Here is a 144179-nt window from a genome sequence, read left to right as displayed (position 1 = left end):
AAAACAACGGGCCGCGTGGGCATTTAATCGTGGTCTTTCGCCCTTACAAGCCGGGGAGAGAGATAAACACACGGGGGTTCAATGGACCCGTGCCAATACCCGTTTCCAGTACGATGTTTATGAGTTCCCTTTTCTAGTTATATTTAATTAAAAACAACGCTTTACGCAACGATTATGGTGATTGTTAAAGGTTGCTAGATGCTTTCAAACCTGCTTTTTTTGCTTGGGTGATGCCGCGTTGGCAGTGGTGCACAATGACAATGAACAAAAATAAAACTCAAACATTCGTCAAAAACGCTGTGGCCTTAAAAAATATATATAATTGGTGACGTTTCGAGCAATGGTCCTTCTTCACAGCACGTGCATAGGGACAGCAAACCCCCTCTTTCACAGAACATGCTATTAATGTCCCATGAAAAAGGGTCATTTCCCGAAATGTCGCCCATTATGTTTTATCTTTAAGGCCAAAGTGTGATAGACGAATGTGTTGAGTTATGGTCACACCTGATGATGCGTGACATTCAACAAAGTCACGAGTCCTACGTATCAACGCCCTGTAGGAAGGCGTCCGAGTCAGGCATTACACCCGGGAGTTGTTTGCTGTGAGGTTTAATCGCTTCCACTGCACCTCCCTGCCGCCCAACTCGAAAAACGCAGGCAGCCAAGGGTGTGGGCAATACACCACAAATCAGCAAACTATTCCCCTTTATTAATATCATGGGGTGTGTTTTACACGCTTTTATTTAACTCACTCTGTCTGTTGTTGTTGTATCCTCTAATCTTGTAATTCAATTTTAACCCACTCCCCAATGTGCTATCGACTGCAAACTTGGTATACTTGTGTCTTACTGATGACAATACTATATTCTATCATAAAAAAATATAAATACAATATTTTTAAACAATCTTTTCACACGCTTTCTTTAACTCACTCTGTTGTTGTCGTATCCTCTAATCTTGTAATTCAATTTTAACCCACTCCCCAATGTGCTATCGACTGCAAACTTGGTATACTTATGTCATACTGATGACAATACTATTTTATATCATTAAAATAAATACAACATATTTTTAAACCATCTTTTTTATATGTTATGTTTCGGCTTGGGTCTAATTGTCCACGCTCAACTGACGTTGGCTGTAAATCACCACGTGTCCCTGACGTTATGGCAAACTTCGGGGCCACTTCCTGGAGTCGTGGAGTTTTGCCATTACGAGTACGGTACATTTCATTAAAGCGTGTTTTAAAAATATATATATTTTTAAATATTACTTATTTAAAAAGACGTGGCCTGACTCGAAGAGCGGGCAAAGTCGTTTCACGGAGTGATTGCTTGTTTGTGACAGCTCAACAGAGACACCTATTGATGGATAGCTGAATTAGTATTATCATCAAATCATCAACATACTCCAGGTATATTGTTTTTATTGAAAGATATTTGTTTTGATTCATGTCATCACCATCGTACGACTGCTATTGACGGATAGAACCATGTCCCCATCGCTGCCTTTAACTCAAAAGCAAAAAGTGCCATCGTGCGCCAATGTTAGGGTTGCCACCAGCTTTTTGAGTCGAACAGTCTGGGAATTGGCATCTGTGTTTCCCGCGACAGGAATTGATTTGTACCGAGATCTCACACTTGTATAGTGTTGAACTGCGTTGCAGCATGCTGTGCCCGGCTCTCCGAGTTGAGAGATAACGCCCACCACGTCGAAATGTTTAAGCTGTTACCCATGTGTTATGTACCCACGGACACGTTTGCCCTCTAAACACCATTTGGGACCATAACAGAGGGTTTTTTTTGGATTAGATCGCGTAAATATATAAATGTGTCGTTAAAACCCGCCACCACCCGACACAGCCAACTAGTAAGGATTGTCACGTAAACAAAAAATGTCAATTCGTCACTAGTACAGCACACCGGTGTGTTGGAGAGCCAAGCCACAACATTTACAATCTGAGTACGACGTCTCACCAGTAATTACAACTAGCTTCATCAGGCGACAGCCAAATTTGTGACAATCACACAGTGGAACGCGGAGTCTTCTGCCCCACGTGCTCGCTAGCAGGTGCACAGTTTAACGTTTCTTGCATTGCCTAAATCCTCTCCACAAAAGGGGTACAAAGAATATTTAAAATATAGCGCAATAAATTCGAACTTGTGAGCATGTCACTGCAATTTATACATCATGAGAATAAACGACAATTGTCATTTGCGATTTTCAGCAGTAAATACGTTTGGACCCGAATAAGCCGCGTTTGTAAGCATGTTGAACTTCTTCCGCACCGCACGTTGCCAACCGTGCTAATCGTATAGGGTTGGGCCCCAATAATACATTTGACGTATTTTTTGTAAGTGCAGTAATTCTTTCCAAAATTCAGCAACTACATTTATTTAAGCAAAGTCAAGAAGAACTGGGCTGATATGGCGAGCCAGTGTGGCAGCAGTGAACCGTCCAGCACCAAATCGCTCAGATCCCTGCTGGCTTCCTGTCCGCAAAATCAAGATGCGGGAGTCGCAGTCGATCCGGTGCGGCAACAAGACCCGTGGCCCCCCATCCCCTTCCCCTCCAGCGACATTCTCTAGCAGAGAGCAGCGCGCGGTGGACAGCATCAACCAAGGGGAAGGAGCCGCAGTGTCTAAACCACCGTAGTTGGCGTTCCCGTGTCATGCAAGCAGCATTCCTCATCTCCTGCACTAGCAACCTTTGGTGAGACACAGATCATCCCACCGTTATCCCGAGATTGTGCTTAGACGCCTGGTAACAATGGAGTTCAGTTTGCACATCCGATGAAGCTTGGTCCTTCTGCGTCGATAGCGTCAATGCAAAACATCGTGGTTAAGCGAACCTATTGCCCTGTCGGCTATTCGAAGTCAACTTGAGACTCGTGATTTCAAACCTCTGTTTGCTGCTGAGTGGGTAGGCATCACTTTAGAGGTTATACTTCGAGTAAACCTACACAGGCAAGTTGGTGACCCGATCTTCGACGAGCTAAAGTTCCTCTCTCTCTCTCTCTTCTGGAGGGGTAGCATCTTGTAAGGGCCCCCTCCTGAGGTTACAAGGTGGTTCTAGTGGCTGGCTATGGTTACACCTTACCAGGTAGACGAAATGCAGCCACAAAGATCAACAGCTACCCTGGAAAGCAATGGCAGCATACTGCAGCACAGAGCTCTGTACAGCAGCCCAGAGAGGAGATGGGCACCACCACGTATAGCATTGCCCACTGAAATAGAGGTGCAAAGCACCCCTATCCATGGTTATTAATACCCTATACGTGCTCATCAAAATTGACGTTAGGGCCGGGACAATAAATCTTGCCCAATACGTCGTTAATTATATATTATTGTTGAATGTTGGAAACCCCACCTGGTGCCGACTCTCTTGGGAGAAACGGTGCTGCCTGTGGGGTTTCTGGGGCGAGCCTCCAAGACCTCCAGATTGTGCTGGGACGGGCACTGACATCGTCACTTTTGGTGGTGCTCAGCATGGCCGCGCACCTCCGAGTCATCCACGGGCGCCACCGGTCACGTGACTATGTGCGTATGTGGTCTCGACTGGATTCGCGATTAATGTCACTGCCAGAAACCCAGACAATAAAATGTACGGCGCGAAAGAAGTTCAACATACGTACAACTTTAATGTCCACAGTGAAGCCACACCAACGCTTATTCATTTGGGGCGAATACACCCGCAGTATGAATCCGTGTGATTGCTGGATTTGAACCGTGAACCTCTGAAACAAGGGGCAAACCACACGCTACCCACTCCACCATGCCACCGCCCGAAGATTTAGTTACATCTTGGTCAAGCACTTTCATCGGATGCCTCCAGTTCTCAATAATTATTCTGATTCTGATAGACAGATTGCCACAGCTCACACACGGCTGCAAAGTGGGCTGCTTTAACCTTCCACTACAGGCTTATCTCGCTTTGTTGCGCTTCGCTATAATTGCGCTTTTTTAAATGTCGGATCTCAAGATGAATGTCGCATCTCAAGATTCTCAACTTAGCAAGAGAATAAGATTCGATGAGTAATTACGCACGTACATAATTTACAATCTGATTGTGCTTATCATCATCTGCAACTCCCGCGTTTTGCATGTGAACTTAGCGAGTCAGTCGGCGTGATTTTAACTTTTCTATTGATTTACGTGTCGTTTAAACATGTTTTAAGGCTTTTATATGCATTCCCAAGTGATACAAAGCTGGATTACTATTTTCGGTTTGTTGCCGTGCGGCTATGCCTGTGCGTACTTTAAACAAGACATCATCGCCAGCATCTTTTTTTGTCCACATCTTTTACATTTTCCCGTGACCACGATGCACTTAATTAATTAATTCAGGAATATTAGCTTGTGTTTTTCCCAGCTTAGAGAAACAGTTGAGGTGGGGGGGGGGGTCAAGAGGACGGCGTGGGTGGGGTGGGGGGGGGAGACTTTTGATCGATTCAGGGGTCGCCAACCTGCGGGTCCGGTGCTACGTGCGATGGCTCTTCACGGACTGCTGCTGCTGCTGCTTCGTGGCAGTTGTTTATTCAGGAACCACCGCCGTCTCGTATTCACAACGTGCATTGTCCGCCTCTTGAAATATTGAGATTTTTTTTTGTTACCAAATTTAATAAACAAAAAAATTGCTCTGCTTGTGATTTAGGTTATTGACTCTCGGTCTACGTCTGCCGCATATATCAGTGTCGGTCTCTCTCATCTCTCTCTGTGTCTGTCTTCGTGACCGCCTTTGTTTTTCTCTCCCTTAACTTTTATATTCGTCTCCCTGCATGTTTCTCAGTACCTCGATGTCTGGCTGTCTTTCTGTACCCACGTCTGGCTCTGTGTCGCCTTTGTCTCCAGGGCCTCCATGTGTCTGTGTATCTCTGTCTCACTCTCTCTCTCGCGCGGTGTCTCTCACGAGGGTTTCCATGAAGACGTATGATAAGTAACTCAGATTATTTGAGTCGAAATGTGTTTGCACGAGTTGTGTACCTCTGCTTCGTCCAGCGTGCGACTGTACTCTGCCACCTTTGGCGCTGTGTCCTCTGGATCGCTTGCAGGTTGTTTGGTTTCTCCTCCTGATTATGGCTGCGATTGGATAAACTTTGCCACACGTTTCTCATTCTGAGTAAAACTCTATTCATCATCATCATCAACAACCATGACCTATCCACTGCTGGACGTAGGCCTCCATACCCCATGACAATCGGCCCCAGTCCTGCGACGCCGACGCCGCTCTCACTCCTGCACTCGAGCTGACCTCGCTCCTCCGTTCCCGTGGTGATCACGCAGCGCCTTCTATCCCCTGGCCGACATTCCATCACCAGTCTCGTCAAATCGGTCAACATTCCTCGTATGTAGCAGTAATGCAGCAACATGGATCGTCGTTTCCATCCATGACCTACCGACTGCTGGATAAGTACCACCCACAGACATCATCGTGCCCCAGACGCATGCGATGCAACAACTAGCGAGCTCCTGCACATGAACAATTCTCATGGCTCCATCTCTGGGCTCCTTCCTTCAGCTGCCCTTCGTTTGTTCGTCTCAGCCGCCGGCCACCATCCTTCACCGCAACGTGCCCTGCCCAGTCCCACGTTCCTTTACACTTAATAAGGGGGCGTCCATAAATGACGTCACGCACCTGAGGGGGGGGGGGGGGTTCAGACATTTATGACGATGTGTGACGACGGGGGGGGGGGGGGGTTGAGAAATGTGACGTCACATCAAAATGCGCAACTTTAAATAAATATAGACAACACGTTATACTGAATTAAATAAACTTTTTAATAAATGTTTTCTCCAACATCAGAGTGCAGCGCCACATTAAATACGCACTATAATGACAATTGTTTAAAGCGATTTGAAGCATGTTTTTTTTTTTTGGGGGGGGGCGGTGGAGGCAGTGCTTTGTGACGTCATATTTGAGAGGGGGTCTGACTTTTTGTGACGCCGTGTGACGAACGGGGGGGGTCAAAAATCGTCCAAAATCGCGTGACGTCATTTATGGACGGCCCCAAAGCTGCGCTGGCTCCGTTAGCTTAGCAGTGCAACATTTGAGGATCGTTTGCATGCATTGCATCCGCCCACACAGCTTGAAAGACGCGGTCCATGCTTGGCAGTGATCACTCAAGCGCTGTCTTCTGGACAGACCTGTTTCTTCACCTGAAGAAGGCTACTTGTGTTGCGGCCGAAACGTCGTGAGAATTTTAGTTTATTATGTTTTATTATATTATTTTATTCTCATTCTACGTTACTTTACCGAAAGAACCAAGACGATGAATCTGGAGCATTATTTACAAAGCACTAACCATCACTGTACAATGCCACCCTCGTTGTACTGGTGACAATGACAATAAAGGATCTCGATTTAAAGCTTTCGTGATTGCAAGGATTCATCTTCTTTGGTTCTTTCGGTAAAGTCACGTAGAATGAGAATAAAATAATAAATTGATCAAATAAAATAACACTCCAGCGCAGTCTTCAAGACAGGCTGGTCCCTTCACCTGATGAAGGCCGCTTGTGTTGTGGCCGAAACGTCGTGATAATTTTATTGTGTTATTTTATTTTGTCAATTTATTATTTTATTCTCATTCTACGTGACTTTATCAATTTATTATTTTATTCTCATTCTACGTGACTTTACCGAAAGAACCAAAGAAGAAAAATAAAGGATCTATCTTTCTATCTTTTGTGCTTAAGCTTCGCTCACTTGTGTTGTTTCACTTCAGTCTCCCTTCCAAAATGGACATTGGACTCCCACATCGCCTGGTTTTAGATGAACGTGGTGGTTTTTTTGTAAGGCAACGTTATAGCTTAAGCCAGCGGGCAGCGTCGTGAATGATACCCTGTCTGTTTGTCGCACGCTTCATGTTACGGAAATAAATAAATCCCTTCACCACGACTCTCGTGAACGTGCTCCGTCGAAGCCAACCTTGACAGATGTAGTTTTCTTCTTTGCATCTGAACATAATTACTCTCTGTACTCTGTTGTTGGGGGGAGGGGGGGGGGCATACCGATGCTTATGGCTCAAATGAAAGTTCTTGTTGGACAGACACGCATTTTACAGCACGCACAATGGTTCTGCATTGACGTGTGTGCTTTCCAGTTTGCCCTACAGGTCATACACAGTCGGGTCATTTCAGTCAATTAGTTGTGGTTACGACAATGATTCTGTGTACAGTGAGACATGAAGTTATTTATTACTGTGATGAATTCGGAGCTTTTGAGTTCGTGATTGGGGATGCATTATAATCACATCATCATCAGCAGTCATCCACTGCTGGATGATGACCTCCACAAGTCATCAGCCTACCTTGCGATATTTTTGCGAGGCATGCTTCTGCATACGAGATTATTCAATCGCCCAATTTTCACGGTGGACAGCCTCTTTGCCTGCTACTCCGTGATCCTGCAAACGTTGTTTAATGGATGCGTTCCTATCGTCTCTCCGTATGATCCAAAGTACGTACCTCTCCCTGCCTCTTTGTACACTGTTCAGATTTTGCTCCATTTTCCTGATCATCGTCTTTCTGGAAGTGCGGAAAATATTTTCAGCAGTGTTGATTTAATACAAACTCATCATACAAGCAAACTATTCCAGAGGGAGACAATTATGGGAAGCGTGTATAGCGTACGCTCTTTTAGATGGTTACTTATATTCTTCATATGTCTTGTTTAATATAAGCAATGTTTGCATGTTTAAATTCAGCAAAGTCGTCTACGGTTTGCTTGTACTCAACTGATATCCACTCGCAGAAGGTCTGTGTAGCCGATGAAAAGTAAAAACATATTTGTTATATTTTGATTTAAAGCTTTCGTGACTGCAGTAATTCATATTCTTAGCTCTTTCGGTAAAGTTACGTTGAAGGGAAACAATAAAATAATAAAATATATTGTTTTTATATATATTTTATTACTTTATTGTTTCCCTTCAACGTGACATTACCGAAAGAGCTAAGAATACATATTTGTTATGTTTTATATGGAGAGATATAAGTTATATTCTTGGTTCTTTCGGTGAAGTCACGTAGAAGGGAAACAATACAATAATAAAAATATAAAACAATAAAATTCTCACGACGTTTCGACTGCAACACAAGCAATCATCATCAGGTGTGAAAACCACGGCAAGAAAATTTGAAAAAAGTTGTGGTTTTCACACCTGATGATGATTGCTTGTGTTGCAGTCGACACGTCGTTATAATTTTATTGTTTTATATTTTTATTATTTAATTGTTTCCCTTCTACGTGACTTTACCGAAAGAACCAATAATATGAATCCCTGCAGTCACTAAAGCTTTAAATCAAGATATAAGTTAGTTGTAATTACTGGCAAAACGTCGTACTCAGATTGTAAATGTTGTGGCTTAGGCTCTCCAACACACCGGTGTGCTGTACTAGTAGTGGCATGTTCTGTTTACGTGACAACCCTTACTAATTGGCTGTGTCGGGTGGTGGCGGGTTTAATGACACATTAATATTTATGCGATCTAATCTTTAAAAAAAACCTGTGATATGGATGCTATTGGTCGCGAACGTCTGTTTCCTCTATTTGTCTTCACCTTTAATGTTCCAATGTATTGTTTCTGATATTCCTTCAGAGTAATGACATAGCCCAGTGCTGCCTGAAGTACTTTACCATGGGTGAGGCATCAGTTCGACATTTGGAGCGGCAGCACAGAACAACTTGCGGAATTCTAGAAATTGCAAAAGTTAAGAGTTGTCATATCTTCAACTCACAAGCGAGTTGAAACCAACAAGCACGCGTCATGATATAAACCACTTCCACGACCTACCATGTGTGACCAGGTCGCCTATTAAAGACAGCTCAGCTCAGTGGGCTTTACCTATGCTCCTCCTATGGAGTGCCTATAGATGATCTTCTAAAAAAAACGACTTCATTACATTTCACCTGCGCTTTGGGCTATTGCAAATTTGCAGATAACATTCCACCAATGGAATGAGAGGGAATTAAGCGAAAGAGGAAGTGCTATTTTGGTTTGTATGCGTTGCTCACAATTTGTGTAAATGGGCGGAGTGGCAGGAGGCGGGCGTGCACTTACAGAAAGATAAGCCACACGCGCTCGCTCTCCAAGACTTTGCTATGAACGCCTCTCCGTAGCAGACTCAAAGGGGGCCAGGCAGCCGCGTGTGTGGAACACGCATGCTCTCAAGATGAACAATTCAGAGGCGCCGTGGAATTATACCTTGCCGAACATTTCGGCAAGTAAGACGGAATGCCTAACTCTGAGAGACAACAGCACGCTGCAGTGGCTTCAAGGGGACAGCTCCCAGATTGTGCAGCCGATAATCTACATCATCGTCATCATCGTCAGCCTGCCGGCCAACGCCGCTGCCCTGTGGTTCCTCGTGAACCCCACGGTGAACGTGAAGCGCACGCCCTCCACCGTGTTCACCAAGAACCTGGCCGCCGCTGACCTCCTCTACCTGCTCTTCCTCCCGCTGGCCATCGCCTACAACTTCAACGGCAACGACTGGCGCTTCGGCACCATCCTGTGCCACGTGGTGGTGTCGCTCACCTACCTCAACGCGCACTGCTCCATCTTCCTGCTCACCTGCATCAGCGTGGACCGCTACCTCGCCCTGGTGCATCCGGTCAAGTCGCGCCCGTGGCGGACCCCGAGGTACGCGGCCGTGCTGAGCTCCGTCATGTGGACGCTGATGGTCCTCTCCGTCGTGCCGATTAACACCGTGCAGCTGGTCACGTGCGTCAGTGGCCCCGGCGCCGTTCCGCAAACGGCGGGCGGCACTCTCACCACCTGCTTCGACGTGTTCACCAGAAGTGGCGGCCGATTCCTCGTCATCTACTCCATGGTCTTCTTCGCCATCGCCTTCCTGGCTCCGTTCGCCATCACGACGTTCTGCTACGTTGCCATCATGCGCTCACTGAGGCGCTCCTCTCGACGAGGGGAACAAATGGACCGAGAGAAGAAGAAGGCCGTGCATCTGTGCGTCACGGTGCTCGGAGCCTTTGTCCTGTGCTTCGTTCCCACGAACGTCACGTTGCTGGTGCACGCTTTGCGCATAAAGTTATATCAGAACACGTCCCTCTATGGGGTCTACAAGATCTGCTTGGCGCTGGCGAGTCTTAACACCTGCCTGGACTCTTTCGTTTATTATGTCGTCTCTAAGCCCTTCAGACAGAAGGTCCGCAGCCTTCTCTGCTGCTTCTCAGCTGCGTTTCGGCGCAAGGAGTCCGTGTCATTGTCTCTGTCTCCGTCGGTGAAGTCAAAGAGAGAAGATTCTTTACGGCCGTTGTAATATTACAGTGTACATGCTACAGCGTTTCTTGGGGATATTTTCTACCATGCAACTCCAACCCTTATGCCGCTCCTGGAATCTCCATTGTCAGCGGTGGAAACAAATGTGTGTGATCTTGTAGGCTGGGTTGGTGGATTTTGGATGAGACACTTAACTTGCGAATCAAGGGCGGTACCTGTAGATAGCTCTGCAGCTTCGAGCAGGCTGTCAGCGATGAGAGAAACTGTTCTGACCATGTGTTTGGCGTTTGTGTGGTCACACACTCTAACCCAAGTTTCCTTCCACGTGAAATAATAACCAGGCAAAAATAAGTCGCCAAACGTACCACGGCATACCCAGCCAAACTTACCCAACTAAATCACCAAATGTGTATACCGTAATTCATAAACGGTGTTTATGTTTATAAATTTCTAAGCAGAAAAATGTTGGAGTTTGGAAACACAAACTTCCTGGTTTTTTTGCCCGATATTTAAAGACGTTGCCTTCTGCTCCATGTTTGTATTCAACCACAGCATGGCCTACACCAAGAGTGTTGATGCTATATTTCCGTCAGGCGCCAAAGTTGCAAAGGAATTTAAATATATACATGAATTGTAAACACACGTAAGGCAGTCTCTGAGATAGTTTGCAGACTTCGAATGTACCTTTCCTGTATTACCAGATCACTATAATCATAAGAGTATGAAGTTGTCGATACAGAACCTAATAAAAAAAACAACACCACAACCCAAGTAACAAGTGTTCCTAGGCACCTTTTATTCGGCTCTGTGTCTAGTTATGGTCATGAACATTCAAACATGCAGAGCGCACCACGGTTTATTATTGCTTATAGGGGACGTCTCTTAACATAAACTTACAAAATATTGCAGATTATTGAACATGAGAGCAGGGACTTTATAAACACCTCGTGATGCTGGTTGTAACCACCAGCGAAACGTCAGACAAAATTATGAAAAGATTTAGCTTTTCAACATTCCGGTTTTTTTGCTGATCAGCCAAAACAAGTGGCTCATTTGCTCACTTGATTTGCTTGTCTTTGTCTGATGGTTAAAAAAACACACACACACATTGACGATCTACCAAAAAACTAAACTAATTTGTGAGTGCACTTGAAGAAGTATCACGAAGTTTAATCGTGGACTAAGCGGATTGTGGATTAAGGGGATTGTGGAAGAGCATGGCGTCGGCAAAGCCAAATTTACAAGAAGCGACTTTTTTATCGAATTCGCTAAAAACAACTCAATTTTCAAGATCCGCAGAGTGCACGTTGTGAATACGAGACGGTGGTGGGCCATTAACAAACAACTGTCACAAAGCAGCAACCACAGTCCGTAAAGAGCCACGCATCATGTCGCATCAGAGTCGAAGGTTTGCCGAGCCCGGTAGAAGACCGTTGCCAAAGAATCCCCAAACTCAAATATAACAAAATGTACTGACAGAATGTATGAATATTTAGCCTCATTTTAAGTTTGCTTCGGCATTTTCAGACACGTAGTGTTACAACAAAAAACAACCAACCCTAACCAACTCTTAAAACTCCACACACGTGCTTTCGCCACACACACACAGCCGCAGTACAGTCTATATATTGTGCAGTCTACTGCTGTGTTATACAATTACTTGGCAGCGCTGCTGCGAACACATGAAGAGTCAGCTGGATTGTGGTGCAGTACGGCTCGAAAAACTGTCTCGACTCGAACGTAAAGGTTCACAAGGGACCTCTGGTTCTACTGGTTTGTGCCCATTTACACAAGACTGCAGAATGACTGCAGATAGCCCAGCGGCATACACGCACAGACATGATTGGGCACTTCAAATCCGTGCTTGAACATCCCCTATTATCACTCTTCGTTCAGCGGTAGTTTTCAACACTCGATGGCAATGTTTTCTGGTGTCTCTGAGTCTCTGTTTAGTGGAGTGTGTACTTTCGTTACGTACTGCCATGTTACATGTGCCAGAGTGTATGGGCCAAACACAAGTTGGCACAGTAGGGGCCACAGGTGGTGCATCGGCCAAGTCATCTCAGTCAGTCGACCCGGGGCACCTGCTGGGTCTGCCCCGTGACCTCCTACCAGCAGGCGTTCGACACTTCACGTGGCCTCAATGTGCACATAGCCTGGCACAAGCGTCGTGGTGCCGTCACCGCAACTTAGTGGCGAATGGCTGTTGTTTTTGTTGGGCAAAACACTGCCCCGTGTAAGCCGCCTTGCAGCGTCCCGGGCAGGTTTCAAGTTCGGCTCATTAGAGACGAAGCTAATTTGTAACTAATCAATGTCCTGTAACCTTAATTGAAACAAATCTGCTGAGGCGTGAGAAGCCCCTGGGCACTCGTCCATGGCATTGTAAGCGGGCGTGAATTCCAAGTCCAAAGCTCAAAAAACACAACTCTGCAAACCAATCAGCCCACAAGTCGGCCAATAACCGCGTGTGCTTTAAGTCGATAGTGCCCCGTGTTGTCTTGTGGCTCTGAACCACTTTTCGTAGATTCTGGAATGCGATGAGGACCCAGTTAAAAACGCAGCGTTGGACCTTTTGAGTCCAATGGTTTTCAACCACATACGAATGTGAGCTCAGCGTTGCATGTTTTTTTTTATTCTGGCGAGGCTTGGCCACCCTTTGGTATGTGCTTGGCTAACAGTGCAGTAGTGTATGTGGAGATACACTTACTATAGACAGTCCGACCTGAAGGGTTCGGTGAAGTGCGTTATAAAGTCAGACCAGTTTTGTTTCCAAAGTCCAGATTGTGCAATTTCTCACTCGGGTCGAAAGTATTCATCTTATACAGGTATCATGCAAACAGTGCCTCATCACATCCACGTCCAACAACTGTTTGGTGTAATTTATTTACCCTAGCATACATTGCTGCCATTAAGTGGCATACTACATCTGAGGTATAATAAACTATCTCATATGAAAATGTCCTCAAATCCGTTTCCCATTGAAAACGTTCAAGCCGCGTTTGCTGAGATCTCGTAACATCGCTTCGCCGAATTATGTAAACAATGTGTTTGATCAAGAAAGTGTGCCAACTACATTCGAAATATTATTGTTTCTAAATGTACATTTTTCAAGCTACGTTCTTTTACGAATCACATATAATTGTCATACAGTATATGATTATTTTTAAAAGAAACCTCGATATCGGGCAATGTTTATAATTTAAATGAACAAGAGATGTCTTGGAATTCATTTCAGCCTGCAATGTAATTCCGTGTCTGTAGTTAATTGTTGGTCCAACGGTTCTAGCGAGAGCTTGTTTTTGTGGGTTAGAGATCGCGTAAAAATATAAATGTCGTTAAACCTGCCACCACCCGACACAGCCAATTAGTAAGGTTTGTCACGTAAGCGAAACATGCCAATTTAGCACACCGGTGTGTTGGAGCAGGGGTCCCCAACCCCCAGTCCGTGGCCTGTTAGGAACCGGGCCACACAGCAGCAGCAGGAGGTAAGCGGTGAGTCCGCGCGTAGCCCGTTCATTATTTTATTTTTCACCGCTTCCGTCCGCGCCTCTTTCCCGCACTGCGCACTCGTCTCAGTCACAGTGTTGGTAAGCCCACGAGCTCTAACCCCTAGTAGCCACAATGAGTAAGCCCACGAGCTCTAACCCCTAGTAGCCACAATGAGTAAGCCCACGAGCTCTAACCCCTAGTAGCCACAATGAGTAAAAAACAAACGTCGCTGGAGAGCTTCTTTGAAAAGGGGGAAAGACCCAATGATGACCCCCCCCCCCCACCCCCCGGGTCCGTGACAAAATTGCCTTCCACGAAACCGGTCCCTGGTGCCAAAAATGTTGGGAACCGCTGTGTTGGAGAGTTCACCCACAACATTTATCATTCGAGTCCGACGTTTCTCCGGGAATTGCAACCAGCCTCAGCAGACGACATGCTTATCGTTGGCCCAACGTTGACATGTTTCATGGGATTGAGTTTGAAATGCGGGACTGCCTACGGTTTCCAAACTAAACGTAAGCTTTTGTTTTAGCAAAACCGATTAAAAAAAATTCTAAACGTACCAGCAAATGTGCATGCATTAACGTTTGTCTCAAGACGGTATTTAAATTTGTTTTAATCCATTTCACGTGAAATGGTGCAAATTGATCGATTCACTTTGAATAACTCGTTATGAACTAGAACAAAACACGTAGTAAAAAAATAATTTCTTCAAAAAATATTGATATCTTTATGAAAGCATATGTCTCCTTTTAAGTAAATAACTGCAGCTTCTAAATAAGGCCATCTTCTTCCCTTTACCGAGGTCGCTGGGTTTATTAACGTCTTCTGTCACTAGTCTACTGTTGGCAGTAATCGGTTCGTTGTATTTTTCTCCCGTGACATATCTCTCTGCTCTATAAGGTATCTCCTCCACTCCTTGAGTCTCATCATTTCATCAGTCATCTGCCTCTGATGGCTATCGTACAGCTTGGTAGAGGAGAACTAATTTCCCCAGGGCCCTATCATCCGCGACTCCGATAATAATCTGTGGCAGCTGTATAGTCCACAGAAACTCTTATGACCTGTGGACCTATTTTTTTCTAGTATCTGCAAAGTTATCTGCATTTTATTTTTATGCCCTGCGGATAAGAGCAGTGAAATTGTAGATAATGCTGCAGATAATAGGATCTATGTTTTCGGTTCCCCATAGTACCGCAGAAATGAGGAGCTCTGCTGTATTTACAATGTGTTATCAGGAAGGCATCCTCCGGTTCTCGACGCGTTCTCGTGTTTCATATTGGAATGAAATTTTGTGCATAATGTCTAAATATTGTGCACGTACTGTCATTGTGAAATACAGTAAACGATGAGAGATGACACGCACGCAAAACTAACCTGCACCAATGTCACACTAACATCTGCTGCAAATACCGCGGAAAAAATAGTTTCCCTTGTAAAATGCTCCCTTTTGTAATTCGTATTTCCAATCAATCTGACACATCAGCAATGTGAAGCAGTGCATATAATGCAATACGGTAGTGCATTATTATTTGTGTCAATAACGTAGCTGTTATCGTGTGTACCGTGCCAACTTACGGACACACGAGAATAATGTTTAGGTGAGGAGGCAGGTAGTCCTGGGTGCCCATGTCGGGTAGGTAATGGGCCTGTGAAGGCTACTTTGGGGGCATGCCACATGGCTTGCCATCCTAATCCCTTACAGAAGAGCAAGTGGCTCGCAGCCAGAATGTCGTGAGTCCACAGTCGTGGTTGGGGGTCGACTCAGCCCGTCGACCCTTCGTGTCCACTTCGTTGTCCTTCCCCCGCACCTCCGATTGGCTACGTACGGTGCGAAGGAAGCTCAAACGCACATACATATGTACAATAAAATGACTACGCACCACCGTTGGGGAAAGTCAACAGTGGTTATCCAATGGATGAACTCGCCCCCGCCATAGGAATGCTGAATTTCCTCCACCGGCTCAAGGCTGTAAACGGGAGATGAGCGCTGCTTCGATGGTCATCTTAAGTAGGAAATCTCATTGACCTTCTTCTTTGGTTCTTTCGGTAAAGTCACGTAGAATGAGAATAAAATAATAAATTGATAAAATACAATAACACAATAATATTCTCACGACGTTTCGGCCACAACACAAGCGGCCTTCATCAGGTGAAGGGGACGAGACTGTCTGGAGGACAGCGCTGGAGTGAGAAAGCCACGCTGAGATCACGACCTTTAAGCTGTGTGAGAAGAAACAAAGCGCCTTGACAAAGGAATTAGCATATAATTTAGCATTGAAATGGCTGAGTGATTAGCTTGTGACTGGTCACAGAAATGGCTATGTTAAAGTTAAAGCATACACATCCGCAAAGGCACCCCTTGACAAAGGAATAAGCATAGAATTTAGCATTGAAATAGCTAAGTTAAAGTATACACTGTCCGAAAATTGGGAAAGTGCGTCAGTCACCTCTTGTTTTGTCATTATCACCACTGGGGGTGAAATGATGCATCGATACATCGCATTGTGTGAAAGAATCTGACGGATTTTTGTTGTTGTACGTACAGATGCGGGTTCCCATCACTCCTGCAGCCAAGAACGTTGCTACCATTCAGCACAAGCGAACACAAAAACGCACGTCTTGTGTTATTGAATAGAATCACAACTTAACACATAGGCTTTCACGACCAATATCATCCATAGGGAGATTAATCTTCATCGCTATCATTATTTAGAAATATGAGCAGTTTAGATCTTTAGAAAATAATATAGCGAAGTATGCATGGAGAATCAATGCATTAAAAACATATGCTTCCAATTCACCTCGCTATTGAATGCGTGTTGTTTATATGAATATACATTGTGCGTAACATTTACAGGGTGGTTAAATTTCGATTTAAAGCTTTCGTGACTGCAAGGATTCATCTTTTTTGGTTCTTTCGGTAAAGTCACGTAGAATGAGAATAAAATAATAAATTGATAAAATAAAATAACACAATAAAATTCTCACGACGTTTCGGAGGCCGCTTGTGTTGTGGCCGAAACGTCGTGAGAATTTTATTGTGTTATTTTATTTTATAAATGTATTATTTTATTCTCATTCTACGTGACTTTACCGAAAGAACCAAAGAAGATTTACAGGGTGGATTAAAATGAAGAATATGTCTTCACAAAAAAATATTCTCCTGACAAAGAGGATTTACTTTAAATTCGTATGCACATTATATTTGATCGAATTAATGCATTTAGGATCCAGTGAATGTGTTTGAGGTCAAAATAAGCTACGCGTGACAGGTCCAATACAATAACGTCCAGCTATAATCTTGGGTGAACTCTAAACACAACGCGTTAAGCACGGTAACCAAGGCCAGTTGCGGCTGTTACATCGAAACAATCTCGTGGTAGAAAACATGAGCGACTCGCTCAACCTGCTGCAGTACATATTTATTTATATACGCACATTTGTTTATCTCAACGGAAATCAGGTGATCAGTGACTGATGATTAATAATTATGTAACGTGTCTTTGTGTGTTTACGGCATAACGGGATAAATTATGGAAGACAAAGACGGGAAAACTCATGTCCTTGACATTAACAATGTATTTTTTTTAGCCACATCCTAAACAGATTATTACATTGTTGACAAGAATTGTTTAACGTTGTGATGGATGAACATGACGGGACCCCTTAATAGCCGTAGCAGAAAAACATCGACTTGGCGTCTGATTTTTGCTTGTCTTTGATAAATAACATGCGCATCAATATCACAGTTTACGCAGACAGACCTTCTATATAAACAGTACCCAATGGAAACATAATTCATGGCCCTTAACCAATCCACTGCTAGATGTTGCCTGCCCCATGGCCATGCCAGTGATGGGAGGCATTTGAACACACTTCACCATGCTTGTCAGTGCAAGCTAGTGGTGGTGACGAATACCAATAAAGAAGCATAGCAGTATAGTACAATGTACTGTGAAACATTGGATTGCGAGCATAATTCGTTCCGGAAACGTGCCCGTTATCCAAAGCACTCGTAAATCAAGTCGAATAAGAAACAATGGAAACTCAGATGATTCGTTCCACAACCCAAAAATACTGTATGCATATAAAAATGATTAATACAAAATCCCTTTTTATATTTTTACTCTTTACATTTAATATAAAGTAATCACATTTATTAATTACATTTAATCGTGGCTGGTGTGAGGGAGACGAGAGAGAGGAGAGGAGGAGGAGGGTTATTGTGTAGGACGACTTTCACTTGCAGTACAGTTACTAAAGAACAGTCAAAGTGTATACTGTACGTACTGCTCGTATTGCAAGACATCGCTCGCTTATCAAATTATTATTTATTTAAAAAAATTGCTCGTCTTGCAAAACACTCGCAGACCAAGTTACTCGCAATCCAAGGTTTCACTGTACTGTATACAACAATATACTTTTCTGCACTGCCCTTTCTTTCACAATATACCCTGACAGCAGCCTGCAGCACGTGATTTGTATGCATGGCAGTTGGCGAAAGCGAGCCAAGATTCATTTGCAGATATCACTAATCTCGGATGTCAGCCAAACCAGGAATTTATTCAACTAAAATTTGTTTGTTTTTATTTTACCGTGTAAGGCCCACTGAGATATACAGTATTTTACCGTGTAAGGCCCACTGAGATATACAGTATAGCTCTTTTTCAGAGGCGACCTGAGGGCAAATGATAGCCCAACAAAGTGGCTTATCATGTGGAAATTAATAGCAGCCAAATACTCTAAACGCATGTTTCTAAATGTGGAGGGAAAGACCAGAGGACCTGGAGAAAAATCCACGCAACCACATGGAGAACACGCAAACTCCAAATTTACAGGTGTCAGGGTCGAGATCGAACTCACGACCTCATGTATACCAGGCGAGGTAGTTAACATCTCACGACTGTGGCAAGAATCTAACTCAGACATCAGGGATGATAGTGGTGTTCTCACTCCTGTGCCACTGCCATAGCCCAAACGAAAACATGTTGTTTAGCATTTATATCGTGTGAATTATTAAAATACCGGTTTCCTGTTTGCTTTAGCCCCAAATCAGCTCCATGGGTCGGGTTTTGCTCTTTCCGGCCACAAACTGTTGTTTGGAAGTTTAAGAGCTGGTGCCAAATGAACAAAATTGTCTCAGGCGAGAGATAGAACAACTCCCTGGGAAAAGGACCAAGATTTGTCAACAATTAATCTCCAGAAATTAATATTTTGAAAAAGATACGTTTACGCTAACTAACAACAAAAGAAAACAATAAGGGGCCACACATTCATTCTGAAGGAAACATTTAAGTATCAGACAAAAAATAAATCCTGCATGTTATCACTGGAAATATTTACCCTCATCACCAAGAGCAAAAAAAAACACCATACGATGTAAATTATATTGGCAAAAAAGCCCCCAAGCTGAAAAATGACCTGCAAAGTATCGTACTCAATCGGGATTACACGTGAACAACATCGTCCCCCGCTGCAAAAACTTGGCAGGTCCCTCCTGAAAAAGTTTTGTAGAAGCAGTGAAGCTTTCTTGTGTAAACAAGAAAAATAATAAATAATATCTCCCTAACTTGAACATTTGCTCAGAAAAGCCGCAGTTGATAAAACAAATTCTATCCTAAATATTATTCTTTATCCGTGCGTGTTACTGCGCATATCCGAGTGGCAATTCACAAGTAAACGTGTGTACAGCAATAGGATGAATTTATACCGGTTTGGGTCACTTTCAGCAGCTAAGACCTCCAACTTGCTACGCCTCACAACCCTGTTCAGCCATTGGCTAGCGAGCTGACTGGATTTAAACCCAGAATCTCATTGGTTATTGGCTATGTGCTCCGACCTTTGAGCCACTCAGCCTCCTCTGAAATATATGTACAGGCAGTTCTCGACTTACGAACGCCCGTACTTGAAATAAAATATATATAAAACACTGACTTAAACGCGAACTTGCAATTGTAAAACGAACCGCGGTTTTATTTCAGAGGAGCGATCCTCTGCGAGGTATAATGAGTCGGCCTCGCGCTTGGAGTGAGTATGTGCGTGTATGTGTGCATGTACGTATACACGTGTGAGTGTATGTGAAACGTGGACCCCCCTAATGGAACATCTTCACCGGTTAGAAACATTTAGGCTAGCCTGCCTACGATCCATCCTGGGTTTAACCAGGCTGGATTTTGTGAGGAGCTCACAAATCCTTGAAAGATCTGGGCAAGGTCCCATCGGTGAGCTCCTCCGGCAGGCAAGGCTGCGTTGGCTGGGTCATATAGCCGCATGCCCAGCCACCGCATGCCGAAACCGCTTTTGTTCGGCCGGATCGAGGGGGCTAAACAGGCGCGGCACAGGCTAGAGAAGAGATGGAGTGATGTGGTACAGGAGGACGTGGAGCTGAGTGAACTTGCCCATGACTGGTACCAGCAGTGTCAAGATCGGCCTCTGTGGAGGAGGCTCGTAAAGGACGCTACTGGGCAGTTGGAGGTAGTCGCCCTCCAACAACAACGGAGGGCGGAGGAGCGACGCTCACAACAACGAGCGGAGCGCCGGGTGGCTAAAGCACAGCAGGTTGGCACAGTCGGGGACACAGGTGGTGCTTCAGCCAGTCGTCTCAGTCAGTCGACCCGTGGCACCTGGGTCTGCCCCGTGACCTCCTGCCCGCGGGCGTTCGACACTTCACGTGGCCTCAAGGTGCACATGGCCTGGCACAAGCGTCGTGGTGACGTCACCGCCACTTAGTGGCGAATGGCGGTTGTTGTGTATGTGAAAGTTAATGTGTGGGGAGCGGTAGTGTAGCGGTTAGTGCACTATGCTACGAACCCGGCGGCCCGAGTTCGATTCCCGCTCACGGCCAACACCAGGGACGATTGTCTGAATCGGTCCTGGGCCTTCCCTAGGTCGACTCAGCCTCAAATGAGTACCTGGTACGGTGTGTAAAAACATCGCCACTGGGGACGCAAAGGCGGTTGGGCGTGGTGCTGGCCACCCACCCCCTCGTGTGCCGTTCCGGCCTTCAGAGGTGCTCGCTAACAGCACTGGCCCCAACAGAATGGTGAGGCTATATGGGGGATCTTTGTCTTGTGTGGGAAGCGGTATTGTACCGGTTAGCGCACTGCGCTACGACAGCGGGAACCCGAGTTAGATTCTTGCTCACGGCCAACACCAGTATCTGGTGTGGTGTGTAAACATCACCACTGGGGAGACAAAGACGGACGGGCGTGGTGCTGACCACCCATAGTTGCTGCTCGCTAACAGCACTTGCCCCAACAGCCTGTTACAGGTTTCACGAAGATCGTTGAGGTGTGTGCGTGTCTGTGCGTGTCTGTGCACGCGTGCCCCATGTGCGTGTGTGCAATTGTGGCCACTCATCGCCCCCCTTACGGATTTTGTGTACTCTATTGAACCGAACTTGGATCTTGAGTTTGTTTAAAATGTTTGCAATCCTTTTGGTGAGCCCTGCTTTGTATGGTAAGGTGATGGGTTTAATTGGGTCCTCAGATGGTTCTCTACCCATGGTTGGGGATGCAGCTTTGCGGATTGTGCGGTCAGAATATCCATTCCTCCTGAGAGCCTGGCATACGTGTTCAAGCTCACTGGCTAGGTGGTGCTGGTCGGAAATGCAACGGGCCCTATGGTGTAGTGTTTTGATGAGGGAATTCTTCTGTGCTGGATGGTGGTGGGAGTCAAAGGATTGTCTGAATCTTAAACAAACTCAATATCCAAGTTCGGTTCAATACAGGACACAAAATCCGTTATTTGATCCCATCGGTGAAAGATGCGATTCCGAACATGCAATGTCCTGGTGTCTATAAGCTGAGTTGTGTCTGCGGCAGCAGTTACATTGTTAAAACGAAGCGACGTGTCTCAGACCGGGTTCGCGAACACAAAGCGGATTTGAAACACGGCAGATCCAACTCCTCGGTGGTGGTGGATCATTGTTTCAACGCTGTGGGCACACATGACATTGTTTTCTCCGAGACCAAGGTGCTCTGCAAACCCTCGGGCCACTATCAGAGATTTGTTCATGAAGCCATCCAGATATACAAACACAGACAAAGCTTTAATCGAGAAGATGGATTCAGATTGAGCAATCATTGGGGAAGGATGTGATAAACCGCGTCAAGTTTTAACTGCTATGATTTTCACTCACCCACCCGTGTGTTTTATTGTATAAGTCCATTTACTTGCTAATTTCTCCAGCCCCACCCGTCCCTGCACGCCACAAACCCTCTCCTCTCCCCCTGTGAACTCCTACAGCCCCCTTCCCTCCCGTGCCTATATAAAGCCACAACAGCAGATTATTTTTTTCTCACCTGAAGACGGACGTTTGTGTTGCGACCGAAACGTCGTGCTTTATTTTATTTTCTATCTCGGTGACTTCACCGAAAGAACTAGAGAGTATGGCCAGTGCCTCCCCAGCCATTGACCTCACCGCACGTCACTGGTTTCCACGTGATCTAAACACAATGTGAGTGAACGAATCGCTCATTATTTGGAGTGGCGTGACTATGGGATCAAGAGTGTTGACAACCTTAAATGGTGTGAATCTACAGTTGTGTGAGGCTTTCGTATATACATAGTGGTTCTGCTGTATACTGTACAACATAACATTTAGAAAAATATGTTTTTTGTTATCAGGAAATACTCGTTGCTGCCATTGAGAAAACAATGCATGTGCATAATACAATCTGTAGTCAGTATAGGTTCGTTCACTGAATGCGACCTCCAACCATATGTAATGACCGATAATGGAGGGGGGTAGGTAAAGAGATGAGTCAGAGCAGCCGTGGGGAGAGTCCCATTGGGGGTGGGAGCAAGCCGGTCGTGTGGGCTGGGGGTGGAGGAGTCAACGTGAGTGAGGAGGGCCAGGGCGGTGCCAAGGCTGGGGACGGAGGAGTGACAGCGAGAGAGAAGAGGCTGCATTTCCGTTGTTGATGAAAGTGACTTGTTGTTGACACAGACAGCCATGGCTGAATGTGAGGTGGCTGTATTTGCGTGATGTTATTGATGAAGTTGGTTGTTGTTGTTGACACAGACAGCCGTGGCTGAATGTGAGATGGCTGTATTTGCGTGATGTTATTGCTGAAGTTGGTTGTTGTTGACACAGACAGCCGTGGCTGAATGTGAGATGGCTGTATTTGCGTGATGTTATTGATGAAGTTGGTTGTTGTTGACACAGACAGCCGTGGCTGAATGTGAGATGGCGGTATTTGCGTGATGTTATTGATGAAGTTGGTTGGTGTCGATACAGGCGGCCGTGGCTGTAATTGAGTTTTGGAATTGAGTGAGAAGTTGGACGACCGTCTGTGATCAGAATTAATGTTCGCGTGATATTCCCGACGACCAAGACGGGTTATTGCAAATACACTGATCTAATTCTATGTAACAAGGCATATTCTGCAGTTTGCATTGTGAACACGTCTGTAGACTGTGGCTCGTCGACAAAAGTGGCGCGCTGAGGCTGTTGATGGAAACCGCGTGGGAATTATTTTTTGGTCACGTAAATATCGCCACGTATGCTCAATGCGTATTTGTCGGAAACGCGTGAGGATTTACGTGATGCTTCCCACTCACACTGCAAATGCATGGCCGTGAACAAAACAGAAACACGCACGACGGCATTCCTTGACTACGATAGCATATTCCATTCCTCTCTCGTGGACCGCGTGACGACACCGCCGCCGCCGCTCTGCCTCTCGCTTGCTGCAGCCGTCCCTCGTCGACGAGAAGGGGGGACACGCAAGGAAGAAGCGTCTCGTGCAGAGCCCCAACTCCTCATTCACGGATGTGAAATGCCCGGGGCTGCTACCACGGTCATCACCGTGTCCAGCCTTGCCCAGACTGTGGCGCTGTGCGTGCGCTGCTGCACGTTGCTGTGCCAGCCCACGAGGGGCAGGGGCGGTGGGGGGAAGGAGCCCCACTCACAGAAGGGCGCTCCTTCAGTCTCTTAACCACCTCGCGTAACGATGTTGAAGATGGACATCTCGGCCCCACGGATACTCTTTTCATGACATTTGTGCGTCGTTTCTAATGCCGATGTGTGCCGTCAAGACGATGCGGTGGTACAGGTGCCGTCTGCCCCGTCTCGATGTCATTGTATTAAAGCATCCCAACAACGAACCTGGCGACCCATGTTCGATTCCAGCTCACGGCCAACACCAGTGACGATTATTTGAACCGGTCCCGGGCCTCTCCTAGGTCGACAGCCTTCAAATGAGCACCTGGTGCGGTGTGTAAGCATCGCCACTAGGGAGACAAAGGCGGCCGGGCGTGGTGTTGGCCACCCACCCCCTCGTGTGCCGCGTCGGCCTTCATAGGTGCTCGTTAACAGCTCGCTAACAGCACTATACAGTCTCTCAAGACTATACGGGGGATCTTTGTCTTTGTGACCTTTCTTGAGACCAGACACAAGATTGGGGTCCGTCTCACTTTCCAGAGCTTCTTATGACCCAGAATCAGAATATTTATACTGGAGCAATCCGATGAGCTATACATTTATTTTTCACAGGTGTCCAGTTGGGGCAGGTCAGGGCGTTACAACAACCACAATACAACAACACGATTAAGAGTGCAAAGTATAGGAAAAGTAAACAAATCACTTTAAAATATACAAATAAAACTAAACGTGTTTTTTTTTATCTTAGCAGGTAAAGCACACTGAGCTATTAGCTTCTTTTTCGATTTAAAGCTTTCGTGACTGCAAGGATTCTTCTTTGGTTATTTCGGTAAAGTCACGTAGAATGAGATAAAATAATAAATTAATAAAATAAAATAACACAATAAAGAAACGTGAGAATTTTATTGTGTTATTTTATTAATGTATTATTTCATTCTCATTCTACGTGACTTTACCGAAAGAACCAAAGCAGATATTTGCTTATTTTTCAGAAGCGACCTGGCCACAAATGACAGCTCAGCGAAGTGGCTTATCGCGTGTCAATTTACAGCAGCAAAACCACTGTGCTAACTTTCACAAGCCTAAGTTAAAATCCAAAAAAAACATTGGGTCCCAAATAAAAACACAACAAGTGTTATTTTTTATATAAGCGTGAATATATACTTTCGATCCATTCTTGTCCGACTCCTCTTTTAATATTCCTTTGTGATATCAATATATGTTTCATATGGATCAGAGACATGGAGGCTCGTGAAAAAAAAATAACAGAACAAAAATGTATCAAGGGGCAAAAAGAAGCATATAGTGGTGTAATAGACTTGGAATTATATTCAGAGGCAGACCGAGTAATGCGATACATCACTTGGGGAGGCCTTCATTCGGCAGTGAACAGAACATGGCTGACGACGCATTCACACCATCCAATTGAATACCTTTCACTACAGGGTGCTCCAAATGTCTTGTGACCTGCCAATCCATTAATTCTTTAAAAAAAATACATCCTTTGCATATTTATTTCTGTCATAAATAAACCGTAATTTAACGTTTGTATTACATTATAGAGAATAAGATGGGGGTCACAAGACAACCGGACCACCCTGTACACTGGGAGGGGGGGGGGGGGTAACTGATGGCGCTGTTTGAGGAAGTGGTAGCGACCTGAGGTCAATTTCCGACCACCGGCTGACATAATCAACAAAGTGAAATCGGAACCAGGCCAAGGTTCCCCCTTCACCAATTTGCACTCACACACATAGTGAAGTATGGTCAAGCTACACCCATAACTGACAATCGAATGACTGTAAATTGTTGTTAACTTTGCGACATCAACATTTTGGATTTCAGTTTTTCTTTATTATTATAAGCATGGACTCTACTATAAATTGCAAGTCTGCACCTTCAATTTACGACATTAAACCTCCCTTACTTTACCGTCTAGAACATATTTAGGATTTACATCAGTCAATATTAATCAGAAAATATTTTAATGTTATTTTACTCTTACATATGGTTTATGGTTTCTATATTTTATATATTAACACTTGCCTCCAGGAGTTAATGTACATTCAGTAGAATTTATGTGAACAAACTTTTACCGGATGCAATTGAACAGGAAACCGCATTCATTCCAACGTGTGCTTGTCATCACGCATATTATTGCTTCATACCCTGAGTGAAAAAACTGTCAAAGTAATTTCCTGACAAATGAGCATTGAGGCAATGCTTGTCCTTAATTATAGATTTGAAGCTTTCGTGACTGCAATGATTCATACTCTTTGTTTTTTTTCGGTAAAGTTACGTAGGTAAAAAAAGTCATGAAAAAACAACTAAATTAAATCACGACGTTTCGGAGGCAACACAAGCTTCCGTCTTCAGGTGGAACCGCTTACTGATACAGTAATTTTGCTTACTGATACAGTAATTTTGCTTACTGATACAGTAATTTTGCTTACCGATACAGTAATTCTGCTTACCGATACAGTAATTTTGCTTACCGATACAGTAATTTTGCTTACTGATACAGTAATTTTGCTTACTGATACAGTAATTTTGCTGTGACGGTTCCACCTGAAGACGGAAGCTTGTATTGTTTGTCTCTCGTTGACAGCTCTGAGCCAGTGGTAGAAATGGGGGTCACATGGTCCTCTGGCAAGGACGCATGTCTCTCCATCGGACAACCAACTGTTGACTTTCTCATTATGCGGTATATATTTTATCGACCCCAGAGGGTTGATGGGCTGAGTTAATCTCCAAACTGGATTTAAACACGCAACTTTTGGATTGTGACCCACTCTGCTTCTAAGACTCCCTTTAATTTGCATACATTCCGAGTGAGTTCACAGAGCAGATGGGGACACGATTAGAATATGGAGGGAGATAAGAGAAATGTAGACACATTGTAGAGAGGTAGTGAGATGAGATAATAATTTTATTAAAGATAGAGATTAATTGACGTTTTATGTAATTAGCTTGTTATTAACCATATTTGTTTTAACCATCTTTGTGCACCTGGAAATTCAGTGCGCTGCATCAGCTGAATCTGCACTTCAAATACCCGTCATGATGTCACCAACTGCCAAATAATGGACACCTTGGTCTAAACATGTCTAAATGGGTCTTAACGGGTAATTACTAACGACCCATTACGAATGACCCATTTAGATCAGGTGGGTAATGAATTATAACCCATTTAGACTAAGTACTCATTGGCAGTTGGTGACATCATGGCGGGAATATAAAATAGTCAGCTGATGCAGCACACTCAAAGCAGCTTGAGCAAAATATTATAATTTGGTGTTAAACTCAGTCATGAAAATTCTTAAGGTGAGCGTTATTGGTGAGAATCAGATCATTACATTGGCAAAAATAAATAATATTATTGTAAAAGTGAAAATCTTGTCAGGTGGTGGAGAGTTAGAAGAATATTTTTTTATTTAAAGCTTTCGTGACTGCAGGGATTCATATTCTTGTTTTTTTTCGGTAAAGTAACGTAGAAGGGAAACAATAAAATGATAAAAATATAAAACAATAAAATTCTCACGACGTTTCGACTGCAACACAACATTCTCACGGCGTTTCGACTGCTTGTGTTGCAGTCGAAACGTCGTGAGACTTTTATTGTTTTATATTTGTATTGTTTCCCTTCTACGTGAATTTAGAAGAATAATGTTGGTATAAAACTACTTCATGGACTAACCAAAAAACAAATATGGAGCTTAGTGTTAGCTTGCTATGATTATTCGCATTTGAATTTTGTCAGATTTTTTTATGAATTCCAATTAATGTCATGAATCTGAGGCCCCTTGATGCACTTAGGCGTCTAAGCTTTGACTTGGTTTTCTCATGCCTTTAGCCACGACAGCTTTTTTACCGTTCAACATTCCGTTGAAACATGATCTTCCTTACATAGCGAAAGACCGCACCTCCCAGTCTCCTCCCACTCTACTGGTAACAATTTGTATTAGCGTTATGAGTCAGGTTGAGACAAGCGCAGCCACCGAAGCGTCACTGCTCGTCAGCCCCACCAGTTGCCTACGTGAGAGCACAACGCCCCGTTCCCTCCTTATTAGAAGATTGGAACCAATTCTGAGAAGCGTCTCTGAACATCGCACCATCGCCGCGGGCATGAAGTTCGATTGAGTTTTGCCTCACACACGGGCGTACCATATTTGAGTCAAGATACCCCCGATAATTGAGACTTTATGGGCGGTAGGAGACCAATAGAATTTTTAGGAAGGAACATTCCACGAAACTCGCACTGCCAAATCGAGTGGGTGGAAGAGCAAGCATTGTAGCCAAGATAAGTGATCCTGTGTAAGAAGTGGAAGTTAGGAGTGCCACTTGACACCACCATGGCAAGCGAGGCAGTTCTGAAGTACAACAACGCCAGCACTAACGCGAGCAACGACCATGAATGTATTACTTTGACAGACAACAGCACGCTGCAGTGGCTTCAGGGAGACAGCTCTCAAATTTGGCAGCCGATAATCTACATCATCGTCATCATCGTCAGCCTGCCGGTCAACGCCGCTGCCCTGTGGTTCCTCGTGAACCCCACGGTGAACGTGAAGCGCACGCCCTCCACCGTGTTCACCAAGAACCTGGCCGCCGCTGACCTCCTCTACCTGCTCTTCCTCCCGCTGGCCATCGCCTACAACTTCAACGGCAACGACTGGCGCTTCGGCACCATCCTGTGCCACGTGGTGGTGTCGCTCACCTACCTCAATGCGCACTGCTCCATCTTCCTGCTCACCTGCATCAGCGTGGACCGCTACCTCGCCCTGGTGCATCCGGTCAAGTCGCTCACGTGGAGGACCCCGAGGTACGCGGCCGTGCTGAGCGCCGTCATGTGGATCCTGATGATCCTCTCCATCGTGCCGGCCGTCAGCGTGCAGCTGGTGACGTGCGTGAAGGGTCCGAACTTCGGACCGGTCACCACCTGCTTGGATGTTTTCACAAAGGAGGACGGACGATTTCTGGCCAAGTATTCGCTGGGGTTCTTCTTCTTGGCCTTCCTCGTGCCCTTTGCTGTCACGGCGTTTTGCTACGTGGCCATCGTGCTCTCCTTGAGACGGCGCACGCGCGAAGGTGCCCATCTCAGGGTGGAGAAGAGGAAGTCCATCTTTCTCTGTGCCACGGTTCTCACGGCCTTCTGCTTGTGCTTCGTGCCCGCCAACGCCACTTTGTTCACGCACGTCCTGCGCATATTGCTGAAAGGCAACACATCCCTCTACAAGGTCTACAAGATCTGCTTGGCTCTGGCGAGCCTTAACACCTGCCTGGACTCTTTCGTCTATTACACCATCTCCAAGCCCTTCCGTCTGAAGATTCGAAGCCTCTTGTGCTGCTGCGTGACCGCGCAAGTCAAATAGTCGGTGTCATTGCCCCTGTGAGATGATGACAAATCTGAACGAGGCGCGCCTTCATAACCACGTGTGCAAAACGTAAATGTATCATAGACATGCATGCTGTTGAAGTAAACATTGTTATATGTTAGTGATGTGTATGTAACACAAAGTGAAAGCTTTTGATAACATTACTGTTGCCTGTTTTGCGTTGTTTACATGACTACGTAAGCCTGTTTCCGTTTCCCCCAGCGTGTAAAGGGGTTAACAGGGTGAAACATTAATAGAGGACCCACAAAAATAGTGAGAAATTAGAGAAACCTTTATTTCAAAGCCTCTACAAGTCTCCCACCAATCTCAATATGCGTGTACACTCATTCAATACTCAAACACTATCCGAGATAAGAGAGGAAGCCATCGCTTTCACAATAATCAGTCAAATGTTGTTTTATATATATTTTATATATATTTTATTATTTTATTGTTTCCCTTCAACGTCACTTTACCGAAAGAGTTAAGAATAAGAGTAACTCTATAAATCAGTAAAATATCTAGAAATCCATCACCCTATATAGCTTGTGCACAAATGTCCGTTATTAATTATCTCCAGTATCCAGATAAGATATGCTATTAGACAGTATAAGGAATATGTTTGCGCCCTGACGATCTTATGTTAACATTAAGCAATAATGCAAAGACTGTATTTGTGTAGGTTTTAAACCACTGTATGTATGTTGAACTTCTTTCGCACGTAGCCAACCTTGCTAATCGGCGGTGTCGATTGCTTTGCAAAGCAACGGTCAGTCCGGTTCCAATAAAAGACAGCTACATTTTCCGCACGTGGGACTAAACGTGGTTAATTATCTTGCTAAACAATTGCAATGACTCATGATGACCGATAGATTTCTGGGCGAGACAATCAGGGTGAGTTTTTTTGCCGGAGCATGTACATTCACTTAAGGCTGGAGTGGCTTCCTGTGTGAACAGAATGCGTCGGGGAAGGGCAAGACACAACAATTGGCTAGCCAGTGTTGCTCATAGCACATGACTTCCCGCCCAGTGCAACAATAAAAAACCCATTCCGGTATATGTTTAGACTTTAGATGATGTCAAGTCAACATGCTGTATTACTCTGCCATGAAAAAATATTACATACCAATTCCGGATGTAGTTATGGGTCAGCTTAAGTTTATCAACCCTGCGCAGTGTACTGTAAGAAAGTTCAACACAATACGGTGGCGGTATCAGATCTCGGATTCAACCCGGTTCCCGCCATGCTCTGCCCGGGTCACACTTGCCGCAGACGGTAAACCACACGCTGCTTTTTGCTTACCCCTTACACCAGGGGTGGGGAACGTCCGGCCCGCGGGCCGTACAAGGCCCGCGATATCATTTGATCTCTGGCCCTGCCAAGGCAACCGCAGGCGGGACTCGAAATTCAATAAATCTAGGAGCAAACCTGGAAAAGCAGTTGCGAGTAGCAACATCATCAATACCAGCTAACATCATCACACGCCTCACCAAAGAGAAGCAGTTCCAGCCATCACTTTAGGGGTGAGTTAATGAAATTTTTGACCAAATATAACAGGCTAATTTTTAAGTTGATCATTTTGTATGGCCCCGCGAATGATGTTATAAATATCCAAATGGCCCTTGGCAGAAGAAAGGTTCCCCACCCCTACCTTACGCAATCCGTTTGAATGTTTAGGGTGTGTAATAACGATCGTATTGGGCATTGCATATTTGCATTGCATAATTTTATTTTATGTAAGTTGTTCTCGATTGGCCTTTATGTGAAATGTGGTTTATAAAGAAACATTTATGTCGTCATATCTTTGTATTCATTGTTTCCTCTATTACACGATAAGGGCCGTGCAGTAACTCAATCACCAAGCCGCATGGCTTCTCGCGTGCCCCATCTGGTGGTTTGATCCCAAATAGAGATCCGGACTTGCCAATTGAAAGCGTCACTACCTATCGCCCGCTGGGTTTCCAATTCTGAGTAGAAGAAGAAGTAAACACGATTGTAATATAATTTCAAATGATCATTTGACATTCTTAAGCCAGAAACCACATATTCTGGCAAATGTGTTCCATCGGGAACAAAACACTTCCGCAGCTTAACACGCAGCAGGCTTTCGCAACCAATATTATCCAGAATAGAGGGGATTTTGTTGAGATCGCGTGAATATAAACGTGTCGTTAAACCCGCCACTACCTGGCATAGCCAATTACGTGACTTTACCGAAAGAACCAAAGAAGACGAATCATTGCAGTCACGAAAGCTTTAAATCGAAAATTATTAACGTGTCACATAAACAACGGATGCCCATTCGTTACTAGTCTGTAACTAAAGATTATGCTGGCTCTCTTTATCCCAGGGCTGCATCATAGGGTTGCATTAAACAAAACAAAGCTACTCTATTATGGACTTCTAGAGCTCCGTCAGTGATTCTGAAACGCCTATGTTGAAGCTGCAAGGTGTATGCTTTCTATTTGCTCATCTAAGAGCCCTTACCAGAATGTAAATGTGAAATAAATCAGTTATCTAATCAGGTACCATATTGTTTGAGAGCTTTATTGGTTCACAAGAGAACCTGCAATTCACATCTCATAGAGATGGGAAGTGAATGCAAATCATTAAAAAGTGGCACTGACATGATGCTGCCTTGCACACTTAAATAAATATAATTTGGACTGCTGAGCTTTGCACCATTTGCTTCAATTGGGATGCAGGAAACCCAGCATAGAGTGTGTTAACGTAAAACAATTTGAGATAAGACCGTACACTAATTAACATTCTTTACAAATAATTGAGGTCGGAAGCACGACACCCTGGCTATTCTCAAAAGGTAAAAGTAACAATCCTTAATTATCTCACTTATTTGAGTTTAAAGAGATAGGTTGCTGTCTCTTGGAACCTCCAGACGTTTGGCTACCTTTCAAAATCAAAAGGTATACCCAACGATATCCCATACTGTATTTCCATATTATCGATGATGGCCAGTGGTCGAAGCTATCATGGCTTGACTGAGACGAACATTATTCTCATTTGCACAGAGGGTAGGAAGGTGCTTCCATATACGGTGTGGTCTAAAGGTCAGAGGTGGCATGACATCGATAACAGGATGGTGATAAATTTGCAGGAAATTTTCCCCCCAAAAAGTGACATCTTTAATAACCATATAATGCAGCCCTGGGATAAAGAGAGCCAGCATAATATTTAGTTACAGACTTTTGTATGACCTTATTTATAATAGGACATATAACAGCTTATGATATGAAAGGATAATAATTAAAAACTAATCTTACATAATACATTTACATTCATCATTTAGTGGCTCTTCCAAACTCGACCACAGGAACAAATTAGAGCTGTATCTGAAATGAATGTGTTTAATGTTGTAATCTGGAAATGGTGAAATGAAACAAATACTTTCATGCAAGCTGGTAAAGAGTACATCTGTCATGCACACTTGCAATAAACACATTACCGCACATTACATGAATATCTAAATTATGAATTACAGAAGTAAATGAGAGTGGCTTGGGGTGATTTTGGAAAAGTATGATGAGATCCGTCCACATGCAGGAGTCAGACGGTTACTCGCAGCATTGGACAATAAGGGATCGCAACAGCGTGGGGAGGCTTTCATCCAGCAGTAGAGATATATTGACTGATGATGACAACTTGGCTGGATTATTCCATATCTCGTCAGATCTCGGAAGCTCAGCCGGATTAGCTTGGATTGTGGTGCGATAAGCGACAACCACACACAGCATATTGTAAGAAGCTGTGAGTTTAGAATGTAACATTTATTGCTCTAAGACCGAAACAGGAGGATTTCTCCCCAAGTCTGGCTGTCGCTTGATGATGTTAGTTGTAATTTCTGGCGAAACGTCGTACTCGAGTGGTAAATGTTTTGGGTTTACTCTCCAACACACCGGTGTGCTATACTATTAATGAATTGGCTGTGTCTGCTGGTGGTGGGTTTAACGACACATTTGCGCAATCCAACCCAAAAAAGACTACTACGTGTGAGTCTAGGTTGTGGGCAGCAGAGGGCAGTGGTCCAAACAAACACTTTAACAATATTACAGTATTTCTATTCTTTCAGTAAAGCCACGTAGATAGAACAAATAATAAAAACATATATCACGACTTTTCGATCGCAACACAAGCAATCGTCATCAGGTAAAAAATATAGCGGGATAGCTGCTGAGAATATTGTGTTGTGATCGAAACGTCGTGATGTTATAATTTTAATTATTTGTTCTATCTACGTGGCTTTACCGAAAGACCCAAAGAATATGAATTCCTGCAGTCACGAAAGCTTTGAGTCAAGTATTATTTCTGTATTCCCCGTGTATATGCTTCCTGCCTTCACTGAAGTTTGGTAAAATAAGTATCACTCTTTTCTAGATTTGAAGCTTTCGTGACTGCAAGGATCCATACTCTTTGGTTCTATTCGGTAAAGTCACGTAAAAAAACAACAAAAAAATTCACGACGTTTCGGCCACAACACAAGTGGCCTTCATCAGGTGAAGGGACCAGACTGTCCTCTAGACCACTTGTGTTGTGGCCGAAACGTCGTGAATTTATTTATTTTTTGTTGTTTTTTACGTGACTTTACCGAATAGAACCAAAGAGTAAGTATCACTCTTGCCTTGCTTCGAATGGGCCCCCAAAGTTACTTAAAAACATCTGAAAATCCAGCAATATTTGTTTAACAAGCTTGATGAGCCCAGAAATGTTAAAACCCAGTATAATCTTCATTTGATGCATTCGGGACAGCAGGAATCCATACTCTTTGGTTCTTTCAATAAAGTCACGTAGGTAGAAAAATAACATTAAATAAAACATTATATATCACGACGTTTCGATCGCAACACAAGCGGTCGTCCTCAGGCGGAAAAAATAATCCAGCTGTGGAACTGCTGAACCAGGAAGAACACAGCGAGAGAGCTGTTACAACAAGAAGTTATAGATGTTGGCCAAGCACAAGCAGGCGGGGTCCAAGCTGGAAAGGAATTCCATCCCCGCACGCAAGCACGTCAGTTGTGTTAATGGGGCAGATTAAGGAGAGAGATTAAGGAGAGAGATTAGCATGAAATGAGCTTCCGTCGCCGCATAAGAATATCGTCCCCGCATATGCGCACAACAGCAGTGTTAATGGAATATTAGCACTATGTTGATGGGAGAGATTAGGCAGGGAGTTTAGGGAGATTAGCAGGTAATGTTATGTCTATGTGTAACACAAGCTGCGGCGCTGCCAACTGCGCTGTGAGAGGTAAGCACGTCAACGCAAGAGAACCACCGCAACGGTGATCATGCCAGTGAGACACAAAGTCCATCACACAGCCAGAACCATCGATACATCGAGGCTAAGGGAGCAGAGGTGGCCATGTTAGTGAGACCCCAGCCCGTTAATGCAGAGGCACCCAACAGGGCAATGCAACTCAGAGAGTCGGAGATAGCAGCCAAACGGCAGGGAAGAATGGAAGCACCACAACAAGTTATGACTTTGCTTGGTTAATAACGTCCTTCCAATGACTGCTCAGCTTATACCCATCTTCTCGGTTGAAATTGTCTCCGTGTTATATATCTGGATGGCTTCATGGACAAATCTTTGATGGTAGCCCGAAGGTTTGCAGAGTACCTTGGTCTCGGAAAAAAAACAATATTGTGCGAGCCCACTGCGTTATAACAATGATCAGCCACGGCAGAGGTATTGGTTCTGCTTCAAATCTGCCTTGTGTTCGCAAACACAGTCCGAGACATGTCGTTTCGTTTCCCCAATGTAACTGCTGCCGCAGACACAACTTAGTTTGTAGACACCAGGGTTTTGCATGTCAGGAATGACATCCTTCGCAGATGGGATCAAATCACGAATTTTGTGTACTGTATTGAATCGGACCTGGATCTTGTGTTTGTTTAAGATTTTGGAAATATTTTTAGTAACACCTGCTATGTATGGCAAGGTGATGGTTTTGATTGTGTCCTCAGATGGTTGTCTCCCCATGGTTGGGGATACAGCTTTGCGGATTGTGTGGTCTGAGTATCCATTCATCTTGAGGGCTTGGTGTACGTGCTCCAGTTCACTGGCTCGGTGGCGCTGGTCGGAGATGCAGCGGGCCCTATGGTGTAGTGTTTTGATGAGGGAGTTCGTCTGGGCTGGATGGTGGTGGGAGTCAGGCTTTAGATAGGCATCCGTGTGGGTGGCTTTCCTGTAGATGGAATGTCCCAACGAGCCATCAGGCCTCTTCTCGATCAAAACATCCAGTAATGGTAGCTTGCCATCATTTTCCACTTCCATGGTGAATTTGATGGATGGGTGTATGGATATATATATTTTTTCTTCTACCTACGTGACTTTACCGAAAGAACCAACGAGTATATATGCCCAGTATAGTTTTTCTTTCTGAAAAAAATCCTGCCGGACAATATTAAAAGTTCAACAGACTAGTTTGCATTTTATTTGTACGTGGAAATACATGACCCCTCATTTCATGTTGAACTGGATCCCAATAATGTATTTGGAGTGTGCTTGCCAATAACATCTGAACATCTAAAAAACCCAGCAGCATTTGTAAAACACGCCTGGCTTTTGCTTGATGAGACCCGGGAAAATTGAAACATAGTCGGAGGCTTGCTTTTCAGACTTGATGGACAATAGTAGATTATTTAGAAATATTTTTGCCGCTTTTAATTTCAACACTGACAAGCCACTTCGTTGAGATGCCATTTATGGCCGAATCGCTTCAGTGGGCTTTACCTGGTAAGATAAAACAAAAATATGTTGAGTTTTATTTGCATACCGTTTTAAAGTGATTTTGTTTAATCTTTCCTATACTTTACACTCCTGTAGTGTTTTCGTATGGTTGTTATTGTAACATTATGACCTGTCCCTACTGGACATCTGTGGGAAATTAACTGTATATAGCTCATCGGATTCCTTCTGCAGTCTAAATACAGATTTCTGATTCAGAAACTTTATGATCCGCCCCTGCTGGAACGTCTGTGAGGCGGTGGGGAGGGGGGGGGAAAGATCTTCATTAGCTCGTGGGATTTCTCTCGGATAAATACATCTCGTGATGGAGGAGGAATCTCGCTCGCTGCGTTTTTTTGTTTCAGTGTTGAGCGAACGAATGGGATGGAGGTGACCGGGGGTGGTGGGGGGAGGGGTTGGGGGGAGGGGTTGGGGTGGGGGGAGGGGTGGGGGGGGCTCCTCGCCTCTCTTTACTGTAAACCTACGAGCAGACGCGCAGCCGCCCCGCTTGCATTCCCCAGCGCGCACAAGCACCGCCGAGACGCTTCCGCGCGCGCCCATTGGCCGGCGGGTCGCCGCGCGGCCTCCTCGCGCCGCCCGCCTCGAGCTCCGATTGGCCGGCGCTCAGGATTTTGACCAATGGGCGCGCGCGGCGGGCGGGGCGTCGCCTATGCGCTGTAGGAATTTGAGCGACGCATTTCCGAGGGTCGCCATTTACTCCCAGGCGCACGGTAAGGCGGCGACTCGTCGGTCGTCTTCGTACGAGTTCATTAACGAATGCTCGCCCCGTATTTTATTTGGTAACCATTGTAATTGCGTTGCAGGTGTTGGTAAAGACGAGTCGCGTTCACGGCGGTGGTGGACGCAAGACCGTACAAACGAATCGCACGAATCACGAATTCTGGCTGTTGCTGGCTTTTGTTGCGCGCCCCAAGGAAGATGTGGCCATTGAAGAATATTTTTTAAAAAAAAAAAATCCTGGCAAATAGACACTAAAGAGACCACCGCACAAAGACATTGAGAATACATATTTTTTTTTTACTGAGGGTAACAAAAAAATGTGACTTTAAAGTTACGCTCAGGCGTGCCGCCATAGCGCCGGGGTGACGTCATGACGCAGTTGCATTAAAGCGACATGACGTCATATTTGGGAGATCTCATTAACGATGCTTGACATTCCGATTGGACATGATTACCTGGGTGTAGGAGTTACTCGACAAGAGCGGTTTAATGCGTTGCAAATGAATGGAAGAACCAGGAGCAAAATGTTCGATGTTGCCGTCTCGGCCTGAGCAGACGTTTCGTTATTGGCATAAAAAGTTGACGTTAATTGTGTGATGCTTTGCGAGTCCTCAAATTCAAAGCTCATTTAACTGTCCCGAATCTAAAGTTTGTTGGGAACGATTGGGTGTCCATTATAGTAGAGCATAATTGCGACCGTCATGGGTGGTAAAACAGCATTGTCAAGTGATTGTAGTTTTTTGTGATGTTTTATTCATGCGTGCAGTGTTCAATGTACTATCATTTGGTATGCTGCAATACGTTATTCGTCGTAGGCATGTTGGTAGATTAAGCATAATATACCTATGGTAGGTATTAAAAGGTATTGATACAGTTGAAAGCACATTGTTACAATCTTTTTTTTCAATGGTGTCATGGATAATACGAGAAATGCAGTGTACGTGCAGAGGGCATGGCATAAAATGTGTACATCTGAATGTGTACAGTAAAATATAGTACAGGTACTACGAAAGTAAATGCAAAATGAGTGTGGAATGTGTAAAATGAAGAAAAGGTTATCCAGAATAAAAAAAACATTGTAATCCATCATCATCTTTCAGTTATTAGGGACTGAAGAGACATTCCGAGGTAATCCTTCATCATGACATCATCACATACAAACGAATGTAGTGGCTTTACCATGCATGCAGTATTCAATGTGCAACCGTTTGGTTTAAAATATTGGCTCATTACAAACACCAAACGGGCATAATCAGCCTCTGTGGCGGATCAAAATGTTTGGTGTTTGTTTTTCTCCCATACTATGATGATGATGATAAAAATTCCATTCAGAACTATGACAGAAAAAGGTCCCCTGGAAGATATTCACGTAACTAATTATGAGATTACTTAAGTTTCCCTTTCTTCACTGTACGTGGTGCAACTTCCATCATGCCTTGCATAGGGCATTCATTATTATGTGGCAGTCAAATCTAACATTTTAGAGCTGGCAAATGCAAAAATAAGTCAAACTATTCTATTTATTCTCATTTGGTAACACAGTTGAGACCATCACCTTATTAGACTTGAGAACCATATTTAATCATGGGTGGCTGTGTGTTCTAATACAGGATCTTGGTCGTACCGATTTAATACTGTGACATGGTCTTAGCATCGTGAATCACTCATCCACTTCAGTTAATCGGTGTTTGTGACTAGTGCTCCTGACGGTTCATTATCAATATATATTGACATGTAGTGCGACAAAGAAAATGTCTTATAATGTTAATTTTTTTTTACTAAACTACTTTTTGTGCACTCTGTGGATTATTCGTGTACAGCAGTTGGTCGCCAGGCATGGCGAGTGGCGCTGCTACCGCGGTTTTGGAAGGACCCGCCATGGCCAGCACTGTGCTCCGAGGTCTCAATGAGCTGCGGATTCACAGCCATCTGTGCGACCTGACCGTTCAAGCCGAGGAAACTTGCTTTCCCGCTCACAGAGCTGTTCTGGCATCTGCCAGCACGTACTTCTACAGCATTCTGCTTCCAGTCAATGTGCTGACAACCACAGAAGCTGGTGGGGTGGCTGACGAAGAAGTGGAAAGCAAAGGCGTGTCGCCCACGTGCAACGTGAAGTTGCACGATGCTGCCGCGGCTGACTTGGCCGCCTTCCTTGAGTTTGTATACACGGGTCGTGTCGAAGTGTGCTTTGAGCAAGTCGGCAGGCTGCTGAGCCTGTCGGGGCTGATGCAGTGCGCAGAGCTAGCAGAAGCATGCCTGCGAGCCGGTGTCGGACCACTCGGCAATGCGCAACATCATTCCCCGGAGGACAGCGGCAACAGACAACTCGAATTGGCAGAGGCCGGTGCATCATCGCTGGAAATCCTGTCATTCCAGGTTGGGTCATCGGTGATGGAAGGAAACTCCAGCGACCAAATTGGTTTGCGCCTGAAAAAGGACACTGGGAAAGCTCTGACAGAGCCGAATGTCCGCAGCAATCGACTGATGGCCAGGGCCATGAAGGCAGCTGAAGCAGCACTGGCAAAGAAAACTCGGGTCAAGCAGGGTGGCAGCAAGATGGCCACAGAACTTCCAGTCCATCTCCCTCAGGGAGCACTCAAGCAGCAGGAAGCGGCTCCCGCAGTCGCAGTCGAGTTAAAAGGAGCAATGAAGTGTGTCACTAAGCACGAGTCTACGACTGACGCCGGAACAGAAGAAGACTGTACTAGCACTGGAGAAGAACCTTGTGAGGCAGAGGAGGATGCCAGCGATTTTGAAATCTCAATTGACGGAAAGAAAATCAAACGGGGGAAGAAAACAGAACAGGAAGGTAGCGACGCAGGCCAGTGCGCAGGCAAGGTGATCGAGTGCACCAACTGTGACAAAGAGTTTCAGTACGAGAAGAGTTACATGAAGCATGCCTTGCAGGCCCATGGCATGGAGCCAGACATTGTGTACTGCTGCAGGGAGTGCGGGCAGACGTTTACTAACCGCTGCAACCTGCGCGCACACCTCCGGCATGTGCACAACGAGGACCGTCAGTTTGTGTGCGGCATCTGTGGGAAGCGCTTTAAGGTGTGGCCTGTGTGTTGTGATTGTGTACATGCTTTTGTTTACTCATCAGTCTTACGCTCATAAATGTGGCATTTGGCAGAACTTTTGACTTTCTTTTAATACAGATATTTTAAATGCCCTTTAAGTAGTGCTCTTAATGTTTCAGGCTTTTATTGTTACAATCTTGCAAATCTTCAGAGTGATCTAGTTTATCTGTGAAATTATTATGAAATTTTTTTGGCATATACAAATATGGCTGAGAAGTCTGACAGTTGTATGTTTAATATTATTAAGTCCGAATATGGTGGAATGGACTAAAACAGGTTTATCGGACGTACGAGAAATAATTTTCCTTTTTGACTTCTGAGGTACATTTTTGCAGTATTTAATATTGGTCAATTCTGGAAACAAAAGAAGGCCCAGGTAAATTGTATTGCACTTATGTTCCTAATGTGTGGTTAATTTGGATTTGCATAGGCAGACTAGGAGCAGTATTGTCTCTCAATTGTATGATCTAATCAATGCAAATGTCACAACCCTTTTGGCTAAAATGAGTACAATTCCTTCTTCTGGGACTTAACAATACCAAACATCAAGTCAAGTTGATGTTTTAACCAGTTGAGAACTCAGGATAGTCTCATTTGCAAGATTGACCGGGCTAACCAAGATGGCAAAACAAAACATACAAGAAAGTTCTGCAATGAGGCATATAGAAATGAGATAAAATACAACAGTCACAAGAGAAATAAAAAAAATTGCACGAACATAAATGTATGTTAAATAAGAAATTTCTTATACCATGTAATCGTCTCGGGCTGATTATTTTTAGACTAGTACAATTACCATTGAGTTGCTGAAATAGCCCTTGCCTGCTGGTCTGAGACTAATGCCTTGAACATGCTCGTACCTAGTAATAGGTTTTTACCCTTTTATCTGGCACCAAAACTGACACCTTTATACAAGGGATCATGTTTGCAATAACCACAACACAAGCAGTCAAAATGCAAACAAAAAGAGACAACTCTGATAATGATACCTGTCTATTTATATTCCACAGCGTAAAAAGGACGTGCGCAGACACACGATTCAGGTGCACGAGGGTGGTGCTGAACGTCACACCTGTCCGGAGTGTGGCAAGGGCCTGAGCTCCCGCACCGCCCTGCGCTTGCACGAGCGCACGCACACGGGAGACAGGCCCTACCACTGCACCGAGTGCGCTGCTCGCTTCTCGCAGGTCTCCTCCCTCAAGGTTCACCAGAGGTGGGTTCTTATTCCTCATCATTTATCAGCAGGGGTCATGGTCGATCCATTGGTGGTCGAAGGCCTCCACAAGTTGTCCCCTCTCACAATCCTGTGATACAACTGGCCACCTAGCGGCCGCTTACTTCAAAGCTTCATTTTCTTGTTTGGATGTCCTCTTCGAAGCATTTATTCCCTTGACTACCACTTCATTATTATTCTTGACCATCGAGCATGATCCCTTGTAGCGACAACTTGCCCAAGCCCACTTTTATTAACAGTTACAATTAATCGCAGTAACAGTTCTATTTCTGATGGTCTGAAAGCCATTTTAGCTAAAAGGCTACACTTTGCAGTCACACCTAGACACATACCAGTTAATGATATCATTGACCATGTCGACGTGGCACTCAAGGGCCTGGGTCACATCGCTGCAGACGTAGCAAGATCTCAAATCGTTGCAAGCCTCAAAAACGCTAAGATGCCACCTAGCAACATCAGCAAAGATGAGCGCTTTTAATTATCTCAATTAAAAAAGAGAGATGACATTGTCATCCTCTCAGCCGACAAGGGCAATGCCACTGTCATCATGGACAAAATATAATATAACAACAAAATTCAGGAACTACTCAACGATGGCAGCTATACAAAAATAAGAAGAGACCCCACCAACAGCCTCATTACTAAAACCAACAAAATCATTTCTGATTCAACAGCATTAATTGATCAAACCAAACAGTTCTCGTTGAAACCCTCTGCGGCCAGGCCACCAAGATTATATGGCCTTCCAAAGATACATAAAGAAGATACAGCCCTTCGTCCCACCGTCTCCACTATCAACTCCCCCACCTACAAACTGGCTCGTTTTCTGTCTGAAATCCTGCGACTTTTTACTGGAAAAACCACCTCTGCGGTATTAAACTCTACTCATCTGGTATCGACAATCAAGGTATTTCCCTGTCCCCAGACGACCTGCTTGTCAGTTTTGATGTGGTTTCCTTATTCACCAAAGTTCCTGTACCTGACACCATCGCAATCATTGAAGACTTGGTTCATCAAGGACTGCATACTGATGTACCCTCCCTGGTGAGACACTGCTTAACCAATACATAACTTCACCTGGAATGGAACTTTCTACAAACAAACTGAGGGCACCCCAATGGGCTCCCCCCATCTCCTGTTGTAGCCAACGTTTTCATGGAGAAATTTGAAACTGACACCATCCAGACTGCCACTCTACGCCCGACCTTATGGAAGAGGTACATGGATGACACTTTTGTCATCTGGCCACATGGCCGGCCTGCTCTAGACCAATTCCTCGACCACATCAATTCCATACACCCAGCCATCAGATTTACCATAGACATCGAAAAAGATGGCAAGCTACCCTTTTTGGATGTCCTAATTAAAAGAAGACCTGATGGTTCAATGAGCCACTCTGTCTACAGGAAAGCTACCCATACGGATGCTTACTTAAAACCGGATTCCCTCCACCATCCGTCCCAGAAGAACTCCCTCATCAAGACTCTATACCATAGAGCCTAATGCATTTCCGACCAGGAGCACATTGCCAGTGAACTCAAGCACGTACACCAAGCTCTCAAGGCTAATGGTCACTCTGACTACACAATCCGCAAAGCCATCACTCCAGCCATGAAGAAGGATCCTCTTGAGGAGCCATTCAAAACCATCACCTTACCCTACATTGCGGGGGTCACAAAAAAGATCTCCAAAATCCTGAATAAACACAAGATCCAGGTCCGATTCAACACAGTACATAAAATCCGTGATCTGGTTCCATCTGTAAAAGATGCTGTTCCAGACATACAGTACCCAGGCGTTTACAAACTAAACTGCCTCTGTGGTAGCAGCTACATTGGAAAAACCAAACGACATATCTCGGACCGCATCCGTGAACATGAAGCAGACTTGAAACACGGTAGGACGAACACCTCAGCCGTGGCAGATAACTCTTATAATTCAGTGGGCTCACATGACATTGACTTCTCCAAGACGGAGGTTCTCTGCAAGCCATCCGGCTACCATGAGAGATTCGTTCATGAGGCCATCCACATATACAAACACAGAGACAATTTCAACCGAGAAGATGGATTCTGGCTTAGTAACCATTGAAAGACGTTATAAACCATTTCGGTTCTTAATTGATTGTGTTTTACGGCGACTTTCAGACTGCAGTCCATTCGCTGGCACTGCCTCTTAATACCTTTCACACGACGGTCAATGGTATGGCTTATAGCATGTTGTATAATAAATAGTATAACATTGTAATGTTTAACATAATTCATAAGGCAATATATAGTATCGTAATTGTGTAGTGAATATACAGCAGTGTGGTATACAGTAGGGTTGGTAGAATAATACATAGTGTAATATTACATGTCTAATATTTTACAGTCTAAAGTATAGGGTAGTGTATAGTAACGCATTGTATAATTCAAGGGTGGGTTTGTCTATGGCAGTGTATATTACGGTGTATAGTCGTGTAATGTAGAAAAAAGTTTAGTTGGAGACATATCAATATAATGCATAATGTTAGAGCTTACATTGGGCTGTGTATACGACATTATACAATGTAGTTTAGATTGGAAGGTATAACATTGCAATGTATAGTAGTCTAGTTTATAGCATAGTTGTAACGCAACACAGGACAGAGCAGCGCATCGTGGCTGTTTCTTCCCCCTCCTCCGTTCCGAGCATAGATGGACTCGTCCGTCTGAACAAAGCTCGTCGCTGTCCGTGGTGCTAACGTTGAAAAGAAAAAAACGCCACCCATTTTTTCGCCATATGGCATTGTAATGTATAACGACTTATTTGTTAGTAGCTCAGCTGTTTGGAGAGCATATAGAGTTTATTGATAACATTGATGTAGTTTATATTTTAGTTTTTATTAGTTTACTATATGGTATTCATTATATAGTGTAGTGTATACCCAGTTACTTTATGTTAATAGCTCAACTTATTGAAGAATATATTGAGTACATTTATTATATTGATGTCATTTATACTTAGTTTTTTCACATCGATTTATTGTATAATAGTTGGGTAGTTGCAATCCTTTAGCGTCTATATACTAAATGCCTCTGTTGATATGTAAACTTTGACTTTAACATAGCTACTTCCGTGACCAGTTACATGCTAATCTCCCAGTTACATGCTAATTTCTAACTTTAACACCCTGCAGATCCAACACTTTAACACAGCTATTTCAATGCTAAATTCTCCTGTTTGATATGTAAACTCATTTGCCAAGGCGCTTTACTTCTCCCACCTAGCTTAAACGACGCTGCGAATCTTAGCAGTGTTCATTGAAGCGCTGTCGTCCCGACAGTTCTGTTCCTTCACCTGAGAAAGGCTACTTGTGTTGTGGCCGAAACGTCGTGAGAATTTTATTTTATTATGTTTTATTTTTATTATTTTATTTCCATTCTACGTGACTTTACTGAAAGAACCAAGAAGATTAAGAAGTTACAATGATGTCTTTAATCTGCGTACGCTGTCTGATCCGTGTGTTTCTATTTCTCCCTCAATGGATTCTGAATATCACTGACGATTCAATGTAACGATGCTGGCCTGGGAGGAGTCGTGGTGCCTTAGTTTTTGCACCACGCTATGAATCTCGTGAACCGAGTTGGATTGCTAGCCACGAATATCAGTGGAGAGTGATAACAGAACTGGTAGTAGACGGATACTACAGTTGAAAACCGCTTACAAGCTTATCTTTTTATAGTAAATGATTTGCTTTGTATGGTACCATGGATGTTCTTTGTGAATTATAGATTGCTATTATGTCGTCTGTTGACACCATTAATGTAGTTGCTTTCATGTCTGTTTGGCGATGTTCATCGGCATTGCTAAACCGTAGCCTTGCGCAATGTATCCTGGATTGGGTTGCTGCATTTGGAGAACAGCTGTTGACTGGGCGCAAAACTGCAGTTGCATTTATCTCATTGCCCTGGACACATTATTAAATGTTTCATTTCAACACATTCTTATTGTGCTGTCTCATCAACACGGGAGATTGATTTATTAGCACATCCATGTAATTGTTATCTAGCATATTCCATAAACGTTACATTTATTTCTTACACCTCCCACTTCGGTTAAACCTCTTGAGCCCATACCATATTTCAGTGTGGGGTTTTAAATGCGCATTTTATCGTAGTGTGTAACATTTTTGGTTTCATACGGTTTCTGTACGAGTAACATGGGAATGATCTTCATGGCTCTTGTGTTTTTAGCGTGACGTCATGCTGTTTCTTTTGTGTCACTTTTTTCCCCAACAGGACACACACAGGGGAGAAGCCGTTTGTGTGTGAGGATTGTGGTGCACGCTTTACTCAGAATCATATGCTGATTTACCACAAGCGCATTCATACGGGTAGGCAGTCACAGTTACACGTCACTGCACAAGGAATACATTTATTTGAATGTATATTTGGTAAAGTGCCCATATTAAGTTAGCTGCCCCACCGCAGGAATTTGGCTTTGTTATGCGTTGTGTAATTAAATGGCATTACATTTTATTGATTTTAGTAATATCAACCAATAGAATCTTGAGATTTTTCAAACGTATACATTTTTTACCACTTACAGTATGTATGCATCCATAGATTCTCATTGAAATATATATTTTTCACAATATAATACAGTTTAAAAAATATATTTTTAAGATGTATCATTTACACCATTTATAAGTAGTCGTTAGAGTTGAAATACACAACCATTACCATGAATGTTCATTTGCATGCATATTTAAATATATATTTCATACAATGTTCACTTGTCTGTAAGATCAATCACAGGGATGCACACATTGAAAAAGCTAGGTTTTCTGTTGCTTGAAGCCGCACTGCCAGACACTGCTTCTCAATGTTGCAGGCGAGCGCCCATTTATGTGCGAGACTTGCGGCAAGAGCTTCGCCTCCAAGGAGTACCTGAAGCACCACAACCGCATCCACTCGGGCTCCAAGCCCTTCCTGTGCAACGTGTGTGGCCGCGCCTTTGCGCAGCGAAATTCTCTGTACCAGCATGCCAAGATCCACACGGGTACGAACACATCTACATCAGAAACTCACTCGCTGAAACTCAACACATTTGTCAGCAACGCTGCCCTGAAACAGGAACCAAAATTACAGTAGGCAACATTTTAGGCGTTGGCCATTCTTCATAGCAGACAGATGGAGAGGCCATAGACACGGCGTGAATATTTGGGGGCTGCACTATCCAACATGGGGCCCTAATAGAAATGTAAGAGTTTCTTGATGACCCGTGACATGGCCTAGCAGCAGCGCGTTTTCCTCAACATTGACTGTTCAAATCCAGCGGCCACTCTTATTATTACTGTGGGTGTAACAACCATAATAACATCTGTCTGCTTCACGGTGGACATTTTAAGATCCTCTAATGTCGTTCGCGAGAGCAGACACTCCCGCGAATCGGAGTCGAGATTTCCCAAATTTTAAAGTTACCTGCAAAATGTCTCAATTGGAACTATACATAGCAATTATCACCCCTTACTGGCAGACTAATACCCCAGCTCATTATTGCAAATGAGATGATATTGGTCTCTTTAAGTTCGCACCTGGTTAAAAAAATGACACTTGAAAATGTCACTTGAGCAGTCAGAAAAATACGTAAGAACAGTTAACCGTGAGTAGATATTTAGTAATAGACACTTTTAAAATGTCAGCATATGTCAGCATAAGCTCATTCATATTAAAGTAAAATTGCCTAAAGTTACTGACACATTGCATCCTGGTTGCCCATGTTAGCGTGGCCTCTTACTGGCTCCTTTTGGGAGTTGGTTGCATTTATTCATATAGGTCTGTTTAAGCAACATATCTTTATATCTGCACCACAAATTTTATTGTGGTGACTGAATGGCTGTAAAGACAATAAGTACGAGTCGTTTTGTTTTCCATATCTTTTCTTCTTGAGAGTTAGGGCCCTTATCTAATGCAAGTTTCATTCTTCACTGATAGCCAGTGCTCTAAAACAAATGTTAAAACGGACCGTGCCCTAATCAATATTTATCTGATGATCAAATTGCACGGAATGCACCTGCTCTCATCAGATCTCAGGAGCGAAGTAGAGATGAGCTTGTACAGTGCTTGGATGAGCGACCGCCATGCATACATCAGGTGTAGGCTACTGAGACGCAATATTGTCAGAAAAGGACATTGCACAAACATCCACTGCACTGTGCCATGCTCCATCTATCCTCCCCACCTTCACCAGCTAGCACTTGTCAGCATAGAGAAATATACAGCAGTAAAATAATCCTTATGACCCACACAATGTAGAGGGAAGGCCTTCACCTGGCATCGTATTGACAAAGAAGGCTACACGTGTACACACGTTAACGTAATGTTGTAACTTGGATGCTGTGTTGTGTGCAAACAGGAGAGCGGCCGTACTGCTGCGACATGTGCGGGAAGCAATTCACACAGCTCAATGCGCTGAACCGCCACCACCGCATTCACACGGGCGAGAAGCCCTACATGTGCAACTTCTGCGGACGCACGTTTACAGACAAGTCGACGCTGCGGCGCCACACTCTGGTCAGCAGATGGGGGGACCGACTCGATCACACTTCGCACAGCAAGCGTGTAAAATAAATGCATGTGGATACGTTTTGCATTTACAATTGATGCTTGATTTTATTTCCATTTGGAATGGTCGTGCATTTTAGATGAGTTAGTAAATGTTATGTAGCTGAGGTTTCGGCGTTTTATTTGTGTAAAGTGTTCGAAAATATTAATACCAATTCTTTCATGACGTCGTAAATGTATGAATATAGCTATCTGCCTCGTCATCATATTGGGCTCTACCATTTAGTGTTAGGAGATATATCCCTACCTACGTGACTTTACCAAAAGGCCCAAAGAGTATGGATTTCTGCAGTCACGAAAGCTTCAAATCAAGATATATCCCATGGATTTTTTTTATAAAATTCGCAATTGTGGTAATCCGAACTGTATTATTCACATGTTAGGACTAAATCTCGTGGGGATTCCCTTGTGCCAAAATGGGCACATGACAATATTTGAACCAAAGAGTATGGATCCTTGCAGTCACGAAATCTTTAAATCTAGAATTTGCCCAGTTGTCACGGTGATGGTGCAGCCCTGAGATTGCTTGCTCACGACATTGCTGACCAAAGGGCCTCCATTTGACCGAGCTCTAGAGATCCACTTTTAGTAGTTATTTTGGCCCACTCTTCCACGTTGGCCAGACATCTTAAAATATGTGGGGGTACACACATTTTACCCCACCGCTCGCGACCTACCGATGGAAAAAATTGCGATATACCAATTTATACTGTTGTGTCCTAACCATTGCACCACAACATCATCTTCGCCCAGTGGATGACGTATATATTTTGACATCCAAACCTCACAGGTACACGACAAGAATGCCCCTTGGCAGACCTTCCTGATGGTGGTGGACAGCAAGGACAAAATATCGGGCCGTGTGCTGCGTAGCAACAGCACAGACGGCGGCTTGGAAATCCTTACACCACTCGCAGGCGAGGACGCGGGCACGCAGTGCAGCGAGCACACTTCGCCAGCACAGCTGGGCGTCCCCAAGTCCGAAGAGTCGGTCTACATCGAGACTATTGCGACCGCGATGTCCGGTGACGATGGCCAACGCGATGACTGCAGCACATGGCAGATTGTGACAGTGGTGGGCACCGACGGGGAGAGCCTGCCGATCGAGCCGATGCAAACAAACGTCGTGACTGAAACGGAGCCGCCCACAGAGGCCAGAATTCTGGAAGTTACAGCGACCGGACAGGTGACGGCCGTTCCGGATGCAGGCTCGGCTGCCATTCCCATCATCCAAGTGATGGACATGGCGGTGCTGCAGGGCAGTGGCACCGAGGTGATAAACCAGTCTCTTCATAATTGACCGTGTCGGGTGGTGGAGGGTTACGACACATTTATAAATAACGCGATCTAACCCAAAAACCTTTATTATGAATAATATTGGTCACGAAAGCCTACGTGTTAAACAAACCAGTCTCTGCCGATGTAAAGCAGCAATCTTGTTGAGGTTGAAAGTGATGGCTGCAGTGGACAGTGTTAGCTGAGAAGTACAATAATGTTGCTCAAGATAGAACAGCTATTCTGGACATATACTGTAGTGCAGTTCATTATTCGGAATATTTATGCAATTTAAGTTGGTATGCATTTAACATTTTACACAATGTACAGCAGTCAGTGGGTGCACTCAACAAACTTTATCACTTAAGGTATTTTAATGTCTAATTTCTCGTGAACCTCATATATGCTGTATTGGAATGATATTTGAGAATACATACGTAGCAGGATTGAAGCAACAAAATTAATTAAAATAACCGATTGTCTATCCACTGCTGGATGAAGACCACCCCAAGTCATCATACCTGTGTTTAGGCGGTGCAACAATATATTTAGCTCCCGCGCATGAGCTGTTCCTATCTCCATCTCCGCGTTGAACATACTTTTGGGTGTGTTCTTCCAGCTGCCACTTTGTTCTCAGTCTCGACTATCAGCCATCATCCCCTTATAGTAACGTCTTGCAAATCCCACTTTTATAACATTCAATACCAAGTGTCTAATTTGTTATCTTTCTGATCCACGTGTTTTCTTACTATCTCTTGGTGTATTCCAAGCATGCACCTCTCCATGATTCTTTACAAACTAACAAGGCATGACACAGGTGTGCGCATAAGATAAGTATGTGCAGATTTAATATATCTGGCAATAATATATACACGTGTAATACACATTCCAGAATAAAGATATCAAACCTTTCGGGAGAGGTTAAAAACCATGTTCTTAGAGTGCCTTTAAGGCAAATTTACAAATATAAGTAGGAAGATCATGGTTATGTAAAATAAGAAACATGGTGTGTATTGCAATAACCACAGGAAACTATTCTTATTTCAAAAACATCTTATGCTGTTCCCTCACTGCTGATGACTCAGAACAGATAGGAAATAATTAGCGTAACTACTCCTGATGTCAAACAACAAATACCAACCATATACCTCGTGCTGTTGAACAAAAACTCGACACTTGTAGCCATTAATTTGTTCATTCCGTTGCACTTGTTTGCAAACGGGATGTGACTTCAAGAAATGTGAGCCGACCCAGATTTGGCCTTCCATGTCTCGCATTCATTCTCACATGGCTGCCTTTTAAACATCACTCTGCAGCTAAAGAAATCATTTGGGCGTTCATATAACGGTGCACGTGTATACGTTCAAGGAACATGGCTTTATTAACGAGGTATGTAACAATGTATCGATTTAAATTGAATTTTTTTCGATTTAAAGCTTTCGTGACTGCAAGGATTCATCTTCTTTGGTTCTTTCGGTAAAGTCATGTAGGATGAGAATAAAATAATAAAATAAAATAAGACAATAAAATTCTCACGACGTTTCGGCCACAACACAAGTAGCCTTCAGGTGAAGGAACAAAAAACTGTCGGGACGACAGAGCTTCAATGAACGCTGCTAAGATTCGTAGCGTCTTTTAAGCTGGTTGAGAGAAGTGAGGCACCTTGACAAAGGGGTTTACATATCAAACAGGAGAATTTAGCATTGAAATAGCTGAGGGATTAGCTTGTGACTGGTCACAGAAATAGCTATGTTAAAGTCAAAGCCTACACATCCACAGAGGCACCTAGTGCATGGACGCCAAAGGGGACTGTAACAACTCAACTATCATACAGTAAACCGATGTGAAAAAACCTGAGTCTAAAAAAGTCGTTATATCACAATGCTATATGGTGAAAAAATGGGTGGATTCTTACCCTCAGCGTCAGCACCACGGACAGCTACGAGCCCCGTTCAGACGGACGAGTCTATCCATGGTCGGAACGGACGAGGGGGAGAGAAACAGCTACGAGGCGCTGTTATACTCCATGTTATAAGCCATACCATTAACCGTGGTGTGAGAAGTATTAAGAGTCAATGCCAGCGAAACAGCTGCGGTCTGAAGGTCACCGTAAAATACAATTAAGAACCGAAATGGTTTAAAACATCTTTCCAATGGTTACTAAGCCAGAATCCATCTTCTCGGTTGAAATTGTCTCTGTGCTTGTATATGTGGATAGCCTCATGAACGCTGTACTGTATGATAGTTGAGTTGTTACAGCCCCCTTTGGCGTCCATGCACTAGGTGCCTCTGTGGATGTGTAGGCTTTGACTTTAACATAGCTATTTCTGTGACCAGTCACAAGCTAATCCCTCAGCTATTTTAATGCTAAATTCTCCTGTTTGATATGTAAACCCCTTTGTCAAGGTGCCTCACTTCTCTCAACCAGCTTAAAAGATGCTACGAATCTTAGCAGCGTTCATTGAAGCTCTGTCGTCCCGACAGTTTTTTGTTCCTTCACCTGAAGAAGGCTACTTGTGTTGTGGCCGAAACGTCGTGAGAATTTTATTGTCTTATTTTATTTTATTATTTTATTCTCATCCTACGTGACTTTACCGAAAGAACCAAAGAAGATTGAATCTTTTCCCGACACACACCGAATCATACGCTGAAAAATCAAGTATTTACATTTGCGATCATGCACTTAAAAATCAAGTATTTACATTTGAGCAAATGTTATATTTGGGCGAATGGAGAAAACCAGACCAAACAAGATAATACAAGTGGTACAGTAACAATAAATAAGTCAATAGAATTTGGATGAAGGCCTTCTCATGGTCTGACCAAATTTATGTCATTAAGGCCCTCCACCACCACGCACAGTGAAACAAATTAAACAGTTAAGTGTAAAACACTTTTAACACCTAGTATTATTTTTTCGGCTCAAGTAAGTTGAAAATCAATTCTCACAAGCAAATTTTAAACCCAAGTGTTAGGTAAAAATTAGAACATTAAATCTCACCACCATGTTTCTGTGAATTTTTTTTTAATACCAGGATGGAGGTGATCGATTACATACCCAAATTAATCTAAAAACTTTCAGAACTGATTTCATTTCAGTTCTGGCTCATTGTGTATGTGGAATCATTTGTCTATTACAAATGTAGTGGTTGAACTTTACACGAACAACTTTTGTCTTTCTTCAACCATTTCTTTATTTTCATCGTCTAACACGTTCTGCACACGCCACCGTATCCTGAACACCGCGGCTCGCTCGCCGTGCTTCGCCCGTCTCGCTCACCACCTTGGTTCCCAGTATCACGTCGCTCTGCTCCGCACACACGTCTTCAACTCCTCTATTCCTACGCTCTCTCGACTGCTGGCTATCCTCCTCAGCTCCTCCGCTATACAGCGTCGTCACACACAGCGAAACCCAATCTCACTTCTCTGTCTCTGCACACCCCGTCTCCAGCTCCTCTATTACTACGCTCTCTCCACTGCCAACTGCTCCGTCTTCTTCAGCTTAGCTATCACTATGCTCACTCCACTGCTAACTGCTTCGTCTTGCTTCAGCTTCGCTATCACTATGCTCACTCCACTGCTAACTGCTTCGTCTTGCTTCGGCTTCGCTATCACCATGCTCCAACTCTCTTCTAAACTCTGTTTTTCGAACTCCATGTCTTCACCGCACAGCTCCCAACTCCAATCTCCCTTTCTCTCAATACAATCGCGCAGTTTCCCCAGCACACCTTCCTACTCCACTACACAAATATAGTACTTATTCATGGTTCTTTCGGTAAAGTCACGTAGAAGGGAAACAATACAATAATAAAATATAAAACAATAAAATTCTCACGACGTTTCGACTGCAACACAAGCAATCATCATCAGGCGTGAAAACCACAGCAAGAAAATTTGAAAAAAGTGGCGTTTTTTTAACGTTAGCACCACGGAGAGCGATTTGGCAGTTATTCAGATGGACGAGTCCATCTATGTTCGGAAAAGAGGAGGGGGGGAGACGAAAATAATGGATGCGGTCTGAAAGCCACTGTAAGCGTGAACAATCAATTAAGACCCGAAATGTTTTTATTATTTTATTGTTTCCCTGCTACGTGACTTTACCGAAAGAACCAAGAATATTAATTCCTGCAGACACGAAAGCTATAAATCAAAATATAGTACTTGTTTAGATTTTGAAATTTGTAAAAAAAAACTGCCCTGTTGAAAATATCAAGTCTTAAAAGAAAAAAAATGTGTTTATGTATCGTCTGTAGTTACCTATATTCGTCATAGTGACCAAGATAACGTGGCGAAGGTACGCATATTGTTTTGAATTCCATTCAACTACTTATTGTGAACGGGATCCTTATCCATTTGGTCTACCACGTCTGAAGTTGTCACCGTAAAAAATGCAATGATTTTTGACATTTCAAAGGGATATAGTAAATATAAAGGTTTTCCCGACAACTCATGCCCACTTCCGTACCCAAGACTTTATCCCACCTTGAGCAATCAAGATGACTGCACCGCTTTGCTGCTGATGCAGGCAATGTTAGATGAATAAAGTCTCCAGGTCCCAACTGTCTTGACCCAGGTATAAACATGGTAGCTGTGAGTAAATATGACTACTTAACATATGACCGTGTACAGCATACTCATTGCACCCATTAATTTATATACTTTGTCAGCTATGTATCAAGCTAGTTCATAAATAGACCGTCATAAAAGCTATTGGACACTTTGTTAACTGTACAGTACATCGATGTTTCATTTATTTTGGGTTACATAATTTTAACAACCCGACACCGCCCCCCAGAGCCAATTAAATGAAGTTGTCACGTGGTTAAATATGCCAATAGATTTTGGTTCACAGCAAACCAGAATGTTGAAAAGCAGAAAGTCACCTTTGTTCATACCTGATGATTCTGGGTGTAATTGTCTTCCACATCATATACAATTATTTAAAAAAATGAGCTTGCTTTTCAACATCCTAGTTTGCTGAAATACCAAACCAATTGATGTATTTGTCCATGTGACAACTTGATTTATTGGCTCTGTCGGGTCGTGTGGGTTATATAAAGAAGATATAGAATGCATCATACCTACACGATCGAACCCAAAATAAATTAATAACAATGGTGGTAAAAGTATGTATAACATTAACTGTACACTGTTGAATGCTTAAAGTAAAACTCATAGCAGGTTATGTTGGCTAAAGAAAACACGAAACAATGTACTGACCTGCACATGTCTATTGTGTTTCTTTGGACAAAAGCTTCGTTGAAGTGCGCGATGTTTACACATTAGTTTTAATGAGGTCATCATTGTAGGCATATGTGAGAATCTTGTGTTATGCATTCTGTTTTGTGACTGTTTATTCAGTTCCATCTGTGGAGGAAAGGTAGTAATGAAAACGTATCGATGTGAGCATCATTCATTCAGAACATCTACTTTGGAGGTGGCCGGGTAGTTTGAGCCAAATAACACATCAAAAGAATGAACATTCACAACAGAGATCATGGGTTTGAATCCAACCGTCTGTTTTTAAACCAGGTCCATTGATGTAGTGACTTAATGGTCTAATTATGGTCATGAATGATGACACAAACCTACGAGTTGGACTTTGCTTGAATTAGTTGTTTGCAGTTGAGAATTAAACATCAGGTGCCTGATATATAAACCCTATTTATAATAGGTTTGTCCCTAGTGTGGATAAAACCTATGGACAGAACTTGAAAAGTGCAAGGGTGGTTCAGTTTCACTTTAAACTATCATGAAACAAAAAACTAATATTGGCTCATTGCTCTTATGTGCAGTTGTGCATGATCATATTTGATCATAGTAAATGGCTGCAGTCTGGTAGTAATACCTGCAAACAGCATTGAGTATCAGGATCATACCTCATTCACTATGCATTTATTGAATCCACAACGGTTACAGAATTATCTTACTGACATAAACCACCCTTGTAGTTTCATGTAAAGGGGACTCTTCTACTTATAAACGAGTTAGTTTCCAGAGGTGTGTTCTTAAGACCAACTTTACTTTTGTCGATTCCAAACGTGTTGTACGGCATGTACACTAAACATGGTGAATGGCTTTAAAAGTTGTATAATCTCCTGTAGATGTAGATGCCACTGGTTCTTCATGTCTGCAGATGTAGATGCCACCACCACTATCGATTGCGCTGCGGTTGAACTTATGACTCGGTCCGTCTAGGCAACTGGACATTTATAGCCTTTGTTCGTGTCTGAATGTTCGTAAGTAGAGGAGTCCCTGTGATTTTCTTCGGCTGTTTTCTTACAAGCGCTGCCCGCAGTTTCAAATGGATATTCTGATTTGACATTGGACACTGCGAGCACATTTGGAGGAAAGAAAGCAACATATTTACCAAGGTATATTGTGTGAATTGACTGCACTATGAATCCCTGTAAGGGAATTGTTTTGGAATCTATTCAGCAGTGTGTGGTCTTGCAGCCTTGCGCAGCACCGTTTACAATGAGTCTCACTTGGGCAGTTTGCAAATTTTCAGCTTCAACGATGGTGACACGACTTTGTGCACACATACTTGCTATGACTACTTGTCTCGTAACAGTATTCTGACGATAATTATTACAGGGTCCAAAGTTTGTCATGCTTAATGTTGCTTATAACAAACCTGCAGTAAATTATGGGTACACGTAAAAACATTCTTGAAATGGCGCACTCCGAAATTATTCACGTAAATAACGTTTATTTGAATTAAGTAATTTTAAAAACTTGCCGTTTTGAAATGTAACAGGCTCGTGTTAAATAAAACTTATTCGCGTTGTTTTTCAGATCTTAAAATGAATGTAAAAGTGCAGCCTTGCAACTGCTTCTTTGCACCATTTCTGGTCGAAGGGCCTCCACTCGAGGGAGCTCTAGTGCCGCTGAATATTTGTGGCCTTTTTTTGTGCTGGACAGGCATCTTGGAAAAAGTGGCAATATCCACACAACCCCAGCACCACGTACATCGCTTGGTGGATAGAGGCATTGTGGGATTTAAGAAGTGTGCCCATTGTTTTATCACGCTGGGAGGTTTAACCAGTGACCTGGCATAAGTGCATTCTAACCATTACACCGTGACTGCATCCAGAAAAAAAATATACAACGCAAATTTTCCTTTTCACAATTTTTATTCGGATTCAACGGTAAGCAGTTTCATTGTATGACATCTCTAGTTAGCATAGTGAGAATGTAAAACTGCTGTTGCTACGGAACAATTTGCAAGGAGCGGTGACATTCAAGCAAATAGACACGACTGCACTACAAGTACAACGAGCACTGTACATACACAACGTGGCAACACAGCAAGCACAACATCTGAATTAAACAGTGCTAGGCCAGGCAGGAAAAAAAAGCTATATTTTAAAGAAATGTAAATGTAAGATTTTTAAAAAAATCGGTTCTACCACCTCAAATTATACAGCATTTACACTCGGTAAGATCTGCAAATATTAATTGGTCACAATTGTTTATGCTCACGACATAAGGCCCTGTCAAAGACTTAATTGCATGCTTTTTTCCCCCAGTGAACACGAGCCCCAATGTCCATACCTGCCATAGATCTTTTTTTTAAATGTCTGCCGTCTTCAGACATGCAAAAATAAATGGCATTTCTTGTACATCCCCTACTTCTCTGATATGGAAGCATTGCAATGGTACAAGTGGAACACTGTAAATGAATGGGAAGAGAAATACTGAACCGCAGATGTGATAACTGCACGTGCCGTCAACTTCAAACAAAAAATTGGTAAACATGACGATCCAAATCATTGCAAGTTGTGAAACCATTACCACAGCCCACTTATATACAAACACAACAAACGGATGTACTTTCATAAACACAAGTGCTAACATTTGGTTTGGATTAAAGCAGCATACTTCGCTTCCTACAAACGTGACCAATTACTTTACCTTGCTGTGAATGTGTTTGTAGCATTGCTAAAGGTGTTCAATTTTATCACCAAGGTCAAGATAATATTTTTTTCAATCACTTTATCTGGATTGGCACAGACCAAATTCCTATTAGGAAAAGAAAATATACACGTAAAAACATTCTTCAAATGGCGAATTCATCGTATGTCAATCCAACCGAACCTCATGTGGTAAATGGTCGTGGCGTGTGTGTTTTGCCATAGCTACGTGGCAGGTTTGCATGCGTGCTGTCAATGAAGCAGAGTTTCCTTGCCATTCCACCTATCGTAGGTCTCCATCGCCATCGCCTTGGATGGTCTTCTTGATGCGCAGCAGCATCGTCGTGAGCCACTGATCCAGGCGCGAGATGGAGTCGTACTCTTTGACCTGTCATTGGACACATGCCCCGACCACGCTTTGCCAACATGTTTACAATCTCGCACACCACAAAATGCTGTTTTTTTTCAGAAAATGAGAAGAAAAACTTAAGTTTGCATTGTAAGTCTGCTTCGGCAGCAACCTCAAACCAGTAATGTTTTTTTTCGCTTACCGCGTCCGTATAGCTTTCCAAATTCTGTTCTTCATGGGCGTCAAGCAGTTTCTATTGAAGCACATAACATTTCCTTGTTAATGCATGTATGTACAATAATTGAAGTTTAATGAAAAAGGTAGACGGGAACTCTTTGGGCAAGAAAAGCTTACCTTAAGCAGCTTGCATTCTCGGGAATCCGAGAATACTGGGAACATTTCTTCATACTTATCCAGGGCAAGCTGGAACAGACATTTTAGACCAGTCAATATGGGGTACTGTGAAAGCAATCATTAGAAAACATGGGTGATATCAGCTAAAATAAACAAAACAATTGCAACGAGCCATTACATGATTAATTGGGCTAAATACCCTGAAGTTATATTAACGCATGCTACCAAACAGAACTAACTTAACCTCCGCAATCATCTGTACTATATAAATTACTAGCTTTACCACCCGGCTTCGCCCGAGACTTAGATTCTTGTCTTGGATTAATACACGGCCTGGGCGGAGGGTTGGGGGGGATGCGTGACGTCAGCAGGCACATTGCGTCAAGCTGCCGCATGCGGGTGACGTCACAGATGTGACGTCGCCCACCAAAAAAATATACAAAAGTCTATTTTTTGCATTGTGTAGAGTCAGGTAGCTACCCACATGCCAAATTTCAAGTTTGTTGCATGTTGGGAAATATGCTAAACATTTCGAATAGACATTCACAAATTTCCCTTTCATATATATAGATAAATATCTTTCATTTTGTGATTTTAAAGGGACCCAGAATAATTTGATATTTTTTAATTAGTAAATTGTGAATACAGAAGAGTTAACAGATGCCAAAATTGAATCGGTTTTTATTATAAATGCTAAATTCATTTACAAGAGAAAAAACACTCAACTAAAGAAGGCATGGTTTAATCACCCTTGCATACAGAAGTCACCATGTGACCAACCCACTTGACCAACTGCTGAGGGCACATACATCAGCTTAGCATCGGTAAAAAAATAAATCGAGGCTCAACATGGAATCATGTGAACAAACTGAGTAATGTTTCGCGAAAATCCACAAAACATAACTTCTTTACTTTCCTACATTGGAAAGTTATAAACAAATTGTTGTCCACGTGGGAATGACAGAAATGTATTGTGGCATGTGCATTGAGCCCCTTTAACGTTATGCAACACACATGCCACCATACAAAACTACCCTTCCAAAGCTGAAACACTGGAGGGAGACCATAAAAAAATCTTACCAAAAAAACTGAGCGTGGCCAAAAAAACGAACCCATAAGTATGTAAGGTGAATTTCTTTCACACCATATGTAGTTAACCGTGCTTTTCAAAGGTGCCGAAGGACAACAAACTATGCTATATGGAACACTAAGCCTGGTGGGACCAGCTGTGAGTACAGCTTTACCAAAAAGCCATCTGCTAATGCGACTCAATCCACCCTGACACACGTCATCAAGGTGTTTGGGAATGTGCATGCCCTACAGGTGTGAACGAAGAGGTCCCAAAGACAGCCACTGCTCTGGTCGATTGGGTCACAAATGAAAGTCAAATTCTGCACTTATTGATCTCACAGCATAAGCAAAATCGATTATTTAAACAAAAAACAATCCTCATCTTGGGAGCTGCTGTCTTGACTCTTGATATTAAGCACCAAAATGGTCAGATTATCCACCTTTGCTTAATAATAGAACTGATGAAATCCGGATGCCTCCATCTCTTCCCCTTTACCATTCAAGTATTCCCATGGGCGCAAAGCTCAAATGATGAAGGCACTGGTCTGCATTTTGAAGGAGCAGGGCTTGACAAACTTGTTCACTAGCCAAAGGTCGACAATGGGGTAGAAACCCCTGCATTATTTTGGACCATATCGTGTCGTATACAGGCTTTGGACTCAGCAGGGGGAACTAAACAACAACCTGTCCACTCCTTAAATCAAATTGTTGCAACAATCAAATTACATGGGGCTGGTGGAGAACACAAGATGGTCAAAGGAGGGTAAATTAAGAGAGTCCATCTGTGTGAAACTGTTCAAGACCATTCTCTCCTAAAGTGTCCCAATCACTCTCCCACTGGAATTAAGAGGGGGGCGATGCTGTGGGAGATAAATTGTTCTGTCATTGGGGGTGGTGATGGTTGGGAATTCCTTAGGAGCAGAGGGTGGCTGGAGGGGGAACCCCAAAAGCCTTTGTTGACCGAGTACTGGCTTCAAAGTACAATATCCGCCTTGCCTCTTCCTCTGCTGTATAAAAGGGAAGCGTTCAACACTTCCGTTAAAGGAGGGACTGGTTCGTTCACATGCTGACCTTTGATATCTTTTGAATATACCGTCTGGCTCACTTTGTGATCCTTGAACAGTTTGTTGTGAATGACCTTCAATTAAGCCACATTTTCAGGATCCAAGAGACCATCTCTGATGGGGTATCCAGAAAGAGGTAACTTGGTGTTCGCAGAAAGCTTTGTGCCCCACTGCCACAGCACCCTTCTGTAGACCACCGACGATGCTAGCGCCCCACTGCAACAGGTCATGACATAAATTCCTGTATTGATGCAGCATGACGCTCCCCACTAAGAGATCTTCTAAAGCCTGCGTCGGGGGGGGGGGGGGGGGGGGGCAGCTCCCACTGAGACCCAAGTTTAATAAATTTAGCCACTGCCTGGATTTGCTCACGGATGTGGTGTGGCTTTGCTTGAGTTCCCCTTCAGGTACTCTGTCCAATGAGTTGCTTAAACCAAGCGGGTAAATAACCTGCATGCGATTCAGCTTTCTGAGTGTAAATAAAACATAAAATGACTGACGGTAGTTGGTCATGTGGGTTATTAAAGCATTGTACCCAAAAGTGTTTAAACATGCCTTCTTTAGTGTTGGTTATTTCTATTTTGAAAATAAACTCTTAACATTTAGAATAAAATACGTTTATTCCATCTCTAATATTGCATGATTGCAGAAGTAAGGTTATTTATGTGTTTACCCTGTTCTGTAGTCACACCACCATTTACTCATTAAAAATTGCACAAGCTTCTTGAATGGCATACGAACAATTATACATTTCAGTTATCTGGCAAACTGACAACAATTTAGTTTGTTACATCTTTCAGTCAACCATTTAAAGCCCATTAGCTGAAGAGTAGGCAATTCATCCCTGCAATGTACAAGACTTAATTCGCAACTCATTGGGTGAGGGTGAGGATTTGTGACTCGTGGCGTCCCACCTTCGTGTTCAGCATGTCGATGCAGAAATGGCAGAGCGCTGCTTTGAAGAAGTACTCTTTTGCGCTGTATTTGAGCAGGGTGCTGTCCATAGCATTGGTAGCGACCTACATGTCAACAACGTCAGACCAAAAGCAAATGCACGGTTGGTGAAGACAACAATAATAGACCATAACAGTCTGTGAGACAATTACAGATATTTAAGAGTTTATCAATGCTTCCCTTTTTTTGTTGAACCGCAACACATTTTATAACACTGACCGTATGTGTAATTGAATACAGTACATTATTTTTTCCTGAATTGCGAACCGTTTGACTTACGGACGAGTCTCAGGAATGGAACCCGTTCGAAAGTCAGGGACTGCCTGTACATTTGCTCTCATTATCTCATTACATAAATGACTTTCCATTGATTTGTGTGCTTTTTTGCAAAGAAATGCATGACAACCTGACATGACTGTCAGTTCATCAGCATTGACAAGATGACATCTCTTTAGAACTGAGTTTTGTGTTTAGTTGTCCTTCTCCCACCCCTCCGAGTTGGCTACGTATGGTGTGAAATAAGTTCAACATACATCCCCATGTTATGGTTGGCACGATTAGCCTATTCAATTGATTAACAGTAAAATTGTGAATGCTGGGATATTTAACAAAATCTCCCACTGTTTGCCGATCTTTATTCAAGCGGATAAAGCCCAACACTAACTCATGTGACACATGAGTGGACATTGTTATTTAAAACCCTATTCCAGTCATACAGCTAGCTGTTGTTAGTATAGTGTCTTGAGTCACTACCCATATATAGTACGTGTAACATATGGATGAGTAACCTATTGCTCACAGGCCAGATACAGCTCGTAACTTCATTTTATATGGGCCATCGCCACATCAGGCCGACCACTTGGAAACTGCCTGCAAACAATATGTATCCGTCACTGCAAGCACCTTAGCTGCATTAATTAAGTACCTGAAATACATTCGACTTGGAAACAACATCGTTTCTAATTTTAGCACTCCAAGTCACTTCTGCCACTGCGGCAAAGGGTGAGTACTAATTATTTGTTGCATTATAGGAATATGCCAAGGTGTGCGTTTGTTTTTCAAAGTTCCATTCAGCCCTCAGTAAGTAAAAGGTTGTTCCCACCCCTGGTCTAATGTGATATAAATGTCTTACCTGCTCGTATATCTCGATAGCTCTTTGGTACTGTTCCAGTTGTGCTGCATATGCAGCCACCTTTAGTAAGCATTTGTTGGCTGAGCTGCAAAACGATCAAAGTAATCGCTGTCAGGTGATGTGGATCACAAGTATTGAAAACGTTTCACAAAACAAATCAGCAAGTGTATGGATTGGCACTGCAAATGTTACCTGTTGGATTCCTCCCCCTTGTAATAATCTGCAGCCTGTTCATAATGTGCTATTGCCTGCAAGACAATACATTACTGTCACAAAAATAATTATAACCTTTAAAAATAGCATTGACAGATACAATTGTGGCCAAGAAATATATTCCACAAACTAACATTTTTAGGGACCATATTTTTATTTTCCACTTTTATATATGCTGGCAGTATGGCATTGTATAAAGTGATCTCAGTTTGTATGTTTTACAGTGTAACTGAAATTGTCGATATGAAAGTAAGAGATGTTTTAAAGGGACACACCTTTTCAATGTCCACCAGCTCGGTCTCGTAAATCTCAGCGATGGTAATGTGATGTTTGGCCGCAATGGTAAAACGTCCCTGAAGGAAGAGATGATTTCTCAAATGAATTGCTCAAGTTGCACGTGCTTATAAGCGAATGTGTGAACGAAGGTTTGTTTAGCAGAGTACTGTCTAGTGGATACATTTACCATGTCGGTGTAGATCTCAATTGCCCGATTCATACAGTTGATGGCCTCTAGAAGAACAACATTTGAAAAGGTAAGATTAACTTTTAGTCGTATACAGGAGTAGTTTGACATGCAATTATCTCCACTCATTTGTATGCATTGCCATAGAGTCATTGGCTGGTCAACAAAGTAGGAATACTATTTCAATGGAGAATCATTTTTACCTTGTGGATCAGCCTTCTTGAAAGCGTTTCCCGCATCCACAAAGTTGGTAGCTGCATCATGTTTGCTCTGCAACTGTAGGTGCAGCTTGGCTGCCTGACAAAATGCATTTCCAGCAGCTGGAAATTAGAAAAGCAACACACCAAGATTCAATGAGGAAATGCCTTTGCTTTCAGCGGTTTGTATTAATACAAAGATACTCGTGTCATCCACACTAAAACCAAGGACTGTAAGCTGCTCAAACATGCATCATGCGACTTATTCTGGGAAATGCGCGATGCACACTCACCGCTCCAGTTCTTTGCCATTTTAAACATGTTGGCTGCGCGGGCATACATTTCACAAGCATCCTCCTGCTTTGAGGATCCGCCCCTACACAGTACGTTAATGAGAAAGCAACATCACACACCAATACGACCCTACCGTGCACAATGATTGACCGAATGTTAACAATGTGGCCAACGACAAAAAATACTTTCTCGCAGAATATGTCCTTAAATGCTTAAAACATCGTTAAAATGTAGATAATTTTAAGTGTTTTTTTGTGGCAAATAGTGTACGACATAGGAAGATTTTTGTTAAGAAAACTTGAGGCTATACATGTTTTTGTTCTGACACAGGAATTACACCTTGCTAATTTGTGCAAACAATTCAGAAAGAATATATTATTTATACGGCTCCAGAGTGAATGAGAATGTGCGCCGATTGAACACTATTTTCAATGTGACTAGGAGAAGCCCACGTGAGTTAGGACAAGGCAAGTGTGACTATGTTAGCACGCCACTAGGCATTTATAGGCCTAACAACAAGTCAGCTGATGTCAATGAACTTCCTGTCCACCGATCATCTTACGAATAAAGCACAAACGTTGGCACTCTGTACTTTATTCAAACTGGAGTGACCCAAACAAAAAGAGTGACTAGCTGTACTTGAAAATATAAATGTTTACTCGAGATTGTGTGTTTATCATAGCCCATATACGTAAAGGCAAGAGAGCCCCATTGGGTCATTACATACTCAAATGTATAAAACATGTGAACATATACAAAACCCTCCAGTTAAATAAACAGTTTTAAGCCTCTTTGGAGTGCATGTCTGAAAAAGCCTTCACCGTACTCTTTGGTTCTATTCGGTAAAGTCACGTAGGTAAAAAAATAAAACAAAAAATCACGACGTTTCGGCCACAACACAAGTGGCCTTCATCAGGTGAAGGTCCCTTCGCCACTTGTGTTGTGGCCGAAACGTCGTGACTTTTTGTTTTATGCTTTACCTACGTGACTTTACCGAATAGAACCAAAGAGTATGGAACCTTGCAGTAACGAAAGCTTCAAATCTATAAGCCTTCACCGCATTAACCCAAAGGCTTTATAATCCACTGCCACCAACAAACAGGCCCCTCGCCCTCAATGCAGCATTTTATCCGGACATCTGGACTTAGCGTCTCTTTCCGCTGGCTTCCATCTAAACGACAGTTCCACAAACACACAATGACACCGTCACCCGATCGTCATGCCACCGCGATAGGCGCTGGACATCTGTGGAAAAAAAGAGCTTTATAGCTCGTCGGATTCCTCCAGTATAAAATGAAGATTACGATTCTGACACGAAATGCTTCATTGGTGCAGACACGCAGAATCACCGACATTGGGGCCCCAAGATTGACCCATCACCGACCTCAATGATGGGCCCACTGCCAACCTCAATCTTGGGCCACCACAAATATTTGGCCATCACGCAGCTCAATGTTGGGCCTCAACTGAGCCATTGTTGGGCCAACTCGGCCCATTCTCACATGACCTTTGCAAGCCAATAAAACATGGAACATTAGGCCAACGCTGCTCCAACAGTTCCATATTTACTCGAAACGGGGCAGGAAGAGGCGGTGTAACACTTGACATTTAACAGCGATCATCTCTGTACAATTACATGTCCGGTACGTGCTCGTTTATCACGGTGCGCCACTGCGACATTAACCCAGTGACAGCCTTTTTTGTTTTTTTGCCAAATGGATTAATCGATTCCACCTCGATGGACAATGAACAACACCGAGAGACGAAGCCATCCGAGGCAGGAGGAGCCCAGCGGCGAGAGGGCACCCCCAACCGGCTCGCTGGGCCGGGGCTGAACCCGCGACGGTGAGGCTTCCCGCCCGTGCCGCGATCGCCAAGATGAGGAGGCAGTTTTACCCGAAGAGGCCCCCAAAGAACGACTGGGAAGAGCGCAGCTTCTTCTCCGCGTCCGCCATCAGCTGCATGGCCTCCTTCTCCTTGCCGCTGTTGTCCATCTTGGCCCGTTAGTTGATGTCTTTCCTCTGTGCGTGTGTCGGTGTCTCCCGTCGGCTGAGTCGACGGGGCTGCTGTTTGATTCTCTCTCTCTCTCGGTGGCTTCGCGAGAGCGCCTCCCTCGCCCCCCTTCCTCCCTGCTCGCGGATTCAGCCGTGACGCGACTGGCCGAGTCGCGCAGAGCGGCCGCCCTCTTTGTATGGGGCACGGAGGGGGGTTGGGGCTGTCCCTTTAATTAAAGGCGCAGGGTACCGGACAAGGTGGTGGTTGGGGGTGTTCGTAAGTGTCCCTTTAATTAAAGGCGCAGGGTACTGGACACGGTGGTGGTGGAGGGGTTGTTTATCAGTGTCCATTTAATTAAAGGCGCAGGGTATGGGGGGGGGGGGATCTTGTCAGCGTCCCTCTAATTAAAGGCGTAACGCATGCACACGGGAAATTGATATCGACAGTGCTCCTTTAATTGAAGCCGCAAGCGTTTGCTAAGTCCTGTCGGTGTCCCTTTAATTAAAGGCGCAGGGTATGACAGATTTCACCCTTTGTGTGGATCATCATCAGCACGTTAGGTATACAGAATAAACATTGAACGTTTGGGACGTTTCATAACACAAGAAAAACACGCGGTTCATCACCACCCTCCCTTCACCCACCCCCCCATGTAAAACGTCGCCGCTGCGCGCAGTGACATGACGTCATTGCGCCTTCTGGTCACCGCGCTGTGACGTCATAGCATATCGCGCTGACTTGAGCCCCATGTTAGCAAGGGGAGCGAGCAACAGCGACAACAACCGTGGCGGTGACGTCGCCACGGCGCTGTGCCAGGCTGTGTGCACGTGCAGGGCCAGTAACACCATGGGCATGGCAGTCATTGTGCACGCTTAAGTTCCACGTACAATCAACACATACCATAAGCATATCGGTCTTCTGTACAAATATAATCAAGCAGATGTTTATAATCTTAGTTCTTTCGGTAAAGTCACGTTGAAGGGAAACAATAAAATATATATTAAACAATCAAAATTCTCACGACGTTTCGACCATAACACAAACGGTCGTCATCAGGTGTGTTATGGTCGAAACGTCGTGATAATTTTTTTATTTTTTATATATACTTTATTATTTTATTGTTTCCCTTCAACGTGACTTTACCGAAAGAACTAAGAATATGAATTACTGCAGTCACGAAAGCTTTAAATCAAAATTTAAGCAGATGTTTGTTTAATGAACGACAACCATGGGAAAGTTTCGACCTTCTGGGTCATATTCAGCCGTCAGAATCATATTTTGTATTAATCATTTGTTCATAAAGCCTGTCTTCGTGTCTTCGGCAGGCAAAAGTTTTTAATACATGTAATAAGTAATCTTATTCATAATAAAAGGTTTTGTGTTAGATCGCGTAAGTATAAAAGGAATTTATATTATTTGGGTCTTTCGGTAAATAGGTTCAAAGAAAATTAAAAACTACGACGTTTTTCTTTGAACCGATCTACGTGACTTTAGGGGCCGTCCATAAATGACGTCACACGATTTTTGACCCCCCCCCCCCCACTAGTTACACGGCGTCACAAAAAGTCAGACCCCCCCTCAAATATGACGTCACAAAGCTCTGCCCCCCCCAAAAAAACACATGCTTCAAATCGCTTTATTGTAATTGTAGTGCGTATTTAATGTGGCGCTGCACTCTGATGTTGTAGGAGAAAACATTTATTAAAAAGTCTATTTAAGTAGAACGTGTTGTCTATATTTATTTAAAGTTGCGCATTTTGATGTGACGTCACATTTCTCACCCCCCCCCCGTCGTCACAAATGTCTGAACCCCCCCACCCCCACCTAGGTGCGTGACGTCATTTATGGACGGCCCCCTTACCGAAAGACCCAAACAGTATGAATTCCTGCAGTCGCGCTTTAAGTCGTCAAGATTTCGTCAACGCGAATCTGCAAGCGGCGTTAGTGAATGTGGCTGCTGCCGAATCGTCCGCCTTGTGCCGCGCCCGCGCGTCCCCGCCCCCACCACCCCCGGGTGAGAGTCGCCACAATGGCGGCGCCCTTCGTGCTGCGACTTTCGCCCTCGCTCTGTGGCCGCCTCGCCGCCTTCTCCTCCTCCTCTTCCTTCTCTTCCTCCTCCTCCTCGCTGCGTCTCCCGGCCACGACGACGGGCAGGTTCCGCCGCGGCTGCACCAGCGGCCTGCGCGGCTGCTACCGCGACAACAGCAGCAGCAGTAGTAGCGGCAGTAGCGGCGGCACTGTGAGCAGCTTGTACAGCCACGTGCGAGACGGCTACTCGGAGAAGCCCGAGCTCGACATGGCGCACGTGTGCCGCCTCAGCGAGGCGTGGACGAGCAACGTGGAGGCGCGCAAGGGCGAGCTGGCGGGACGAGACGTGCACGACATCGTGAGAGACACCTGGAGATTGGCATGCGAAACCGATGATTTGGTGGTGGTGGTGATGATGGTGATTCGTTGTCAGTGGTGCACAAATATAACAAGACTCAAAGGATTCGTCAGTCACACCGTGACCTTAACAGGATACGTATATAATACTGTATGCGACGTTTCGGTCAATGGCCCTTAATAGCACGAGCTAAAACACACACACGAGGAAACAATACACGATGTTTCAGCAATGGCTCTTCGTGTCACATCATAAGCTACACCTCCCGAGTTTTAAATAGAAAACGAATTTCTTTCCAACTGATGTGTTTAGTTTGTCGCCCTTTCCCCCGCACCGATTACCACGTTTGGCTACGTACGGTGCGAAATAAGTTCAACACCGCATCTGGTGGGACGAAGAAAGCACATTGCCCAAAGCGTCGCTTATTGCCTTCACCACAAGGCGGTGTAAATTAACAAAATGTATAGAGTTTTGCCATGAAACGACTCGCAATAATAATGATGATGATGCATTAAAAGACGAGAGGAGACGCGGGCAGAGAGGTAATGACGAGTTGCCTGGCCCGCACGCGAGATTCTTTAACATAAAAAAACGACTTTGTGAATAACATTTTGCTTTTTTTATTTAAACATGTAACACTTTTCTGTTTGAACAACTTGAACAGGAAAACTCTTGAGCTGACACCAATCCACATCATTAGACATCCTTTGCCAGTACCAAAATGTAATAATAGGGTTTCCCCCCTTTGTTATGGCAACAAAACTGAAACCTTTTTACAAGGATTAATGTTACTGCATTAACCACAATACCTGCAGTCAAAATGCAAACAAAAAACATACTATGATAACAACTGATTGGTGTTGACCAAACAGTTTCAAGGACAATGCGGCTTTAAATCAACCACAATACCTGCAGTCAAAATGCAAACAAAAAACATACTATGATAATATATGCATTGTCCTTGAAACTGTTTGGTCAACACCAATCAGTTTCAAGGACAATGTTTGGTCCACACCAATCAGTTTCAAGGACAATGCATCATATATCATCATAGTATGTTTTTTTGTTTGCATTTTGACTGCAGGTATTGTGGTTAATGCAGACATGAATCCTTGTAAAAAAAAAGTTTCAGTTTTGTTGCGAGAAAAAAGGGGGAAAAACCCCTATTATAACTGACACCGATCCGTCTACGACTTACAATACAAAACAGTCTACGGAAACAGGAAAGAGTGAGTTATAGTCGGGTAGCCCAAGGGCGAGCCACGGGAACACGCCGTGGGATTAATCACATTGCATTGAATGCGATCACAATGGCAATAATGTAACATGAACAGCAGCCGGGCGTGGAGCACGAAGCATAGGGCGAGTGAAGGAGGAGCTGCTGACAGGATGTAAAGAATATGAGTGGTTTTGATTTAAAGCTTTCGTGACAGCAGGGATTCATATTCTTGGTTCTTTCGGTAAAGTCACCACGTTGAAGGGAAACAATAAAATAATAAAAATATAAAGCAATACAATTCTCACGACGTTTCGACTGCAACACAAGCAATCATCATCAGGTGTGAAAACCACTTTTTTTTTCAAAATTTCTTGCTGTGGTTTTCACACCTGATGATGATTGCTTGTGTTGCAGTCGAAACGTCGTGATAATTTTATTGTTTTATATTTTTGTTATTTTGTTGTTTCCCTTCTGCGTGACTATACCGAATTTTACCGTAGGTGTCGTGTCTTCAGATTAAGAAACCACATCTCGTAGAGAGGCAAGTGTAACATTTACTATGAGGGAACGGCTGCGAAAGTATATTTCACATTCGTTTTCCTCTTGAGATCCGTTCAACTCTTCGTGACATCTGCTCCATACAGCAGAGGGCAGCACCTCCCCATCCACTGCCACTTTTCCACCCGCTCTGCCTGACACAAAACCAATGACTTAAAACTGTCGTGACTGCTATTTTTATTTTATTCAGGTTAGAACTAGGCTACAGTCTACATTATAGACTGTCAGTACACTCACCCAGCTTAACCATTACTACAGTCTACATTATAGACTGTCAGTACACTCACCAAACTTAACAACCAGGCTACAGTCTACATTATAGACTGCCAGTACACTCACCCAGCTTAATAACCAGGCTACGGTCTACATTATAGACTGCCAGTACACTCACCCAGCTTAATAACCAGGCTACAGTCTACATTATAGACTGCCAGTACACTCAGCTTAATAACCAGGCTACAGTCTACATTATAGACTGCCAGTACACTCCGATTTAGAACCAGGCAACAGGCTACATTCGTGTTTTTTTGTTATTTATTATTTTATTTACTTTATTTTTATATCTACGTGACTTTACCGAAAGAACCAAAGAATTCAAAACCAATGCTGTATGTTTATTCTCATGGAGCTTAATCAGTGTAACTTCGCCACAAATTTGGACACATTAAACGTTGATGGTTTTCTGTGCTGGGATCAGTTTGGTGGGAGTTCTGGAAATGAAACGTCGGTTGTTTTTCTCATACGGGGACGTTACAGATTTCGACATGGAAGCAATTGGAGGACGTGAAAGCCCAAGTGGCATTGTTGGAGGATGAAAAGTCTCAGGTCGCTTCGCAAATCAAACACATTGTGGTGAGTCGAATATGACACTTGGGCTCACTGCTTCCAGTGATATTGTACCTACCTGTTCAAGGTTTAGACACAGTATGTGACAATTTGTTTTTGGAATGTACTCGAGTACCATATTTGAAGGGCATTCAGGATTATATTGCGTTGTGGACATAATGATACGTAGAACATAAAAATACATTTTGATTTAAAGCTTTCGTGACTGCAGTAATTCATATTCTTAGTATATATATTTTGTTATTTTGTTGTTTCTCTTCAACGTGACTTTACCGAAAAAACTAAGAATATAAAAATACATGTTTCCGTTGACAATCTTTTGTATACTGTTTTAAAGTAGAATTTTCAGCGTTTGTTAATGTTTCATTGTTTTTGCAGGAAAACAATGAGAAATCTTCCGTGTCTTCGGTAAGTGTTTAGTAAAGTGGCTAAATTGTCATTACATTTCGTGTACGTTACTGAAACATTTCTTCCATTGTGCAATACAGTGCTACATTTTCCTAACCGTATGAACATGTACATCGCACTTAACATGTCGGGTATTACGAGTATAACAGAGTTTAATTGTGTGTGTATTCTTGTAGACGGTGTAGTTTAGTAATTTTAGCATTAGTAGTGTTCACATGACCCCTCCAACCACTCAAATACATAATATTACAAACACGAATTGGCTCTTGAGTTGAATCGTGACCCTTAAATCACAAAGAATATAATTGAATCGCAAGGGCATTAACCCCCGAGCATTAATGTCGAAGGCTTTTAAAGACGGTTTACTGCTACTTGTTTATTAGCGTTGCACCTCATTGTGCCATATACTAAAACATCTACGTCTGGTATACAGAGTTGCAGCATCAAAATACCGTCTTCATTAAAACACTGCTATGGCTTCTTACTTTTGGAACCAAAGACCTTTTTTTCTTTTCAGGCTCATGTCATGCTTGATAGGGCTGTCGGGCTCGTTATTGTTCCCGGAAGGCAAATGGATGTCAGTTTCAGGTAGTTTCCTGTTCAAGTTGTCAAACAGAAAAGTGTTTTAAGTTTTTATCTGCCAAATTGTTTTTATCGTTTCATGTTGTACATGCATGCCAGTTCTGCCAGTCAACTGCTGGATGAGGGCCTCTCCACGCCACGATAGTTATTTGCTTTATGTAGCCAAACTTTACCGCACTCGCCGGTGCGGGTTGATGAGCGCTGGGGTGCGTAGACGTGAGAATATCGAAGCACAGCACAACGGCGGAATTTTCTGCAATGTCTTCGTTTCTTGCAGCCTAGCATCGTTTCATAGGCATCTTTGACAACCCGTTGGTCATGGTAATCGCCCATCCAAATACTTAACAGGCTCAAAATTCCCCCTAGCTTCTGAGATTTGACCATATAGTACGTAGTCTGGGTGATTTTGTCATAGACATCTCAGCTGTCATTTTAACACGAAAATAATTAACCATAATACAGCTAACAATGCAGAATTCATTGTGCTTTGCATCCATACTCATTGGCAATGGCGGGAAATAAACATAAGTTATTGATTTGTTCTCCTGTTTCAGATCCCAGACTACCAGCGCCTACGCAGAGAAGGTCGGGAGATCCGTGTAAAACTCAACGTCCTTTATGACCGGATGACTGAGCTGGATGAGAAATTCTATCTCAAAGCTCTGCAGTTGCCCAACCGCACGCACCCCAGCGTGGTATGTCTCCATTTGCCTCGCTGCCGACTGACATTTTAGTCTCATCTCAGACTGTTCAGCCACCATACCGCATATCACACCAAATACATTCACTCATTCATTTACTCGCTCACGCACCCACAAGCGTATTCACCCACCCACTCACTAACTGGGTTACATCATTGCTGGTCAAACCACTTTTCTTTCTGCCTTTTTCCTCGCATTGCTCTGCTTTGGAATGCCCTCCCGTAATCTGTTTTCCCAACTTCTTAAAGCCTTGTTCAATTGAAGGAATGTATTAACTTTCATATATTACAATTTACATCTCACTGTTTTATGCTGGCCACTCGGCTTTCTGGGTCTTTGGGCCTGTGCTCAGCAACTGGAGGTGGAAGCTACTGCAGCTCTAAGTAGTTGAACTATAACCAGCCAAACCTTGCAGCCTCTATAGATTTCGTGTATACTTCACAGTGGTAGAAAAGTAATCAATTTGTCGATCAGATCGTCATCCGACATTGTGATATTTCATTAGAGCTTTTTGTTTATTTTATTTTTGTATTTGTTACTGAAAGACCCAAATAATATTTCATTAACTAGTCGAGGAAGTGAATTATAATTAGCTAATATATACAGTTAGCCAATGCATAGGTCATGTGTTGTGTGATAACGTGCAGTTACTCTCACCTCTTCCAAGAGTACTAGCCATTATGGAAGAATAGACTACAATGCCTTCTAGTGGAACTCTCGTGAAGGCCCTTCCACAAGCAGTGGCCTGAGCAAGACATTGCAGGGCTGCACCTTACATTGTATCTTTTGAGTAAGCCTGTGTTTGCTATTCCTCTCCATGTATATACACACACACATTTTTGCCGATGTATACAAAATGATAAGGCTGCAAAACATGCAACCACAGTTGTAATTAAAATTACGCATTTGGTCTATTTCATTGGAGCTGGAGACAGTTGCACTGGGACTGTTGATTTCTTTCTGTTTCTATGACAGCCCGTTGGTGATGAGAGCCAAGCCAGGGTGCTGGAAACTGTAGGTCAAAAGCCAGGTAAAATTATTAAAAGTGAATTCCTTCGAGACAGCTTTCATTCGTAAACTAATAACACATTACCCATCAAAGCTAGGCCCTGCATTTCGTAATGAAAAGATCAGCGACTGATTAAACGATCTATGTATATAAAGTAAAAATGGGCATATTTCTAAATTATGTATTTCAGTATTTTGTATTTTAAATATATTAAGACGACTGACTATTGAAATATTTTTGTTGTTGCAGAATTTGATTTTAAACCACGTGTACATTTAGACATCGGGGAGAAGTTGGACATAATACGACAGAAGTGAGTACTGGGAAGGGTTGCTCGGAGGGCATGATATTGTTTAGTATTTGTGTTTATCTGAAGCAAATACTCACATTTCCATACATATTCATGAGCTGTGTTATCAATCTCCACGCAAATGTTTTACCCATTTTTTTCTTATACCACATTTTCCTTGACCAGCTGATGTGTCCATTCGGTATGCAGTGGGGAATCGATTCATTCACCACAGACAGGAGGTCGGGGCAGGGATCGGCACCCAAAATAACAAGAAGAGACTTTTTTTTAATTCGGTAAAAAAATAAACTAAATATTTCTAGAGCTGCAATGCATGCTAATACGAGAGGTGGTGGTCCTAAATAAATAATGTCACGAAGCAGTCCTTGAAGAGCCGCACGCGGCTCCGGAACCGCAGGTTGCTGACCCCTGGGATTCGGGGGGGTAGCATTGTCACGTGCCCAACATCCAGCAAACACGCCAGCCATCTCTGATCACTCTTCACGTTGAAACAAAATCGTCATTCTCCACCCTCCACTCACCCCACTTCCCCCCCTGCCTTGACGTCCCCCCTCCCGGCGTGTCCCCTCCCGCCTCTGACGCAGGCACCTGTCACACGTGTCTGGGCATCGCTCGTATTATCTGCGAGGCGCGGGCGCCGAGCTGGAACACGCGCTCGCCCACTTTGCCCTCAAGAAGCTCAAGCGACGGGTGAGGATGCTGCGAGGGTACTTGCTGTGGATGCCCATCGCGTGGAACACTTGCACTTGCCCGTTCAGCTTGTTTGGAGCTTCCAACTCTTAACCCCGAAGCGGGAAATCTCGAGCGTAACAACGAAATCGTACCACGTTTAGATTTTCACACGGAATTTAGGCACACCTCAGAAGAAAAAGAGACGCTTCTTTTGCTCTGTGCAACTGAGCAGTGCCCGCGGCAATGCCAAGCGAGCTCGATGCAGCAGCTGCTGAGGCGCCACTTTATTTTTCTACCACTGAACCTGAGTCACTCCACGCAATGAACATGTCGAGACTTAAGTAGATGACGCGGTGTCCTCACATTGTACTGATTGATGTGACGCACACTAAAAGCGTCATCATTCCTTCCCCTGGCTCTGTTAGGACCAGAGTCAGATTCAAATGTCTTGTGAGGACAACGTATCACAGTTTGGTTCTGGCGCAGCTCACGAAGTAGCCAGTGGAAAGCCACCCGTACCTTGAGGGTACGGGTGGTTCGGCTTGGATGTGCCATTGGAAGTTGGGTAAGAGTTCTTCTGGGTTTGGCCTAGATTCATAGGGAATCTAAATGCATCTGCATCTTAAGCCTCTGTACAAATGAATCAAACACAGTATTCTATTATTAATTTTAGTATACGTTCTATATTACTACCTGCCCGCAACCTGCACCTGACTTTATCTCTTGATAAAGCCTTGAATTCTATTTGTAATGCCTTATTTTATAACGAACGTATGAACACTATAGGTTTTCAATAAATGGCAAAATCATGAGCATGTTGTTTTACTAATGTCTCTTGTGTACGAATGTGTGTTTGTATTTCAGGGTTTCGTAGCCCTGTCTGTGCCCGACATGCTCAAAGGCGTTGTTTTTGTAAGTCAGAACATTTACGTGGTTACGGACAAAATAATTAGTTACATCATACTGAGCAACAAATGTGCTTTTTTATTATCTGCAATTCCTTGGTGTAATAGTCCTCAAAAACATCACTGCCAAGCTGCCATGAAATTGAAATGAAACCACATAGGGCTTAACAAATAATTGTAATCAAATTGAATCTATCTCATGATTTTGCAATCTTTGTTATATTTTTGCTTGTATCTGCTCTCGCAAGTTTAGTTTGTTCTAAGGAATTTTACACAACCAGGTGCTGTTCATACAACCATTTAACAGAGGTATTCGAATTAAATCTCACATTCCATTACAAATATGGGATGTTGTGGTGTATATAGGTCACACAACCATTTTGTGCAATACACACCTATTCAGACGCCTTCCCATCAAATCCAAAATGTAAAATTAAAAAACTGCCTCTTTCACGTTCATTAATTGTATTTCTACTGAGCTTTCTTATGTGATTCGTTGCGCACGGTTGCAATTTACCCTGCTCAGTCGGTGTTAGCCGCTGAGGCCATGACGAGTTTCTTTCTTCATTCCTGCTGCTCCGTGCCCTCTGTACCCTTCCCGTTACGCTATAATGTGCACTGATGCCTGCTTTATTGAGGGCGATATTGGCACGTAAAATAATAATTGATTGAGGTCATCGAGCTGGATTTGAAATCCACAAGTCGCCGGTTCGATCTCTCCCATATGATGTCCAATGGTGAAAGTTTTTTCAATCTTCTTGAAGATTCTGTCCACCCAGCAGTATAAATGGGAACACCACAGTCAATTGTCAGATTGCGTGTGGTGAAATAACACGTGAGCACTTCTCCCTCTTCCAAGAAGTCTAGCCACCATGAAAGAGTAGGCCAAAAGTACCCTCCAGAGCGGCTGTCTGGAGCGTTCTCGAGTGGAGGCCCTTCTAGCAGCAGTGGCATGAGCAAGACATTGCAGAGCTACAGCTTTACCTATCTTTTAGTACTACATTTAAGAAGTACGCACGTAACGTAAATGCATATGTCCCTGTTTTGCTGAAATCCCATGGATGCTTGCTGCAATAGCACTGGTGTGCCTTGTCATATTGCATGGGTCTCTTCTCACCCCTAGGAAGGCTGTGGAATGTGTCCCAGTGCCAAGACGTCTCAGCTTTACTCGCTGGACCCTGCCAAATTCAAGGACCTTAACCTGGCCGGTACCTCCGAGGTTGGCATCGCCGGTGAGGCTTCCAGAACTGTCCCTAAGCCGTATTCTAAATAGATTTTTTCCAGTTGGCATTGTGGTTAAAGCACACGGTTCACAATCAGAGGCTTTCAAGTGTGGGATCAGTTTAGATCTTAACCCATGTCCCTATCATCATCGTCAGCTGTGACATAATCCACTGGCAGATTTAGGCCTCTCCAACCCATCACCATTCATCACAGTCCCATCAATTTAACTATATCGAGCACCTGCAAACACACTTATTTCAGCGTTCCTTTGAGCGTGTTTCTTCCTTTGGCTGCCACTCCACCGCTAGTTTTGACCACTGGCCGTTATCCGTTGAGAGACGTGGTGTAATGGTGATGTAAACACGTGAGAGTGTGTTTTGTTAAGCAAGTGTAGTTCGGTTCTCCCGTGTCATTTTCTGCCTCTTGCAGGTTACTTCATGGATCATGCAGTGGAATTGAAGGACCTGCCCTTGAGGTGGATATTCCTTCTTTGACATGTTAAACATACATTTAGACAGCATTCTACTGTTTATCCGTGACATAGCTGTACAGTCTTCCTGCTTTAAGTGCTCCACCTTGGCAACGTATTTTACGGGAACACCTTTGTCTGCATGGGTTTTGGAAGGCTTTATATTTCATGACGTGGTGGTTGTGTGGACGCTGCTCCTTCTGCAGGATAGTTTGCTGCAGCACTTGCTACAGGGCCGAGACAGAGACTGGCAAGGAGACGTGGGGCCTCTACCGCGTGCATCACTTTACTAAGGTGTGGCTGAGTTTCATTACAGCCCACTGACAACGCTAACGAACCACCAACTAACACACGAACCCTCTCCTCGCCTGCACACCTGATGAAGGTGTGCCTGAGTTTCAGTGCAGCCCACTGACAATTCATAATAAAGGTTTTTGGGTTAGAGCGCGTATACATGTTTCGCTAACCCACCACCACCACCGGAGACAGCCAATTAGTAAGGTTTGTCACGTAAACAAAACGTGCCATTTAGTTACTAGTTCAGCCCACCGGTGTGTTGGAGAAGTAAACGCACAACATTTACAATTTGAGTATGACGTTTCACTGGTTTTTACAACCAGCTTCATCAGGCGATTTGCCAGAATTGATTATGGGTTACAACACGTTTATATTTACGCGATCTAACTCAAAATCTTTATTATTAATTGATCGTGAAAGCCTATGTGTTAAACTAACATGCTAACCCTCTCCTAGCCTGCACAGTTCAGTATTCTGCTTTCAATTATGAAAGCCGAGCTTAGGAAAAACTAATTTTTGTTTTGCAGTCATCTTTTTAGTGACGACTATGACCAAATCACCAAACGTACGCCCAACCTCATCAGATTTCGGAAGCTAGGCCGGATGGAGTCTGGAGAGTGCTTGGATGCATGATCACTGCACAGCAGGTTCTTTATTATTGGTTGATATGGGATATGCGTTGGGCAGCAGATGGCAATGCAGCGAAATCCATTGTTTACTATAATTCTGTGCTTCCATATCGACGCTTCAGACCTTTGTTGAGTACTAAATTAAGATGGAATAACCCCCAAGCCCCACAGAGCATTGGGAGGCCCTCATCGAGCAGCAGATTCACAGAAAGGGGTTGCACATAAACTCCCTGACCCCCGGTGTTAATCACGCAACACACCGCGCTGCGAACTGCTGGTGGCTTCATCTTCTTGGTTCTTTCGGTAAAGTCACGTGGAAGGGGAATAATAAAAATAAAACATAATAAAATTTTCACGACGTTTCGGCCACAACACAAGTAGCCGTTCTCAGGTGAAGAAACAGAACTGTTGGAAAGACAGCGCTCCAATGAACACTACTAAGCTTGGCAGCATATTTTAAACTGGGTGGGATGAGCAGAGCGCCTTGACAAAGGAGTTTACATAGAAGAATTTAGCATTGAAGTAGCTGTGTTAATGTGAGAGATTAGCAGGATGTTAAAGTCAGAAATTAGCATATGTAACTGGGAGATTAGCATGATGTTAGTGTGAGGAATTAGCATGTACAGTGAGGGAAAAAAGTATTTGATCCCCTGCTGATTATGTACGTTTGCCCACTTACAAAGAAATGATCAGTCTATAATTTTAATGCTAGGTTTATTTGAACAGTGACAGACAGAATAACAACAAAACAATCCATAAAAATGCATGTCATGAATGTTATTGATTTGCATTTTAATGAGGGAAATAAGTATTTGACCCCTCTGCAAAACATGACTTAGTACTTGGTGGCGAAACCCTGGTTGGCAATCACGGAGGTCAGACGTTTCTTGTAGTTGGCCACCAGGTTTGCACACATCTCAGGAGGGATTTGTCCCACTCCTTTTTGTAGATCTTCTCCAAGTCATTAAGGTTTCGAGGCTGACGTTTGGCAATTCGAACCTTCAGCTCCCTCCACAGATTTTCTATGGGATTAAGGTCTGGAGACTGGCTAGGCCACCCCAGGACCTTAACGTGCTTCTTCTTGAGCCACTCACTTGTTGCCTTGGCCGTGTGTTTTGGGTCATTATGCTGGAATACCCATCCACGACCCATTTTCAATGCCCTGGCTGAGGGAAGGAGGTTCTCACCCAAGATTTGACGGTACATGGCCCCGTCCATCGTCCCTTTGATGCGGTGAAGTTGTCCTGTCCCCTTAGCAGAAAAACACCCCCAAAGCATAATGTTTCCACCTCCATGTTTGACGGTGGGGATGGTGTTCTTGGAGTCATAGGCAGCATTCCTCCTCCTCCAAACACGGCGAGTTGAGTTGATGCCAAAGAGCTCCATTTTGGTCTCATCTGACCACAAAACTTTCACCCAGTTGTCCTCTGAATCATTCAGATGTTCATTGGCAAACTTCATACGGGCATGTATATGTGCTTTCTTGAGCAGGGGGACCTTGCGGGCACTGCAGGATTTCAGTCCTTCACGGCATAGTGTGTTACCAATTGTTTTCTTGGTGACTATGGTCCCAGCTGCCTTGAGATCATTGACAAGATCCTCCCGTGTAGTTCTGGGCTGATTCCTCACCGTTCTCATGATCATATCAACTCCACGAGGTGAGATCTTGCATGGAGCCCCAGGCCGAGGGATTGTGTTCTTCCATTTGCGAATAATCGCACCAACTGTTGTCACCTTCTCACCAAGCTGTACAATAAACCACATCAATATAATCAATGTACTCAATATATTCTCCACTAAGCTGAGCTAATAACAATAAGTCATACATTACACTTCTATGTCGCAAAAATTATGATAATATGCCTCCAACTAATATTTTTATTATAAACTGCCATAGACAGACCCCAACATTCAATTATACAGTGAGGGAAAAAAGTATTTGATGCCCTGCTGATTTTGTACGTTTGCCCACTTACAAAGAAATGATCAGTCTATAATTTTAATGGTAGGTTTATTACACTATTTATTATTTTTCCAACCCTACTGTATACCACACTGCTGTATATTCACTATACAATTACGATACTATATATTACCAAATAAATTATATTAAACATTACACTAAAGTATAGGGTAGTGTATAGTATTGCAGTGTATAATTCAATGTTGGGGTCTGTCTATGGCAGTTTATAATATGGGGTATAATCGTGAGATGTAAGAAAAAAGATTAGTTGGAGGCATATTATAATAATTTTTGCGACATAGAAGTGTAATGTATAATGACTTATTGTTCGTTGCTCAGCTTATTGGAGAGTATATTGAGTATATTGATGATATTGATGTATTTGATATTTTTATTTTGTATCGGTTCACTATATGGTAGTCATTATATAGTGTAGTGTATACCCAGTTACTTAATGTTAATAGCTCAACTTTTTGGAGAATATATTGAGTACATTGATTATATTGATGTAGTTTATATTTAGTTCTTTCACATCGTTTTATTGTATGATAGTTGGGAAGTTGCAGTTATTTAGGGTCAATATGCTAAATGCCTCTGTTGATATGTAAACTCTGACTTCAACATAGCTACTTCCGTGACCAGTTACATGCTAATTCATCACACTAACATCATGCTAATCTCCCAGTTACATGCTAATTTCTGACTTTAACATCCTGGTAATCTCTCACATTAACACAGCTACTTCAATGCTAAATTATTCTGTTGATATGTAAACTCCTTTGTCAAGGCGCTCTGCTCCTCCCACCCAGCTTAAAATACGCTGCCAAGCTTAGCAGTGTTCATTGAAGCGCTGTCGTCCCGACAGTTCTGTTCCTTCACCTGAAGAAGGCTACTTGTGTTGTGGCCAAAACCTCGTGAGAATTTTATTTTATTATGTTGTATTTTTATTATTTTATTATTTCCCTTCTACGTGACTTTACCGAAAGAACCAAGAAGATGAATCCCTGCAGTCACGAAAGCTTTAAATCGAAATGTAACTGCTGGTGGCTTGTTTGTCTTCCCTGTCAATCTGCCCGGGTCGCGTGTCTGCAGGTGGAGATGTTTGGGGTGACGGCTGCCGAAAGTGGAAACGAGAGCAATGATCTCCTCGATGAGTTCCTCTCCATCCAGAAGGAGATCTACTCAGACCTGGGCCTGCACTACAAGTGAGGCCGCTTGTGGCAAGGGCTGATCATCGTGTAAGCGTGTTTAGAATAAGTATGAAATCATATTTTTTATGCATATTGAAACTTAAAACGCCTTAGAATTTATATTCATATTCTTGGTTCTTTCGGTAAAGTCACGTAGAAGGGAAACAATGAAATAATAAAAATATACATTTTGTAATGTGCACGGTTTTAGGACAGCAATTGCCAAAGCTCTGTGGTCCTATCTCGCAGTGGCGAGATGTTAACTACCTCGCCTGGTATGTCGGAGGTCGTGGGTTCGATCCCGATCCCGACGCCTGTATATTATGAGTTTGTGCATGTTCTCCCTGTGGTCACGTGGATTTATATATATAAAACAAATTGTTCAGAGATGTTTGGCCAACTTCATAATGAATGTTTAAGGTGTGCCTCGCACTGTGTGCGTATAATGACATGATGCTGTGCTATTGGCAAGGAGGAGTGATCCTAGAGCCAATTCAAGTGACATCTTTTATTGTATCCACACTCAGGAGACACATTTTACATGGCCTAGAAAAAGTGTTTATCATATATCGATTCAAGTACATGTTTCATTCATAGCTCCAACTTATGTAAATTAATGAAAATATAAATGATAATATCTGGCATTTTTGTTTTTGTCCAGTCACTGTTTAACTGGTCTTAAACCATCAATTCGCTAAACTAGAGAATCGTCACCGATAGCTGCCCACATTTGAACTCGGGGGTTTTTGAGTCGTGCTTCGGAAGTGCTCTCAGTCCTGAGCCACCCCAGCCACCTTCACTCAGTTTGATTTCAACGACGTTTGCCGTATGAGTGTCCTTGTTGGTTCGTTTCAGGGTTTTGGATATGCCGACAGAGGAGTTGGGCCTTCCCGCTTACCGTAAATACGACATTGAGGCCTGGATGCCAGGCCGTGAAAAGTTTGGCGAGGTTTGTGGAGTCCCCCAATGTAAAATGTAACAAATGTAAAAACAATGGGCCTCTAAAGTGACAACAGTGATGTGTGTAGAGTACAAACTGTTCATATTTTGAGACTATATAAAGAGTACGTAGTGAGTTGACACCTAAACAGTCATGTGTGCAGTACCCGAGAGTGGTGTATCCTTACACCTGCGTATCTTTCACGTAAGCAGTATTCCATCAGAGGGTGTCACAGCACTTGCCACACTTTCTAAAATATAATTGAATAACTTCCAAAGAATCTGAAGATAGTATTGTTAAATTGAATTTGACGTTATATTGTGTGGTTACCTTGGATTGGAGCAAGGTTCTCCCGTGGTTTGCCGTACTGTTGTATTGAACTACTCTTCTAAGAACCACCCGTAAAATATTGCATAGCTTAATTATGTATTTCCTGGGAGATGGCTTGATGACTGAGAGGTCAACGCTGAGCTGGTACCACAGATCTTGGGTTCAATCCAGGTAACCACCTTTGTTTAAACCGGGTTCTCAAGTGTTAGTGTGAGTTGCTGTTCTCAGCATCAATGACTGCAGATACACAAAAAAAACATTCCATTAAATTTGGTTTTGCATTAATTTGGATAAAAAAATCCATCCCTGCAGATTGAAAATATTGGTTTGACTGTCATCCTACAATCATTACTCTCAGTTGCAGGGTGGGCGTGAATTGATTATTTGTCTCATGACATGACACCAATAGCACAATCTGGATACATCCAGGGGAAATTACAGCAAAAAAATAAGAATCAAATTATGATGAATTTAGTTGGTAATTGATGCTCATTTGATAATTATATTTCCTCTGGCTGTTGCAGATATCAAGTACCTCCAACTGCACAGACTACCAGAGTCGGAGACTTCATATCAAGTACTTTGATTCGTCCAGGAATCTTAAATATGCCCACACGGTAAACAAAACATGCCTTTCTCGTTGCACTCACGTTTATTGATGCACCAGTACCAATTGTTAATCTGACTGTTAATGCGGTAGATTCTATTGCTTATTTGACAATTTTTTCAAAGTAAGTACAAAAAATATATCCGGTTTTTAGTGTAAATTATTGTTTTGTTTTTTACCTTTGGCAGGTGAACGGGACAGCATGCGCAGTGCCACGATTACTCATCGCTATCCTTGAGACATACCAAATGAAGGTAACATTTATAAATGTTTTCCTTTAAAAAAAGAAAAGTTATCCCCATTGTGCTATCGGCATCGTGTCCTGAGATGAATAATCATTTACGAGCTCTCACAGACAAGTCCATCGCCCCCTCTTAGAGAACGTTCCGCAGAAGGGAGTCTCACGGAACTGCTTCTGAGTTCTGGTGTCCTTTCCACACGAGGAGGAGCAGCCCTTCCTCGCCCTCACTCAACAACAGAGAGAAATGTTATGCTCATGTTAGTCAAATCTTTATTTTTTATTTTAAATTCGCCAAATTTTGCGTAAATTCAATGCAATCTTTTTAATGTACAATCTTTTTAATGTGCAATCTTTGATAACCGAGTCCATAAATTCACTGAACCTAGTCGAACCACAGGCAGCTGAATGGATTGGAAAACAGTATTCATGATAACGAACTTGGCGATCTTACCTATGAGCTACCCTGCCACACGTATGAAGGCAAAATTAGTATTTAAGGCCATGAAGAATAGACACATTAGACTATACTTGGGCATAATGACATTTTCAGTCTGCTCTTGCCAAACACTTGTCAAACTATTCCTCAGCCTCCAGGGCATTAGTTTAGAGGTTAGCTGTTTCACAGCAAAGCAACTGGCGAAGGAGCTTCTGGTAATTGAGTACAGGTAGACGCAAAGGATGATAGGAATTTCATGGAAGGATGGGGTAAATAACTTGGGACGTTCGTAGTGGAATGTGGCGAGAAAGTGTCGCAGGCGTGTTACGGAAAAGGAGATAGAGGTGATGGGTGGTATGTGTGCAGGATGAAGGAGGGTGGGTGATTCTGACGGCAATGCAATAGGCACCCAGAGGTTATTGACCTCCCGATTCCCTGCACCCCCGATTAGCACGGTTGGCTACGTACTGTGCGAAAGAAGTTCAACATACCTGCAAGTGGGAAGCTAGAGCCATGCGGTGAGACACTATAAGCGCAGATCTTGAAGGTTGGATGCTGACTTAACAGGATCAAGCAAAAGGAAGAAAAGGAAGCGGCAATGTGCCTTGGCATCAATTAAACTGGCCGTGAGGACCTCTTGACTTTAACCTGACCAATACAGCTGTTCTTTGTTTAAACATCACCATCTGTGAGTGGATCAGGCACTGCTTGTTTTGTGTGTATTGTCCGCCTGATTAACCTCGAAAGCTGGACTTTTCATGTTTGGTCATAGCGTGAGAATGGCTGATCGAGCTTTTTTTTTGTAGTGTTAAGGTTATTTATTAAGGCATTATGTACCGGATGATTCATGCGTTAAAAGTAATCCCCGAGTAAATTACTTGTAGAATTCAATATAAATGAGCTTTGATGGAAGATGTCAAAGGCTTCAATGTAAATGTATTTCAGTCTCCGTAGATAGCTTGTGCGCCGTGTGAATGCTTGAGTGTGCGTGTGTAAGATGTAATTTCATCTCTTAACAGTCCCAGTGGCTATATGTTTCTGGGGAGTAGTGGCACAGTGATTCGTGCACACGAACGTGGCCACCTCGGTTCAATTTCCCAGCCATGATGCACAACATCGGTGACAAGTAGTAACTGAACCTGTCGTGGAAAATCACCAGTGGTTAACCTATAGAAAGACTCGCCCCCACCATAGGAGTGTAGAATTTCAATCACTTCTGGCTGCAAATAGAATTTGAATGCTGTCCCTTACTGAATTGAACATGAATCCACTTCATATTTTTACCTAGAACCGCACTTTGTCCCAACATTCGACAACATCCACTCGTGATGCAGACGATGCTTAACGTTACGGTTAATCCACCGGCAGCGATAACCACGGACGGCCTGCCGGATTCACACCGAGGACCTTTGCACCAAGCGGCTTAATGCCGTTAACGGCCGGGCCCCGTCAATTGCTCCCCCCCCCCCCCCCCCACCGCCGCCGTCGCCTCACCGCTCCGCTCCACAGGACGGCCGCGTCCGGGTGCCGCCAGTGCTGCAGCCCCTGCTGGAGGCGGAGGTGATCGGGAAGCCGGCGACCACCGCGCTGCAGTACATCGGCACCAACCGCAGGAGACCGGCCAGGGACGACTGAGCCGCCTGCAAGTGCCACGCACCGGTGGCAGGAGCCAGCGAGACCGCGACAGTGACGTTCGGTGGGGGGAGGTGCCGGGGGGGCGTTTAAAGCTCGTGTGCGAGCGTGCTCGGCGGTGCGACGATGCGGACTTCGCCAGCTCCGAGCCACGAGCATGGGAATTTGGGACCATTGTATTGCTTTGTACCAGGTGTGGACATTAGGTACGGCGGGGGTGCTTTTAATGCCCCCTGGCAGTGGGGTAGCTATAGAGCAGTCGTTCTTAACCTGGGGTGCACGCACCCGCCTAGGGATGCGAGATGCCCCTTCTGAGGGTGTGAGGCATGCCGGATTTTTGTTCGAAGGTAAATCATGAAAACACAAATTAAGCACGGGCATGTAAGTACAACGACATTGTTTCTTCAAAGCTATATGTATTAACATAAAAAAATACGATTGAGAACCAAAAGGGGTGCAAGGCTGCAGTCAAGGTTAAGAACAACTGCTATAGAGTGTGGTGCAGGTGGTGGAAATGCACCACGGGCCCCCAGGCCAGCGGAGCCCAGAAGCCCCACTACAAAGAAAGGAGAAATTGGACCCGGGTGCCCGAGGTAAGATCTTACACTAGGGTCCATGCCACTGGCCCTGGAGTAATTTCAATAGAAATGCCCTTCTCGGCGAGTTTTGTTCACCGTGCTAACGTTACCGATGTGTTCCCCTGCAGGAATGTTCCTGCCAACAAAGAGTGAACTTGGCTGAAAAATACTTTTGAAATCTCAACGTGTGAGAAATGTATTATTTAAGTTAATAAATTAACTACAGCAGTAAAACAGGCAATATTTCCCCCACTTTATTCAACTAGAGGCACAGACGACAACATTGTGCTTTGATTTATTGATAAGTAAATTTATTAAGAACACGCTTAAAGCCTTCCTACAACGATGCAAGTGCGTTCCGTATTCAACGATTATTCGGATGTTACATCTGTCGGGGCTACCACAAAAAACACGACTCCTACTAGAAACGCTACAACATAAACACGTGTCTGCCAAAAACATAAAAGACCAAGTGATCCTTGTCGGAGCAGCTTGGGCCCTTGCAGTGTCGGGTAGCACTCATATCGCTCGGAGGCTCGGAAAATCTGTGACCTTGCCCCCCCATCTTCTGGTTTGGTTCCCACCCCTTTATTTGTAACAATTGTCCTCTGTTCCAGCTTAGCTTTGGCTTTTAGTTACAGTCGAGGTATTTATACCAGAGTCTACAAAACGTATTATAAATGACCTGTGAACCGTACTAGTGTGTAGGTTTTTTCAATCCTGCAGTCTAGCCCTTTGATGGGTTTTCAGTTTGGCGACATGAATACTGAGTTCCTGAAGAGAAAAACGTCAGGCACTGTACCCAACTACACGTGGTACATCGCCAAAACCAATCTGAGAGCTGCCCTGCGTACTGCTTCTCAAACGATAACACGGAAGCACGTTCGATAATTAATAGAACATATCGTTTCATTGTACTTGGGACTAAACATTGTTATATTGGGCACCTCGATTACGTTGACTATGTTCCAAAGGAAACTACACCAGACCAAGTGGCTGTTGTGCTACCTAAGACAATTTTGAAGCTTTGTTAACGAGCAATCTCCCTCGTTCTGCAATGCCAGCACTGGCGGCGTCACTGCAACACGACACCACTCTTGCATGCTCCTTCGAGTCACTTGAAAAGTGTTTTTTCTCGTCAACAAAGCTTCAAAGTTGTATCGGAAAGCTCAACTCACAACCAAGGTGCTTACCTACAAAGTAAAGAACCGAGTGTTTTTCAAGTCGTGTCTTCGAATACCAAAGTTAGGTTGGAACAGCCGTTGCACGGACGATAGAGATTAAAATGCTTGTGCCGGGTGGATGAAGCGGTCTGTGACCTTGAATGACCCCCCCCCTCCCTGAATTACTTCCGCAACACTGAACCCCTGGGAGAGCCCCCCCCGGCAGACACCACCACCGCTCGGAAAATAAATTACACTCATCCACATCACACTAGTGCCGACAGCACTCTCTAGTAAAGGTTATGTTGAGAACAACACGAATGTGTAAACACCCAGTACCTTGTAATAACTTAGGGTTTCTAATTCCAGGCAGCAACCCAATGGTAAATGCAGTCACGTGTTCGTAAGTAACCCGTTGACACCCACACGTGTTGTTTTCATTGTTACGCAAAAGCCAAATATACATTTTTCTTTTCGTCGAGTCATTGAAAACTTTTAACGTGGGTCTTATCGGGGAGCTTCCTTCTTGAATTGTACAAATATAGTAAAAGAAAAACAATTGTTAATTTGTTAACGTTCGACTCTCGTCTGATTTAATTATTTCAACAAAACTATCTTTGCTGTAGAGTGTGACGTGTTTGAAAGTTGTGGACGAATTGGTGTTTGCACACAGTGCACATTGTAGTGTGGTGTGCACGTAATAATGTATAACAGGAGGAATGAAGAGGAGTTAACAAAGAGGCTACAAGCAAGAGTCGCTGAGAAGTGATGAGAAGGAATGTGGCATATGTGGGACAAATCCTGAGGTCATATTTGGGAGGGAACAGTGAGACGTTGAACAGGAGGCCATGAGAGATGCTCATGATCATGAAAGATGGAAAACATTTGTCAGGCATTCACCCTCATCGATGACGTTGACATGACATCGGTGTCTAGACCGTTTGGGTGCATGCATTTGCATGTTTGTCCTTGTTTAAATTATACTCGGTCTAAACACCGAACTTAAAAGGTTTGGGACCCAATCTGTTAGTCGTGGCCCTAATGTTATGTGCAGGGGATTCATTTGTAGCTTAAAGCATGGAACAAATTGATGAATCTGATGGTAATGGCTAGCCTCTACGTGACTTTTTATACTATAATGTTGTAATTTGTTGTGATGATTTCATTACAGTTATTAAAACAAGATAATTATCCAGATTATCCATAATATAGGTTTCTTTAAAAACAACTGAAACCCTTTCTAAAGCATTCCAAGTTATAGTCGGATGTGCCTTTGTGTCGACAACCCTGTATTTTCCATGTTGGGATGAAGCAATATATGCAAACACAAGCCTACTTGTGGAAAGCTATGATCCAGTATAAATATAAACATCACCTCTGCCCGCCTGTTTTGGCAAGGGCTGAACGCTAATGCATTTCTGCATGTTTATCCTCACCTTCCATCAGTCATCACCATATCCGTGGAAGTGTTTTCGTCAATCAGTGATGGCTTTCTCAACACGAAATGCAATACGGGGGCAATCGTGGTCAGAGGGTTAAAGGTTAGAGGTTAAGATCGGGGCGAGTGCTCTTAAGGGTTAAGAGAGGTGGGGGCTTTAGTGAAAGAACAGGGTCCGTGTGATTTAGTACTTGTTAGGAATTTGGCTTTTCACAAATGTAAGTGTGCTGTAGGTGCCGACGTTTACATGTCATTAAAAAGTCGAGTAAGTACAAATATTAAATTTTAACACTACAGCTTTTGTTTATAACTTACGAATATTACAAGTGCAAGCTGAGTTTGCGGGTGGCTAACCAGACACCTCATTCTGTAATTGCATGTTTTTTTAATCGCACCGAATCTTAACCTTTTCCTTCAAATTATATATTATCGGCCCAGTTCTATTAAACTCGCACCAGTTACCCTGGAATAACTTTCTGACTATCGGCAGTCTTGAGAGGACAAATCGGTCGTGGGCCCTCTTTGACTCCTTGAATGCGGCGCTCGTGACAGCGCGGGAGGAGAGAGGAAGTCGCTTTTCATGCGATGCCTTTAAGGTGCTCACCAATTTTGTGCGATAGCCCGTTGATGCGTTTGACCACCAAGGCCACTGCAATTGCCAACAGTTGTATTGCCAATTTCTCACTACCAATTTGCTGGGAATAAAAACATCGGTAGTATTTAACGTAGCCTATGAGAAGTAAGGTACGCATTACAAACGGCATCATTTCGTCATTTAAAAAAAACTCAAATTATCGTGCAACTTCTTTTTTTCATTTTTGAGGTTGCTCAACGTTAAAGACAACTGCGTTTTAAACTCGACCTAATACCTAAATATATTCTGCCTCATGTATAAAAGAAACCACCAATGGGCAATTAGTGCCAGATTAGTAAGGGACATATTGCATGGTCGATCGTTGCCTGGGAGGGCAAGCATACGGTGGAGACGATAGGATCAGGGGGAATGACTAATTTGTAAACATGCAAATGTTCTAAAAGCCCTCAGATTATATATATTTTTTTACAATTTATTGACGTTAAATACATCAGCAGGGTTTTTTGAACATCTGCTCATAAAGAAAGTCATCTGCTCACCAACAGGTGGATGAGTATTGTTTACAGCATCCCTCAAGCCTAACATCGATCGCCAAGTTTGAATTTCAGCAGCGTGAATGATTGCCATGAATTATTGTGAAATATCCTCTGGCTAAACACCCAAAGCTGGTTGCAGCTGCAGCGTCTGTCAGACCCTGTGGTGGCAATCGCGTGCGTGGGTGGGTAGGAGGGAAGATCACAGGGTCTGTTCTAAACGAAGGGGATTTTTTTTATTTTGATTGAGAGAATGCTAGCCGTAGGTAACTAGGTGTTGTAACGAATCATGCCTCGGCGATTCGATGAATTATGGGGATTTGGGGCGGTGGATCGTGCTTTAATTCAAGAATCTGATATTTTTTTTGACTGGTGTGTTCATCGTCTCATTTATCTTTTTCTCGTCCCATTTGTAAAGTTGTAGCCTAAATGAAAATTGGTTAGTCGTTACGGAATGCAGTGATATACAGGGTTTAGTTGTATAAGGTTTTCTTTTGTATGTTGGTCCATTTATTTTATTTTGTTTTATATATTTAAAAAAATGACAACTGCAAGTATTGTTTTTCATGGCACATTTGAACATTTCTGTGAATGTTAGCCTCCATGCGTAGGTTTTTACAGCTGTCCTGTATAACTCCAATGTGTACTTCGTGTTGCACTGCATCTATGTCACGACCCCTAATGTTTCTCACTCCACGTGCTGGGAGCTTCTACAGGAACGGAATTCATGAACTGCATTTATATTCCGAAGAAGCTCCCGAATTCAGAAACCGGTTTCAACTTCTCCAAGACTCATCAGCAGAGTTTGGCACACTACACAAATGCTTCTGGGTTGCATGACGGTATACGTAAGAAATGTCTCCACAAATACCCAGGGGCACGGGTAATGCAGTACAGCGAAAGTGTATAACGTATATTTCAGGAACTCAATTCATATCAATTTTTTTATCAATTGCATGAGTGAATTCAGAAACTTCTTCTGGTTCACGGAGCTGACACATCGGACACCATGCCGAACAACACGCGTTACGGCCAGGCCCGTCTGACTCCAGCTCCTTAGACAGGGGGGGGGGGCAGTAGTACTGTTGTGTGTGGGGGGGGGGGCATGACAGAGATGCACCGCTAAAGAGAATCAACTTGTCTGGAAGGCCAACGGTAACGATTGGTGGTGCAGTGCCCCAGCCCCCCAGCACGCTTCCTAGTGCCGGCCCTGGGTAACAACCAAAAAAACGACATCGGAGATCTCGCTTCCTGTGGACGGGGCGAGTGGCGGAGTGCGCAACGCGCCGTGCTCTATCCGCAGCTAAGCTAGGGCTGCTCCAGCGTCTCGGTGCTCTCCAGCACGATGCTGGCCGAGGCTACGACGGCGTTGGGCGAGCGCTTGTTGGGGCGTGCGTCCGCCAGCGCCTCCGTGGCCGCGTGCGCGCCGCCCTCCTGCACCTTGGCGACGCCGGAGCACGCGCCCAGAGACACCGACTGCTCCTGAACCTCCTGGGAGGAGAAGTGGAAAGGTCATTGCCGCGGGTAGTGAATTCATCGTTGTCTGGGTGCAGCGGTAAGCCAGGAGTATGCTTTCAGTAGGGTTTATGATGTAGGTATGCACGACCTCGTCAGACCTCGGAAGCTGAGCCTGGTTAGCGCGTAGATGAGTGACCGCATTGCATAAAACAGGTGCTGTAGGCTGCTGCGTTGTCAGCAGGGGGCAGTTCAGTAAAATATCTTCTTGTACTGGTCTATGCTGCCAACAACTATTCCCCCACCTTCAATCCAAGCTGACCAGCAAAGTGTGGGAACCTAACAGGTCATTCATAAAAGGTCTGTAAATGTACGTAAAAATGCAAGGATAATTGAAACTTTTCAATGACAATTGCATTCGATGCATTTAGACAAATGCATTCCCCAGTTAACATAATTTATCATATATACACAATATAAAACTATAGCTTTCTCAAAACTGCTCAAAATGGATTATGCACTACCTTGGTGGATTATGGTAATAAATCAAAGCTTTGTTTAAAAGCCAAATAAAATCAGACGTGGGCCATCTGCCTCTAGGTCTCCTAGACTTTTTTTCCAGCAGCATGCTGGGCTGGCTTTCACTTCTCTGAGACACACTGCTGCTCCTCGATGCAGTACAGTACAGCAAAAATTGTACAAAATATCCTTTATGGATTGTAGGCATGGAGGTAGTAAAATGTGTCCGGTTTCACCACTCGCAGAGCCGCCCAAGATCCGGTTTGGACGCCACTCAAATAGCCGTGACTGGAAATGAAACTCAGTTTGATGATGCTGCTGCATTATAATGTTGATAATCGCTTTACAACTCAGGTCATGGGCTCTGTCCGTCCATCTGGGCAAATTGACCAACAGGGATGCCCAAAATGTGCTGACAAAGCACCGGCGGTAACGGAGAAAGCCTTTTCGGCCAAGGCAATGACATCGCACTTCATGCGTGCCGCCTAGGTACGTACGTCGTGCGTGTTGAACTTCTTTCGCACCGTACGTAGCCAACCGTGCTAATCGGAGGTGAGGGCGGCGGAGGGGTGATTGGGACAACCATTTTACTCGTGACGCCGTCTCGTAGCGCAGCTCAGGTTGAAGCCACCGTCACGACGACACTTGGGGCTTCCCGGACAAACTCCGTCGTGCCACGAGCACGTGAGTGCCGCGGGGCATTTCTGACCACCCCCCACCACCACCACCACGCTCGTATTTCGTGGCCGCGCGTTTCACCTTGGCCAAGGAGCAGGGCAGGTTGAGCCAGCGGTTCTTGCGGTTGAGGTAGAGGAGGACGGCGAGAGCGGCCGACGAGACGGCGGACACCGCCAGCCCCCAGGCGACTCCGCCGGCCACGCCGCCACCGCCGCTGGAGGCGGTCGGACCGTCGCGTGAGCCGCTTGCAGAGACGGAGCCGTCGCCCAGGGCGGCGGCAGCAGCAGCAGCAGCCCCCTTGCGCCTCGCTTCTGGGATGTGGTTTTGCTCGGCCTCTGCCACGGACAATGCAGAGGGGGGGGGGGGGAGGTGGGGTGAGGGTTATATTCTTGGAGATTAATTTCAGCCCCAGCTGCTTTTGGGAGTCGAGCTGCGGAAATAATTCCTACACCCCCCCCCTACGCCAAGTTAGAAACGGGGGGTAGTGAAAGGGAGTTGGCAGAGGGCCCTGGAAAATATTTCACGAGAAATCAAGCCCTGGTTATCACCGCACTTGCATCGGTTGTGGCGGTATAACTCTCTCTCTCGTGTGTTTTCGGATTGTGCCGTTTCGTTCGGGATGATGTCGATCGTTCGCGTGCTGGGAGCTTCTTCGGGAACTGAATTGCTACGCGCAGGCATTCAGTTCCTGGAACAGCTCCCAGCGTGTGGAGCGAAGTCGGAATATCCTGCCCATCAACAATGCGGCAAGCCCCAAAAAAACACACATCGGAGAGAATGTCGCAGTGTTAATTACACTGCAACCTACGCTGCCAATCGCCTTATTCGACAGTTGAGCCTCGTGTGTGGGGCCCCATCATCCCCTTGGACCATCTCACATAGATTAGTGAAAAAACGTGGCGGCGTGGCATATCGCTGTCAAGATATCCTCCCAACAAGCCATACTGAGGTTTAAACCACCAGCTCAGCTCTTCTTAATACTGGGCGGGTATGCTCCTAAACATTTGTATCCCAAGGGAGTGTTAGCCTCGGTCCTGTCAACTGCTTTCCAAATGTGTAATGACTTTTCACGAGTGAAGATTTGCCAGCGCTGCAGTGCCTTGGCAACTGAGTGTGTAAATTCAATTACATTGGGAAACAGAGCTTTTAATTGCATCATATTATGTGGTGTGATGAAATTCATAATGATTTTTTTCTTACATTTAATTATATCGGTGTTGTCACAGCTGTTTTTTTGTTGTGAACTTATATTTTATTACGATGCACACTGCTCTTCTGTAAACGCATGTTTGCCAGGGTCGAGATAGGTGATGGTGGCTTAGGGAGGAGTCCTTACCAAAGCCGCAACATAAAACAAATTGGTGCTCTATTAACATTCTCCCCCTTAGCCAAAACAGCAAAATGCTGCTAGGATTGCAATCGTTTCTTGCCAATGCAATGCACAGAAAATAAGGGAATGAACAACAGCGGAGTTGGCACTTAAATCTATTGTTTTTTCAGGTTTACAAACACCTGACCTTAGACTCATTTAAAGCTGACCACAGCTCAGGGTGACACGTCGTGGCGACCCGAGCCAATTTAAGTAATGTGTAATTTGCGCAGCGAGAGGAGGCGATCGAAGCGATGAGCTCCGTTACGATGGAAACGGAAGTCCCAATACGCGCCTTGGCCATTAGCTCGAGCCCAGCAGTAAACAAAGGAGCCACAAGTGGCGTGCGTGCCCGGCTGATTGACCGGCCCAGGAATTGTGGTCGTCGACTTCCCTAAACACGGCCTTGTAACCTGTCCACAAGAGTAGCACGTGTCGACCCTTCCTATGAATAAAACATCTGACGGTGCACGTTTATTGAGATTCTGTTCTATTTCTTTCTCCCGAATTGTGCTTTTCGTATCTAAAATTGCAGCGAAGGAACAACAAAAAACACGCAGCAGTGGCTTGATATTTATTTATTTTACAAACGAACGCGGTTTGCTCTAATTCCCATTGCGTTTCACCTTCGGTAAATATAGAAATTGAAGGGACGAAAATCAATTTGTCTTCTGGAGACCCCTAGGGGCTTGTTAAGAGCACAAACAACAGTCAACAAAATCAAATAATGAGAAGTGAGTATTTATATTGAATCAACAGCAGCCTGCCCGTGGTTGGAACATGCTGCCCTGCATGGCCTTATCAGTAAATTGCGCTGGCTTTTCCTTTGTTAACGTCACTTATTCATGTTGTGTTGCCCCGCTCGCTGGACTCGACAATTCAGAGCAGCCCTAATAGATCGTGGAAACACATTCTGGCGTCTTGTTCACCGCTCGGAAATGGAGATGGGAAATGTACAAAGGAAACGCACGTTTCCTTTGTACATTTCATTGCACTGTTGTCTGGAAAATAAAGCTTTTTTACCCTCTTATCGCCGTAAATAAAAGTGCCGAGGTCTTTCATGGAATTTTCAGCCAGTGTCCGTTTTGATAACTTCTGCGCAGTATTGTACCGTATTACAAGACTACACATTCGTCAATAACACTGCCCTTTCAGGGAAACAAATCGACGCATAATAGGTTGACAATTCCGACATGGCCCTTCTCCGCTGCGATGAAGAAGGGAAATTGCCCAACACGTCACATTATTATTTAAACATTTTTAATGATCTTTTTAGGGCAGTGCTATTGACAAATCTGTCGAATTATTATTTGCACTTGTGCACCACTGCCATGGTAGTAACAAGATGTATTTTTATTTGTAATGCACAGAAGGGTAGCACGGTAATTAAGTGGATTTATTCGGCCCGCATGTAAAACCAGATTGCTAACGCGAACGACGTCTCTACCTCCCGAGAAAATGAAATGTTTTAATTTGAGAAAATAAAACAGATAGCAACTGGTGTAAGGTGACCGCGATTTCAATTTACAAAATGCTCCCGTAGCGAGCATGCCTATGAGAGTGTTAACGTGCGTGTGCCTCTGTATATGTATAACCAATACAAATCGGTTTGCGCAAAATGTAGGAGTCTCTAAATCCAGGACTCGGGACTCATTACCTTGCACCCTCTCGTTCTGCTCTCCTAGAGGGACCCGCACTTCAATCTCATTGTCCAATTTGTTGCCGGGGATTCTCGGAACGTTGCTCAGCGAGGGGTTGCCTGAGGTCAGACGCAATGCCGGGTGGGGGATATGAATCATTCAGCAAAGCCGAAAGACCGCGTTCGCTTTTATTAACGTGAGCAGAAGGTTGCAAGCGAATAAACAACAGATCGAGACTCGCACGTTTGTGAAGACACACACACACGCATGCAAAATCCCTCGAAATAAAAAAGGCACAAAATGCCCCAAGTTATTTGTCCCAGTGTCATAAAGACGTTGACAGTTTTGTGAACAAGCACCCTCAGCTAGGGAGGGAAGGTGTCACATCTGATTGATTGAAAAAGTGCCTCCAAGCTTAAATGAAATTACTCATAACGGTATTTGTAAATGTGACGTGAAGTGACATACGTTCTACGCGCACACGCAGACCTACGAAGCAGGATCGGCTTTGTCCCTGTGTTTGCATTGGTTTATATCAAATATCAATGGGTTAAAGTAACCGCTTTCAGTGTGCTCAGGCTTGTCAAAATTGTGCTGCTGCGTATTGTGCACCTAGCCTGGCACGAGCACTGTGGATACGTCACTGACGCTTAGTGGTGAACGGTGGTTGTTATTGCCCTCTGTGTTCCTTTCCTGAATGATGTTTCGCTTAAATGTCATTCCGGTAGGTTTAACTTGTATTCTTTACAACCAATTCTCCTGTGCTCCTATGCATGTCGCTTCATGACAGTATTTCCTTTCAGATTATAGTATAAATGTAAACTAGTTTAGTTTGTTTTCAGACTAACTTGCAGTATACGTAAAATGCAAATTGCATTGCAAGACAACACGGTGGTAGCCCGGTCCATGCAAACTTTGTTTTATAACTCTGGAACAGCCGGCGGGCAGAATTTCTGGGAAGATATTTCGCCCTAATTCATGTTGAATGCACGGCACCAATTCGCCAGGCACGATGGGTTAGGGTTAGGACCCTGCTCAGCCAATCATCACCTGGAAAACAATGGATGTAACTTAATTATTCAGTGTACTTTAATAATGAATATTATTTGCAGTTCTACCGAGCGAACGTTATTGTTCCATCACCCTCTATTACAATCTGAGTCCTATTACCTACTCCATATATGCAAGATTGTGCCACAGGTGCAAGGTGAATGAGCTGAGGACATCCTGACAATGATGCTATCCCCTCCAACAGACCAACCCATCTCACACACTTGTGAATCCACTCATGCACATGCAGAGCTATAGATCCCCTTAATAGCCTCAACATACTTTTGGGGCAAGTGCTGTTAGCGAGTAGCTATGAATGGCCGGCACGGTACACGAGGGGGTGGGTGGCCAGCACCACGCCTGTCTCCCCAGTGGCGATATTTACACACCTCACCAGGCACTAATTTGAGGCTGAGTCGACCTATGGGAGGCCCATGACCAGTTCAGAGAATCGTCACTGGTGTTGACCATAAGAGGGAATCAAACTCAGGGAGCCAGGTTTGTCGCGCAGTGCGCTAACCACTGCACCACCGCTCCCCGTGTAGACAAGTACTAAAACAAATTTACAGGAGACAAAGATCCCCTGTGTAGCGTCCTACTCTAGAGACAATTGTGATCGGACACCTCTTAATATTGGCAAGGCGCAGGCGTTCGACTGAGTGGTCTGGCCAATATCACACCCATCTGCTTTGCCTTCCCAGTGCTGATGTTTTACAAATCACACCAGATACTCATTTCAACCTGAGCTGCTGATGTCTTGAGGGGGGGGGGGTAGCATCTTCTTTGCCATCATCATCACCACCAACCACTACCTTCACCTTGTCTGCGCATAAGCATTAATCCTGCCGAAATAGATCTCATTCCAGAGATATAAATAACGTGCACGTTTGTAAACGGAAAGCATGGGGGACTCCCACGTCTTCCAAGACATCTGGCCAGTGCAGAAGGGTAGGTCACACACACACACTAGCAGAAGAGTAGGCCACACACATACACTAGCAAAAGGGTAGGCCACACACACACTAGCAGAAGAGTAGGCCACACACACACTAGCAGAAGAGTAGGCCACACACACACTAACAGAAGAGAAGGCCACACACACACTAACAGAAGAGAAGGCCACACACACACTAACAGAAGAGTAGGTCACACACACACTAGCAGAAGGGTAGGCCACAAACACACTAGCAGAAGGGTAGGTCACACACACACTAGCAGAAGGGTAGGCCACACACACACACACGAGCAGAAGAGTAGGCCACACACACACTAGCAGAAGAGTAGGCCACATACACACTAGCAGAAGAGTAGGCCACACACACACTAACAGAAGAGAAGGCCACACACACACTAGCAGAAGAGTAGGCCACAAACACACTAGCAGAAGGGTAGGTCACACACACACTAGCAGAAGGCTAGGCCACACACACACACACGAGCAGAAGAGTAGGCCACACACACACTAGCAGAAGGGTAGGCCACAAACACACTAGCAGAAGGGTAGGTCACACACACACTAGCAGAAGGGTAGGCCACACACACACACACGAGCAGAAGAGTAGGCCACACACACACTAACATAAGAGTAGGCCACACACACACGAGCAGAAGGGTAGGCCACACACACACTAACAGAAGAGTAGGCCACACACACACACACTAGCAGAAGAGTAGGCCACACACACACACACTAACAGAAGAGTAGGCCACACACAAACAGAAGAGGTCACACACACTAACAGAAGAGTAGGCCACACACACACACACTAACAGAAGAGTAGGCCACACACAAACAGAAGAGGTCACACACACTAGCAGAAGGGTAGGCCACACACACACTAACAGAAGAGTAGGCCACACACACACACACTAGCAGAAGAGTAGGCCACACACACACACTAACAGAAGAGTAGGCCACACACAAACAGAAGAGGTCACACACACTAGCAGAAGGGTAGGCCACACACACACTAACAGAAGAGTAGGCCACACACACACACACATTTATCTTTCGTGGAGGTCTTTCCGGCAGCAGTGGAGCAATTACAGGGCCGTGCCTGCTCACCCCTCCTGCCTGCACAGCGAGCGAACGCCCTAACGAAGCGGGGCAGCTGTAAGGGCAGCTGTCGGTGCTGGTGGTGGTCTGTGGGTGTTCTCACAGGGGCAGTAGGGGGTCGTGGTGGTTGTGGTCTGTGTGTGTTCTCACAGGGGCAGTAGGGGGTCGTGGTGGTGGTCTGTGGGTGTTCTCACGGGGCAGTAGGGGGTCGTGGTGGTGGTCTGTGGGTGTTATCACGGGGGCAGTAGGGGGTCGTGGTGGTGGTCTGTAGGTGTTCTCACGGGGCAGTAGGGGGTCGTGGTGGTAGTCTGTGTGTGTTCTCACGGGGCAGTAGGGGGTCGTGGTGGTGGTCTGTGGGTGTTCTCACGGAGGCAGTAGGGGGTCGTGGTGGTAGTCTGTGTGTGTTCTCACGGGGCAGTAGGGGGTCGTGGTGGTGGTCTGTGGGTGTTCTCACGGAGGCAGTAGGGGGTCGTGGTGGTGGTCTGTGTGTGTTCTCACAGGGGCAGTAGGGGGTCGTGGTGGTGGTCTGTGGGTGTTCTCATAGGGGCAGTAGGGGGTCGTGGTGGTAGTCTGTGGGTGTTCTCACAGGGGCAGTAGGGGGTCGTGGTGGTGGTCTGTGGGTGTTCTCACGGGGGCAGTAGGGGGTCGTGGTGGTAGTCTGTGTGTGTTCTCACAGGGGCAGTAGGGGGTGGTGGTGGTGGTCTGTGGGTGTTCTCACAGGGGCAGTAGGGGGTCGTGGTGGTAGTCTGTGGGTGTTCTCACAGGGGCAGTAGGGGGTCGTGGTGGTGGTCTGTGGGTGTTATCACGGGGGCAGTAGGGGGTCGTGGTGGTGGTCTGTGGGTGTTCTCACAGGGGCAGTAGGGGGTCGTGGTGGTGGTCTGTGGGTGTTCTCACAGGGGCAGTAGGGGGTCGTGGTGCTGGTAGTCTGTGTGTTCTCACAGGGGCAGTAGGGGGTCGTGGTGGTGGTCTGTGGGTGTTCTCACGGGGCAGTAGGGGGTGCTGGTGGTGGTCTGTGGGTGTTCTCACAGGGGCAGTAGGGGGTCGTGGTGGTAGTCTGTGGGTGTTCTCACAGGGGCAGTAGGGGGTCGTGGTGGTGGTCTGTGGGTGTTCTCACGGGGGCAGTAGGGGGTCGTGGTGGTGGTCTGTGGGTGTTCTCACGGGGGCAGTAGGGGGTCGTGGTGGTGGTCTGTGGGTGTTCTCACAGGGGCAGTAGGGGGTCGTGGTGGTGGTCTGTGGGTGTTCTCACAGGGGAAGTAGGGGGTCGTGGTGGTGGTCTGTGGGTGTTCTCACGGGGGCAGTAGGGGGTCGTGGTGGTGGTCTGTGGGTGTTCTCATAGGGGCAGTAGGGGGTCGTGGTGGTAGTCTGTGGGTGTTCTCACAGGGGCAGTAGGGGGTCGTGGTGGTGGTCTGTGGGTGTTCTCACGGGGGCAGTAGGGGGTCGTGGTGGTGGTCTGTGGGTGTTCTCACGGGGGCAGTAGGGGGTCGTGGTGGTGGTCTGTGGGTGTTCTCACGGGGCAGTAGGGGGTCGTGGTGGTGGTCTGTGGGTGTTCTCACGGGGGCAGTAGGGGGTGCTGGTGGTGGTGGTGGTGGCAGTCTGTGGGTGTTCTCACAGGGGCAGTAGGGGGTGGTGGTGGTGGTCTGTGGGTGTTCTCACGGGGGCAGTAGGGGGTCGTGGTGGTGGTCTGTGGGTGTTCTCACGCGGGCAGTAGGGGGTGCTGGTGGTGGTCTGTGGGTGTTCTCACGAGGGCAGTAGGGGGTGCTGGTGGTGCTGGTGGTCTGTGGGTGCCGGACGGGCAACTCTGTCGTGGACAGTGCTGTGGGGGGAGGGCCAATTCCGATTGGCCCCTCCTCTCATGGCGTCTGTGACCACCACAGGGTCTAAACGGGGGCTCTTGACGGGGGCGAGGGGCTGGTAACCCTTCCACCTTCAACATTTTTACCATGAAACCACGAATAAATTTTTTTACTAATAAACTTGTGCCGGAGGCCCCGGGGGGGCAGGCGTCTATGACGTCTTCTGGCCAAACCCCAATTGGCGGAGCCAGGAGATTGAATCTCTACCCTCGGGGCTCCTCCAGAAATAACGACAATCCACTTCGTGTGGCCACGTGGAATGTTCCAACGCTCATTGCGGAGGAGAGGCTGCCACTCTTCTGTCGGGAGCTGGACCGGTACCGCCTGGATCCCTGTGGCATTCAGGAGGTCCAGTGGACCGGTTCTGGCTCCTGCCACCATGAGGAGTGGACAGTCCTCTACTTGGGGCAGCAGACTGCCAAACAAGAGGGTGTGGCTCTTCTTTTGAACAAAAGAATGAAGGGGGTGTGGGAGCGTGGCGGTGAGGTTTAGGAAGCTGTAAGCCCCAGGCTACTTTGGGCTCGCCTTCCCATCAACCGGAGGCGAGGAATGGTGGTCGTGGTTACTTATGCCCCCACCGAAGACGAATATCCATGGAGGGATGCAGGCAAAGCCAATGAGTCAGATGCCTTCTATCACCTGTCACAGGTGCTGGCTAAAGTGGCCCCTCGGGATAGAGTCATCTTTTTGGGTGACTTCAATGCCCGAGTTGGTCATGATGCTGGCACCTGGTCTGGAGTGATTGTAGGGCATGGGCCAGATCAGCTCAATAACAACGGTAGGAGGCTGCTAGATTTTTGTGCAGCCCATGGGCTTGTAATTACCAACACGCTGTTCCGGCATCAGCGCATTCACACAACATCATGGATGCATGCCGGGTCCAAGCAAGAACATCTGCTGGACTACATAGTGACGGACCAGCGGATGCGAGCCCATGTCCTTGACACCAGGACCTACCGTGGAGTTGATCTGCCCTCTGACCATCGACTAGTCATCTGTAAGATGCGCCTGCCATTCTTCCACTCCGGTGGTGGGTGTACACCCAGGATCCCATTCCAACCTAAAGTGGCCTGGTCTCAGTTATCTGATGAAAGTTGCAAGCAAGAATTTCATCATCACTTGCGGCTGGGGTTGGCATCGTCCCCCACTCCTGATGTCGAGAGTAAATGGGCGAGGTTTAGGACTGTGACTCATGCAGCTGCAATGGCCGCTTTGGGTACGCGGTCCAGACCTCCTCAGAGACCCTGGCTGACAGAGGAGGTGTTCAGGATAGTTGAGAAAAAGCAACAGGCCCACTGTCATCGGCTACAGAATCCCACGTCAGAGAATGAGGAGGCTTACCGCAGCCTTCGCTCGGAGGTTCGGAGAGCCGTGAGGCGCTGCAAAGATGGTTGTGGGTTGCTGAGGAGATGGAGTCTGCCTCAGTGGCCCGCAATCACAAATCTCTATTTAACTCCATCAAAAAAGTAACGTGCAGCGCCACACCTATTACCATCATTAGGGGAAAAAACGGTGATCCAATCTCCGACCCCCAGGAACAGGTTTGCAGATTTGCTGAGCATTTCTGTGAGGTCCTGGGGGAGGGGAAATCCCTCAGCCAGGAAAACATCGTGGTACAAAGTGGGGATGACCCTGCTGAGGCTGCGGTGCCTCAAATATTGGAGGAAGTCACCCCCTGTGAGTGGCTGGCTGAGGTGCCATCTGTTGAGGAAGTACTGAAGGTGATCCGGAGTCTGAGACCAGGAAAGGCACCGGGCAGAGATGATCTCCCAAGCGAAATGCTGAGGGAGGGTGGCATTTGTACACAGACTGCCCTATATGACATCATAACAACAGTTTGGACCACTGGACAGGTTCCGCAAGATTGGAAGGATGCCCTGGTGGTCCCCCTCTTTAAGAAGGGAGACCGCACAGACTGTAACAACTACAGGGGCATCTCACTCCTCAGTGTGCCGGGAAAGGTCCTGGCAAGGATTATTCAACATCGCCTTGCCAGGCACGCTGAGGAGAGGCTTGCGGAGCCCCAATGCGGTTTCAGGAAAGGGCGGTCCTGCACAGATGCCATATTTTCTGTCCGTCTGCTACAGCAGAGGTGTAGGGAATTCCAGCAAGACCTACATCTCTGCTTTATTGACCTGGTCAAGGCCTATGATACCATCAGTAGGCCTGGGCTCTGGGTTGTTCTTCGTGCTTTTGGAGTCCCTGACCCTCTGCTCACGATCATTAAGGACCTTCATGATGGTGAGCAGGCCCATGTAAAACTACGTGGCCGGGAGTCAGAGCCATTCCCTGTACACCTTGGGGTGCGACAGGGATGTCCTCTGGCTCCCACATTATTTAACATCTATTTTGAGCACGTAGTTCGTGAAGCCTTCAATAGCTGTACCAGGGGAATCTCCATTTGGTACAGATATAATGGGAGGCTGATCGATGCCCGGGTGCGGTCAAGGGATGGCTCCCTATTGCTCAACCATGTTATGTATGCCGATGATTTTTGTAATAGCTGCTCATTCAGAGTAGGAGTTGGAGACGCTGCTGCTGAGACTAGAGCGTGCCACTAAGAGATGGGGCCTTACCATCAGCCCCACCAAAACTAAGCACCTGCCTGGGTATTTTGTACTATCGGACACTCCACCCCCACAACTCCCAATCGGTGATGGGGCAGTTGTGGAGGGAGTGGAGAGTTACCCATACCTGGGCAGTGTGCTTATGACCACCTCCAGTTTAACAGCAGACATCTCACTCCGAATCAGTCGAGCGGCAATATCTTTTAATCGGTTGCGTAACGCTGTGTGGAAGCTACCTGGTCTGTCGCTCCGCACTAAGCTTCAGGTCTTCTCGGCCACGGTCATTCCATCCCTTCTCTACGCTTGCGAAACGTGGACCCCCCTAATGGAACATCTTCGCCGGTTAGAAACATTTAGGCTAGCCTGCCTACGATCCATCCTGGGTTTAACCAGGCTGGATTGTGTGAGGAGCTCACAAATCCTTGAAAGATCTGGGCAAGGTCCCATCAGTGAGCTCCTCCGGGAGGCAAGGCTGCATTGGCTGGGTCATGTAGCCCGCATGCCCAACCACCGCATGCCGAAACAGCTTTTGTTCGGCCGGATCGAGGGGGCTAAACGGGCGCGGCACGGGCTAGAGAAGAGATGGAGTGATGTGGTACAGGAGAACGTGGAGCTGAGTGGACTTGCCAATGACTGGTACCAGCGATGTCAAGATCGGCCTCTGTGGAGGAGGCTCGTGAAGGACGCTCCTACTGGGCAGTTGGAGGCAGTCGCCCTCCAACAACAGCGGAGGGCGGAGGAGCGACGCTCACAACAACGAGCGGAGCGCCGGGTGGCTAAAGCACAGCAGGTTGGCACAGTATGGAGCACAGGTGGTGCACCAGCCAGTCATCTCAGTCAGTCGACCCGTGGCACCTGGGTCTGCCCCGTGACCTCCTGCCAGCGGGCGTTCGACACTTCACGTGGCCTCAAGGTGCACATGGCCTGGCACAAGCGTCGTGGGGACGTCACCGCCACTTAGTGGCGAATGGCGGTTGTTGTTGGTCTGTGGGTGTTCTCACGCGGGCAGTAGGGGGTGGTGCTGGTGGTGGTGGTGGTGGTCTGTGGGTGTTCTCACGCGGGCAGTAGGGGCAGCATTGCCCCTTGCGCAGCACGGGGCGCGGGCACGCGGCGGGCGGGCAGCGCGGCGCGTGGCACGTGACCTCGCCCGCGGCGCATGCGCAGCTCGTGCACGCGTCACGCTTCCACGCCTCTCCCGCCAGGAACATGGCGCCCGAGCTGGAGCGGCACAACGCCGGCGGAGACTCGTCGCTGTTGTTGTTGTTGTTGACTCCCCCGTGCGACTCGTCGCTGTTGTTGTTGTTGTTGACTCCCCCGTGCGACGCGTTGCTCGTGGGAGTCGCGGCGACGGCCGCTGCTGGTGGCGAAAAAAAGCCGTCACGGTGCTAGCGCTCGGCGCTCGATGCGGCTACGAGGGTCGTCACGTCAACAGAACGTGGCCAATTCGTCACAAGTACAGCACTAACCGGTTGTGTGTTGGAGAGCCAAGCCACAACATTTACAATCTGAGTAAATGTTGTGGCTTGGCTTACAATCCGAGTAAATGTTGTGGTTTGGCTCTCCAACACACTGGTGTGCTGCACCAGTGACGAATTGGCCACGTTCTGTTTACGTGACAACCCTTACTAGTTGGCTGTGTCGGGTGGTGGCGGGTTTTAACGACACATTTATATATTTACCCGATCTAACCCAAAACATCTCTATTATGGATGATATTGGTCGCGAAAGCCTGCTGCTACATGGCCCGGTCCACACACCTCCTGGGAGGTGGCCCAGGTGACTCTGTGGTCATCGCTTTGAGCTGGCACCTCAGATCCTTGGTTAAAATCCACGATGACCCCTCTGACTAAAACGGACTCTCAAGCTGATACCCTCAGCCCGGTCACCAATCGCTTCACAAATATTTGCATCTTGTTACACTTGATTCTGTACTTGAGTTTGGATAAATGCCAGCTCTGAAAATGATAAATATTAGTTTTGGTGTCACGTGATGAACATTTATCTGCATCAGTGTGGTAGCCAAGAAGCTGCCCCCTGCTGTGTGGACTCGGGGTCACTTTCAAGGAATCTCATAGGTAGTTCTGTGATATCCGCTTCCGTGGACCGTTCTCTAACACGAAGGATTGCACTTCATCTCGTGACATGACCACTATACCGCAATCGGGGACAAAATGTTCAAAAAGGCAAAAGTGCGTAATGGGCGCCTATTGTGAATGCAATCACTTGACAGTGTACATCTGAAACGCCACTGGTGTTGATTTACATTGTGAGTGACGATACTCTTCTCCCAAATGTCATTCCAGGGAAGGAAATTTTAAGGTAAATGCCACTGGTTGTTTCGAAATCAGTCAAAAATGAGAGAGTATGTTCTCGATCAATGACCTCAGGCTAAAGTATTTCATCAAAATTTTACTTCTACTGTACATAGCCGTATTGTCCAGATATTATGCGTCGAGGTTTTGGATTAATTTTAAATTCAATTTCAATGCTGCAACTGCACATTGATGGCTTTATTATTACATCAAGTTACTTGTTGAAGGAATGATGAATGGATTAATGGGTAGATGGATGAGTTGAAAATAGTGGATGAATGGATGGATACATTGATAGATGGATGGATGGATTAAGTGATTGATAAATGAATGGATTAATCGATGGATGGAAGGATGGGTTAATGGGTGAATAAGTAAATAATTTAACGTACGGATAGATGGGTGGGTGGGTGGATGGATGAATAAACCGATGGATTAATCTCAGGATGCAATGGCCGATTGTGATGGCTGGAGTCATTGATGGCTAGATGGACTTGTTGCATGGCCACTCACGGGGGCACAGGGGGCAGCAGGATCCTGGTGTCCTTACGGCGTCCTGGCAGGGCAGCGGGGGGCACACCTCGGCGTCGCACAGAACCCTGCCGGCTCGGCACAGGCAGCGCGTGCAGCCGTCGAGACGGAACGTCTCCCCGCCCGACACGAGCAGCCCCGCAGGGGTGACGCACACCGCGGGGTCCTTGGGCTGCGGTGCCAGGTCCGCCACCATCCTCTGGCCTGTGTGTGTGTGATATAGGTATGTTACAGGTGTGTGATAGGTGTGTCGTAGCATCGGCCAGTCATCTCAGTCGACCCGTGGCACCTGCTGGGTCTGCCCCGTGACCTCCTGCCAGCGGGTGTTCGACACTTCACGTGGCCTCAACGTGCACCTAGCCTGGCACAAGCGCCGTGGTGACTTCACCGCCACTTAGTGGCGATTGGCGGTTGTTATAGGTCAAAGGGTAAAGGTGCAGCCCTTGCACCTGTAACCGCTTGTAAATGTTGCTTGTTGGTGAGTGGTATCCACTCGCCGCCGCTGTTGGCCGTGACAGAGGAATCAAAACTCGGTTTGCCCGATTCACGGCACAGTGTGTTTATAGAATCAGAATATTTATACTGGAGGAATCCGATGAGCTGTAAAGCTCTTTTTCACACGTGCACTGTGCCACCACTCCACGCCAGTACTACAGTACTCTATATATTGTATATTCATTGTAAATACATTGTAAATGCACGCATTGAGAGAGACAGCTGCGCGTTACAGTCTTGACGAGCCGTGCAAGAGCCCTGGAGGGAGAGCGGGCGACAGGAGTTGAGCCATGCGGGTTGGCGTGACCGCGACGGGCACGCGTACCGGGGCAGGTGGGGCAGCAGGCGCCCGCGGGCATCGTCGGGGCAGCGCAGCGGGGCAGCGCGCAGGTGAGCAGCGTGCACATTTCTCGCCCCGCCAGGCACGTGCACGAGCGGCAGCCGTCGTGCCAATCGTCGCCGTGCCGGTAGCGTCGCCCGTCTCCCGAGAGGCAGAACGGAGGCACGGGGCCCTCGGAGGACAGCGCTGAGGAGGGCAGGCGGGCGGTGGTGTGAGCGGTGGGATTAGTGGGGAGGGTTCGTGTTGGGGCAGGTAGGATACAGCGAACGGCCTTCGTTAAGGCGTCTTCTCCCTTTCGTAGGGAGCCAGAAATCTTTCTGATTGAGAGGGGGTCAAATATTTATTTCCATCATTAAAATGCAAATCAATTCATAACATTTTTGACATGCGTTTCTCTGGATTTTGTTGTTGTTGTTATTCTGTCTCTCACTGTTCAAATAAACCTACCATTAAAATTATAGACCGATCATTTCTTTGTCAGTGGGCAAACGTACAAAATCAGCAGGGGATCAAATACTTGTTTCCCTCACTGTAGCTGCCGGAGGCAACGGTTACAAGTTTCACGTTGAGGCGCGCAAGACAACCGCGCCAGGAGCAGTCACGGGAGTTTGCGTGTCGCCGCCGTGATGGCTCCCTCGTATTTGTGGATCCGGGCATTGCGTCGTTCTCCGTTGCACTACGGTCTGTTGTTGTGGTGGTTGTTGTTGTTGTGGTGGTTGTTGTTGTTGTGGGCGACCACAGTCGGGCATTACCATAGAGGCGTGCAATCGCATGGCCAATGGTCTCGGAAGAGTGTGAATTGTGACAGCGAGCGGTAGGCAGGGTAATACGCGCACAAATAGATAGATGTTACAAGGAGTGATTTGAAGGGAGGAGCGGGAGGAGATACAAGGCAAGGGGAGGATGTCGAACCGTGAAACGTGGCTGCGGAAATTCCACCGGATGAAAACAAAGAAGACGTCAAACATTTATACTCGGAGTCCGTGTCTTCACCGAAACGTCGCTGCGGTAAATAACCGAAGTCGAAATGCATTTCCTGTTTGTCTCATCGCTGTAACTTCACCGTTGGGCCTCACAGTTCTCGTGGACAACGAATGGTTTCACTGCCGATGAGACTCGGTGCAGTCGAAGCCGGTCCGGAGTTTGCCTTGGCACTGGAAAGCATTCAACTGCATAGCTAATTGGCCAATGGCATAACAAAAGTTCCTCTCGACCACTGTCTTGAGCAAGACAACAAATTCATCTCTGGAAACTGCAGACGATAAATAATTACAATATTTACAGCTGTTTGTCAATCCACTGCTGGATGAAGGCCTCGCCGTGCCGTGTCAGCCGTGGGCATGGTTTGACAGAACAGGTGAAGGATGAACAAATGAACTGTTGAAGGACGAACGAATGAACCGGTGAAGGACGAACGAATGAATCGGTGAAGGACGAACGAATGAACCGGTGAAGGATGAACGAATGGACCGGTGAAGGATGAACGGATGAACCGGTGAAGGATGAATGAATGAACCGGTGAAGGATGAACGAATGAACCGGTGAAGGATGAACGAATTGACCGGTGAAGGATGAGTGAATGAGCTGGTGAAGGACGAACGAATGAACCGGTGAAGGATGAACGAATGGACCAGTGAAGGACGAATGAATTTACCGGTGAAGGATGAATGAATGGATCGGTGAAGGATGAACGAATGACCTGTTAAAGGATGAATGAATGAACCGGTGACGGACGAACGAATGGACCGGTGAAGGACAAACGAATGAACCGGTGACGGACGAACGAATGAACCGGTGACGGACGAACGAATGAACCGGTGAAGGACGAACGAATGAACCGGCGAGCCTTGCCTCGGCACTTGCAGGTGGGGCAGCCCTTGCCGTTGAGCTCGTAGCCGTGGGCACACTTCTTGTCGCAGGAAAGCGCCGCACAGCGCACACAGCGGCACGTCTCGCAGCCGTGCCGCGTCCGTCTGCGCCCACAACGGGAACCGGCAGATAACCAGCGACGGCGATGTCACCACGGCGATTGTGCCAAGCTAGGTGCACTTTCAGGTCACGCGAAGGCTTGCTGGCAGAAGATCACGCGACAGGGCCTCTGACTTTGTACTCCGATCGTCACTTTTTGACCCGCCCCTACTGGACATCTGTGAAAAAGAGCTTCATAGCTCATCGGATTCCTGCAGGATAAATAAAAGATTATCACTCTGATTCTGACTGAGGTGACTGGCACATGAGCGGCAGGTGGTGCCAATGGGAAATGCCAGATAAACACTCGGACAAACGTACAAGCAATCGGTTACGAGGGCCATCAGACACGCTGATATTTGCAGATTTCAGTATCGGACAGTGGCGCATTTGAAAATAAATTTGTCAATTTAACCTTTTTTTTCAAAACATATGGTACACATTCGGCATGTAACCATTGATCCCAATGATTTGGTGAATTGTAAATATTTTTGGTGGCAAATTTGATGCTAGAGTGGATTTCATTTCCTCTCATTTTTACCTTCTTGTTTGCATTGATTCTCATTTATTTTGTCTCGTTTAGACAGATTTGTTTGCTCCATTAGCCTGATTGTAACATTGACATCCCATTAGCGTAACTAATGCACACTATTCGATGTGTTTGAGCAAAATAAACGATTAATTAAAAGCTCTGTTACACGCATAGCAAACACAGTTGGTTTTAGAACTCTTCTATGACTAAGGTTACTACATTTCTGGGAGACTCAACTGGAACACAAACAATCCATTATGTTGTTTTAAATCTCCGGGAACTCAGGTTTCCTCCCACATGTATAAACGCTCAGTAATAGCGTTGGCAAACACATACCAATATAGGACCACGGAACTTGGGCAATTGGTGTTGGGGTCAATTCTGGCTGCCTTCCCGTTTGTCGGCGGTTTCCCGCACCTCCGTGCAAAAACCGTGCGCCTTACACATTCCACAGCGCCTTCAGATGATTATTTACTCAGCGAATGCTTTTGCGCGTGATTTTCGCACAGCGACAACGCCGGGATACGCAAGAAAAAAATTTCATGTTTCAAAGGCTCGTGACGCAAGATTTGTCGCGAGTGACCCGTTACTCCTCGTCGTCGCCGCACCACGTACATGTACCCATGGGGACAGGCCTTGGAGCACACGAGTGGGCGACAGCGCTTGGGCTTGGGGCGACAGCGGCACATCTCACAGCCGTGGGGGCCCAGGCGGCGTCCAAACGGGCACTCGAGCGAGCAGCCCGCCAGCAGCACCTTGCAGAACTCGTGCCCTGTGCGTGACGACCCGCGGGCCCGTGCGTGCCAATGTGCACGTGGAAGCATCACACGGGGGGGGGGGGGTGGGGGGGGGGGCGGTGTGTAAAGCTAACGCGTCGCTGTATATTCGCTCGGTCGAAGTTGGGAAGGTTCAGGAAACGCGACGTGTGAACATGTCTCGCGCAATTGCGAGGGCAACGTGACGTTCACGTAGCGCAAGTCCACGATCCAATTTGAAGCCGCCTAACCTCTTCGCAGCAGCTTACGACGACCTCAATCCCATCCGATTCATCGCAGGCTGTGCTATAGTCTCCCCCGTGAATCATTGCCCACGTGTATAAAGCCTCTTGTGGTCACCCCCTCATCAAATTGCATTGAGCCGCTCCGTAATATCAAACTGATTCATATGCTCTCTCAATTTGTGACATCTCAGGTTGCTCCACAATTGGGTTTGAGGAGTAACACGACCATTACCCCACATGAAATAGCATAACCAATTGTGTAATTTACCATGCAGTTCGTAGGTATATAGACGGAGGATCAAAGTCAGTCGTAGCTTTCAGATTCATCGGTGGGACAGCCTTTGAAAGCAAAGTCAATGTGATTTCCTGCTCAAATGAGCATTTGAGGCATTGGTGCTCATCATATGTTTACAGCCCTCAGCCGGTTGATGAAAACTCCACATTCTTATGGCTGGGACGAGTCCATCCATCGGACAACCACTGTTGACTTGCCCACAAAGCAGGTAATAATTTTACCGATCCCAAAGAGATGATGGACTGAGTCAACGCCCCCAACCAGGATTTGAACTCACACACTTTGCGATTACAAACTGCTCGCTCTCTGGTTTAGCTACCTGATCGATGTAAGTGTGTAGACAATATAGAAGTTTTTACGTGTATGTATTATTTAACTTGATTTTTTGTATTTAAATGTGCTTCACTTAAACATCACTGTATATATTTGATTCTGAGTTTAAATTAGGGCACTTAGCCAATGTGTGTCTGTCATGATGTTTAACTCTCAATTTTATTTTGGCCATAAAAAATCTATTTCTGTTTTTATGTATGCTGTTATGATTTTCACTCTCAAATTTGTTGCACTGGAATGTTTTATGCCATTTTGCTGTATGTATTGTATCCACGTTTCCCTTGAAAAATGCGGCTACCCACAACATGCCCTTACTTGGTCTTAAAATAAAGGGATTGTATTGTACAGATGTATAACAATACATGATTCGCACGACTGGGTCATACAATATCTAAATGTATACTTGAATAAAACTATGATGCACAAAGAGTAAGGCTGGTCTAGCCAGTTAATACACATAATACTATGGGTACAAGTGGAATAATGATAATCATTTAATATTTTTAGAATATTATATAACGTCATTCACACAAATTGCATCTCAAAACGCTGAAGAGTTTACAACATTCGCATGTTTTTTGCACAGAGGAGCAGGAAAACCACAGACAAATGGGAAGGCAGCTGGAACTGGCGCCAACAATTGCCCGAGTTCTGTGGTCCTCTGTTAGGATGTTTTTTGCATGAGCAGGGCCGGATTCATGCAGGGGCTTTAGAGGCGGCAGCCAGGGGCCTCGGATTCCGGGAGCCCCTCCCCTCCAAAATAAGATATCAAAGATTGAAAATAGGTCAAATGCAATACCGTAGCATATGTTATTTGGCAATTAAAACCATAGGCATTACTGTGTGTACTTCGACTACTACCACCAGTCATGGGCCGAAATATTTGTTTATAGTTTCGTTCGTTTTAACATTGCTTTAGCTTTGCAATTCGCATTTCACAAATAAGCATCTGAACTGAAATCACCAATGTGAATAACATTAAAGTACGGCGGTCAAAGAGCAAAGGGGAAGAATTGGAAATTGTGGACAAAGAGGGACCCCCAAAATGTACACAGCAAGCCCCCCCGCACCCATCAAACTTAATCTGGCCCCTGTGTACGACTGGGGGCTCGGGAAATCGAGCAATTATATCCGTCACCCGGAGAGGCACTCACTCGTCTTGCAGCCACACGAGCGGCAGCCTTTCTCGTCCAGCTGGAAGCCGTAGGGGCAGCTCTCCTCCGTGAGGTTACAGGTCAGAGGGTCGCAGGTCAGGGGCAAAGCGGTCACCGATGATGACTCCTCTGGCCCTGAACACACGAAAAACACAATTATTCACCTCCACCGCTCTCCGACGTGTTTTCGGGATGTGCCGCGTGTTGTTCGGCTGAAGCACGCAGAGAAAAACGTCGGACAGCGTGCCGAGCAGAGAAGCATACTGCACGACGGCGAGATAACCTACGCAGTTAAACCCTCCCCATCATAACCGTGTCATCACCGATGTTATTATGGCCCCTATGTTTAATTGTCGTGGTGAAGTAGTGCCGCAATTGGTAATGTACTGTGCTGGGAGCCTGCCAATTCGACTGGCAAATTCGATTTCCGGCCATGACTAATGGCGCCACGGTGGCTAGGAATTGTTAATTCTAGATTTGAAGTTTTCGTGACTGCAAGGATCCATATTCCTTGCCTGGTATGCAGGAGGTTGTGGGTTCGATCCCGACCCTGACGCCGGTATATTTAGAGTTTGCATGTTCTCCCCGTGGTCGTGTGGATTTTTCTCCGGGTCCTCCGGTTTTTCCCACCACATTTAGAATCAACATGTGTTTAGAGTATTTGGCTGTTATACATTTCCACATGATGAGCCACTTCGTTGAGCTAAGATTTGTGATAGCCAGATCAGTGGGCATTACCTAGCAAAATAAAACTTTTTAGTTTTAATCTGAGCGGCGAGTAAATGTGAACCTATTCTGGACCACCCCCTTCACCAACTGGTGCCGGACCAGCGAGGTAAAGTGTGCTCATAGCAACGCTCACGACCACCAAAGCAGTCGGAGGGCTTCATTCGGCTAGTCGGTTGACAACAAAAAATTGACAATGCTAAACTAAACATGCTGAATAAATCGGTGGTTTGGTTAAGTGGGTATTATCGTGGGAAGAAAAAAATAATACTGTGGAAAATCAGAAATATAAAGCAATGCAACCCAGTATTTACTGGGTGGCTGAATAAAAATACATATTTCAAAAGTAATAACATGATTTTCAGCTCAATTGTTTTCAGTCACACACAAAATCAATGGATGCTTTAATAAAGTTCAGCCTTCCATTTGCGAGACACATAAGAACACACAGACCGTCGCAGCCTGAGCTGTTGGGGAGAGAATGTAGAAATCAGTATATTTATCCATAATTGAGGAAAATAGGGGCTTTTTTAAGGTTCATTTTTTGAAAAGGAGTACCTCATCTAAAGCCAATTGGCCCCTGGGAAATTATCCGCCTGCAGTAAATAGTCAACATTCCCCAGGGCTAGCTGTGCTCCGTTAAGGCGCAGTATATAAAGGCTTTACAAAATAAACCACATTGTCAGGCAGTTTAATGGGAAAGATGTGTTTCCATGGCCGTGCTTAAGGCAGTAGTGTGTGGTTAATGAGTGCAGGTGTTCAGGGTGGGTCACCTCGAGCGGCTGGGCTCTGGGGACACACCTCCTGTGCCTGGTAATCTTTGCGCAGTCAACCTTGCTGTGGAGCTTGGGAAATATCTTCTGTGTTGACCTCTAACCCCCGAGTCGCTAGTCAGGGTTAAATGCAACCAGCTTAGGTTCGAAGAACGATTGTGTTTAAGAACACAAATTACAGTTGATGGCCGCAGCGCAGTCGCCAATGACAGTGTTGAAAAACCGCCGCATTAAATTTGGTTCTACACTTAGAATGGATAATTCCAGATCTGAGAGTTAAAACATTGTTTTGACTGTCACGTGATGAAAATCACTGTCATATGCAGCGTGGGTGGGGAAGTGCTGCCCTCTGCTGTGTGGACCAGAGGTCCCTTTGAGGCAGGGGTGGGGAACGTCCGGCCCGCGGGCCGTATACAGTGGGGGAAAAAAGTATTTGATCCCCTGCTGATTTTGTACGTTTGCCCACTGACAAAGAAATGAGCAGTCTATAATTTTAATGGAAGGTTTATTTGAACAGTGAGAGACAGAATAACAACAACAAAATCCAGAAAAACGCATGTCAAAAATTTTATAAATTGATTTGCATTTTAATGAGGAAATAAGCATTATTTAACCCCTCTGTAAAACATGACTTAGTACTTGGTGGCAAAACCCTTGTTGGCAATCACAGAGGTCAGACATTTCTTGTAGTTCGCCACCAGGTTTGCACACATCTCAGGAGGGATTTTGTCCCACTCCTCTTTGCAGATCTTCTCCAAGGCATTAAGGTTTCGAGGCTGACGTTTGGCAACTCGAACCTTCAGCTCCCTCCACAGATTTTCTATGGGATTAAGGTCTGGAGACTGGCTAGGCCACTCCAGGACCTTAATGTGCTTCTTTTTGAGCCACACCTTTGTTGCCTTGGCCGTGTGTTTTGGGTCATTGTCATGCTGGAATACCCATCCACGACCCATTTTCAATTCCCTGGCTGAGGGAAGGAGGTTCTCACCCAAAATTTGATGGTACATGGCCCCGTCCATCATCCCTTTGATGCGGTGAAATTGTCCTGTCCCCTTAGCAGAAAAACACCCCCAAAGCATAATGTTTCCACCTCCATGTTTGACGGTGGGGATGGTGTTCTTGGGGTCATAGGCAGCATTCCTCCTCCTCCAAACACGGCGAGTTGAGTTGATTCCAAAGAGCTCCATTTTGGTCTCATCTGACCACAACACTTTCACCCAGTTGTCCTCTGAATCATTCAGATGTTCATTGGCAAACTTCAGACGGGCATGTATATGTGCTTTCTTGAGCAGGGGGACCTTGCGGGCGCTGCAGGATTTCAGTCCTTCACGGCGTAGTGTGTTACCAATTGTTTTCTTGGTGACTATGGTCCCAGCTGCCTTGAGATCATTGACAAGATCCTCCCGTGTAGTTCTGGGCTGATTCCTCACCGTTCTCATGATCATTGCAACTCCACGAGGTGAGATCTTGCATGGAGCCCCAGGCCGAGGGAGATTGACAGTTCTATTGTGTTTCTTCCATTTGCGAATAATCGCACCAACTGTTGTCACCTTCTCACCAAGCTGCTTGGCAATGGTCTTGTAGCCCATTCCAGCCTTGTGTAGGTCTACAATCTTGTCCCTGACATCCTTGGAGAGCTCTTTGGTCTTGGCCATGGTGGAGAGTTTAGAATCTGATTGATTGATTGCTTCTGTGGACAGGTGTCTTTTATACAGGTAGCAAGCTGAGATTAGGAGCACTCCCTTTAAGAGTGTGCTCCTAATCTCAGCTCTTTACCTGTATAAAAGACACCTGGGAGCCAGAAATTTTTCTGATTGAGAGGGGGTCAAATACTTATTTCCCTAATTAAAATGCAAATCAATTTATAATATTTTTGACATGCGTTTTCCTGGATTTGTTTGTTGTTATTCTGTCTCTCACTGTTCAAATAAACCTACCATTAAAATTATAGACTGATAATTTCTTTGTCAGTGGGCAAACGTACAAAATCAGCAGGGGATCAAATACTTTTTCCCTACTCTTTGTAGAAGTATGGATCCTTGCAGTCACGAAAGCTTCAAATCTATAACTTTTTTCCCTCACTGTAAGGCCCGCGAAATAATTTGGTGTGGCCCTACCAAGGCCACCGCAGGCGGGACTCGAAATTCAATAAATCTAGGAGCAAACCTGGAAAAGCAGTTGCGAGTAGCAACATCATCAATACCAGCTAACATCGTCACACGCCTCACCAAAGAGAAGCAGTTCCAGCCATCACTTTAGGGGTGAGATAATGAAATGCTTGACGAAATATAACAGGCTAATTTTTAAGTTAATACTTTTGTATGGCCCCGCGAATGATGTTGTAAATATCCAAATGGCCCTTGGCAGAAGAAAGGTTCCCCACCTCTGCTTTATGGGATCGCAGAGGTATCTCTGTGATATCCGCTTCCACGGGCCGTTCTCTCAAGCGAAGGGTCGCCCTGCTGTGTGAGAGATCCGAATGGATCGTTCCTCTAACGACGTCGAGCTGAGAACACAGCGGAATAAAATTGTTTGGGGGAATGTTTTTCCCCCCAGAAATTATATATTTAAATTAACTAATGCAAACGGGGGACAAAAACTATATTTTTCTTCCATTTCGTTGCCTGATGATCATTCCATTTACTCCGGCGGGCTACTTTATGTGGACTGCGTTGGAGGCTGGGTGTTTGGCTTGGTTTTACGCTGACAACACTTGCCTTGGCAGTCGCTTGCCGGTGTCACAGCCAAATGCACCCACACATTTTGCCAAAGAAAAAAAACAACAGTTCGAAATTGACTGCTGGACTAAGGGTCACAGCTTGCTTACAGATAAGTGTTTACGTAGGTATCAACGTAAATATATATTTGCAATTAATCACTAAATAAAAGGAATTAATTACTGGCATGATGCTGATTTTTTTTTATTTTACACCACGTGATTAACACTAAATCTCTTATTAAAACAAGTAATTACCAGGCAGGCAATAAACCCGCAATAGACCACAGCTGGGGCTGTTACCCCTCACGACATTTTCTTAGTTTAAACAGCACATATTATCATTACTATTATTTACCCTTGTGTGTGTGTGTACGATTTTTTTTTCTTCCCTGCACAACACTCAGCTGAGAAAAAAAAATTAACACTGGCCAAGGAACCGCTGTGGAAATATTTGCCAAAAATGCTTTAAAAAAAACAAAATTCTTTAAAAAATAACAACCTTGCTTTCTTTTCAACAAATCTCCAAGCCAAGCGTCACCCCATGGCGTGAAAAGCAACTTTGGGTGCCAGCTCCAACCCTCTCCCCTAATGAGTCACTTTCCTTATTTCAGTGAGACACAACATTTCCCGTGAGAAAGACAGCATTCTGCACTGTTGTTACATGTTGCTTTTTATTTTACTTTCTCTTGCTTGTCCCCAAGGACATTTGTCATGGGAATGGGGAGATGCGACTTTATATAATATAATTATTATGATTATCGCATGTATGAACCTTATGGCGGGACCCCGGGGTCCCGAATAAACGGAAGTCAAACTCGGAATTATTATTTTTTGGGCGACTCCGTCCCACCGCGCACATAAACGCCGTGACCCGCCTGGCGTGGATCGTTCTGTTGTCGTGTCGTGTCCAAGCGCAGCAGCAGCGAGGACAAATGCACACAAGAGCTGAACAAGCGAATGCACTCCATACTCGGGTATGGGCAGGGATCATAACAAGTCTTATCCAAAGCTTCTCAAACTGCCTACACGACTTAAATCCTTTAGTTGTCATAACGGTATGCATAATACAGTGAAACTGCTGCCTTGTTTTCATTATTATTTGTGACCTACTAATGTCTGCAGCCAGGATCAATCGATGACAATCCCATTACATGTAGATATTTGACAGATGAGATTCGTTGCACCGTTAATTCCTCCTGTTTGATAATATATCTCTGGTCCGTATGTATCTGCGCAGATAGGTTTTTTTGCGGTTAAGCCATAGTCCCCACATACCGCTCGTATCAATGCGGATAAGAGGAGCGGCGACCCACTACTCTGTAGAGTAACATTGTATTAAACACTTGTTACAATATGAACAGCGCATTGAAAACGCGTGCTATTTTATGTACTGTTTACAAAGTGTGTTCACAAATCCACACTGAGAAACACGATGATTGACAGAGGGGTGTAAATTATTTTTTCGATAGTGTATTTAAATAGAGGTACTGCAGTTTTCAGTTTTAAAGGCATAGTTTAACAAGACAACACTTAAATCTTGACTTAAAGCTTTCGTGACTGCAGGAATTCATATTCTTTGGGTCTTTCGGTAAAGTCACGTAGATAGGTTCAAAGAAAATAACGAAAAACTACGACGTTTCGCAACACAAGCGTTAGTCATCTTCCTGAATAAGACAACACTTCCCATCATCCTTCAAACCCATTGGTGAAAAACAGCAAAGTGTTTGTTTACATTATAATATAATGTTTACATTATAATATGTTTACATTATAATATAATGTTTATGCGAGAGCCGGGGGCTGATGGGACCCCGGGGTCCCGCCATAAGGTTCATATAACCAATATTTGTCATTACATTTAATAATTATATATTATTATTTCTTTAATTATAAATATTAATGATATATGTGTTTAGCACTTGTATACATTTTATAATATATAATTCCTTATATATAGTTGCATCTACCCATTCCCATGACAAATGGCCTTGGGGTATAGCTGAGAAAAAAAATCGACACTGAAAAAATATAATGTATTTATTTGTTTAAATATATATATATAACTCCGCTCGGTGTCTCCATATGACATCTTATAAAATATTGTTACTTTTTAAAAACATTGTTACTCGATCAGCCTGTTGGCCTTCAAGGCCAACACAGTATTAACAGGCAGCATTTATTTAAGCAAGAGTCAGGCTTGTTCAACAAATGCTGCTGCTGGGTGCACCGTACCTCATTGGCAAGAAGAGCGCTCCATTTAAAAACATATAGCGGGGCCGTGTTTAACCCAATAAGCAATGCCGTATGCAAACCCATGATGCATTCGCCGTATAGTGACTTTTTGTATAATTTATCTCGTTGAATGGGGGTGGGGGGCGGGGTTTTCCGGTCGGGAGTGTTGGGGGGGGGGGTGGAGAGGGGTTGGAGTGAAGAGGGGCATCTGGAACCGGTGTTTTCTTTCGCTATTATCATCACAGACGGGTTTTAATTAATCCTTGTTGTGGGTGGCGCGTTTGCCGGAGCGTGAAATTTGGTTAAATTGTGCGTCCCCCAGCCACCGTGACACTCGCTGGCGACAGTGGCACGTCTTGTCTTACAGACGATTAGGTAAACGGGCAGAAAAAACCCAAAACAAAATCAGAATGCGGCGCAAATGTCAATTAAGCATTTCCTATTTACCATCGTTTTTGTCGCTGCCTTATGTCGAGTCACTGCCGCACGGTTTCCCCCGTCCCGTGTTGGATATTGAGGATGCTTGACCATACTTCACCACGCTGGTCAGTTGTGAGTGGAGGTTACTGAAGGAGGAGCCCAGGACCGGTTCAGATATCACCCACCGCTGAAGTTAGCCATGACCGGAAATCAAACTCATGTTGTACGGTTCGTAGCGCAGTGCTATTCACTGCACCACAGATGTACCCGTGCATGAGCTAGATGGTGTTTCTGATACAGAGCGCTCACCAAAACGATTATACATCGCGGTAACCTTTTTGTTGTTATTCTAATCATACCATTCTTAAAATAGCAGCGTAATAGTAAACAGGTTATGTAGACAATTATTTATGTTCCAGATACGTGAATGATCAATTAGTCCCACAATGCATCATCACCGCTAGGTCCGCGATGAAGGAAAAGGGTCATCTGAGTGCACGCGCTCCGCGGGCGTGCCACTTGGCACCACGCAAATTAAACGCCCCCACAACTGCACCACCTCACTGCGACTCCAATGCACCTGTGTGCGTCCGCGAGATGCTCACACCAGGATGTGGTGACGCCGGAAAAGAACCGAGGACCCGGGACTCTTTCTCGGACCAAACATTCACGGAAACACCCCACCCCCCCCTCCTCCCCTCTCTCTCGCCCAAGTGTGCAGCCCACACAGATTCAGCTTCAGAACTGTCAAGCACATAATTGCCATGATATTTTCGACAGCGGGGCCCTTGTTATGTTGGACAGTAAGGGCACCAGGCTCAGAGGTATTTTGAGCCGCTGATTCAAAGTGGGATTGTGGAGCTGGGAGGATGCGCATTGAATTCAGCGGTGGGGTGGTGTAGGGAGCGGCGGTTGATTGACATGCTCTTGCCGAGAAGGGAGAGTGAGCATCATTTAATACGCAATGCCTGCCGCTGCTGCCAGGCTGCCAAACACGGCTTCATTGCCTTGTGCTAAGCAATGACTATAACGCGAATGGGGCATCTGCCCTGTATTCTAATGGGCTCTCTCTTGGTTTTCAAAGAAATAAATTCTTCTAATTATGCACTACTTTATATTGGAAATTTACTCCATTTAATTTAATAATATTGTATTTTTGTGTTATATTGCGCAAATATGAACGTGTTGTTAAACCCGCTGCCACCCGACACAGCCAATTAGTAAGGTTTGTCACGTAAACAAAACGTGCTCATTTGTGACGAGTCCAGCACACCGGTGTGTTGGAGAGTAAACCACAACATTTACGTTTCGAGGACATTTTCTTTAAATACAGTATTTACATTCCTCAATTTAAATACAGTATTTACATTCCTCAAATTAAATACAATATTTACATTCCTCAAATTTGTACCTACACAATCGATCACTTCAATGAGCGGACCGTAATACGCGGCCGTGTTACAATCAAACCATCTCAGATTTGTATTATTTGAGATTTATAATCGGGCTAGCGTCATATCGGTCAATGTCGCACTTGTAGCCTCGTTCGAAGAGCTTCACAACCCTACCCTTCAAGATGCCCTTGGTGCAGCAGCGAGTGTTACGATGTGCGCTTTGAGCAAGCCGATGTGTCCTTCACAGCAAGCAGTTGCCTCCAACAAGTTAAACAAGAATACGCTTGCTTCGCGCGCCTGCCATAAGAACCGTCACGTCCCACGACAAGTGGAAGGATTTTCAGCCAGCGCTCCGTGTAAAAACTCCATCGCAAGACGCTTTCTTAGTGCTGGGAGGAGGAAGTGAGCCCCATGAAAATTCCCGACCTGCTGCTGACAGCTTTTTAAAAGTTCCATGAATCGATGGGTCCATCTAACGGGACAGGCTAACATGCGCTTGCCAACACACACTCTCGTGTGGAGTAGAAACGGCACGTTACCAATTGCTGTGGAGGATTATGGCTAAATAACACGATTAAATCAGATTAACTTTCAAAGAAATTTACTTTTTAAAAGCTAATAACTAAATTTATGTAATTTATCCGTAAATTCCTGCATCAATGTCGAATGCCTATTTAAACGCTACATATTTTTTGCCGGTGACAAAATCCAACCCAGCAGTATTATTTTGTTTGATAAGCCTGTTGATGAGAGCTTAACAAACACCACAATTCTACTGTGCCGCATTACCCTGACGGGCCAGCGAACGGCACCTCCTCGACGCCCATGGCTCGTAGTGGTAGTTAGGTGGGACAGGCGTCACAGTGTCTGCTTGTAGCGGTAGTTAGGTGGGACAGGCGTCACAGTGTCTGCCTATAGCTGTAGTTAGGTGGGACAGGCGTCACAGTGTCTGCCTATAGCGGTAGTTAGGTGGGACAGGAGTCAGAGTGTCTAGTTGTAGCGGTAGTTAGGTGGGAGAGGCGTCACAGTGTCTGGTTTTAGCGGTAGTTAGGTGGGACAGGCATCACAGAATCTGCTCGTAGCGGTAGTTTGGTGGGACAGGCGTCACAGAATCTGCTCGTAGCGGTAGTTAGGTGGGAGAGGCGTCACAGAATCTGCTCGTAGCGGTAGTTTGGTGGGACAGGCGTCACAGAATCTGCTCGTAGCGGTAGTTTGGTGGGACAGGCGTTGAGCGCGATGTCTGCACGCTCTCGCACCTGGACAGCGCAGGCAGCACTCGCCGGGGACGCGGGCGCCCTTCTCGCAGTGCTGCCCGCACGCCTGCGTGACGCACTGCTCGCTCCCGCCGACGCATCGGCACTTGGTGCAGGCGTCCTCGCGCCAGCGGGAGCCCTCCGCGCGCATCTTGCCGCCCGCCAGGCACCCGGCGGGGCCCGGCTTCTCCACGCTGCCTCCGACGTCTGGACGCACGCGCGCAAGAGGGTCCCGCATCAACGTGGCGTCGTCGGCCGTCTGGGTCAGGGGCCGGCAAAAACCCGCGGCTCCGGTGGCGCGTTACGGCGGCCTCTTTGACGTCCCCGCTCGCCACGCTTAAATCGTAAAGGTCATTTAATGCGAAGATATTTAGCGATTTATTAAACGTGACAGGGAATGGGTAACTGTGGAATGTCTCGGTGACAACAAAAATGTGAGGCATCGTTCAAAAATAACAAAAGGGAACAAAAACGATATAGATGCAGTTTCTTAGCTCTTTCGGTAAAGTCACGTTGAAGGGAAACAATAAAATAATAAAATATATAAAATAATAGTTTGAGAGCAGTTTATCCCATCGCCTATTTTGTCTATTTAAGTCAGTGTGCGTTGTTGTCATCCGCTGTATACCTGCCGTGTCTGTGTTTTTTTTTTGTTAAAGTAGCTCTGTGTGTGCTCTCAAACTATTTCAATAAAAAAAATATATCTTCTTCGTCTGCTTTGAAATGTTGCCGACCTCGTGGTCTCGGGCAATCCATTGCTGGGTGAAAGTGTCGCGCAAGCCACCCCCATCTCCCCTCGATATAACGACGGCGATGATGATGATGGTGATCCACCCTGCACCTAGCTGCACACGAGTCTCATTTCAGCGCTCCATCTCCTCGGTGGCCGAAACCTCTCGTCGGCCGCGTTCCGTTCCTGTGACAGGCTTCGTGGATTTTTGCATTTTTTATTTCCTTTCACACTCACTTTTCAGCACCCGCTCCTGCATGTTCGTACATGGTGATGCTCACGTTGTACATCCCTTTAGCAATTCACTGCTGCTTGAAGGCCCCCTCCGTGCGTTTCGATCAGGGGGTTGTTTGACCGTCCTTGATCGTGCTGGTGCGTGCGTGTTGGTAAAGAGAGAGTTGAGGACTTGTTTAGGCATGTCAAAGGGTGACTCTTCCCTGAGCAGGCCGATACCATCAAGATATCGTTTCATGGTTATTATCAACAGAAAACAAATTACGTTTTCATTCTCTAAAATATATTATGATATAATAATGTGCGCAACTAATTTAGTAACTTTTCAAAACGCATCAAACGGTTGAGGGTAATTGGCCTCTTTAGGCTGTTTCGGTCGTAGTCACGTGCCATCGTCTCCTGGGTCAATTCTCTGACGCAACGTGATGTACTTGTCATTGTACGAGTTCCGAGTTCACCTTTCATCATCAGATGACAGATGGCAGAGCTGTACGGTATCGGATTCTTGAATCAATCTGTGTAGGGCTATACAATTCATGTAGATGGCCAAACATCCAAATTAAGGATCCTCCTAAAGAAGAGCCTTAGGATTGATTGAATATAGATTATGTTTGTTGAAGGGTGGCTATTGATTAAATGGGCGTTGCTATTCAAAAGTGGGCAGGTCTGTTGGAGGGAGGGGCTGCCCAACTCGCCATATGTCCCAGTTGATTGTCAGCTGGTGATTAAAGTGGAGTTAGCGAGCACCTATTACTGCCAGCATAGGGCACAAGCGAGCGGGTGATATGGCGAGCACGCCTCCTGGCTGCCTTCGTGCTAGATGCTTTTAAACATCGTCCCAGGTACTCTTTTTCAGGCTGATTCAGGCTAAGGGAAACTCAGAACAGTACGGATATCACTCGCCACTCGTGTTCGCCGTAGCCCAGAAATAAAACTCTGGTCGCCGGGTTCATGGTGCGGTGTCTGGGCCTCTGCACGACCACTCCAGACCAAAGCGCCTTTCACTGCATTGTCGCTAAGATGAGGATGAAGTTGGAAAGCTGCCGTGGTCTCGTGTCTGGCACACCGGGCTTGCATAGCAGCGGTCTTCGATCTCCCGGGGCGCGGCACTTGAAACAATGTGCAAGTTGTCGTAAATCCTCCCCGCCTCTATCACCCCGCTAGTACACATGAGTAACACTTGGGTCCATTGGCAGGTGGCACGTGGTGGGGTGACGTGCGGGTACTTCCCACCTATGGAAGAGTAGACCAATGACCCTACGGAGGTGCTCTCCAGACCTTCCCCTAGCGGAGGCCCTCCCGCCGGCAGCGACGTAAGCAAGCGAAGGGCACGGCTGGTGACCTTCCCCTCTGACCCCCCACCGACTCGCAACCCACCTCTCCGGCACTCGTAGAGCTCGCAGCAGCGGCCCGGGGTGCCATCGGCAGGCGCGAGTCGCGCGGGCGCCGCGCCCGGCGAGCACACGGCCGGGGGGCACCGCTCCCGCGGGCGGCACTCGCAGCGGCTGGGCAGCGGGCAGCAGCCGTCGGGGGGCATGGTGCCTTCGACGAGCAGCGAGTCGGGCGGGCAGCGCGTGGAGAAGCGCACGGGGCAGCGCGCCTGGGAGCAGTCGGCCCGGCCGGCGCTCATGCCTGCTGCGTGTCGCGGTGGGGCGCGCGATGCGGAGGGCGAGAGAGAGAGGGGGGGGATGAAGGCAGCGGCGATAGCAGCGCCGCACGCGCCGTGAATGATAAAAAGTCCCCACCCGACTCGCTCGTCGCCCGTCCTCACTCGCCGCCACCGCCGTGGTCGTCGTAGGCGGCTGCGACGGCGGACGCTCAGCGCCACAGCTGCTTGGGTTTCAATTCCCCCCCCCCCCCCCCGCGCGAGATGGGCTGAGAGGGAAGCCAGCGAGAATCCCTCCTCTGCCATGGCCGGCGTGTCGGGAACGTCTTTTTAGCTTTTCAGGTTTAGGTCGTAGCTTAGAGAACTGAGCGGGAGGGACCTTTTTTTTACATAAACAGATCGGTTTAAATAATTAGAATCGTATTTAATTTTTTTTATCGACATTTGTAACTCTTTTTTTTATTTTAGAGTCAGTAAAAATATGGTAGAAAATGTGGGGCACGTGAGGCTTCATCCACGTTCTGTAAAAATGTGATATGGAAATTGACCAAATAATATATTTCTACAGACTTGGCTGTTTCTTGTGCCAAACATTGTTTGGGAATCTGCCTTCCGGCCAATACATGTTCTCACGGCCACTCAATGTTACATTTTCCTTTATTTCATCGGAACTCTTCCTTGTACACACTCACATATAACACGCGACACCTCTTAAAATATGAGCTCCGCACGTTCATTAATTAAAACGTTAATGCTCAAATATACATCATTCCAAATGTTTGCGCACGCGAAGTTTGCCATCGAGGCAACAGATGCCGTAAATCAACGCAGAGCCAGATGACAGCAGAGTTTGCCGTTTGCTCAACGGCAGTGATTACGATACTTTGTCAAACCCGCTGCTAATTTGAATATTTTCGTGCTGGACAGCGCACAAACACACACACGTGTGTGCGCGTGTGTGTGTGTGCGCGTGTCTTTGTGTGTAGCGGGGAGCGGTGGTGTACCGGTTAGCGCTGTGCGCCACGAACCTGGCGACCCGGGTTCGATAACCGCTCACGGCCAACACCGGTGACGATTATCTGAACCAGTCCTGGGCCTCCCCTAGGTCGGATCAGCCTCAAACGAGTGCCTGGTGCGGTGTGTAAACATCGCCACTGGGGAGACAAAGGCGGCCGGGCGTGGTGATGGCCACCCACACCCGTGCGTACCGTCCCGGCCTTCACAGCTGCTCGCTAACAGCACTTGCCCCAACAGTCTGTTGAGGCTATACGTTGTGGGGGGGGGGGGTGTATCTTTGCCTTTGTTCTGTGTGCACATGCCCATATGGCGAGGGCACACTGCGAGACAAGCAGCCGCGCAGCACCACGAGGACTTTTCTCGCCTCGACCCCTCCCCTGCGCCGCGGATTCAGCAGCGCCAAGGATTGGGGGTCGCCTCTGGAAGCGCTCATCAGCCGACGTCCCTGTGGACCCCCGTTAGAAGCGCACAATGCGGAGCTGGCGCGCACCACGCGCGAAGCCCCCCACCCACCCCACCACCACACTACCCCCTCCCACCACCACCCTCCTCCCACCCCACCACCACACTACCCCCCATCCCCGTATAAGCCCGGCGCATTAGAGCGAACAAAGCCGTTTATTAGGGACACAAAAGAGAGCGAACCGAATGGTAAATGAGCAGGAATTTTCACCTAAGGGGTCAATGGGCTCACGCGTGGTGGTGGTGGTGGGTGGGGGTGTCTATCGTTCGGTTCGCTCGCTGGAGTTGTTTTTCTCTTCCTTCTTTGCAGCGTAGCACGCTCCACGCTTTGGCACTTGAATGTGCTCGCGCAGATGCGATGATGTGAGCACAACGCATTGCGGGGCCCACACCGCCTCGGTCACAAAGCGCCGAGCTGTCGTGAACTCCGCCTCCCCTCCTCCTCCACCCCTCCACCCACCTCTGCACCCCCTCTCCACCCCCCTCTGCACCCCCTCTCCACCTCTCTCCACACCCCCAGCCCCCCCCGCCCCGCGCCTTGCAGTTGAAACAATCAGAAGGTTGGACCCAGTTCGCGTGCAACAAACGGGCCGCGGGCGGATGGATATCTCAGTGTTGGCCGCTCTCTCAGTGCTCGGAGTGATAGCAACGAGCGCCAGCTGTAACCCGCACGCGTGCCTAACGCGTGACAATCACGCACACGGAGTGCGCCACACATCCAGATATTGCTACAGATGCACGTGCGTGTGGACCGGCCCCCAGGTCGACGGGGCCTCAAATGAGTAAAAAACATCGCCACTGGGGGAGACAAAGGCGGTCGGGTGTGGTGCTGTGCCGTTCCGGCCTTCATAGGCGCTGCTCAATAACGGTACGAGGCCCCCCCCCCCCAACAGTATTTTAAGATATGTGGGGGATATTTGTTATTTTATATGTTGGCAGCAGTCAAGTTGTGACCATACGTTAATACGACCCAACCGGTAAACCGCCCACACGGCTTGATGAGTAAATACAGTGGTGTAATGTCTTTGAACAACGCAACGTCTTTGTCGCATCTATAATAATAATATACTTCCATGAAAATGTTTCTTGAAAGGGCACGCGCCCATTTACTCCCTCCCACACAAACCAGGTACTGTAACTGCAAGTCAAATTGCTCACAAGACTATGCCCATTTGTTAAAGTCCCATCCCTCTACCCCGTGTATTCCAGTTATACTATGAGAATCGTGTGAAAAAAACAATGATCCATTCGTAAATCTCACAGAGTAGTGCAGCCCCCCTGTATGTCGGACAATGCCTGCAGAAGAGATTGTTCATGCGAATCATAGGAAACCCTCAAAGCGTCTCTCTATCTTTAATTAACACGGGTATTTACTTTCCCATGTACTCTCCGATGAGATTATTTTACCACATTACACTTAAACTGGTATTTATAATTCTCAGAGCTGGAATGTAGGCAAATTAAGTATATATTTGTTGAACATGTATTGTGTTTTGTGTGTGTTCAGTCATTGGTGACCGGGATGTGACCATCGATTATTTACACTTTGCGAACACGGTTTAAAAATGGTTTAAACACGGTTTAAACACGGGTGGCTGCCCGGATATTCAGACCCAAGATCTCAGCGGTGTCAGCTGAGCTCTCTGACCTCTGAGCCAACCGACCTCCTTCAACAAGACTGTGCCTTTAATGCTGACGCTATTGACACAAATCCCCGTCTCTATGCGCTTCCTCTTCACACATTAAGTAGACACCAGTCTAGTTGGTCACCAATACCTTTCTATAAAATGTAAAATATATATTTTGTGTTTGAATTCGTCTGTAATTCAACATTTTCCACGGCCAATATTTCACCGTCGAATGGTCTTGATGTATAATCCATCGGTGCAGCCAATGGTCTGGTAATGACATTTACCATTCTGTGATCACGTGCTTTGTTGGAATGCACAAAAATCACTGCTGCTCTGTGAAACGGCCTTGGATCTGTGCGTGGTTTTTCTTGTTCTTGTTGGGAGTTTTTTTTTCTTCCTGCAAGATTAGCATTTGAAACGTGCAATGTGTTTGCTCATCGGGAGTGGAATTCCATGTTGTCCAAACAATGGAGGCCCCCATTGGCTTTTGTGGGCGTTTTGGCTCCACTGAAGGCCCCTAAGAGCCAACGTGGTTGACTTCGGGACGGCTGCACTGAATACCATAACGGGTGCCTACAAGGTCACGCATTGAAATTCTTTATCAATGGAACTGTACAAACTGCCACGTACCGCTTACTCACACGTTAAACACAACGAGCCACCGATTAAGAATGATGATCGCGATCACTCACTCCAGGAAGCGTCAACTGCGTCTCAAGAACCGACTGAAGGCTGCTTTTTCTTTGGCATTTTGGTCAAGAATTGTTACGGAGTGGCAGCCAAAGAATGGAATGTGTTTTAGAGGATCTCCACCGAGGAGATGAAACGACGAAATTAGCGCGTGCGCTGGTGCTGGTTCGATGAGTTCGATAGCAGATCCCTGAGAGGTGGTTAACGCTTGGAGAAACCTTCATCTAGCAGTGGATTGGTCATGGATGATGATGAGGGAGAAAACCAGAGTACCTTGAGAGAAAACAACCCATGTAAGCTCGGAAATAATTCCAAAAAATCCATACCGCAGCCTACTTCCTGTCCTAGCCGCTCACCTCCCTCTCCCTGGAGGTGGGAGTCTCACGCGTGCGGCAAACCCCTGCCTGAGCCAACGTCCCCCCGTCTCCAAAGCGCCGGATGACCGCATACGCCACTGTGCCCATCTAGGTACAACACCATTACTGCACTCAGTGACATTTCGTGATTTATGCAAAATTCCCGAGTCATCTTAATGCAACACAGTCGGTGTTTACCAGTGGGGTGCTGATGTCATCATCAACATTATCACCATCATCGACCCTGATCAATCCGCTACTTGATGGAGGCCTCCCGGTGCCAATGACATTCCTCGTGGTCCTTTGATGCGACAGTCCATCTGGCTACGCACGTTAGCTAATCTCGCCACTCCATCTCCGCAGTGGACATCATCCCCTTGGGTGTGTTCTCACCCCTTGCTGCCATTCAATCTCATCCATAAGCCATCGTTCCTTCGAACAAAGTGTCTTGACCAAGTGGCACTTACTTTCCTCAATTAAAGTATGAAGTCTCCAATTTGTATTCATAATAAGTATGTTCCTCTATCTGTCACTCAGTGGCATGTGCCATTTGCACCGTTCCACGTTTCTCTGCGCACCAACCAGATATTTCTCCCTGATCCGTGCACCATAGCAGGTAGTAACCTCACCGATTGAAAACTATTATTCTTTAGCAACATTGGTACGTTGCTTTTCATGACCAAATTCAGTTTTCCGAAAGCATTGACCGTGCTCCTATTTACCTCTTATTTCATAATTTTTATCCCAGTCCAAATTTTGCAGTTTTTCTAGATATAATTTCCACTTGTAACACACCGCACAGTACTCAGATGTTTTCAGCCAATTATTGAGTATTTACACGTGGCAGGAACCCAGTGCGCCCAGAGAACATCCACGTGTGCGAGGGGGCAATACGCTATCCCATACAGCCGGACCAGGTGGAGCCAACATTGCGCTGTACCGCCCACGGAAAGGGAGTTTCGCAACGCTTCTGTGATCCACAAACCCTTGCTGCCTCCGCAGTGCTGGATTACAGGCCACGTGAGTCACCAACACTATTGCCCGATATTTGCATATTCTGTTGTATTTTTCAGCATCATCTCAATTGATTGTTTTTTTTTCTATTGTGTAAGAACTCCATCATCGTGAAACCATGAATTGCTATTGATTCGTGTAGGTGTAAATCACCATATAACGCATTGACTGACTGCTCAATGCTAAATATACAAGCCCCCGCTCAGGTCTAGAAAAACAGAAGGACGATGCCCACTGCACGTTCATTCGAGCGGTGAAATATAACGATGTATAGTGGGCCATTCTCTATCAACTTATGGATTCAAAGCCTCATCTATTGACGAACGCATTCAGGCGATCACGGCGACCGTATGAGCATCCCTCATGCCCAATTGAACGTCCTTGCGCGTTATCAAGGGTGATGGAGAGCGCCTCGCCGGCATGGGAATGTGTCAAACGGTTCCGCGTTCTGTCCCCTCGCCAAACGTCGAGCACTTCTAGCAGGGGCAGCAGACAGCTGTTCCTGCTGCTGCTTCCGCGCTTTTCGGCTTAAGCCAGGGAACGGCGCCTCTCTAGCGAGGCGCCAGGGCGCAGGGGCAGTGCCAAACAAAAGGCAAAAAAAAAATGAGTGAATGGCGAGGATTGTTATAAGAATGTTAGCCGTGGCTTGGGAGCGAATCCGCCCACGGTATGGCGAGGACAGCACACCGCCGGCTTTGTGCCCCGGGTAGCCTGTAAAGGTCTCGCGGCAGCCCATCGAGCTGAGCAGACGAGCCAACGCACGCGCGCGCAACGCTTCGACATCAGTCTCGGTGTGGGGTTGTGGTGCAGCGGGCAGTCACCTCGGTCAGTTCACTCGTAGCACCTCGGGTCTGCAGCGTGACCTTCTGCCGGCGAGACTTTAGCAAATTACGGTGGGCTCAGAGTGATTGCTGTGTGCAGTCCAAAGTGAGTAAGTCGCGGGTACATTTTCAAATGTGGAAAAAATTGGTACCATGACGCTGGCACACAATGACCTACGCCGGCAAAATCACATCACGGGATATTTAACGTCCACTGTAAAGCATACGGCATGCAGTACGTTTACGGTTAATACAGCCGCAGTAATAACCAGAGTGGCCGCTGGATTCGAGCTGCAAACGTCTGCAGCAAGCGGCGAACGCTTATCGATAGGCCATGTCACCACGCAAGAATGATATTCTTCACATTAGACACTTTGGGAATGTGGCTTTGACCCAGGCCGCCCCGAGGTTGAATCATCCTAAAATTAACGACTGGTGAAATGTGTGAATGTTCACCCCTCGGGGGACAAACGCAGCTCGCTCGGCGTGCTCGGTACACCACCAATTCTTCCCTGCGCGGAGCTTAACAGATACTCACAAACACCATCTATATATGCACCCTATGTATAAGCACGCACACACACTTACACTATATAGAAAAGCCACGTGGAATATTAATTGTCTACGTTTTTCATTGCAGCGATCATTTTGAAGGTGTGTTCACTTGCTTATTCTCCCAGCGATGTGTTGCCCGTGCCTGGTAATTCTGTTACTGTGTTGAGCGACGAGAAGAGAAGGACGCGGATGAGAGAACACAACGCAGACGCAAGAGAATTAGGACTCTGAAGATAAGTGATTGGGCTATGGTGGGACACGTGGCCAGAAGGGATGATGGCAGACGGTCAAGTATAATGGTGAAGTGGCCATCCAAGGAATGGAACGCGCCCGAGGGGTTGTGCAATGAGGAGATGGAGCGATACAATCAGCCCGTGGGAGATCGCGACTCCATACGGACATGGCCTTTGTTGGGCAGACAGGGAGTTCAGTGGTAGATGTAGGAGATACACTCTGCTGATTGACAAGGCATTGACAGTGGCTGCGACTTGGGGGAGATGCTGATAGCCATTTCATGGGACAATAGTGCTGAGCAAGCCTTAACTGTAATCAGAATCAGGCTGCAACAGCATTCACAGAATAATAGGCGAGTGGTTACATTGTGTATTGATGCAGTAGCGTTTTGTGAGTCAATTGTTAAGCAAGTTGTACAGAACTGCTTCATGAAATTCATATAGACATTGGCTTTAGGCGTCTAACTGTATATCATATGGATATGAATTAAGTAGCTACTATCAATCAACGTCTCAATTGTAAATCCAGCTGCTGGTTTCAGAGGAAGTGAGTTGGAACTGCTCATGTCCTCGGAGAATGCTCGCAGTGGGCATGAGCCCACACAAAGACCCATATACTCACACAGAGACCAATACACTCACGGAGACACACAGACTCACACAGAGACCCATAGGCTCACAAGGAGACCCACAAACTCGCACAAAGACCCATATACTCACACAGAGACCAATACACTCACGGAGACACACAGACTCACACAGAGACCCATAGACTCACAAGGAGACCCACAAACTCACACAAAGACCCATATACTCACACAGAGACCAATACACTCACGGAGACACACAGACTCACACAGAGACCCATAGACGTATTAAGTGTTCCCCGTTTGTTGCGGTGCAGCAGTCGCATTTGGGAGATTATTTTATTAACATTGGTAGAGCAGGTGATGGCACCTGTCGTGACCCGTTCGGATACGTTGCGGGGCAGACAGCCTCGCTGGTGACTATGCACTGTGCAACTTTCCCTGCCCATATTCCAGCCTTTGCATTCACAACTGCCCTGTAATGAGCGTCCCAAAGTTGTCGTCTGATCCTGGAACGAACATCCAGCACCACTGGCAGAAAGAAATGAGTCCAAGTGCAAATCATAAATAGGTGCTTAGGAGTGTGGTAATGACCACCAGGAACACAAACCATCGTGACTAACATTATAAACCACGTTGCTTTGTCAATCTCCTGGAGAATTAAGGCCTCCACAGGCCGCGGGTGTTCCTGACCATACTTCGCCACCCTGGGCGGCAGTTTGTTGGTGAAGCGGTGGCGGGGTGGAGGTGGATGAGGTGAAAGGGGGTTTGGGGGATGGAACGGTCCGGTTCAGATATTACTCGCCGCTGTTGTTAGCTGTGGCCGGGAATTGAACTCAGGACACAGTCTCTGATGGCAGTACCACGTGACACACAGCGTTGATTGGGCAGCACGTGCCAGTAGGGGGGTGCTTAATTCCCTCTAATGGCACACGCGTGCCTACAAGCTGGAAGAGATATGACGACCATTGACATTCTGTACAGAATTAATTTAAAATCCTTGCACACATCCTCAAACGTATATTACGCGGCAGATAGGGGTACTGTTTTTTTTGGCACAGAACGAGGCGGTCTCAGAGATGATTGAAGCGACGAGTGAAACGCGCATTGATGTAGCCGCATTGGTGTGTGTCGTGAGTGATGGATGCACGGATTCAAAGTTTGTGCATCCCCAAGGGGGGCAGGATCTGATGCGGGGGGGGGGGGGGATTGCTGAGACTGCAGGCGCTAGGGACCTGGGGTAGAGATGGGGGAGGGAGGGAGTCAGCTGCCACACGGTCGCTGCTTGGAAAACGCTAATGAACCCACGCACGCTGGCAGCTGTGCCTGCCATAGCCTATACCTGGCAATGGAGGGAGGGAGAGATGATGTTGGCTGGGTGAATAGATGGGAGGGGGTGGAAGGAGGACTGGGAGGGGGGGGGGCAGTGGGACTGGCCAGTGGTGGCCCATTGGGCGCCCTCATCAGTAATTCGTTTGATGCCCCTCACATTTTCGATTCATAAACTCCGAGTGAGATGACGGTGGAGATGTGGACATGCGCAATACGGCCATTATAAATACGGCCCTTGCATTATTATAATGATAAGAGATAAAGCATGTCGTAATATATGAGAAATGTGGACAAAAGATAGAGGTTTAATGGGATGAAAGAGACACAGATGACACAGCAACGGAGTGCAACGAGAGAGATGTTGTAGACAAGAAGCAGACGTAGTGAGATGAGAGAGAGGTGAGAGCTGTGGACGAGTCACAGACGCTCAATTGGCTTTGTGTGTTTATTAGGATCTGAAGTTCGGGCTCATATTCTGGTGCATCTCTATTTGCTTGTTCCATGGATGCAATGCGCCACCCCCCCCCCCTCGGGGCCACGAGGGCCTCGCTTCGTCCACTCGTGGCCTGACGCAACGGCGAGTGAGCCGGGAGGCCGCGCCGAGACGCTCCTGGCACGACACAGCTAGGCACGAGAGTGCGAGTGGCTGAGCCGTGCACACAAAGACTAAAGGCGAATGGCTCACCGAGAACGGAGCCGGCGGTCATGCTTGAGAATGATTGTGACAACAGGGGCGGTCTTGTGTATTAGGGTTTTTGAAAAGGAGCAGGTGTCAGGCTGCGGGTCCACTTTGTGCCCAGCATCTCTCTCTCTCTCTGTTTCTCTGCAAAATGGTTTGGCACGTGTGTATCGCAGAAGCGATGTCCATGTCTGTACGGGTGTTTTTTTGTTTGTTACTGGGTTAACGGCCTCCTCCCCACGACATTTCGGTCATGGGGTTTGTTTGATCATTCTTCACCACGCTGGTTGGTTGGGCTTCGGTTAAAGGGGCTCTGCATTTTAATTGTTCGTTAATGACCAGGGCACATGTGACATATGCTAGGCGCCTAACATTTTGATTGCTCATTAAACGAGCACTCATATACACGAGGTCGTGTGTAGGTGCTAGCTGGATTATTACATCGAAAGATCGTGAGAGACGGAGACGGCTTGGAGGTGCCTTCATCCAGCAGTTGAATGACCATGGCTGATGAAGATGTCTCATCTCCCTCGGCATGCCATGCACTACGGTGGACAACGTCGCACATCTGATTGGTTGTGGACCAAGGTATAGGCGGTTCTGTGAATAGGTCGGATTAGTATGTATGCTGAACTTCTTTCGCACCGTACGTAGCCAAGCATGCTAATGCGGGGGAATGACAATAAACTAAACGCAAAAAAGCAATTAGAAAGAAATTCATTTTTTATATATATCTCGATATAAAAGTCCATGGGTCCAGTGACTTCCTAACACCGGAAGGAAGAGCGTTCCAGACGGCCGTAGAAGCGCATCTGAAAGCGCCACGCGAGGATGAACGGAGTTGGCGCGATGATGGTTCATGGCCCTTGACGAGACCAGCGAGGTATCGTGGTTCATTTGTGTGGCAAGCGAGTTGTGTGTAATGAGTGCGAACTCGTAATGTGTTCGTTCGGCAACCGGAAGCCAAGGCTACGTGAACATCTCAAGAGAACGGACGTTCCACCATGAACAAAATAGGTTTAAGAATGATGTATGCTCATTGCACGTGTACGCATATGTACTGCATATTCCTGTTGTACAAATCTTCTCCTGTCGCAGCTGGCGGCCAAGTCACGAGGAGCCTCTGCCATACCCCCCCCCCCTTCTCGCGTAACAATAAATCCACGGGTACGTCATTCAATCCAGGGATTCATTATTCCACAGCGCGAGAAGCTCGGGGTTTGTCTGTTTCAATGACGGGAAGGAGGAATGTGCTGATTTTGATGGAGTCTGAGCGGTTATTTTCTTTTTTTGCTCCATCATTTTGGGCAGTACCTGCTCGGGGTAGTGGCGCGTGGGGGGTAGGGCAGCGAGAGGGCAGTCGGCTGTGCGAGAGGGCAGTCGGCTGTGCGAGGGGGCAGTCGGCTGTGCGAGAGGGCAGTCGGCTGTGCGAGAGGGCAGTCGGCTGTGCTAAGAGGGCAGCCGGCTGTGCGAGAGGCCAGTCGGCTCGTGAGTTCAGTGTTGGGGGTTGGGACGGGGCGAGCTCTCTACGGGATCTGCTGCTCTACTGGAGCGGTCTATTGAAAATAAAATCTATTGATTTTGTTTCTCTCTCCTCCCCCCTCCCTTCCCCTTTGTCTGCCTCGACTCAGAGCAGCTCCACCACCACCACCACTGCGGGGGGGGGGGGGGCTCGTGCCAGGGCGAGCGGTGCTTTGTGTACACCTCGTTGTTAATGCACCGATTACAATTGCACAAAAACCGTGAAACGTGGGCTGATGTGTTGTCTGTGTGTCTGTCTGTGTGTCCGTGTGTCTGTCCGTGTGTCTGTCTGTGTGTCTGTGTGTGTGTCTGTGTGTCTGTCTGTGTGTCTGTCTGTCTGTGTGTCTGTGTGTGTGTCTGTGTGTCTGTGTGTCTGTCCGTGTGTCTGTGTGTGTCTTGTGTGTCTGTCCGTGTGTCTGTGTGTCTGTCTGTCTGTGTGTCTGTGTGTGTGTCTGTGTGTCTGTCTGTGTGTCTGTCTGTGTGTCTGTCCGTGTGTGTGTCTGTGTGTCTGTGTGTCTGTCTGTGTGTCTGTCTGTGTTTGTCTGTGTGTGGGATGGGTGAGGTGGGGAGCAGTAGTGCAGCGGTGAGTGCGCTGCGCTACGAACCCGGGCACGCGAGTTCGATTCCCGCTCACGGCAAACACCGCGTGTGACGATTATCTGAACCGGTCCTGGGCCTCCCCTATGTCGCCACTAGGGAGACAAAGGCGGCCGGGCGTGGTGCTCGCCATCCACCCCCTCGTGTACCGTCCCAGGCCTTAATAGGTGCTCGCTAACAGCACTTGCCCCAACAGTCTGTTTCGGCTATAGGGGGATCTTTGTCTTCGACTTTCTTGGATGGGTGAGGTCTCTCTCTCTCTCTCATCCTGGGACCGTTAGTTCACGAGCCTCGTCTTTGGAATGGTGATATTGAACAAAGGGGCCTCAATGAACATATTTCCATGTAGACCTATGTAATGCCTGTTACAATGTATAAATCAATTAACATAACGAGTGTGTATGTATATATTCTGTAACATGCTAGCGGGGAGCGGTTGTTTAGCGGTTAGCGCACTGCGTTATGAACCCAGCGACACGAATTCGATTCCCGCTCAACAGTGAAGATTATCTTAACCCTGTCCTGTGCCTCATCTAAGTCGACTCAGCCTCAAATGAGTACCTGGTGCGGTGTGTAAACATAATCACTGGGAAGATGGGCGGTTTTCTGGTCTTCGCAGGTGCTCGCTAACAAAACTTGCTCCATTTAGTTCAGGCTAAAACGGGTGATCTTTGTCTTTGTAATATGCTGCGTATGTAGTCTCTCATGCGTATTTGCTATATGTACTCTGCAATGTGTGCTATAAACCCAGCGACCTTGGTTCAATTCCCGACGACGGCTAACATCAGTGGCGAAGCGATGTTTGAACGAGTCCTGGGCTATTCTGAGGTTTACTCGGCCTTACATTAGCACCTTGGTGGCGTGTGTAACACATCAGCACTGGGGAGAGAGAGGACAGCCGAGCGTGGTGCTGGCCACCCGCACCACTTCACGCACCGTGTCAACCTTACGAGGTTCTCGTGAACGGCACTTGCCTTCAGTCTGCGTAGGTCGTACGGGGAATCCCTGTTATTTATTTTTTGTCCGTAGTTCGTGAACAATAGGTGCTCACTGCCAGTATTCGCCCCGGCAGTCTATGAGGGTAGTCATCAGTGTATATAAGGGCATGTAATATATATTTTTTTCATTCTACTCAGGTTAAAATTTAGGGGAAATTGTGTATCAAATGTAGTACACTATACACGTGCAATTGCATGCGATTTGAAGAGACAATATGCCAATAGAGATAATACCATGATTAACATCGGCGCTCAGTGACCCAATCAATGCAGCAGAATGCAAAGGGCACGGATGCTCCCTCTGCCACAAACACGCAGACCGTGTCCCTGCTCAGCGCGAGAGTCAATTGCCTCTGGTCTGAGTGCCCCGACATCTGCTGAGTTTCAGTCTGCTAAGGGAGCCCCGTTTTGTGTTTCGTGCATCTCGCCCTCGTCCGTAGCAAGCAAACTAACAAACAAACAAAAACATTGAAACGAAGACCACGCCGTTGTGACATGCGTCGCGATCTCTGAATGGGTCTGCAGGGTACCCTGGGACGTCGTGTTTAACAACAGCGGCCCGTTGTAAAATCCCGCACACAAACGGTGCTTAACGATTCACGACACGAGCCGGGCATCGTGGCAGCCGACCGCATTGCAGAGCTTTAGAAAGCTGAGGGTTGGTGGATCGCGCACGGACGTACGAGGCTGCGCAACTCCGCTGCCCTGCGAGTTGGCCAAGCGATGGCAGTGCAGCAGGCGGGTCGTGTACGTCTCCATTAGTACACCTGGTCCCTTAGCAGCCGTGTGCAGGCGCGGTGGGGTTTCTCTGGTTACTCCATCTTCCTCCTCCCCTATACGCAAACCTCTGATTAAAAGGGAATTGGCAAAACGTGCCACAGCCAGAACCCTCCCGAATAAGAGTCTTGGGACTCGTTGAGGCTTTCTTCGAGAGAAACCGATGCCATTATGATGACATGCAAGTTTGTGTATATGCTATGTCGCCGTCATCATCGCCACCGGCTGTTGTCTATCCAACTGCCAGATGAAGGCCTCCCCGCACACGCCGTCGCCACCCCTCTAGGGGCCCCCCGGTGCGTGCTGACATCCGTCTCACTCCTGTGCCATGGACTGGTGTCCTCGCTCCGTCTCTCTCTCTTTCTCTCTCATCGGGCTGTAATTCCGTCATCAAGCCTCGTCCATCGCCCCCATTCACCCGGCGTCCGGCATCGTGCCCTGCCGTGCCCAAGCCCGTCCACCCTTTATAAACTCTCAATATGTCGCCGCCGATTTAGGGTCTGTGACATGCTACGTGGCTCTTCAGAAATGCCATTGCTTCAACGGGGAGCTGGCTGTGAATGAATACGAACGGTCGACGGCACTGCGCGTAAATCGTACGTCACGCACGTGACATTTTGGCGCACGCAACATTTCGCCGGGCTTCCCGTGTCGCTCTTTCCATGCCTCTTGCCCCAGCTAAGTTTGCGTGATGGGGTGTGCCCGCCCTCCCCCCCCCACCCCAAGCCGGCCCCGGTGGGCCTTGAAGGCAATTGAGAAGAAGACAAAGACACGTCAGGAGAGAAACGTTTTCAAGCAATGAACGCGGTCATTGTCAGCCGTGACACGCGCAGAGGAAACCCGGGGTCACTGTAACAAAGGGATTGGCTGCCGCAAAAGGTGAAAGGAGGCCAACGTGACGGAGCTTGTTTAAATCGTGGAACCCTTGGCTTGGGCGAATAAGCAAGAGCTATCGGCACCGTGCCCAGTCTTGACGAAGCGCAACGTGGATGCAGTGTACGACATACAATTTTGATTTTAAAAATGTGTCCAAAAAACAAACGAAGCACATCCAGGTGCATCACTTACTCAGGTGAAAAGCGAACAGATGTAAATACAGTAATAATCAACATCCAATAAATAAATGACGCATTGTAAGACCGCCAAGGCAGAGATAGAGCCACAAAAGCAACGCGTGTAAGTGTTGCGGTAACAGAGATTTCAGAGAAACAGAATCGAACATGCATAAGGGAATGTGTCATGAATCAGTGGGTGGAAAATGCCGACACAACTAACAACACACACACAAATGTAGGCCTGTAAACGCGTTTAAGTGGCCTATTATAATTACTTATTTAAGATCACAATTGTGCTCACGGCACACTTATTCATCGTCTTTAAATTTACAAACCAAAATATCCGTAATTTATCCAGAACAACGTCACTGTATTTCGTAGCTTTTCAGGATTCATTGCTTGTGATAGTTTTCCAATATCTTTGAGTATTTTGTGTTTTTATTACAGTACATATGGGAGGAAACTGGAGTGACTGGAGAAAACCTCCCAAAACAAGGAGACAACCCTTAAAAGGAAATATAAGTCAACCGTGTACGTGCTGCTGTTGCCCTCTGGCAGGATGCCCCGAAGGCCACTGAGTCTGACACATTGCATCTCAATCTCTGCATCGTCCACCAGCTCCACCTCCAAGTTGGCGGAGCTGTGGCAGGCGCGAGGCTGAAGTCAAGCAAGCAACGGGCGTAGGGCTCCAGGGGTGTGAATCATATATCAGCTCAAATTGTATTTCTAATAAACCCAATAACTGATTAACATTAATAGGCCAATTCATCCCCCTCAACGTTATCTTGGCCGCATCTCAATTCTCTCACCTCTCTACATCTCGATTTTTTTTAAATCTACGTTGCTATTATCTCCCTTTCATCTTTGTCTAATGACTGCTATATATCTCTTCTGTCATCTCGCTCGGATTTAATTAAATGCATAGTGGGGGGTGTGGGGGGTTCCAAGAACGAATGTCTGCTTCGTGCCCCCAATGAGCCCGCACCCCCCCCCCCCACCCCCCGTGCAGGAGGAGGATGCAGCCTTGGAGTGCGCCACCACTCCCGGCGAGACAAATTGCACCGCGTCAAAAACAAAGAAGCATCCTCGCCTCGACCACGACACAGGCACCCATAGTGCAGCGACAAAAGAACGCGCGCTGTGCGCTCTTTCTCTCTCGCGCACACACACATACACACACTCACATTCACTCATTCACACTCACTCATTCACACTCACATACACATTCACACACACACTCACTCACACACTCACATACACGCACATACACACACTCACATTCACTCATTCACACACATACACACTCACTCATTCACACACACACTTACTCACACACTCACTCACACACACTCACTCACACACACACTCACACACTCACTCATTCACACTCACACACTCACACACACACACTAACACACTCACATACTCACACACACTCACTCACACACTCACATACACACACATACACACATTCACTCATACACACACACACATACACACTCACTCATTCACACACACACTTACTCACACACTCACTCACACACACACTCACACACTCACTCATTCACACTCACACACACACTCACACACTCACACACACACACTCACATACACACATACACCCTCACACATACACACTCACATACATGCTCATACACACATACACACACACTCACACATACACACACACACACTCACACACACTCACACATACACACATACACACACACATACACACACACTCACACACACACTCACACATACACACACACATACACACACACATACACACACACATACACACAAAGAGACAAAGATCCCCCGTATAGCCTTAACAGACTGTAGGGGCAAGTGCTGTTAGCGAGCACCTATGGAGGCCGGAACGGTACACGAGGGGGTGGGTGGCCAGCACCACGCCCGACCGCCTTTGTCTCCCTAGTGGCGATATTTACACACCGCACCAGGTACTCATTTGAGGCTGAGTCGACCTAGGGGAGGCCCGGGACCGGCTCAGATAATCGTCACTGGTGTTGACCGTGAGCTGGAATCGAACCCGGGTCGCCAGGTTCATAGCGCAGCGCGCTAACCGCTACACACACTCACACACACACTCACACACATACACACACACTCACACACACACACATACACACACATACACACACATACACACACATACACACACACACTCACACACACATACACACTCACTCACACATACACTCACTCACACACACTCACTCACACACATACACACACACACATACACACACTCACACATACACACATACACACACATACACACACACATACACTCACACACATACATACACACACTCACACACATACACACATACTCACACACATACACTCACACACACTCACACATACACACACATACACACACATACACACACTCACACACACACATACACACTCACACACACTCACACACACATACATACACACACTCACACACATACACACACACATACTCACATACATACACTCACACACACTCACACATACACACACATACACACACACATACACACACACTCACACACACTCACACATACACACACATACACACACACTCACACATACACACATACACACACTCACACACACACTCACGTACCTCCCGTACAGAGGCCACCTTCTGAGGAGCAGAGACTTCCATTCCCTGTGAGCCCCTCTGGCACGACGAGCCCGGCGAGGCCGGAGGGTGTGCACATGGCAAGGACGGCGAGGGTGATGCTGCCCAATTTGACGCTGGCGGTGATGAGAGCCAGACGAGACGCACCTCTCCGATTCATGTCCTCCGACAGCTGCTAGATCAATGGGCTGAGCCTTCAAAAATAAATGCGTGTGTGTTGTTTTCTCTCTCTCTCTCACACACATACACAAGCGTGGCCTCCGCGTGAACTTTATGGCCCCAACGTTTAATTGAGGGCGCAGAGAGAGAGAGAGAGAACTCGAGGGAAATGTGACGAGAGTTTGCCTTGTTTTGGCTCGAGGTAACAGAAATAATCAAAGAAGACTCGCGCAGTGGATAATTAACTCCCCAACGTCCGCGTTTCTTCTTTCATTAACACCGGGGCGGCTCGCAGGCTTGTGACACGAAGACGCTCCACGGCATCCCTACACACACACGCGGCGAAGGCGCTCTGCTCCGCCACACGGCACGGCTCTGCGCGCAGCGGTGGCGAGCGCCTCGATAACGCCGCGAGTGCGAGTTCTGTGCCTCTGATCCATCATCCACCCATCCCATGTCGAAGCCACAAACCTCAACCCCCTCCTCCTCCCACACGCGCACCCTGCCCCACTCATCAGCCCCCCGCCTCCCACGTCCCAGACTCCCTCCCCGTCCTCTTCCAGCCGACAAATCCCCTCGCCCTCCCTCCTCTCCAAAGTAAAATTCATTCCCAATCCCATTCTCCCCACCCACCCACCCACTCACCCCAAGCCTCTGCTCACTCATTACGTTGTGTATATACATACGATGTATGTGTGTGTGTGTGCATACATTGGGGCTGCTGTATACGCGTGTTGTGATATGTAACGCCACAACTTGAATGTAAACCTTTTTCGAGATGAAATGTGTCATATCTGCCGGGTGAATTATTACAGCGCAGGATCGTGAGTGGTGGCGGTGGCTTAGGGAGGCCTTCATCCAGCTGTGGATTGACCATGGCTGGTGATGACGTGTCATCTCCTAGTCACGCCATTTATGGTCCATTGTCACATGTCCGACTCGCTGAGATGTAGGCGGATGCGTGGCAAGGTCGGATATGCGAATCTCTATCTTAAATGTCAGTTACACTCTGCGCGCACTGGGCATAGGCGATTCATTGGTCGTGTCCGGATATGCGACGGAAGGATGTGCGACGTTGTACCGTCGAGTGGACTGCAAGGGTGTCCATCCTAAATCCCAATCTGTCCCTCACCCCTGCATCGCAGTCTCCTCCTCTCCTGTATCCGCACCCTCCAGGGAAGCGCAGTGGAGGTCTGTGTTGTGTGTGGGGTGGTGGCGGTGGGGGAGGGAATGTCGCTTTATCCACACATCTGCCCGATGCTTTCAAACGCTCCAACATTCGAATAAGTGGTGGCTGCTGGTCGGTGCAAATGTCTTTCCCAAAAAATTAGGGGGTTTTTTTCTTCCAAATGCTCCACTTAATGCAACGGCTTGACAGAGAATATGCTTCTGTCGTTGACATGGGCTATATTTGTCGTCTGCGTAAACGCCATGAGACTGTTTGCATCACTCACGCCGAGTTCGCGGTGACAAAGAGCAATATCCCTACCCCACCTCTCGTTCCCCTGCCCACTCACACACTCACAAAGCGCGCTGCTACACCCGTCATCATCGTCGTCGGCAGCCAGGACACAACACTCGTGACTGAGCGGTAAATATAATCACACTTTTGTTTTTGATATTAGCTAAGATCCCTCTATTTGGCTTGGATTTCATTGGCTTCTGGGGCTAAATATGTCCGTGAGAAACCCATTAGAGCTGGTATAATATACACAGACGGGTGATGTGTGGTGGGGGTTGGCATCACGGCTAACTCGCAGCCTTTGTCTTCCCAGCGCTGATGTTGACACTCACAAGATATCTAATCTAGGAGGCACCCAGGCCAGATTCAAATACTAATTGCCACTGGTCTACGTGGCTAAGATCTGAACACAGGACACTGAGATGGTAGTGTCGTGATCTCACTGCCATTTGAATGGCCACTTGACATCAACACAAAAGACAAAAATCCCCCTACAAGGTGTTGGGGCAAATGCCGGCACAGCAACACAAGGGGGGTTTGTTTGGCTAACACTACTTCTGACCGCCTTTGTCTCCCCAGTGCTAATGCTCAAGCATGGCACAATTTCAGGCTGAGTCGACCCAGGGGAGGCTGCGTGTTTGTTCAGATAATGAGCTAAGAATCACACTCAGGTCGCCGGGCTCAAAGCAGAATGTGCCAACCACAACCATCACCGCTCCACCTTCAAACCATAGACAAAGATGCCTCGTGTAGCCTACATAGACTGTTGGGGCTAGTGCTGTTAACGAGCACCTATGAAGGCCAGCAGAGCACACAAGGGGGCTGGCTGTAGCAAGCGCCACACAAAACGCAAAGATCCCTGGTACAGCCTTAACAGACTGTTGGAGCACCACACACACGCATGCACAATGCTATACACAGGCGGCTCGTTTGACTGTTCCATGTAATTGGTGGAGGAGAATATGGACCATGTCGCAGGCCATACTTTAACGATTGCACCACTGTATCGTGAAGGCGTCATAGCACGTAAGCATCGCTTTCGGCAGCTTGAATATCCAAGGGGAATGCGCTATACAGTAACTAGTAACAACCCATCGCGCCTTGGATAATCTGATAATTACATTTAAAATGCAAAGTAATCTGACTGCGCTCATTCGAAACACATCACGACGTGCCGTCGGTGACAACGTTGGCCACCTTTGTCACATTGTCACGTTCTCAATAATCACACCGTCAAATGCATAGCCACAGCGATGTGGTACTACAATAATTGAATATCAAACTCATGCAGTGTTTTCCACCTCACGTATTCCAAATGATTTACTTAACCTCGAACATTACCACCATACACCTCAAGCTCCGCTCAGTAATTATCAGAATGACATGGAATGATGTGCTATTTCATCAAAGTTTTACCACATACTACTGTATACACGTACGCTCTTTTATACCACTGTGAATGCCGTAAATACGTGAAATGTAGACCTCAAGAGGACGCAGTTAGAACGAACTAGAGGACACATAAGATATTTCTAATACATTTCAGTACAGAAATTATAACGAATTGGGAATTATAATTGAATTTGAGTCGAGAATAATTCCGAAAATGTGTAGTTATGGGTGTTCAGCAGCGTACATATTCTAAGAAGCACATTTAACAGAAAGGGAAGATAATTTATGCGGTTATTATAATGACCTAAATAGCACACAGCACAATTAAAACGCACACTTAATGCAGTTGGGTTCATAAACACATCACAGCACAGACTAAATATGTTGCCGTACAGATTGCAAAAAAAACATTTACACTGGCCGTATATTTCAGAGATTATATTTATACGTTCTCCCGGTTATATACTAAACACATCATATGCACGGGCCATATTTTTTATTCACATACAAAATATGGGCTTTTACAATAAGCTATACGAAAATGAGAAAACATGTTTTTCTTTACACTGGCATGGCAGTTGTCTGTTTGAAATCATCTCAGTATGTCATCAGTATGTCATCAGTATGTCATCTGAATCCAGTTTGTGTCAAAGCCAGATTGGTTTCTGGATTGGAGCAAAAAATACCGGTTTTGGACATTCAAATCCAGAGTTTCAGTTTTCATTTCAGCTTCATTTATTTGGTATATTCTGTTGGTTCAGAATTAACCTGTTCATCCTCAATACATTTAATACAATATATCCAATGTCATTGTAGTAATGTTAGTAATGGACGAAGATCGCAGATCGAAGGTTCCTGCTGAACCTACTCCACGTATCCCTGACAATAATAATCATCGCTGATAATCGGATTCATTGGAAGACGTTCTAGAAAACTGAAAACTAAAAAATGTGCATTGTAAGTATAGTTAGTAACAATTGGACCGAGTGTTTGCCAACCCGATAGTTCCCGGGCATAATATTGGTCGCATGGTTAGACGGCCCCAGATAAGAGGCGTTCTACGGCGTTGTTGTTTTCAGGGTCCTCCCATGGCAATTGCCGTGTTCCTCCCTCACATCCCACTCTGCAGCTCATCGCACACTGCCCTTGTGTGGAATCCACTCCCTTCTCTCCGCTATTTTGCCTCAGCGAGCACGCAGCGTTAAGCTGCTGCTGCTGATTAATTTTTTTTCTCACTGCCTCCCAAAACTGTAGCGACCTCTCCGAACAGAGCGCTGTTTGCGCTTTGTTAAAACCCACAATTCCAGTCCCGCTCCATTTGTGTTCGGCGTCTCTACGACCGCCGTACAACTCTTTGATGCACCTTTCTGATCGTGCCGCGTGTCCGACGTTTTGCTCCACGTGCTGGGAGCTTCTTCAGGATTTGAATTGAGAGAG

At 45.9% G+C, this 144179-nt stretch overlaps 6 protein-coding genes across 14 annotated transcripts; 4 read left to right on the top strand and 2 right to left on the bottom strand.

The window, feature by feature from the left end:
- The first annotated feature begins 7237 nt into the window (after window positions 1-7237).
- LOC116947363 (P2Y purinoceptor 8-like) lies at window positions 7238-16681 on the top strand. Its single transcript, XM_076070456.1, has 2 exons — window positions 7238-7455; window positions 8595-16681. The coding sequence occupies exon 2, from the start codon at window positions 9169-9171 to the stop codon at window positions 10273-10275; it is 1107 nt and encodes a 368-aa protein (XP_075926571.1). The 5' UTR covers window positions 7238-7455; window positions 8595-9168; the 3' UTR covers window positions 10276-16681.
- A 10601-nt stretch (window positions 16682-27282) lies between these two features.
- Window positions 27283-30788, top strand: LOC116947364 (S-geranylgeranyl-glutathione receptor P2RY8-like). The gene has a single exon (XM_032963004.2). It carries the CDS (start codon window positions 27966-27968, stop codon window positions 28983-28985), a length of 1020 nt encoding a protein of 339 aa, XP_032818895.1. The 5' UTR covers window positions 27283-27965; the 3' UTR covers window positions 28986-30788.
- Window positions 30789-36385: 5597 nt separating this feature from the next.
- On the top strand, window positions 36386-53873 carry LOC116947365 (GDNF-inducible zinc finger protein 1-like). Of its 4 annotated transcripts, none has more exons than XM_032963009.2 (7): window positions 36386-36459; window positions 38293-39523; window positions 40560-40762; window positions 45046-45140; window positions 45641-45808; window positions 47165-47322; window positions 48164-53873. In XM_032963009.2, exons 2-7 carry the CDS (start codon window positions 38306-38308, stop codon window positions 48671-48673), a joined length of 2352 nt encoding a protein of 783 aa, XP_032818900.1. In that variant the 5' UTR covers window positions 36386-36459; window positions 38293-38305; the 3' UTR covers window positions 48674-53873. The 4 variants fall into 4 exon arrangements, with proteins under 4 accessions (XP_032818900.1, XP_032818898.1, XP_032818899.1 ...); XM_032963007.2 differs by having other exon boundaries at window positions 36398-36459; window positions 38290-39523; XM_032963008.2 differs by having other exon boundaries at window positions 36408-37597.
- Window positions 53874-55765: 1892 nt separating this feature from the next.
- Window positions 55766-64845, bottom strand: LOC116947368 (alpha-soluble NSF attachment protein). Of its 2 annotated transcripts, XM_032963016.2 has the most exons (11): window positions 64552-64845; window positions 62655-62737; window positions 62368-62484; window positions 62165-62211; window positions 61977-62054; window positions 61681-61736; window positions 61489-61573; window positions 60317-60421; window positions 57268-57336; window positions 57116-57166; window positions 55766-56952 (listed from the first exon to the last, which is right to left on the bottom strand). In XM_032963016.2, exons 1-11 carry the CDS (start codon window positions 64647-64649, stop codon window positions 56848-56850), a joined length of 894 nt encoding a protein of 297 aa, XP_032818907.1. In that variant the 5' UTR covers window positions 64650-64845; the 3' UTR covers window positions 55766-56847. The 2 variants fall into 2 exon arrangements, with proteins under 2 accessions (XP_032818907.1, XP_032818908.1); XM_032963017.1 differs by lacking the exons at window positions 62165-62211; window positions 62655-62737; window positions 64552-64845 and having other exon boundaries at window positions 62368-62427.
- Window positions 64846-66515: 1670 nt separating this feature from the next.
- Window positions 66516-86519, top strand: SARS2 (seryl-tRNA synthetase 2, mitochondrial). Its single transcript, XM_032963015.2, has 16 exons — window positions 66516-67036; window positions 69570-69665; window positions 70038-70067; window positions 71204-71344; window positions 72326-72380; window positions 72609-72672; window positions 73254-73359; window positions 74206-74253; window positions 75370-75478; window positions 75900-75945; window positions 76146-76233; window positions 79921-80033; window positions 80874-80967; window positions 81813-81905; window positions 82084-82149; window positions 84082-86519. Exons 1-16 carry the CDS (start codon window positions 66599-66601, stop codon window positions 84205-84207), a joined length of 1713 nt encoding a protein of 570 aa, XP_032818906.1. The 5' UTR covers window positions 66516-66598; the 3' UTR covers window positions 84208-86519.
- On the bottom strand, window positions 85072-140359 carry LOC116947366 (cysteine-rich motor neuron 1 protein-like). Of its 5 annotated transcripts, none has more exons than XM_032963010.2 (12): window positions 139712-140359; window positions 122517-122774; window positions 120179-120382; window positions 110659-110793; window positions 108492-108648; window positions 107228-107349; window positions 105362-105562; window positions 104524-104745; window positions 102756-103055; window positions 94190-94291; window positions 91245-91498; window positions 85072-90002 (listed from the first exon to the last, which is right to left on the bottom strand). In XM_032963010.2, exons 1-12 carry the CDS (start codon window positions 139887-139889, stop codon window positions 89820-89822), a joined length of 2316 nt encoding a protein of 771 aa, XP_032818901.1. In that variant the 5' UTR covers window positions 139890-140359; the 3' UTR covers window positions 85072-89819. The 5 variants fall into 5 exon arrangements, with proteins under 5 accessions (XP_032818901.1, XP_032818902.1, XP_032818904.1 ...); XM_032963011.2 differs by having other exon boundaries at window positions 102756-103052; XM_032963013.2 differs by having other exon boundaries at window positions 108498-108648.
- Window positions 140360-144179: the final 3820 nt, after the last annotated feature.

Source organism: Petromyzon marinus, chromosome 29, assembly GCF_048934315.1.
Source record: "Petromyzon marinus isolate PM22_M1 ecotype Great Lakes invasive population chromosome 29, UKy_Petmar_22M1.pri1.0, whole genome shotgun sequence".
NCBI classification, from domain to species: domain Eukaryota; kingdom Metazoa; phylum Chordata; class Hyperoartia; order Petromyzontiformes; family Petromyzontidae; genus Petromyzon; species Petromyzon marinus.
The sequence above is the reverse complement of the archived record's forward strand: the minus strand, read 5'-3'. Positions and strand labels throughout refer to the sequence as shown.

Excerpts from the sequence above, each read along its gene's own strand:
- LOC116947364 (XM_032963004.2), top strand. The coding sequence starts at position 27,966 with ATGGCAAGCGAGGCAGTTCTGAAGTACAACAACGCCAGCACTAACGCG.
- LOC116947363 (XM_076070456.1), top strand. The coding sequence starts at position 9,169 with ATGAACAATTCAGAGGCGCCGTGGAATTATACCTTGCCGAACATTTCG.
- SARS2 (XM_032963015.2), top strand. The coding sequence starts at position 66,599 with ATGTGGCTGCTGCCGAATCGTCCGCCTTGTGCCGCGCCCGCGCGTCCC. Across the intron at positions 80,968-81,812 it reads GCCGTGAAAAGTTTGGCGAG|ATATCAAGTACCTCCAACTG; the intron begins GTTTGTGGAGTC and ends TGGCTGTTGCAG. Across the intron at positions 81,906-82,083 it reads ATCTTAAATATGCCCACACG|GTGAACGGGACAGCATGCGC; the intron begins GTAAACAAAACA and ends TACCTTTGGCAG.
- LOC116947365 (XM_032963009.2), top strand. The coding sequence starts at position 38,306 with ATGGCGAGTGGCGCTGCTACCGCGGTTTTGGAAGGACCCGCCATGGCC. Across the intron at positions 39,524-40,559 it reads TCTGTGGGAAGCGCTTTAAG|CGTAAAAAGGACGTGCGCAG; the intron begins GTGTGGCCTGTG and ends TATATTCCACAG. Across the intron at positions 45,141-45,640 it reads CCACAAGCGCATTCATACGG|GCGAGCGCCCATTTATGTGC; the intron begins GTAGGCAGTCAC and ends TCAATGTTGCAG.
- LOC116947366 (XM_032963010.2), bottom strand. The coding sequence starts at position 139,889 with ATGAATCGGAGAGGTGCGTCTCGTCTGGCTCTCATCACCGCCAGCGTC. Across the intron at positions 104,746-105,361 it reads CTGCTGCCCCACCTGCCCCG|GCCAGAGGATGGTGGCGGAC; the intron begins GTACGCGTGCCC and ends ACACACACACAG. Across the intron at positions 94,292-102,755 it reads ATGCTGCCCCTACTGCCCGC|GCAACCCCTCGCTGAGCAAC; the intron begins GTGAGAACACCC and ends GTCTGACCTCAG.
- LOC116947368 (XM_032963016.2), bottom strand. The coding sequence starts at position 64,649 with ATGGACAACAGCGGCAAGGAGAAGGAGGCCATGCAGCTGATGGCGGAC. Across the intron at positions 62,055-62,164 it reads TTGAGATCTACACCGACATG|GGACGTTTTACCATTGCGGC; the intron begins GTAAATGTATCC and ends CTCTTCCTTCAG. Across the intron at positions 57,167-57,267 it reads GAGAATGCAAGCTGCTTAAG|AAACTGCTTGACGCCCATGA; the intron begins GTAAGCTTTTCT and ends GTGCTTCAATAG.